Source organism: Musca domestica, unplaced genomic scaffold, assembly GCF_030504385.1.
Source record: "Musca domestica strain aabys unplaced genomic scaffold, Musca_domestica.polishedcontigs.V.1.1 8, whole genome shotgun sequence".
Taxonomy (NCBI): Eukaryota; Metazoa; Arthropoda; class Insecta; order Diptera; family Muscidae; genus Musca; species Musca domestica.
The window spans coordinates 23168136-23290362 of record NW_026712409.1 but is presented as its reverse complement, the minus strand read 5'-3'; the positions used below and the strand labels follow the sequence as shown (position 1 = coordinate 23290362).

General features: G+C 34.7%; 8 protein-coding genes and 1 long non-coding RNA gene across 24 annotated transcripts; 5 read left to right on the top strand and 4 right to left on the bottom strand.

The window, feature by feature from the left end:
• Positions 1-8215: 8215 nt before the first annotated feature.
• LOC101897849 (probable methylcrotonoyl-CoA carboxylase beta chain, mitochondrial) lies at positions 8216-10550 on the top strand (the record flags this gene model as incomplete). The annotated part of the gene is given in 5 exon segments (XM_005181451.3): positions 8216-8369; positions 8446-8551; positions 8661-8808; positions 8875-9896; positions 9964-10550. Coding segments are annotated over 5 exon segments (1743 nt in total). The 3' UTR covers positions 10305-10550.
• A 268-nt stretch (positions 10551-10818) lies between these two features.
• Positions 10819-12478, bottom strand: LOC131806603 (uncharacterized). Of its 2 annotated transcripts, XM_059130945.1 has the most exons (4): positions 12433-12478; positions 12101-12360; positions 11699-12043; positions 10819-11345 (listed from the first exon to the last, which is right to left on the bottom strand). In XM_059130945.1, coding segments are annotated over exons 1-4 (612 nt in total). In that variant the 5' UTR covers positions 12434-12478; the 3' UTR covers positions 10819-11339. The 2 variants fall into 2 exon arrangements, with proteins under 2 accessions (XP_058986928.1, XP_058986927.1); XM_059130944.1 differs by lacking the exon at positions 10819-11345 and having other exon boundaries at positions 11545-12043.
• Positions 12479-14422: 1944 nt separating this feature from the next.
• LOC101897569 (microtubule-associated protein RP/EB family member 1) lies at positions 14423-42748 on the top strand. Of its 2 annotated transcripts, none has more exons than XM_005181449.4 (8): positions 14423-14726; positions 27889-28188; positions 30314-30459; positions 30771-31035; positions 34302-34441; positions 34517-34599; positions 34673-34745; positions 41951-42748. In XM_005181449.4, the coding sequence occupies exons 2-8, from the start codon at positions 28068-28070 to the stop codon at positions 41999-42001; spliced, it is 879 nt and encodes a 292-aa protein (XP_005181506.1). In that variant the 5' UTR covers positions 14423-14726; positions 27889-28067; the 3' UTR covers positions 42002-42748. The 2 variants fall into 2 exon arrangements, with proteins under 2 accessions (XP_005181506.1, XP_005181507.1); XM_005181450.4 differs by lacking the exon at positions 30771-31035 and adding an exon at positions 33598-33856 and having other exon boundaries at positions 14425-14726.
• Positions 42749-44568: 1820 nt separating this feature from the next.
• Positions 44569-45391, bottom strand: LOC101897402 (CDGSH iron-sulfur domain-containing protein 3, mitochondrial). The gene is made up of 3 exons (XM_005181448.4): positions 45237-45391; positions 45023-45173; positions 44569-44861 (listed from the first exon to the last, which is right to left on the bottom strand). The coding sequence occupies exons 1-3, from the start codon at positions 45285-45287 to the stop codon at positions 44644-44646; spliced, it is 420 nt and encodes a 139-aa protein (XP_005181505.1). The 5' UTR covers positions 45288-45391; the 3' UTR covers positions 44569-44643.
• Positions 45392-47753: 2362 nt separating this feature from the next.
• Positions 47754-69123, top strand: LOC101896755 (glutamic acid-rich protein). Of its 10 annotated transcripts, none has more exons than XR_009344081.1 (12): positions 47755-48630; positions 53119-53181; positions 54015-54197; positions 54263-54864; positions 57386-57563; positions 59753-59830; positions 60358-60417; positions 60538-60654; positions 62994-63893; positions 67078-67187; positions 67264-67908; positions 68762-69123. XR_009344081.1 is itself a non-coding variant. In XM_059130766.1 (12 exons), exons 2-12 carry the CDS (start codon positions 48579-48581, stop codon positions 67276-67278), a joined length of 2358 nt encoding a protein of 785 aa, XP_058986749.1. In that variant the 5' UTR covers positions 47755-48055; positions 48338-48578; the 3' UTR covers positions 67279-67484. The 10 variants fall into 10 exon arrangements, 9 of the variants coding, with proteins under 9 accessions (XP_019891593.1, XP_058986749.1, XP_058986748.1 ...); XM_059130766.1 differs by lacking the exon at positions 68762-69123 and having other exon boundaries at positions 47755-48055; positions 48338-48630; positions 67264-67484; XM_059130765.1 differs by lacking the exon at positions 68762-69123 and having other exon boundaries at positions 47755-48055; positions 48278-48630; positions 67264-67484.
• Positions 69124-70868: 1745 nt separating this feature from the next.
• Positions 70869-72555, bottom strand: LOC101896636 (uncharacterized). Its single transcript, XR_891481.3, has 6 exons — positions 72403-72555; positions 72154-72218; positions 71791-71851; positions 71444-71589; positions 71196-71265; positions 70869-71007 (listed from the first exon to the last, which is right to left on the bottom strand). It is a non-coding gene; the product is annotated as an uncharacterized LOC101896636 (long non-coding RNA).
• A 1084-nt stretch (positions 72556-73639) lies between these two features.
• Positions 73640-76155, top strand: LOC101896455 (uncharacterized). The gene is made up of 5 exons (XM_005181442.4): positions 73640-73917; positions 73987-74311; positions 74409-74570; positions 75487-75615; positions 75676-76155. The coding sequence occupies exons 1-5, from the start codon at positions 73785-73787 to the stop codon at positions 75851-75853; spliced, it is 927 nt and encodes a 308-aa protein (XP_005181499.1). The 5' UTR covers positions 73640-73784; the 3' UTR covers positions 75854-76155.
• A 9759-nt stretch (positions 76156-85914) lies between these two features.
• On the top strand, positions 85915-116948 carry LOC101898361 (juvenile hormone esterase). 5 transcript variants are annotated; one of them, XM_020036039.2, is made up of 6 exons: positions 85915-86017; positions 109288-109574; positions 111727-111870; positions 111942-112835; positions 116249-116547; positions 116614-116948. In XM_020036039.2, the coding sequence occupies exons 1-6, from the start codon at positions 85930-85932 to the stop codon at positions 116792-116794; spliced, it is 1893 nt and encodes a 630-aa protein (XP_019891598.1). In that variant the 5' UTR covers positions 85915-85929; the 3' UTR covers positions 116795-116948. The 5 variants fall into 5 exon arrangements, with proteins under 5 accessions (XP_019891598.1, XP_011291660.1, XP_058986934.1 ...); XM_011293358.3 differs by lacking the exon at positions 85915-86017 and adding an exon at positions 99755-99868; XM_059130951.1 differs by lacking the exon at positions 85915-86017 and adding an exon at positions 99787-100070.
• A 73-nt stretch (positions 116949-117021) lies between these two features.
• Positions 117022-120916, bottom strand: LOC101898187 (uncharacterized). The gene is made up of 3 exons (XM_005181453.4): positions 120664-120916; positions 120427-120594; positions 117022-117483 (listed from the first exon to the last, which is right to left on the bottom strand). Exons 1-3 carry the CDS (start codon positions 120914-120916, stop codon positions 117233-117235), a joined length of 672 nt encoding a protein of 223 aa, XP_005181510.1. The 3' UTR covers positions 117022-117232.
• Between the last annotated feature and the right edge of the window lie 1311 nt (positions 120917-122227).

Sequence of the window (122227 nt, the reverse complement as noted above, 5' to 3'; positions counted from 1 at the left end):
CTCTTTAAAATCGTCAATCGAAACGATGCTAAAAACCCCGAAATGCTCAATATTTAAAGATTTATGAGCGTTTTAAAATAGGCTATTTTTCCTCTTAAAAAATCGTCATCAAAACGATGCTAAAAACCCCGAAATGTCAATATGTAAGGAGTTATGAGCGTTTTAAAATAGGCTATTTTTCCTCTTTAAAATCGTCAATCAAAACGATGCTAAAACCCCGAAATGTCAATATTTAAGGAGTTATGAGCGTTTTAAAATAGGTATTTTTCCTCTTTAAAAATCGTCAATCCCCCCCCCCCCCCCCCCCCCAAAACGATGCTAAAAACCCCGAAATGTCAAATTAAGGAGTTATGAGCGTTTTTAAAATAGGCTATTTTTCCTTTAAAATCGTCAATCAAAACGATGCTAAAAACCCCGAAATGTCAATATTTAAGGAGTATGAGCGTTTTAAAAAATAGGCTATTTTCATCTTTAAAATCGTCAATCAAAACGATGCTAAAAAACCCCGAAATGTCAATATTTAAGGAGTTATGAGCGTTTTAAATAGGCTATTTTTCCTCTTTAAGTAACTGCAATCAAAACGATGCTAAAAACCCCGAAATGTCATATTTAGGAGTTATGAGCGTTTTAAAATAGGCTACTTTTCCTCTTTAAGAAACTGCAATCAAAACGATGCTAAAAACCCGAAATGTCAATATTTAAGGAGTTATGAGCGTCTTAAAATAGGCTATTTTCCTCTTTAAAAATCGTCAATCAAACGATGCTAAAAACCCCGAAATGTCAATATTTAAGGAGTTATGAGCGTTTTAAACTAGGCTATTTTTCCTCTTTAAAAATCGTCAATCAAAATGATGCTAAAAACCCCGAAATGTCAATATTTAAGGAGTATGAGCGTTTTAAAATAGACTATTTTTCCTCTTTAAAAATCGTCAATCAAAACGATGCTAAAAACCCGAAATGTCAATATTTAAGGAGTTATGAGCGTTTTAAATAGGCTATTTTTCCTCTTTAAGAAACTGCAATCAAAACGATGCTAAAAACCCCGAAATGTCAATATTTAAGGAGTTATGAGCGTTTTAAAATAGGCTATTTTTCCTCTTTAAAAATCGTCAATCAAAACGATGCTAAAAACCCCGAAATGTCAATATTTAAGGAGTTATGAGCGTTTTAAAATAGACTATTTTTCCTCTTTAAAAATCGTCAATCAAAACGATGCTAAAAACCCCGAAATGTCAATATTTAAGGAGTTATGAGCGTTTTAAAATAGGCTTTTTTTCCTCTTTAAGAAACTGCAATCAAAACGATGCTAAATACCCCGAAATGTCAATATTTAAGGAGTTATGAGCGTTTTAAAATGGGCTATTTTCCTCTTTAAGAAACTGCAATCAAAACGATGCTAAAAACCCCGAAATGTCAATATTAAGGAGTTATGAGCGTTTTAAATTAGGCTATTTTTCCTCTTTAAGAAACTGCAATCAAAACGATGCTAAATACCCCGAAATGTCAATATTTAAGGAGTTATGAGCGTTTTAAAATAGGCTATTTTCCTCTTTAAAAATCGTCAATCAAAACGATGCTAAAAACCCCGAAATGTCAATATTTAAGGAGTTATGAGCGTTTTAAAATAGACTATTTTTCCTCTTTAAGGAACTGCAATCAAAACGATGCTAAATACCCCGAAATGTCAATATTTAAGGAGTTATGAGCGTTTTAAAATGGGCTATTTTTCCTCTTTAAGAAACTGCAATCAAAACGATGCTAAAAACCCCGAAATGTCAATATTTAAGGAGTTATGAGCGTTTTAAATTAGGCTATTTTTCCTCTTTAAGAAACTGCAATCAAAACGATGCTAAATACCCCCGAAATGTCAATATTTAAGGAGTATGAGCGTTTTAAAATAGGCTATTTTCCTCTTTAAAAATCGTCAATCAAAACGATGCTAGAAACCCCGAAATGTCAATATTTAAGGAGTTATGAGCGTTTTAAAATAGGCTATTTTTCCTCTTTAAAAATCGTCAATCAAAACGATGCTAAAAACCCCGAAATGTCAATATTTAAGGAGTTATGAGCGTTTTAAAATAGACTATTTTTCCTCTTTAAAAATCGTCAATCAAAACGATGCTAAAAACCCCGAAATGTCAATATTTAGGAGTTATGAGCGTTTTAAAATAGGCTATTTTCCTCTTTAAAAATCGTCAATCAAAACGATGCTAGAAACCCCGAAATGTCAATATTTAAGGAGTTATGAGCGTTTTAAAATAGGCTATTTTTCCTCTTTAAAAATCGTCAATCAAAACGATGCTAAAAACCCCGAAATGTCAATATTTAAGGAGTTATGAGCGTTTTAAAATAGGCTATTTTTCCTCTTTAAAAATCGTCAATCAAAACGATGCTAAAAACCCCGAAATGTCAATATTTAAGGAGTTATGAGCGTTTTAAAATAGGCTATTTTTCCTCTTTAAGAAACTGCAATCAAAACGATGCTAAAAACCCCGAATGTCAATATTTAAGGAGTTATGAGCGTTTTAAAATAGGCTATTTTCCTCTTTAAAAATCGTCAATCAAAACGATGCTAGAAACCCCGAAATGTCAATATTTAAGGAGTTATGAGCGTTTTAAAATAGGCTATTTTTCCTCTTTAAAAATCGTCAATCAAAACGATGCTAAAAACCCCGAAATGTCAATATTTAAGGAGTTATGAGCGTTTTAAAATAGGCTATTTTTCCTCTTTAAAAATCGTCAATCAAAACGATGCTAAAAACCCCGAAATGTCAATATTTAAGGAGTTATGAGCGTTTTAAAATAGGCTATTTTTCCTCTTTAAGAAACTGCAATCAAAACGATGCTAAAAACCCCGAAATGTCAATATTTAAGGAGTTATGAGCGTTTTAAAATAGGCTATTTTTCCTCTTTAAAAATCGTCAATCAAAACGATGCTAAAAACCCCGAAATGTCAATATTTAAGGAGTTATGAGCGTTTTAAAATAGACTATTTTTCCTCTTTAAGGAACTGCAATCAAAACGATGCTAAATACCCCGAAATGTCAATATTTAAGGAGTTATGAGCGTTTTAAAATGGGCTATTTTTCCTCTTTAAGAAACTGCAATCAAAACGATGCTAAAAACCCCGAAATGTCAATATTTAAGGAGTTATGAGCGTTTTAAATTAGGCTATTTTCCTCTTTAAGAAACTGCAATCAAAACGATGCTAAATACCCCGAAATGTCAATATTTAAGGAGTTAGAAACTGCAATCAAAACGATGCTAAAAACCCCGAAATGTCAATATTTAAGGAGTTATGAGCGTTTTAAAATAGGCTATTTTTCCTCTTTAAAAATCGTCAATCAAAACGATGCTAAAAACCCCGAAATGTCAATATTTAAGGAGTTATGAGCGTTTTAAAATAGGCTATTTTTCCTCTTTAAAAATCGTCAATCAAAACGATGCCAAAAACCCCGAAATGTCAATATTTAAGGAGTTATGAGCGTTTTAAAATAGGCTATTTTTCCTCTTTAAAAATCGTCAATCAAAACGATGCTAAAAACCCCGAAATGTCAATATTTAAGGAGTTATGAGCGTTTTAAAATAGGCTATTTTTCCTCTTTAAAAATCGTCAATCAAAACGATGCTAAAAACCCCGAAATGTCAATATTTAAGTTTTAAATAGGCTATTTTTCCTCCTTAAAAATCGTCAATCAAAACGATGCTAAAAACCCCGAAATGTCAATATTTAAGGAGTTATGAGCGTTTTAAAATAGGCTATTTTTCCTCTTTAAAAATCGTCAATCAAAACGATGCTAAAAACCCCGAAATGTCAATATTTAAGTTTTAAATAGGCTATTTTTCCTCCTTAAAAATCGTCAATCAAAACGATGCTAAAAACCCCGAAATGTCAATATTTAAGGAGTTATGAGCGTTTTAAAATAGACTATTTTTCCTCTTTAAGAAACTGCAATCAAAACGATGCTAAAACCCCGAAATGTCAATATTTAAGGAGTTATGAGCGTTTTAAAATAGGCTATTTTTCCTCTTTAAAAATCGTCAATCAAAACGATGCTAAAAACCCCGAAATGTCAATATTTAAGGAGTTATGAGCGTTTTAAAATAGGCTATTTTTCCTCTTTGAGAAACTGTTATCAAAAGGATGCTAAAATCCTCGAAATGTCAATATTAAAGGAGTTATGCAATTTTCTGCTATGACATTAAGGTCAATTTTGACTGAAAATTCGGGATGACAATCTTCTCGTTATTGTCGATCATTACACAAGTCCTAGCAAAATGATACTTTGAAGCCAAATTCAATCATTCCATAATAAAGGTGCGAGTACATAAAAAGCTTGAAGTGATGGCTAGGCACATTAATGTCAAATCATAATGAAAATCATACACGCTATGATTATAACTATTATTTAAAGTTCAAAGGACTAAATATGCCGAAGCATTTGTATCTTTTAAATTCGGACTTTTATTGCCCATTTGATGCACAATTAATTTGAAATCGGATAAAGATATATATGGGAGCTATATCCAAATTGGAACCGATCTCGATAAAATTTGGCAAAGGTATTTCTGAGTATATATGGGAGCTATAGCTATATCTGAACCGATCTTCACCAAATTTGACACACTAGCTTCTAGACTCAATTCGGTCGTAAGTGCCAAAATTTAGACAAATATTAGACATTTGGTGCACAATAAAAGGTAAATCGGGCGAAGTTATATATGGGAGTTATATCCAAATCTGAACCGATCTCGATAAAATAAAGCAAATGTATTTTTGAGCTCTATTTGATATATTTCCCCAAATATTGTTGTTTAAGAGTGCATATTACAGCTGCGGAGGACAAAAATAACAAATCGGATGAACAATATGTATGGGAGCTATAGCTATATCTGAACCGATTTCGTTCAAATTTGGCATATTTATTTTCAGGCCTCAATAGGGTTCGTCCTTGGGCCAAACAAATGATTTGTGCAAAATTTCATCTGGATAGGGCAATAAATGCGGACTGTACTTTGTTTACAAAAATACATCGACAGACGGACAGACAGACAGACAGACCGACAGACGGACGGACGGACATGCATATATCGACTCAGAATGTGATTCTATGCAGATCATCAAAAGGAACTATGGGTCTATCTCGTTTCCTTTTGCCTGTTACAAACAAATGCACAAAGACAATACCCTGACCACCTTGTTGTGTAGGGTATAAAGACGGCAGGATTTTAGTGCGGTTCTCTAATCCCTTTATGAAATGTCACAAAATATGCCTAGCCATGACACCAACCTTCTTTTGTACTTACACCTTAAGCCTTACGTGACTTATGAGGTTAATATTTTAGGTATTTTCTTCTGCCATGACTTTTTTTATACCCTCTAACAAAATTGACAAAATATTTGGTCGGAAATAAATTTAAATTTCTAACCAACTGTACGCTGACACTTAATTAATTAACTAGTTAATTTTAAAATACACATTTTTCTACTTTTAACATCAAAAAGGTACGTTGACACAACATCTATATATATAAATGTAAGTTGTGTTAGTTACTACGCTTATAACTTAAGAACCGCTGGATTAATTTTAACGATTCACACAAATTCGGAGTTGTCTACTCTCCGAAAAGGATAATATCCAAAAAAATCGCGTAAAAATGTGATATATTAACATTTTCATTTTGACTTTTCAAATGTACAATAGTAATGTTTTATTTTGCATGATTTTTTTCCATTTTGACTTACTTTTTTCTAATGTACATTTGTAGTGTTTTTTATATTTTATTTTTGAATTCGAATATTTATACCAATTTATTTAATTGACTTGATTTCTTGAGAACTGAAATTGATGGCGGGTTACATGGAAGTGTAGTAGCGAATTATGTGGTGGCGAAACGGAATAGATGATATCGAAATAATTTAACGCGGTCACACCAAAGTTAAAAGGTAAATACCTTTTTTAAATCGCTGAAAAATCATGAAAAAGAGATCTCATTGCAAAAATCAAAAAAACATTTTCAATGGAATCGAATTTTAAAGTAATAGTACATTCTATTGACAAACTTTGTAAGGAAGGATCTTAAAACATTTGCTGTAAAAAATCAGCGAAAAAGTTGAAGACTTTTTCAATTTGTTATTCTTTTTTTGTCAATTTTTTTTTCAATTTGTATTATCATATTGAATTCAGTGGATTTTTTGTGAACAAAATAAAGAATAATTTTTCACTAAAAAAATTAAATAAGTGCGAAATAGGATGTTAACTGACATCTACCTTTCAACTCCAGGGCCTACATCGTGGGTTAGCTGGAAGATGCGAACACATTTAAACAAACAAAAATGACCGAAAAAGCTTAATGGGGCTCATTTCAAAGCGTGACAATGATCCGTCCAATGAGAGCTCAAAATGCAAAATTCTTTGGGAGAATAATAAGTAATATACCAATATTGAAATAAAAGGTGCAAAATAGTAGAGCGAATGGGACTTTTAGTAAGAAAAGGTTTTATATCCTTCCAGAAATTCTTCCCAAACATTCAAAATACCTAAAATCACTTTTGCAGGTCTTTATATCGATCATAACTCATGGATAAGGGAACAACCCGATTTCATATTTATATAACCATCTATGATTTAAGTTATTTTTGGGGTCTTGGCCGGCCACTTTTTTCATTTTTTGGCCCTTATTTGACATTTTGTTTCTAAGGGGGTAGATAACCTCTTCGCATAAAATTTGAAATTTTCAGAGTAGGGCCCATATTGGTATTGACCAAATTCATCAATTGATTTGGCTAAAAAATTTTATTTATGCCACCCTGGGGTAGGGAACCATCATACAGATAATTGCCACATAGGAATTTATTTAAGTAAAGTCCCCACATTGGAGTATCCCCAAGTCCACTTTCACATCTAATGTGTGGTCAGAAAAGAAAATTTTGTATTCTATTGAATTTTTAACCCCCAAGAGAATATTGGTTGGGAACGTAGATTTGGGATGTGCATCCATATGAAATAAATTGTGGAAACATGAAGAAATTACAAATATAAGAAAGTAGCACGGGACCGAAAATTTGTTTAATCATCATTGAATTATCCTATGATGAAAATATGGACTTTAAGGGGTCTCCAACTTACAATTTAAATGGCAAATAAAATTAATTCCCATCTTATCATTCTGCCCTCAATTATGAGGTGGATAAAACTATTTTTACTTATTTAAATCACGCGAAATGCTATGACATGCTATATTGTTCTGCTATATTTTGATTTGGCCTCTATTTGTCATCTTGGATTATAAGGGGTAGAAGAAAGTTTTCAATGTAGGTCGATGTTTCGGAGTAGTGCCCATATAAAGAAGGTACCTCCTAATTTAACCACATTTCAAAGAATTTGGCTAATAATGCGTATTAGGGGGGTGAAAATCTTACACTAAAATTTCAACATATCTACAAATTTTAGAATTTTTATCCATGTTATAATACCCTCTCAAGACCACCTTTTGGCGGACAAACAGACTGACATGGTTAGGGGGACTTATGAGGACTCTAATGCACAATCTAAGTTGCTAATGGGTTTAAAAAAGTAATTAACTTTGGCTATTCTTAAATCATTCAGCCCTCAATTATGTAGTATACAAAATACAGCAAATTCCAAATTACTGCTCATTTGACTGGAAGATTTTGCTACGATTTTTACCATATTAAAAATTAATTTGATCCCTTAGCGATAAGATTGATATATACTTTTTAATAGATTTGTATAGCACATCCACACAGTTGAAGCCCACAGTTTAAATATTGAAGCCCACTGGTTAAAAATGGGTACAGGTATTTTAAAACACTTTAAATCGACCTTACGTGAACACTTATATCAGTCATATCTGTGAATAATTATGCTTGGGAATATATGCATAATAGACAAAAACTACGGGCCGGCAACGCGGACCGGGCCAGCTAGTATATAATAAATAACATATTTTATTATACATTTTCATTCGGACATTTAATTCCTTTACAAAGACCCAATATTACTCACAGAATACAATAGTTTTGCTCGACGGCTGTGTTGATCAATTGCCGCCGTTAATTATGGGCTCGACTTGGATCTCTGCTTAAACTGTTTCGTAATTGTCGTACGTTCCGATCGTCAACGTTCATTTCGGGGTATTCGTTATCTTTTTGCACCTTGAGGGGGTGTGTTTTTATTTATTTTTCCATTGGCATTTATCCTAATCGATCGAAAGAAATCATGTTAAAATTAAGATGTGTTCTAAACACACAACTATGGCGTACAGCAGGATCCGTTCGCCTGTTGCATGTTGGAGAGGCAAATGTGTTGCCGACTGCTGTTGATAAGAACTCATCTGAATTCAAGGTGAGTTTTGTTTTGACGTGTAATTGCATAATTCGTGAATATTGACATTCGTTCACATTTCGCAAAAAAAAAATAGGAAAATGAAAAAGATATGTCAAAATTGGTCAATGAATTGCGTACAATTACCAGTGAAGTGTTGACAGGTGGTGGTGCAAAGGCTATTGAACGTCATACCTCACGAGGTAAGTTGGTTGCGGTGTTTGTTGTGGATAAGATAAGAATGCTGGCAAAATCAGGATCAATGTGCCTGTTGCGGATCTTATTTTTTAATTTCCTTTTGTATTCTTCCAGGCAAACTGCTGGCCCGCGAGCGCATTAACAAGTTGTTGGACAAAGGTTCCCCCTTCTTGGAGCTAGGTACCTTGGCTGGTTACCAGCTATACGGCTCGGAAGTGGTTAACTCGGGTGGTATTGTTACTGGCATTGGTCGTGTTTGTGGGTAAGTGGTTGGATTGCAATAAAAAATAAATTTGTTTTTAAATAATTCATCTTCTATAAATTCCAGCACGGAATGTGTAGTTGTTGCCAATGATGCCACAGTCAAGGGTGGCTCCTATTATCCCATCACCGTGAAAAAGCATTTACGTGCCCAAGAAATTGCACAGGAAAATCGTTTGCCATGCATCTATTTGGTAGATTCTGGCGGTGCTAATTTGCCACGTCAAGATGAAGTCTTTCCCGATAAGTTGCACTTTGGTCGTATTTTCTATAATCAGGCAAATATGTCCGCTATGGGCATACCCCAGATTGCTGTTGTCATGGGTAGTTGTACTGCTGGTGGTGCCTATGTTCCAGCCATGGCCGATGAAAGTATAATCGTCAAGAAGCAAGGTACAATATTTTTGGCTGGTCCACCTCTAGTTAAAGCAGCAACGGGTGAAGAGGTATCTGCCGAAGATTTGGGTGGTGCCGATTTGCACTGTAAGACATCCGGAGTAACAGATCATTATGCTGTTGACGATGAACATGCTCTGTATTTGGCACGCCAAGTGGTTAGCAATTTGAATTTGCCCGCCACAAATAACTATGACGAGCAATTGCTTTACTCCAGCAAGAAAGCCATAAAAGCCTCAAATAATTCCATTGAAACTGAAGTCGAGGAACCCAAATATGATCCCCGCGAGCTGTACGGCATTGTTGGACCAAATCTAACCAAGAGCTTTGATGTGCGTGAAGTTATTGCACGTATTGTTGATGGCAGTCGTTTTACCGAATTTAAAAAACTTTATGGCGAAACTTTGGTTTGTGGTTTTGCCAAACTCTATGGTCATACTGTGGGCATTGTTGGAAATAACGGTGTCTTGTTTTCGGAGAGTGCCTTAAAGGGTTCCCACTTCATCCAGTTGTGTGCCCAACGTAACATTCCTTTGGTGTTCCTACAAAATATCACAGGTTTTATGGTTGGTCGTGATGCCGAGGCAAATGGCATTGCCAAGAATGGTGCCAAAATGGTTACAGCCGTGGCATGTGCAAATGTACCAAAATTCACCGTCATCATTGGTGGTTCATATGGTGCTGGCAATTATGGTATGTCTTCTAAAAATATTAATTGAATTTCAAAGATTAAAATATTTCCAACATTTTTTGCCTTCAGGTATGTGTGGTCGTGCCTATTCTCCACGATTCCTCTACATGTGGCCCAATTCCCGTATCTCCGTCATGGGTGGTACTCAGGCTGCAAATGTAATGGCCCAAATTACTGCTGACCAAAGAAAACGTGAAGGAAAAGACTTTAGCGAGGACGAAGCCAATAAACTGAAAGCTCCCATAATGGAAAAATTCGAAAAGGAAGGTTCTCCCTATTACAGCACTGCCCGTTTGTGGGATGATGGTATTATTGACCCAGCAAACACACGTCAAGTTTTAGGCTTGAGCTTGAAAGCTGCCCTTAACAATCCTGGCAATGGCACTAAGTTCGGTGTATTCCGCATGTAGAGAAAAAGTAGCAGCATACAAACAAAATGGGGAAACAATGTGCATTTATTTTACGAGCAAAGCTAACAGATAGTATGATTTTACAAAAAAAAATTTTAGGTGATTATGATGAAACTGTTGCATTTATTAGAGTATAAGTAAAACGTGTAAAATTTTGATACATATACTGTTCCAATGTTGTATAGCAAATTTATAAAGATTTTTTTTTTTAAATACAATTTTTAAAGAAACTTATACAGTACGAAACCTACATTTTTCCATTTTTTATAGTAGATTCTAGTGAAAAGTGTAGCTAAAATCTTCAAAATATCGAATATCTGGAGGTACATTTATGTATACGCAACAGTGGACCTCTGAAACCAATTATCGGCAAAAGAAGGTGGTGCCTATTACGAACTCCAAATACCAAGTTTGAGGCAACTCTGTTGAAAAATTTAGGTAAAATAATCAAAATACAGAATATTGGGGGTCACCGTTATATGGATGCTATACGAAGGCGTCGTACTATGTCGCGAGTTCATACAAACGGCGGCCAAAAATAGAAAGAGTTGTCGTAGGTGGATGAAATTTTGTACAGATGCTTATTATTGGGCTAAAAAGCAAATTACAAAAATTTGGATAGATTGGACCAAAATTCGGTATACCTCCCATATATAGGGTCTTCCAAATTTCACTCTTTTAGCCTATAAAATCGTTAATATTCAACCAAATTTGATGAAAATTGGCATGTAACTTCTAATTGGGCCTATAAAACAGTTGACAAAAAATTGGATTGATCGGACCATGATTTGGTATACCTCCCATACAATGGGTCTTGAAAAATTCTCTCTTTTGGGATATAAAAACGAATGTATTAACCCAAATTCGACGAAAATCTGCAGTTTACTTCTAATTTGGGCTATAAAACAAGTGACAAAAAATTGAATTGATCGGACCATGATTTGGTATACCTCCCATACAATGGGGCTTGAAAATTTCGATTTGTTGGCCTATGAAATCGTATGTATTCAACCATATTAAATGAATATTTGCAGTTTACTTCTTATTTAGTGAAATATTAAAATTGTCTGTAGGTTTACGTTTCAGAGTATTTTATATTACAAAACCCTCTTTTCAATAAAACACGTTTTATTCGTATTTAATTTTTATTAATAACATAAGCTTTGAAATACACTATTCACTACATACCTCACTGCAATCATCAGATTCATCTTCTGAACATATTTCCGGAATATTTAAGTTATTTTCTTCACAAATATATGATTTAATGTCTTCCATGTTATAATTTCGGGCCAATATATTATGACTGTTCAAGGATATTACAGGGTCCGATTGTAGTATCAAATACTGAATTAAATCCCTATTTGACTCGACTCTACCACATTTTCGGGTACATTCATTGATGTTTCCGTCACTTCTATATTTTCTGGAATCAATTTTTTCTTAGCTTCTGCTATAGCATAATACGATGGGAAACAATTTTTATGTATAGCATTTACAGCATTTCTCATCATGTTATACTGTCTAACTGATAAATCCATATCCACGTAGAGCGCCAATGCTTTTTCCACTGAAATAATGTCCGTTTCCTTTACATTCGAAAATCTTTTTGCAGCTGTTGTTATGATGTCCGCCGAAGTAGATGCAACAAGTTCACCTACACGTCGCCTTTTTGTTCTACATGAACTTTCCTCAAAGTTAATGCGTGGTCGACCTCTTGATGTAGACTTATCAGGTTCCTAAATATTTAAAAGTTTTTAAATAATTGGTTTAATAAAAATAATCTTCAAATGTACCGAATCAAATTTAAACGTATCCATAAGAAACCAATCTTTTAAGACCATTTCTACTTTATCCCTCTTTCGATAGTATTTTTTCCACGTAGAAGACAATTTGTAGCAAATATTTTTAACCTTTATGTGTTCTTCGCCCGTCATTTTCCTTCCAATTCGATCCTCAATAAATTCTTTAAGTTTTGCCAGAACATATGACATACTTTGATCCTTTACTTCTAACCATTCCAAAAATATGTCACAGTTTTTTAAAGAGGTGGTCACTAAAAAAAGCAAATAACTCTTAGGACCGCAGGTTTCCGCAGCTAATTTTTTTATAGGTTAAAAATACATACTTTTCACAACTAAAATCAACAAAAATGTAGACTAAACTTTTTAACCTTTTTTTTTCTACTCCACTAATTTCAAGATTTGCTTTACAAAATAGATGAACTAAGTACAACAGGTGTTTGTAACTGTAAACACCATATGATCACTATTTACACCCAAACAAAGGTGAAGCCAAGTTTTTGACATCCCAAGTAACTAAAATAAACACTTTTTTTATAACCGTTACTTTTAATATTCAAATTTTTGAACATATGAAAAAAGTGTCAATTTTCCGAAAAAAATAGAAAAATGCCGATTGCCAAAAACTATCAGATTTGAACCCTCGTACAGGCAAAACTACTTGACGTATCACTACCAAAATTCATATTATTCCTAACTGGAATGTTTTCTATCAATTCTCATCAATAAATTTGTGCTCTTATGTACTTGGTTTTTACCATTTTTGGCCGCGGTCGTGACACTGTGCGTCGCTTTGTACAGCAGGTAGTACCCATCAGGAACTACCAATACCAAATTTTAAACAATTTTCGTCAGAAACTATGATACAAATCATCGAAATTCCGAATATCTGGTGGTACAATTATATGGAGTCTACAGCAAAATTTGGACCTATATGTACAGTTCTCTGCGAGAAAGTTTGCTACATACTATATATGGTAATTAAAACAACAAAAAACCTTAAATCTGTCGGTACAGTTATATGGGTCTTTACCTAAGCATGGACCTATATAGTCAGTTTTCAATATTTATTTCGCTGGGATGCTAGAGTGATTTCCACAGACAGACATGCTAAATCTACATAGAATTTTATGCTGAACAAGAATATATAGACTTTGTGGGGTCTAAAATGTACATTTCTGGATGTTACGAACGGAATGACAAATTTAACATACCCTCCAAAAAAGTTTTTTCTTTATATCGATTATGCGATGTCCCTCCTTGTATAAAATTTAGGGTGTGGGTACATAAGCAGCTTGAAGTCTTGGCATGGTATATTTTGTGAGATATCACAAAGGAATGTCAGAGCCGCACTCGAATCCTGCCGTCGTTTCCCCTTTTAATTTGAAATTAATATGCCTAGCCATGATGCCAGGCTGCTTATGTACCTTTATGCATGTCAAACTATCGGCGAATTCATGATAAAATTATACAGGTAGCCGCATGACAACAGCTGCTGGTACAATGAGCTGTCAAAACATATTTGGAATTCTAAATTTTGAATGAAAAATTGTTTAAATTAGTGAAATTTGTTGCAGATCACATATCATACCAACCTCTGAAGGGTATCGTATAAAAAATCTCTTAAAATGGATTTATTTTTGGAAATATGTTTAAATATTTTTGACATATCAATGTTTGCCAGGTTTGATACATATAACTGTATTCTTCTACCATGGGTGAATTTAAAAGCAAACGTATGCTCCGTTCTAGTATCTGCAAGAATCTCTTAGTATTGCAAATTTTTTCAATATCATGAAGGCAAAATCGGTTATTTTAGTAAAAACTTTTACATTCTTTTAGTTCTGTAACAGAAAAGTACATGATCTAAGAACAAAGAATATTGTAAAAGCTGATTATGCGCCGCACTCCGTCTTTATTTCCTGGTATTATATAATTAAAAGGAGCTATTGCTTAATATGTTAGTACTTTTCTTACAATTATAGTACGCACTTCCAAAATCACCTTTACATTTTTAACCACAGAGTGGGTTGCTAGTGTGTACCATACTTAAGAAAACAAATCGATTAGCATAATCGTCTTCTTCTTAATGTATGTTCATATTCGTGGATTTTATTAAAGTAAACTACATATTAAGCGTATTTAAGATATTATTACAAAACAAAATAACTTAAAAAACTGTCAAATTTATGTCTGGATAAAAATTTAAACTAAAATATTAGCCGGTATGGCAGCTGTCGATCAAAGGAACTACGACAGCAACACATCGATTGTTCGATTGATTTTCTAGCAACTTCGATTAGTCTTAATTCGACGTAGATATCCCTTTTCGGAAGCGAACACCGAACACGAACACAGAACGACAACGGCAACAGAAAAGACTACTATAAAAGAATAAAGCGATTAATCAAAATCTTTGAAAAGAAAACTTGAATTATATTGATGAAATTGTGCAAATATTGTGTTTTATAAAGAGCAAACAAAACGAGAACCATACAAAAAGATCGGCAAACGCGCTATATAGTGAGCCGCTGTACAGAAAAAAAAAAGAATTCAAACGATTTGATTTTTTGTACAGGGCAGCCCAGTCGATTGATTTAAAAGATTGTGGTGTGAAAAGGTGAGTGAGAGTTGAACTCCCTGGTTCTTGACTTGAGTGTGAAAGAGAACGAAGAAATTTGAAGTGTAACTTATATGGTGAAAAAGGAGAAATGAAAAAAGATAAAATTGGCAAAAAGCAAAGATGATGATTAATTATTGGAAAATGTTGAGGTTGCTTACAACCAGTAAAATAATACTTAACACTTCAAAGAATGCGTTGATGTGGTAAAATGTTGTTTTATAAAATTAAACGGAAAAATGCCGGTATTTGAAAATGTAGTTGCAAAAATTCCTCAACTATTGTGCATGGATGGCTTTGCATATGGTTTCATATTTTTTTTATTCTAATTCCTGTACTTGTGTGTGCAGTAAAATCGGTGCGAGTGTGTTGGTTTTACTTGTGAGAGAGTGAGAAAGAGGTGGATGTTTTTTTATATTATTCACATTATTTTCCTCTTTATAAAACTCTGACGCATACAATTTTACATTATCGAGGGGATGTTTGCAGCCGTTGCATATGTATTTGATAAAGAAGTAGATAATCCTCCCAAAATGTCTTGAGCAAAACGACGACGCTAGCTGTGTGCCACAGACCAGGCTAAGTATTTCCAATCCATTTGGTTTTAATATTTTTTTTGCTACTGTTGGAATAATGGGCAGAGAAGATAATCGTCATCATCATTATAATATTTTTTGTTCATTCTTTTGGATTTAGACCACCATTCTCTAGTGGCCAGGCAGAGAAAATAGCTTTCGAATGTGTGTAATGAATGGGATGGTCTTGGAGAGTTTTATGTTTATTGGTTTTATTTGTGTCTTTTGTTTTTATGCCGAAGTTCTCTTAGGGGGGTTTATTTTATCCATTTAGCTTTCTAAGATGACCTGCTTTTCTATTCAGCAGAGAATGATACAACTATTTAAAAGTCGAAAAGATGTGTCATCTTTTTGTAAATTGTGACTAAACCTACCACCATTCTATTTTGTTTGTTCTGTTCAACTGAGCGGCTATGTCCCACATTCCTTTCCCCTCGTTGGTCATTTTTAAGTTCACGTTAATACGAGGTATATGCCCGACCCCCCACACATACATATACTTGTAAATGTCCTTTTTCTGACATTTGTCGTCTTCGAAAGAAAACCCAAAGAATATTTGGTTATCTAGGAAATGTGTACGTGTCTGTTTTTTTTTTCTTCTCTTCTTTTACAGTAACTGGATATAATATCGCCCAAGTATCAACAAGAAGAGTGTGTACGCGTTTACGTCATCCATTTGTACTCGATATATAATAATTTTGCTTGTTTAAAACTATTTCAATACTCGCCACATATAAATATGACAAAAACAAGCAAGACCTCGTTGGCGACCACCACCTCCGCTTTATTCGATATTATGCGATACAATTATATGCGGTTTTTTCCTCTGCTGTGCTGTGCTGCCGCTGCTGGTGTTATTGTTATCGTTGTATGTGAGTGTTTCTTTTAACCCACCTTGTTTGATTGGGTTTCAAGTTGTTTTCGTTGTGGCGATTCTCATAACTGGCATATGCCGGTTTTTTTTGGGCAAGTTCACAAAATAAACCGCAAACATAACTATTTTGTTGTTGTTGTTCTTGTTGTCTATCTTTACCTTTACCATCAGTGTTTTCCGATTTATACTATTTGTATAACTTCATCTTCATTTGACTACTTTTTACCTATTGTAGGTGTCTATGTAGTCAACATTATGTTGTACTTGCCTATTAGCAGTTTTGAAGAGATCTGTGAGGGTCAGTTGACGAAACAACATACACCAGTAAATGAAACCTTAGGCACTGCCTGTGGGCTAGCGTAGCTATCTTTTGATTTAAAGAAAATAGCCAACTCTCTGAACCGATTATCTAGTGTTGGTCATACAAGCGAGGAGAAACACTCGAGTCCCAACTGAAGGCTGTCCGTAGGCCGACAAAAACTAATTCAACTTATTTGAAGCCGCAATATGTGACGAAAGGTGCAGCAGTAGAGATTGCCGTTCAGGAGACATCAGTGCAGTTCCATACTTCGACAAAGATACGGACACGCTGTGGACTACGACAGGGTTAATCCGAAATAATTCTTAATATGTACCGCACCGAGACAGATCTATGGTGAATGATGTTTTGATAAATTGTGCAGAACCATGGTCCAGTATTTTCTTCAATACCGGCACAGACTAAAAGAATCTGTAGCAGAAAAATAAACCAATCCGTAGAACCCAAACTTTGGTAGAGCCCTTTATGCATGCATGAAGCCTTAAGCATGCCCAAGGGGTCCTCAACGCTTACCACATCGAAAATTATTGCCCCTAAATAGAGCTTTGAAATTTGGCACAATATTTTGCATTATCTTATTATGACAGAATTTCTCCCCTTAGGCTGGGATAGTTTGTTGGGGTCCAGCGTTAAATTTGTAGGATTTGTGTGAGATAAGAAGACCAGTCTGATTCGTTATTCAATTAATCGGGGTTTTTCAATGACTAAGGGATTGTATATGTTCAAAGTTCTCCTATTTATTATGCCTCCATGAAAAATAAATTGATCCACTGAGTCTAGGGTTCCGTTGTACACAGGTTTTTGATGGGCTCACTGGGATTCGTCTAGATACGATACTTGCATAAGTACTAGCGGCCTCATACCCTTGCTTCCTTATTGTTGGAGAATAACGGGGTATACCCATTTTTCGCCCTAACTCTCTGGGATAGTATCTCAATCCACAGAACGAACCTCAGTTACCTGAACGGCAATCTACACATTAGGGTAAATTTTATTCTATTGTTCTGTTTCATTTTTATCCTTGAAGTACCTGTAGCATATTTTCACTGTATAGACGTCATGGCTCTTATGTTGCAGTGACCTTTATTTATGCCCAGGTTTAGGTTTGATTTCGTAAGGGCGAGCACGCAACTTAAAAGTTGGTGGCTTCAAAACCGTCAGTTGCAGCAAACCTTACTCTAGTAATGAACTTGAATCAGCCGAACGAAATGACTTATAGACAGAAAATGGCTCCAATCGACATACAACGAAGTTATGATGGGAACCTATGGATGGGGTTTGAGTGCTTAAAAAATGCAACTTAATTGATGTAAGTACAGTATGGTGTACCCTAAAGCTTGTGACTTCATAGAATCGCCCAAGTGTGAAGACAAGCAGTGACCCTTGAACGAATAACTTGCTGTAGCATTTTTTCCACACCCATCCGAGTTGTTCAACGAAAATAACACCAATAGAGACTCCGCTTTGACTGCAAAAAATGAGGTGGTCTGTATTTTTGTGTGAAAAAGGTTAGCTCTGGTTTGGAGTGGGTTACAACATGGACAATCGTAGTGAGTCCACCTTTATAGTCGAACAAGGCTTTTGGCATCAATTCCGAATATGTTTCTGCGGATTTTCCAGTCATCATGAACAGATCCACGTCATCAGCCATATTACGGTTAGTTTCCATGAAAAATTGATCTTTGCTCCGGAATGGCGCATGTTACATTCGGCTAGAAATTGTCAATTTGGTGAAAAAGACAAAGTAATAATGACAACATTCTCCACCCTGTGGCAAGCACCCGGTGTGTTACCTCCGAATCGATCGCTACTCGATACGAGAGGTGATGATCCTAATGCTAAGAATTATTTTTAAGTCACTCTATTACCACGCCAGGGGGAATCAAGCTTTACGTTTTTTGGACAACTCTATACTAAGAAAGCTTTGAAGTTGAATTTGGTTGACTTTGGTTTAGGAAGTGAAAATCCCGATAGACGGGAATGTTGTTGTTGTTAGAGAAGCTCATACTACTGTGCTCGTTGTGATTCTTCTCTAACCTGGCTCTGCTTCTGAATCCAAATTCAAAAAAGGAAGCGATCTGTATGTTTCTTTCCATTGTGGCGCAGGAGTTAGGTAAGGAGATTTGGTTGGACAGCGTGTAGCGTGTCATGTGGACCTGTACCATATCGTCGGCACTTCTCACAACTCGAGCCCAATCTGCATTTAGGTGGCTGCACCATATGGATCTCTCGTTCTTCAGCTCGGATTGCGCTATTCACTCTGTACTCGGAGCTCATCCCCCTCTTGGAAATGTTGACTATTTTGGTAAAGGAAACGAGTAAAAAAGCTGAAAATTCGTGAATACCCTCCACCATTTGGAACGAATTTGCAAATTTTCAAAAAATAAAATAAATAAAATAAAATCCGTTAAAAATTCTGCTAAAATCTTAAAAATACCGAATATAGCCGTTATATTAGGGTCTATACGACGACGTGGACCTGCATCATCAAAATACAGAATATAGGGAGGTACTATACCAAAACGTGGAGCTGCACAGATAATTTTCTGTCATTGGCGACATTATCCATAACGAACTTCAAATACCAAACTTGAAGCAATTCCGGTGAATAAAGTCGCTAAAATCATCAAAATACCAAATATCGGGAGGTACCGTTTTATGGGGGCTATACGATGACGTGTCTGTCCGTCATATGCTGTAGTGTCCATTACGAACATCAAATACCAAATTTGAAACAATTCCGGTAAATAATGTCGCTAAAATCATCAAAATACCGAATATCGGGAGGTATCGTTAAATGGGCGCTATACGAAGACGTGAACCTGCACAGACAATTTTCCGTCTTAGGTTGTAGTATCCATTACCAACTTCAAACACCAAGTTGAAACAATTCCGGATGTCGCTAAAATCATTAAAATGTCGAATATGGTACCGTTATATGGGGGCTATAAGAAGACATGGACCTGCACATACAATATTCTGTCATAAGCTGTAGTATCTATTACGAACATCAAATACCAAATTTGAAACAATTCCGGTGAATAATGTGGCTAAAATCATCAAAATACCGAATATCGGAAGGTACCGTTATATGGGGGCTATACCAAAACGTTGACCTACATGGCCCCTAAGTCCTGCAGACATTATATACATTTGAGTAAAATGTTATCAGCCTACTTCATTTCGTTCGGAAGATAGAGTGATTTCCACAGACGGACGAACATCGCTAAATCGACATAGAATTATATGCCGATCAAGAATATATATACTTTGTGGGGTCTAAAATGTATATTTCGCGGTGTTACAAACGGTGTTACAAATCCACCATACTATGGTGGAGGGTATAAAAATTGAATATCCGACTTTTGCTCTCGACAACGCATATCTGGCTTGGTTTAGAATATTGTATTTTGTGGTTTATTTTTTATGTCCCAATTTCAAACCATGGGAACAGTGATAGTCGTATATCCCACTGCTAGGAAATCTAAAAAACCTACACCGATGATTTGTGAATTTAGGGATGCCGTAATGTTTACTAATTACCTATATGCTATATTTCTATATTTCTACTAAATTTTGTCTCATATAATACCACTAAATACCAAAAGATATATCTAATCAGTGAATCACTTTCCCATCTCAGAAGTTAACTTGTAGTAGGAATGCATTTAGTTTGTTGAGGTTTCTACAAATATATTGATGACATTTCATTGTAAAACAACAATAGCAGCAGCCGATGACGATGTGTAATTATTATTATTACAAACAGGAAAAAAGAAAACAACGAAACATTCTTGATCTATTTTTATTCCATAATTTCTTATCAATAAACCTCTTTATTTTACCCACAATGTTGCCATGTAACTCTTATTAATTGCTTCATGTTGTCGTTGTTGATCTGCAGAAGGAATCATTTTTTTTTTTGTATTTTTTACTTCTTCCGCCTTTTGTTCAAAATGCATTTTTACTTTTTTGTGTCACACATATAATCCCCTATTTCTTTAAAGTTCATTGTTCTGGTGCGTTGGTTTGCGCCTTGCTGCTTGCCTGCCTGTAAGTGGTGTGTGCTGTGCGGCTGCAGATCATGAAAACCAATGACTCTGATGTTCGCCACGTACTCCATAAGGAGAAACATTTTTTTTTTTCATAAAAATCTAGAAATTTTGTTTGTAAGATGGCTGGTGATTTTGTTGCACACACACACACAACCATATACACACCCAAATGGAGCTCTTCAAGTCCATGCTTTTGGATCGTCAAGTGAATGTAATTTCTATTTTTTATTAACATTTCTATTTTAGCATTTCTAAAATAACTTTGTAGTGGTCCCTGTTGTTGTTAGGCCAGCAGCTTACCACGGATGATATTATATTTGTTACTGTTGTTGTTTATTTTTATTAAATGTCAGCAGATATATTTTTTTTTTATTTTTCTCCTGTCTTTTTGTAAAATCTTTCTGGTTTCTTGTTCGATGCTGCTGCTGTTATCAAAACCAGAAAATGAGCCTGGATATTGAGATGAACATTATTTGTTGCCACCACGGGCAACATACTGCTTGACACAATTTAGCGCAGTTTTTGTTTCCTGTTGTTCGGCAACTGGATTTGCATGTTTAAAAATCATAATTCTTTTTGTGCAACATTCAAATACCATTGGGATGGGATAAGGCGGTGGTTATTTGTGGCATGCCAAATTTGATAAGGATCTCTTACAAAACCAGTATTTGTCGTGGCATATAAGCCACGCAACTTTTGGCCTATTTTTCTTAAAGGCTATAGAACTGAGTAGCACATGCACATGTAGATGCAGTGTGACAACATAAAGTGTTTTTTTTTTTTTGGTAAATCAGCCATTGAAACTTTCCTTGACAACACCACCACAAATCCCATTCTAACAGATGTTCAAACAGCAAAACCTTTTTTAACCCTTCCGCAATGTGTGCAACATCTTCATTTTTTTAAGTGAAGCCATCATAAACTCAATAAGCACCCAAATTACGGCACGAATTTAAGGAAAACGGAAATAAAGGCAAAGTAGAAGAAAATTGTAAATGTAGTCAAGTCAAGGTTCAGTGACCTTTTTAATACTTTCTCCTCAATTATGACTTTCAGCAAGTCAGAGTTTTTCACTCTTGTTTATGTTTAAAAATAGACAATAAAAAAAATGATTTTGGGCAAACCAAATGGCTCAAGGTTTCAAAATTTAACAGTTCAAAGAAAAGAATTTGCTCGCATAGCTGACTTTACACCTGTCCAGGGAAGAATGTATTTTTTTATTTTTATACGCCGTTTCACTCCGTTTGTAACACCTCGAAATATACATTTCGATCCGCATAAAATTCTATGTCGATTTAGCGATGTCCGCCCGTCTGTGGAAATTACTCTGGCTTCCGAACGAAATGAAGTAGGTTGATAAAATTTTACGCAAATGTATATTATGTCTGCAGGACTTTTGGTATTGAAAATGGACCATGTAGGTCCACGTTTTGGTATAGCTCCCATATAATGGAATCTCGCTATTTTCGATATTTTGGCGATTTGAGCGACATTATTCACCGGAATTGTTTCAAATTTGGTTTTTGAAGTTCGTAATGGATACTACTGCCTATGACAGAAAATTGTCTTTGCAGGTCCACGTTTTGTCGTAGCCCCCATATAATGGTACTTCCCGATATTCGATATTTGGATGATTTTAGCGACATTTTTAACCGGAAACGTTTCAAATTTGGTATTTGAAGTTCGTAATGGATACTTCAACCTAAGACAGAAAATTGTCTGTATAGGTCCACGTCTTCGTATAGCCCCCATATAACGGTACCTCCTGATATTCGGTATTTTGATGATTTAAGCGACATTATTCATCGGAATTGTTTCAAATTTGGTATTTGTAGTTCGTAATGGATACTACAGCCTAAGACAGAAAATTGTCTGTGCAGGTCCACGTCTTCATATAGCCCCCACCTAACAGTACCTCCCTATATTCCGTATTTTGATGATTTTAGCTACATTATTCGCCGAATCCATGTCGTCGTACAGACCCTAATATAACGGCTATATTCGGTATTTTTAAGATCTTAACAGTATTTTCAACGGAATAAAAGGTGGAAGGTATTCAAAGTTCGGCTCGGTCGAACTTACAACTTTTTTACTCGTTTTCACATTATTAGTTACCTAGCTCATAGGGCCATGGACGGTTCTAAAAACATGTATATATTGACTACTCTAAGCGATTAAAAAAGCAAATATAATTTTGCAGTGGTAGCCGGTATTGCCTTGACTTCAAACAGGCATAAGATCCCCAAATACATTTGACCAATATGTCAACATTCTGATTGATAATAAAAAGCACTACATATTCTCTAAGCTAACGTTAACATTCTCGTTGAGTAGTTAAATTTCTCATAAGGAATATTCAATGTTGGTCCAACATAAATTTATCTCAGATTTTTTGGATATTTAGAAGTTTTGACCAATTTAATTTGATATTTTGTTTTTTTTTTTTGCGGAAAAATAAATTCTCGGTGCCTCTTTTCTTTTGGAATTTTAAAGATTTTGACCCAAATTTCCAATTAGAAAAATATTGGTTCCGGTCTATATTCTATATGCTTACTATGAAATTCGGTTCGATTTATTCCCCACTACAAAAAGCTTAGCATTTTTCGCTCATGAAATCCAATCTGAGGATGTTGCTAATTAAGACCCATTTATGTATTTTTTGAACAAAACCCATCTGTGCTTTTATGAGCTTAACAATTAGCTTTTTGTAGGAGTTCCACAAATACTTTATTTGCGACGGACAATGGCTTGTAACTTCAATATTTGACATCGTATGTACTTCCATTTGTCGTGGAAGTGCAACAGCCATACAGAGTGCTGCGTGTGGTAATAGTTGTTGCATTTCAAACAAACTATTACTTCACAAGTCCTACATTTATAATGATGATCCTCCCCTATTTTCATTGCATTACATTTGCTCCCTATGTCAGCAGGCCGGTTTGTTGGTATGTGGTGTTTTGATTTTAAACATTTGAAGTCAACGCACTCTAAGTATATGTCATTTGTGTTTCTTTCTTCTTGATTGTTGTTGTTTTTTTTCGTTGCGGCCACCATTAACGTGCCACTCAACAGAAACTCTTTGACGCTTGACGGCATAGTGAAATTTTGCTTTTTTTGTTTTGGTTTTTTGTTCACTTTGTTGGGGAAGAAAAGCCATAAAAATAAATCTCTGTAAAGTTCAATGTTTAAAATAACATATTCTTTTTTCTAGAAACACCCAGCTGTGTGGTGTGGTTGGCCGGCCAACAGACACTCGCTGCACTAGCTCCTCCCTGGCAAACATGGCATGCAATGTTAAGTTTCACTTCCCTGATTGATTTTGAACTTTAAAAATGTCATTCTAAATATTTGGATGGCAGTCTAACGAATTCTTTTTCGGTTGTAGGAAATGGCAAGAGATTTTCAGTTCTTCGTTTTCACATTGAAGAAAATCATTTAGGGTGTGGACGACACAAATGTCCTAATAAATTAATTGATTTTCTTTCTAGATGTGTTGTAGATAATTAGTCGTAGTAGAATAGTTTTTCCAATATTTGTCATTGGTATTTTATGGTAGTTCTCTATATTTGTAAAAAAATGTCGAAGATGTCTGACACCATGGCGTTACCATTTTTGGAAAAATTACTAAATGAAGCGTGGCGATAAATTGAATTATATTGATCTTTTGTTTTTGATTAACGGTTAATTTAATTACTTATCATTTATTTCCGTCACTAAACATACTGATATGGAACTGTTTCAGGGACGAGAGTTAATTGGGGAAAGGTTAAAAGAAAATTGTGAGCGGTAATGATGTTATAATCGTATTAACGAGGGAGAAGCATAGCCGCAAGGTTTGGTAATTTTCTTTGAAGAACCGGCAAAACAGAGGAAGAAGTTCAAGTAGTTAGAAGAAAACAATTTTTCAAGAATTTAAGAAAACGAAGTCAATCTTTAACTACTAGATTCGATTTATAGCGATTGTACAGAATCGTGGTTACTTTATCTAAACAGTGGCATATGTAGAAAAAAAAATCCAAGAAAAGGTTTACGCTCCATCAAGGAAGGGTCTATCGAGGGTCTATTAAAATTGACATTCCGTTTGTAACATCTCGAAATGTTTTCCTTGACCAGTGTAAATTTATGTGTCCGATTGTGTACGATTAGCCCTGTCACTTGTTGAAATCATGATGGATGTTAGAGTATTGAAATTCTACACAGACATAGATATTTTTTCTAAGATGTTTGGTGTTAAAATTGGAATATCTTATCTTGTTCCACTTGATATTGTTTTTTAGAGTGTTTAGGTTAGGTTAGGTTAGGTTAAAGGACGCGCAGTTACCATATGGCAACCGCACCACTCGGAGACCTATAGGTCCATTGTGTTTACCCTAGAAGAATAGTAAGAAAAAGGAAGGAGTGGTTGATAGAAGAGGGTGAAGATAGAAGATAGAGTTAAAGAGTGTGATTTACGGCTAAGGAATTTGCCGTGTCGTCTTTAGCCACTTGGATCTTCTGGCTAATTGAAGAATTACTATAGGGTCAGTGTTAGAAAAAGAAGACAGATCATGTGACACTAGTTCACCCACCAGCCTGTGTCTCACATTAATAAGTGCTGGGCAGTGACAGAGCAAGTGTTTGACTGTCTCAATTTCTTCTTCATCTTGATAGATCCTACAGTAGTCAATGTCGTCGTTATCCCATTTCGAGGTCATTGCCCTCACCTTACAGTGACCTGTGATGATACCCACCACAAGCTTTAGATCAGGTTTCGACAATGACAGTAGCGATTTTGTTCTCTTCTTTGAGAGTGTGGGCCAGATTCTTGTTGAGATAGTGCAACCCATTTCATCCAGCCATTTTTGTTTGATTTTCTCAGAGTAATGTCTGTGAATAACCTGTAGGAAGTGGCACAGTGGTGGTTTAACTGAGTTATTTACTTCAATTGTAGTTGATTCGGATCCTAGCCTGGCCAATTCGTCTGCAGTCTCGTTACCTGGGATGTTATAGTGACCAGGAACCCAACAGAGCTTTATGGACAACCCTGTATTTTCCAAGACTTTCCTGCAGTTCAAAACAGCCGTAGACTTAATGGTAAAGGAATTTAAGGCCTTTAGTGCCGCCTGACTATCGACATATATAGACACCGGACCGCTGACCTCAGTATTCCTCGTGAACAGCAGATGTGTGGTCTTTTCGACCGCAAAGATTTCCGCCTGATATACGGTACGGAATACAGTTGTTTCCAAGCTAGTAGGATTCATTTTAGAGTGTTTGCCACAAAGATGTTCAGATAGCAGAAAGAATTTTCGAAATGAGTCAAACATTTCTAGAAAAGGAATCGCAGATCAGCTTGGGCGGTCCAGGATGCTGATTCTCCAGTATCAGGGGTTTTTGTACCCTCCACCATAGTTTGGAGGCTATATTAAGTTCGTCATTCCGTTCGAAATATACTTTTTAGACCCCACAAAAAGTATACATTCTTGATCAGCATAAAATTTTATGTCGATTTGGCGATGTCATTCCTCCTTTTGTTTATTCGGAAATCACTCCTACTTCCGAACGAAATGAAGAAGGATCGTACAATTTTACTCAAATGTATATTATGTCTGCAGAACTTTTGGTATTGAAAATGGGCCACGTAGGATCAAGTTTTGGTATAGCCCCCATATAATGGTACCTCCCTATTTTCCGTATTTTGGTGATTTACGCGAAATTATTCACCGAAATTGTTTCAAATTTGGTATTTGAAGTTCGTAATGAATATTACAGCCTATGATAGAAAATTGTCTGCGCAGATCCGCGTCTTCGTATAGCCCCCATATAACGGTACCACCCGATATTCGTATATTGTTAATTTTAGCGACGTTATTCACTGGAAATGTTTCAAGTTTGGTATTTGAAGTTCGTAATGGATACCAGCCTATGACAGAAAATTTTCTGTGCTTGTCCAGGCCTTCGTATACCCCCATATAACGATACTTCCCGATATTCAGTATTTTGGTGATTTTAGCGACATTATTCACCGGAACTGTTTCAAATTTCATCTGGATTAGTCTGGTGCGTCTATCTCCCTTTTGTGTTGTTTAACCACTGACGTTGTCGATTCTCAATTGCTTCTAATTTCACTACAGATTCTAGCTCCGTTTGGGTTGAACTCTGCAGTTTCGCCTCGAAAATCTTGTTTTGGGTATGAGACACTATAATCTGAGGAAAATAGATTGAAAACACTCCTGTTGGGTACAACTGGGTCTTGAAGTGTAAATATCATCGAAGTAGACCTCATGTTCTACATGAATATTTCAAGGTGTTGAAGAAGGAAATGGCAAACGCGATATACTGGCTGACCCCACCAGCTATAATCCCGTTTGGTCAGCGGTTGTTATGAAACAGGTGTTACTCCTCCTTGACGGATGGTTTTCGCTATTTAGGAAATAACAAACGCATTTCATAATAGGCTCTCCATGTAGGTGGTAGAAATAGACGATAATTGTGATAAAAATTATACTTTATCTATATAATTAAACGCTATTTAAAGAACATTTAAACAATGGAAGCTTGTGCGCTGTGCTGTCTGTCGTCGGCACACTCATAAACATTTTGCAGTTTTCAGCGGCGAACAAAACATGTTTGTTGTCGGTTGCTAGACAACAATTTGTTATATTGACGTTAATACGTCAGAATATGACCGAAAGACCAAACAAACGAACGGCGACCATCTGTTGCTACTATTTGTTTCTTTAGGCTTTCTTAGTTCCATAGATTTCCACAAGGTAGGTGGTGGGTACGCGGTGATGGCGGCGGTAGCATGAGCAACACGATCATTGCCAGTCGCTGGTGCGGAGCAACAATATTAACAAAATACCAGGCATAATAAACAATAATCCGTTACGTTTATAACGACACGATAATGATGAACTTGTATGGTGGAAAAAAAGAGATTTGAATCACGCACATGGCGAGGGATAGATGGCGTTATGCTTCAATTCACTTTCAAAACATTCAAACATATAATTATTATATGTTGTTCGACAGTGTAATATAACTACATACCTACATTTAGACACACCATGGTCTGTGGCAGATGATGACGATGGTTTGATAATGCCATTGCGGCCGGCGGGGCATATTCAGGCCAAATGTTTTCAGTGAAAAAGTAAACGAAAAACAATTTCAAATATTTTAAGACGAGAGAGTAGTAACCGTCAGTCAGTCAGTCAGGTTATGATCATAAGTGAATGTGTCTCATTGACATTTATCTACTTTATTATCATTGAGCGTCACTTTTTGTACATTAAAAAGAGAAACAATTGTAAAATTCAAACTAATTTCCTTTTTTTTTCATTTCTTTTCTTTTCAGAGAATTGCATAGCGCAATACAACAGAAGTCAGTTAGTCAGCCAGCCAACTCCCATTTTCCTGCTGCTGTGCACCATCGTAACTACTAAAAACAAAGACAACAAAACTACCATCATATTCTTCATCATCAACTCTGTGAATAGTGGCAAGCCCGCAAGCTTATAAAAAAATTATAGAAAAATGGCAGTGAATGTATATTCAACAAATGTTACAACCGAGAATTTATCCAGACATGATATGCTGTCTTGGGTAAATGATTGTCTGCAAGCACAGTTTTCGAAAATTGAAGAACTCTGCACCGGTAAATAAACCAACGATACGAGACACTTTACACTTAAGACAGTGGCGTAGTAAAAATGAACAGATGAGTATTAATTGTGAACATTATATGGATTTGTATATATCATGCAAAAGGAAGGTTAGGTTACGGAATGCGCAGCTACATCATTGGTCCATTGGTCCTACTGATAATAGGATAGATATAGATTGAGAAAAAGGAAGGAGTAGAAAGATCTAGTTATATTAAGACATGATATTCTTTTAGTAAATCTGTTGGTGATAATTAGATCTACGTGTGAGCAGAACGTTAAGGTTTCTTTTTCCCATATACGGACTTCCTATTTCTCTGAGGCTAATCCGTTATTGAACTCGGCTCAGATCAGCTCCCAATATTTGTCTCCATAAAAAGACAACACAAATTCTTAAACCCTGAACAGAGTGATTGGTCAGATTTCAGTGTGTTTTTAGAAGAAATGTTATTTGGTCTAAACAGAAGTTTGATACAATTTTCTATATTGATAACATCAGCCACCACCGCCCAGGCATGTATGGTATAACCTTCATGATCTAGAAAGAGAGGTACAGAGGTATAAGAAAGAGCCAACAGGCCTAACAAGCGGGACTGAATAGTATTCACGCAGATGCGGTCACAGGAGTTATAGGAGAATAGAGTGATTACCATACTCCGAGATCATCCGCTTCCCATCGCAGCTGAATAACAAGAGCTGCCTCGACGAACCAGAGTCGTTTTGCCACAACCGCTTCAATTCGTATTGGGCTCGAATTGACAGCATTACGCAGCGTGTGGCACAGGCCCGCATGACACACTGCTCATCTTTAACTTCCCAGCCAAACCTAGCTCTCGTATCGCCATGAACCCAATCCAGACAGATAAGAGAAGAGCCAATCAGAACGAACAACAAATATTTACGATGGCAATATTTAAACAACTGTTGAGGCACGAGAAGTCGATTAGAGAACAACTATCCTCAACATGCTGGTAGTAGCCCTCACTTCATTATCGAGGACTATCACATGCGTCGCGTCGTTAGCAACCAAATCTCTTGGGGTGCACAACTTTTTCCATGGAAGCGAACCAGTAACAGAGTTTCCCATCATCAGAAAAAATACCATAAAATACATAGGACCATTCCTGTACTATACTCACATTTTTACACATAATATTCCAGGATTAAATCAGGATTTATCTAGGACTGCGGTCAGCCATGCGATTTAGCAAGTTGTTTGAGCAATAGAAGCCTTTCACTAATGTCGTAGCCTTATGAACGAGATTATTGCTACCAGGAGAGATTTTTATGATGAAGAGATAGATTTTCATTGATACACGCATGGGCTTCTAGTTGGATCAGGATCAGGCCTATTAAGCAGTAGTTGAGTAATATTCACACTGTTACATTCAGATATGTACTTGGAGACCACCCATCTATTGATTACTGAATGGAGCAGGCACCCCAATTCATAACAAATCGAAGACCGACGAAACTTGGAATTTTTAAACAGAACAATTTTTCGGTTAATTATTTAGAGTCCAAAAAGATGCATATTTTTTGTTCAGTGTAAAATTAGACTTGTTCTGATTGTTATAGTCTCGGCATCTTTCGAGGGAGATGTTTGAACTAAGATCAATTTTGGAAGTCGACGGGGTGTTAAAGAGCGTAGGTGTTTTAAATGTTCTATTCGCATTTCCCAACGAAAGTATTTTTCCCAACGTCATGCAACATACACGCTCTTTAATTCTTATATAGCTCAAATAGGATGGCATATCGGTCGGTCTGCCCTAGTATTTTTGTAATCAAAGTATACTATTGCCCGTTTTAGGCAAACATTTGCACAGCTGATCTGGTTGAATTGGTGGTAATCGAGTCAGATTTAAATGAAATATAGCTAAAGCTCCCATATTCCGATTCATCCTTGTTGATATCTCAGGAATTTTTATTTATTTAGTGCGGAAGCCTTGTCTCCGTATTTTTTACTCTTTAAGTATATCTGTTTTTACTCCTCATCATACTACCCAACATCAACTCCCATTTGTTTCAACTACGCCACTGTCTCTCAGAATTCATTCACCCAAAAAACGACAATGAAAGCTCTTTAACACACAATGTATTTACCTCATTTCTTTTTAGGTGCTGCTTACTGTCAATTTATGGATATGCTATTTCCTGGTAGTGTGCCTATGAAACGTGTCAAGTTCCGTACAAATTTGGAACATGAATACATTCAGAATTTTAAGATATTACAAGCCTCCTTCAAGAAAATGACCGTGGATAAGGTAAGTTGAAATCTGCACTCTATGTGTGTAATAACAGTATATACATATTTATAATAATAATAAATAAATAAAAAAGTAAGTGATCGTTTTGTTTTGGCCCACGTACTACATATGAAATGATTTAAACGGCAGACCTTTGTCTTTTTCTCTCTCTCTATATATGTGTTTTTTTTTTTTCTTGTCCATGTTCTGCTTGGTGTTGTTGATTAACCGAACAATAAAAATGGCCCAATACACCGAACCGGACATCAAAACCAAACTCTGGTGGTCTCCCTTTGTGTGTGCGCGTGAATTTTGTGTCTTGTTTCTAGATAATACCGGTTGACAAATTGATTAAGGGTCGTTTTCAAGACAATTTCGAATTTCTGCAATGGTTTAAGAAATTCTTTGATGCTAATTATGATGGACGTGAATATGAACCATTGATTGCACGCGGTGGCATACGTTTGGGCAATGGTGTTGGTGGAGGCGGTAGTGGTGTTGGCAGCAGTAATGATTTACTAGACAGACGTCACATACAAATGCCTTCGGGACGAACACATCATGCTGCTGCACCAACACACACACGAACAACCGGTAAAGACCAAAAAAAGGAAAAAAAAATATTCGTATAAAAGTTATTTATCGAGTGTGAAGCACGTTTCTCTTCTGTACCTAATTATTTATTTATATTTTCTTCTCTTCATTTGCGCACTTACTCGGATGGGATTCATAATTTCATTTAATTTTATTATCTTTTTTCTTGTTTGTTGTGATTGTCTTGGTTTGTTGCGCTACTGGGGATACCTTATAATTTTTACACGGATTAAAATGGACCGCCGCACCCTACATACTACTCTACTACCACTACTAAGACACTTTTTTACATCACTTACATTTTGTGCACAATTATTATAATTATTTAGTTGTTTTCACTCATTTGCAACAGTTCTTGTTTTTTGTTCATCCTCTTTATAATGAGGAGGACTATTTTTATTTTGTTCTGTGCTGGGATTTCATTATCGATTATTATATTTTAGCGGAAGGAAAGGTATGTGCCATACTAATTGCTCTTAATTGTCAATTGTTTAAGTTAATGCGTTGCGATTGTAAAAGGGATTTAATTATGGCAGCTATTTGTTTAGGTCACAAAGGCATCTAAGGCATAGTAATTATTATTTGTGCAAGTTCGAACGATTTTTATACTGTCTACCTAACTGGGGATTTATAATTCCGTATGCAACTTCTCGAAAGAATCATTCTAGACTATCAGCGTAATTACAATAACAAATGAATAGGAAGCAAGCCTTTTTTCATACACGCAACTCAAGCTTGAAGATAGGCTACATCGGTTCACGATAGCGTACAGGTCCCATGCAACGGAACCCCCAACTACCCAGTATATTGATGATTTGAGACACTTTTCTCAACGGAATTTTTTGAAATTAGGTATTGGACGTTAGCAATTATTAGTTAACCTTCTGGCAGAAAACTGTACAGGATGAGATAAAAAGAAACTGCAACAAAGTCAAACTCCATATTTTTTCTTTTTTTTTTAACTTTATTGAATGAAAGCAAAAAATGTCGGAAATTGCATAAAAATTTAGAATAAGTTTAGATTTGTTCGAATTGGTCACCTTTGGCACAAATTATGGTCTTCAAACGGCCAATGAAACCGTCACACGCTACCCGAATGTTGCTCTGCGGTATTTTGTTATTATTATTTGTTACTAGTCCAACGGATTGGTATCCGAAGATTTTGGTGGCCATTGTGCGCTGGAAATAAAGTGAGGAACCTCATTTTGTAACCATTCTTGGGTGGCACGTGCTTTGTGCAATGGTCCTGAGTCCTGTTGGAATGTCCAAGGTCTGCGGTCAAAATGTTTGGGTGCCCAAGGCTTTAATACTCCCTCCAGAATATTTTCGCGATAATATTCGGCATTTATTCTGATGTCACGGCCGATTAATACGAGCGGAGAGCGACCATCGGCTGTTGTGGCGGCCCACACCATCACCTTAGCCGGCCCTTGAGTTCTGGTGGCCAACCGAAAGTGCAGATTTTCAGCTGACCTCTTTGGCAATATTTTGTTTGTTTACAAACTGCTGGACAACGAATGTTTTCTCATCGGAGAAAACCAAATTCGGAGGTTCACCACTTTCGGCCATGCGAAGCGCAACTCTTCAGTTCTTGCACTATTGTAATTTCAAAGGCTTTACCCCGAGCTCATTTTTCAATATTAGCCGAATGGAATGTTGTGATATGTTCAGCTTACGACCCATTTTTCGCCCACTGCAAAGCGGGTTTCCTTTACTTTTTGAACCATTTCTTCTGATGTTGCTGTTTTCTTCCGCCCACATCCTTGAAGTCGAGCTACGCTATCAGTATCACTGCAACGAGCGATGGTACGAGACATAAAATATTTATCCACATTTAAATGCTGGAGTGCTCCAACGATAGCCCCTTTTGGTTTTTCAGCCAAATATAAAGAAATCACACTATCACACTTGAGTTCCGTCACAAATAACTGTTTTTCTGGAAAATCCTTACTAAAATGCTTTTGTGTGCTTGTAAACAATATAATAGGCTATCACTGGGATAATTTTAACAGCTGTCGAACGAGTGGCTCTGAAGTTGGTTGCAGTTTTTTCATCTCACCCTGTAGTTGCACATAATTTTAAATTTTGAATGAGTAGGAAATCTTACAAAAATATGTGATTTTCTATAGGCCGTTGTTAGTGGGAGGAATACTTTTCTGCTGGGTTTTTAATTCACTTTGCAAAAATGGATAATTTATCATATCAAGCCCCGTCCCCCGCCCCCTCTACATTCTAAAATACCATTATTGTTGTTGTCCCCCTCGCAAAAATCCCATTCTCTTAAGCAGATATCATAAAACATCACTTACTTTGAACACTTTTTTAATTGTAAAACAAATCAATAACTATAATAATTAAATTGACTTAACCAAAATATTTGTTTCACATTTTCATCTATCATTTATTTGTTTCTTCTTCTTTTTTCTTTCGTTTTATACCAACACCCGTTTTGATTTCATTTAAATTCTACAATTGGATGTTCGTCCAATCAAATGGTTCTACGCTTTATTTTTATGTTTGGTTTTTTTCTTTTGGGAACACCATCTAACTTATATTTTATAGATTATACCCATTGACAAATTGATAAAAGGCCGCTTTCAAGATAATTTTGAATTTTTGCAATGGTTTAAAAAATTCTTCGATGCTAATTACGATGGCCATGATTATGATGCCAGTGCGGCCAGAGAGGGTGCACAAATGGGTTTTGGAGCGGGTAATGTTAAGTCTTTGCCAGGCACTGGTGGCGGCAACACATCATACAGGAAACCGGCTGTGGCAGTGGCCACACAACGATCGACAGTGTCATCAACAGTGAGGCCCAGTATGTGATTTGTCCTTTATTTGTAGATGTTTTGTTGTTACATTTTTTGTTTTGTTATATATTTTTATTGTATATTTTTAAATGGTTTTAATTTATGGTCTATTTTTGGTATATTATTTTAATTTAATTTCTTTGGCATTTAACAAATTTTGAAGAGCACCTAAAAACATTTTCACCCAAAATTCTTCAATAATTTATTAACTATTCTTAATTCATTGTCTTGGCTTCTATTGTAAACAAAATCTTTATTTTTTCATTTTTCAAATTATTTTTTTTTTCGGTTTGACGTGCTTCGCGTTTGTTAAATTAAACAAGAAAGAAAGAAATACAACTTTTTCGCCTAGTGAAATTTACTCAATTTGTAATCGTAAACAATTTGACTATTTTTCACTTGCTATGACCTACAACTTGCATTAATAACCATCCATTCCATACCTATAAACAGCTACAAAAGTACCACCCAGAGCAGCACCTGCAGCAAATTCAAGAACCAATGCCATTTCAAACAGCGGTGGCGCTGTTAAGAAGGCAAATGACAATTCAAATGCTGTAACAAATCAACAAATTGAGGAATTATCAAGTCAGGTAGATATAAATGTTTTTAGTAATTACCTTTATACAACCTCAAGATCAAATATTATGTTCTGTTTTCTATTTAAGGTTATGGATATGCGCCTAAATTTGGAGGGTTTGGAAAAAGAACGAGATTTCTACTTTTCTAAATTGCGTGACATAGAAATTCTGTAAGTTATCTTATTTTTAAAAACAACTTTTGGTGTATAAATCTAATGGTTACCTATAAATGTTTTCTTTCAGCTGCCAAGAAGCCGATGAAGGAGATTCGCATCCTCTTATACAGAAAATTTTGGAAATTTTGTATGCAACGGAGGTATGTAATAAAAAATGAAATACTATCTATAGTAGGAATTGGAACTAGAATAACATGTAGGACTAGTTTAGGGGCAAAAAGAATTATTAGTTTCCCAAAGTCGTAATATTAATTCATAACAATGGCATTCGGTAAAAAAATTCGAATCGAATTGCCTCATTCTATCGACATCGGCTAAAATGTTGATATAGCTGTCATTGTACACATGGCACGTTTATGTAAAGGGTGATTTTCAGAACTATACGAAAAAAATATTCATAAAGTTAAGAAAAAAACTATTAAGTTAGTTACGCAGTAATGGACTAGGCGTAAGCCCATCAGAAGTAGATATCGGTACTGTTCTCTCATTTCAACTAAAAGAAAAATAATGAGGGACGCGCAAAGAGAGGTTCATTCGCACTCTACTCTAAGAACTCTATAGGTAAAAGTTGGGGTTTTAAACCACATATAATCAAGTGGATGTATGAGACAATTGTTCGCCCGATCCTAGCATATGGAGATCAAGTCAGGTGGCAAGTTGAAACGCCGCATCGCTACTGATCACTGTATCCAGTAGTTTGCTTACGTCCAATAAGACTTCACGTAGAGGAACCAGGCAATCACGTGTGTGCCCTTCGACTTAGAGAACTGAAACAGTGGCTCAGTCAACTCTTCAGTCTCTCTGGGTACGTCGTATAGAATGTATAAAAGAAGCAAATACTAGTTGTATTACCACGGTTGAACTTCGAAACACACCGGAAATCAGGTGTGCCCTTCGACTTGGAGAACTCAAACAAAAGCTCAGTCAATTCTCACTCTGCGATCTTGTGTCGTATGGAAAGAATAAGAGAAGTTAATACTAGTTGCATTACCACGGTTGAACTTCGAACCACTTAACATCCACAAATATTTCAGTGACGTCTGGAACCATTAAGTTTATCCCAGGCGGAAAATTTTGCGATCAAAAAAGCCATAGGCAAACAAAAACCGTTGACAAACAGGAACAGTGAGTTAAAGGGGTCCGGTGATTATATATAGGGTGAGTTTAAAGATCTGCAACAAAGTCAAACGCCATAATTTTAACATTGTTGGCCCATTCCCGGCGAAGCGCTAGCTTGAGGTGATCGACACTTTGGTATTTTTTAGTACCAACCTTGCTTTCCACAATACTCCATACACAAAAGTCCAACGAATTGGTATCCGGAGATTCTGGTGGACATTGTGCGCTGAGAATGAAGCGAGGAACCTCATTTTGTTACCATTCTTGGATGGCGCATGCTGAGTGCAATGGTGCTGAGTCCTGTTTGAATGTCCAAGGTCTTTGCATTCCCAAGGCTTTAATACACCCTCCAGAATATTTTCGCTATAATATTCGATATTTATTCTGATGCCACGGTCGATTAATACGAGCGGAGAGCGACCATCGGCTTTTATGGCAGCCCACACCATCGGCATGGCCGGCGCTTGAGTTCTGGTGCACATTTTCAACTGACCTCTTTGGCAAGTAAAGCTGGACAACGAATGATTTCTCATCGGAGAAAACCAAATTCGGCGGTTCATCACTTTCGGCCAAGCGAAGCAACTCTTAAGCTCTTTTGCGACTATTTTCTTTCTGTTGCGGTGTAAGTTCTTGCACTTTTTGGAATTTCCATGTCTTTACCCCGAGCTTATTTTTTTCTCGAAAATTCTTACCAAAATACTTTTGTATGCTTGTAAATAATGTAATGAGTTGTCACTGGAATAATTTTAACAGCTGTCGGACGAGTGGCTTAGAAATGACAGCAGTCTAAAGTTTGTTGCAGTTTTTATACCCTCCACCTTGGAAAGGAGGGTATATTAACTTTGTCATTCCGTTTGTAACATCTTTAAATATTCGTCGTAGACCCCGATGTCCGTCTGTCTGTCTGTTGAAATCACGATATTTGACGTAACGCGTCAAAATTCAGCAGAACAATTTGTATTGTGTCTAGGATGGTTGGTATTGAAAATGAAATATATCGGTCCACGTTCTGGTATAGTCCCCATATAACGGTACCTCCCAAAATTCGGTATTTTGATGATTTTTGACACATTTTTTCAAGAATTTTTCTGAAAATTGGTAGTTGTAGATTATAATCTGAATCTGGCAACGCTATGCCTGAGTAGTCGTGTTTATTTCACTGCAGCTGATCAATCGCTAAATTTTTTGGATTCTATTTATAATTGCCGCCATACCTTACTGTTTGCAGCTCAATTTTAAAATTTACTTCGAGGTTGTGAAGAATTGCAAGGAACTCAGTTGGATTTCCCGATAATTCGAGCTAAACATTGTCCTATCAAGGTGGATTATTGCTGAATCATCACTGTTTGCTTTTTATTGGTTTTATAACTGTTGTCGCTGTTTTTTATTCTGCTTTGCGTGCTGTTCCTTTGCTGTGGTTGTTGTTGTTTGGATTGTCTGATTATTTCAAAGATGTCGAAGTCAGAAAAGTGTGGTATTTGTTGCGATTCTATTACCAAGACTCAAGGAAGCATTATGTGTCGCCTGTGCTCCAACTGGCTACATTCTCATTGTGCCAACGTTGGTACTAAGGAATTGGCTGCATTGCGAGCAATAAAATTCAACAATTATATTTGTTCCAAATGTGACGCAAATCTTCAATCCAACAGCAGTAGCGGAATAGCTGACGAGATCCGCAGTCTTAATACCAAGTTTGATGGCTTCATTTCGAACAATCAAGCAGAACAAAACTCAATTAAATCAGCATTGAACGATATAAAGACGGAAATGTGTTCGTGCTTTTCAGAACTTAAAACTGAAATTAGTAACTGCAACGAGAAAATCAAAACTGTGGAAGCTACTACTTCTTCAAAAATGTCTGAGATGGAGGCTGAGCTTAATAAACTGCACTGCAGGCTAAATCGGGCGGACATTCTAGTTGGTGGACTGCCATCTGGCTTACCAGATTTGATGGCACCAATTCTGGCGCTGGGCAAGTTTTTTAATTTGTCTCTATCTAGTGCAGATATTAATCAAGTTTCATACATAAGGAAGAAGACGCAAATATTGATTAAATTTAATAACGTGTCTCTTCGTGACTCTATAATGAGGGAGTATTTCAAAACAAGAAACATTAAAGTCAGTGACCTATTGGTTGGAGCCGGTAATGACTTGTCAAACCGAGTATACTTGAATGAGCATTTCTCGCCAGGCGCTGCGCATCTGAATTCTTTATGTAGAAAACTGCGAAGGCTCAATATTATTGTCAAGTATAGAATTCTTAACTCGAATACACTAATGGCTAAATTAAATTTTTCAAATGGAACTGATATTGTTGCTGACCTCGAAAAATGCAACATGCTATTGAAGGACGCTGAGTTGTCACCATCTTAAATCTACAAATTTCCTTTTTTTGGTATTGTAATTATAAAATTTAAATTTATATTAGGATCAGCTGTTTGAAGTTATAAAATAGAGATATAGAGTATGTTTTTATATTTTAAATTTATTTTATCATACATTTTTTCTTGGTTCCCCTCCTCTAATTATTTGCCAGTTTATGATGTCTCTTAACGACAACCTTGGTCCGGTGGTTAACAATAACTCTTATATTAAATCTGCCCTCTGCTCTAGTAACCAACATTTTAAACTTGCTCATTTAAATTGCCGTAGTATAAAGGCCCAGCTGAAGATTGAGGAGTTAAGGCATATAATTGTAGATAGCGCATTGCACTTATTTGCTGTATCAGAGACTTGGCTTACTCCTGAAGTTTGTAATAATGCAATTTCCATCCCTGGATATAGAATATGTCGTAATGATCGGCAATTCTCTGGCAGAGGAGGAGGTGTTGCGATATTTGTGCAAAATGGACTACAATTTAAAACTGTTTTTCAAATCTCATTGGCTGGATGTGAATCATTATTTATTGAATTGGTGTTTGGGCATGTTAAAGTCTTGTTTGGTGTTGTTTACTTGTCTACGGGTTGTTTACACAATTTTGAAGTCAATCATAGAGAAATATTTTCCAAATATTCAAATATAGTCGTTTTAGGTGATTTCAACATTAACTTATTTGATGTTTCCAAAGCAAACATTTGTCGCTCGTTTTGTGCCAGATACAATATGTCGATAATTCATAACTCAAAGCCATCTCATTTTGATTTAGGCAGAAGGTCGACATCGCTTATAGATTTTATGTTAGTAAGTGATGCTTCTTTCAAACATTTTTCTGGTCAAGTTCAATGTCCGTCTGTTTCTGATCATGCCCTCATCTTTGCATGCCTTATTTTCAATGTTTATTATCCGTCCAAATTCATAGTTTTTCGAAATTATAATATAATCGATTGGGATCATTTGTTTACTCTCTTGAGTGAGTTTGATAGCTATGCTTTTTATAGTTCAGTACATGTAAACATGAAATGTGAATTTCTAACAAATCTGCTTGCAGATCTTTTTTCTTGTGTTCCGGTTGTGCGAAAGGAAATTAATGCTAATTCAGATCGCTGGCTTGAAGCAATGGATGTAGATTTTGCTAGATCGGCTAGGGACTTAGCTTTTTCTGCCTTCCAACATAACAGATGTCAAGAAAATTGGTCCACTTACCGCAGATATCGGAATAGGGCTAGGACCGTAATGCGCAGGGCCAAAAGGAAATTTTTCTCTAAACTCTTAGGTAATGCGAATTCTGCTGGAATATGGAAAATATTGAAAAACTATGGATGTGTAGAATCCGATAATACTGCAATTGACATTAATGTCAATGACATTAATAATTTTTTTGCTCTAAATAATTCTGTGCAGGATAATGAAGTTGACTTCTCTCAGTTTACTGACACAGATTCGTCCTTTTCCTTTCGCTGTGTTTCGGAAATTGAGGTCCATGAAGTCTTGAGCAAGATCAAATGCAAGTCGGTTGGTGTAGATGAAATTCCAATATACTTTCTTAAATTGGTTTTTCCATATATTTCTGACTTTGTTCTACATTTAGTGAACTACATTTTAATTAGTTCTTCATTTCCACAAGATTGGAAAACTGCGCGTGTTGTGCCCATTCCAAAATCTAAAAATGTTCAGGGTCCGGAAGACCTCCGCCCAATTTCAATACTTCCAGCCATTTCGAAAATAGTAGAAGTTATTTTAAAGAACCAAATATTAGAACATACAAGCAGTTTAATTTGTGATACACAATATGCCTTCAGACGGGGTCACAGTACTACACATTTACTATTGAGAGCCACAGATTTAATCCGTTTGAATCTTAACGAAGGCAAAGTTAATGTTTTGATATCTCTTGATATTTCAAAAGCTTTCAATTCAATAAATTTTTCACTCTTGATTAACAAGTTAAGACACACTTTTAATTTTTCATTGACTGCATGTAAGCTGATACTCTCATACCTTAAGGATAGGACTCAGTTTGTTTCTGTAAATAACTTTAAATCAAATTTGCTTTCCCTTTACAGTGGTGTACCGCAGGGTTCCGTATTGGGCCCGCTATTATTTATCCTTTACGTAAATGACTTACGTGCTTGCATTGACGTGGAATGTTGCACAACATTTCAGTTTGCCGATGATATATTCTTATTATTTACTGGTCGAGGAGATAATTTATCTTTGTTAGAAAATACTATCAACATGTGCCTAAATCAATTTTCAAGTTGGGCATCAGCGAATCATCTAACAGTTAACTCATCTAAGTCCAAAGCACTGTTGTTTGGCATGTCCAAAAATGCATCATCGAACTTAAACATTGTTTTAGGCAATAATATTATTGGTTTTGTTGAACACCATAAAGTTCTGGGTGTTACTATTGATAATGAACTATCGTTTAGTAATCACATTGATATTTTATCTGGCAAAATTTGTTTTTTATTAAGAAGAATATACGCATCAAATTTGTATATGCCTCTTCATGTTAAGAAACAGGTAGCTCATGCATTGCTTATGTCTACCTTTTTATATGGTATTGAGATTGTGTCAGGTTGCATTGGTGGACATCTCTCTCGGTTGCGGAAAATTGTAAATGCAATTGTACGTTTTGTCTATAAGATTCCTTTAAGAAGTCATATTTCTGATTACGTTAAGTGTTTTCTGGGTTGTTCCTTTAACAATTTCATATCTTATCGTATCCTGGTAGGATTTTATAATGTAGTTAAAAATGGTGAGCCTGCATCATTAGCAAGACTTTTTTCCTTTTCACATTCAACCAGAAACCCTCAATTGATTATACCTAGGATATGTAGGAATATTTATGCGCGATCCTTTGTAGTTCGGATTGCACGCGTTTGGAATGTGCTTCCACATGAACTTAGAATATTCTCGCATGCTAATAATGTATTTAAAAGGAAATTGCGAATTCATTTGGCAATGAATTAAAATGATGGACTAATCTAGAGTTGTTGTTGTCTAGGACATTTATATATTTTTCTTTTCTTAATAATATATGGCTGGGGAGCCAAGTAAAAATTATGTATTTTAGTGAAATGAAAGAGTTGTATTATTACTATAAGCTCAGGTTTAATTTTGTAACTAGTAATACTTGTATATGGTCTTATAGGCTTTGTATTACAGAAATGGATGAAATAAAATAAAAAAATAAAAAATAAAATAATGAGTCCCAGTTCGTGTGGCGAGTCATTGTAATTATAGGTCCACGTTTTGGTATAGCCCCCATATAACGATACCTCCCGATATTCGGTAATTTGATGATTTTTGCCAAAATTTTTTCACGGATTTGTCTGAAAATTCGTATTTGTAGGTCATAATGAGTTCAAGCTCCTTTGGCGAAACATTGCATGTGTAGGTTCACGATTTGGTATAGCCCCCATATAACGGTACCTCCCGATATTCGGCATTTTAATGGTTTTTGCCACATTTCTTATAATGTTTTCTTTTCCCTAAGGTGGAGGGTATTAAAAGTTTGGCCCGGCCGAACTTAATGTTTTTTTACTTGTTTCATCTCACCCTGTCTAAAAGCTAAAATATCATCAGTGGAATTTTGTTACGCATGGAACAAAGTCTGCCATATATGTATGTTTCATCCGATTTTACCTTAAAACCTTCTCATTGACATAATAGGATCTCTATAGCAATAATATTTGGCATGGTAGGTTTTCTCCATACAGCATAAAATTCCTTGGAATCCTTGATTATTTTACCAGTAGTCTATGGTTTAACTAATGTGTACTTAATTATCATGTATTAGTATCTCTTACTAATGACCGTATTTTTTCTTTATTCTTCCAGGATGGTTTTGCGCCTCCAGATGAGATTCCACCCGAAGATGAGGAATATTAAACAGTTAAATGAGCCAAGCATGTGTGTTGCGGTGTGTTCTCTTTATGATTTCTTTTCGTTTAGTCTATCAGAAAAAAACTTTACCTCTTGTTTGTTTTCTTTTTGTTTCGTACACCGAAAAAGCCCCATAATAAAATGATTGTAGTTTCTTAATATTCTCAATACACAAAAAATAAGAAACAAACAATTGCAAAAGAGCTACAACAACAAAGATGTTGAACATAAGTTGAACTTTTTTTTGCTAAACTTTGAGAGCTGAAAAGAAAGAAAGAAAGAAAAGAAGAAGGAGAGATACGCAATAAAACGAACAAAACAACTTTACCCTTTCATTTAGCTTATACACATCAGAACAAAAACAAACAAAAAAGAGAGTAACAATTTTTATTATAACAAAAAATAAACGTAAAAAATATGCAACAAAACTATAAAAATGGACACATATGGCGATTAAGATAAAACCAACACCTTATATATCTGTCATTCTTTCTTTGATGCACACACATCGTCAAATATTGCAAAAAATAACATTTCTTTTACAAATGCTCAAACCCCCCTTTAAACACTTTTTTGTCGTCTATAATTCTTTTCTCTTACTATTATTATTACTTTTTTGTAATATTTTCCCAAAATGAAATGCAAACAAACAAAGCGAAAAAGAAAACACCTTAAACAACAATGTATTTTAATTATTTTATTTTAAGTATGACTCATTTCTATATTTAAAATTATAAACAAAAAGAAACAAGACCTTATTACTCGAATCTTTAGACACTATCGCCAGTCAGTCATTATTTTAATTTTTAAATTATAAGTTTAAAAATTATAAAATAATCCACAACACTAGCCTAACAACTATGAAGGATTTTATTTAATTTAATTTCTTTTTTTGATTTGGCCTTTACAAATATTTTTTAAAAATTAGTAGTTGAAAAGAATAATAAAAATAATAAATAATTTTTTAATATATTTACACTGAAAATCAACAACAAAAACATTGAGATATGTTTGACAATTTTATTGAGCCATTTTGAGTTGAAACAATTTATGTGTTTATTTTTTTAAAGATGCATTTAATAAAGAAGCCTCCAATAGTTTTATGTTTTTCTCCACAGTAACTTGTTAACAATGCCTTTGGGTCGTGTTAATTATATTTTGATAAGAAACAAACATCATCCCTTCTGTTTATCCTAACCTAAATTTATATTTTATAGTTTGTCTTTTTCAAGACAAATTGTTTGATCAATAAAACGAAATGATATTTAAAAAAAAGAAAGAAAAACGATTTCCCTTATTAACTGAGTTGCAAGAAAATGCAAGCACATCCCGTTTGTTTTCAATTTATAGTTGATTTGAAACATTCTTGTGTAGCAATTGAAGGTAGATTATTCGGACACCTGCTTGCCCTTTTTGGAATCAATCCAGGCGCATAATCGACATTTAGCTGTCGCACGAAAGTTGAAAATTATCTCAAGTTGTTTAGAATCGAATATATATATAAAACAATATTTACATTATCTGCTAAGAATTGAGTTAATAATGAATTGATATTTTGCTATATAAGCAAATATGTGCATGTATATATAAATTTGGATATTGTTTTTTCCCACAAAACAAAAACGAACATAACAAATATCATATAAAATAAAAGTGATGAAGAGTTAAATCATAATTTTGGATGTTCTTTTACTGTCATAGTTTTTAAAAACATGGCGGGGACAAAGACATGTGGTGGAATGGTTTTAATAGATTAATGTTATATTTGCATGTGTTTAAGAGGAGATTCCAAAGAAAAACTTGCGATTTCAAGGAACGTTTCTTTCAGAATTCTTTAAAAGGCAAGATAAACCTTTTTAATTCACGATTTGTTTTTACTAAGTTGCTACAGTACCGGTGCAAATTTTCAGCTGACCTCTTTGGGAAGTAAACACGACCATTTTGTTTGTTTACAAACTGCTTTACAACGAATGTTTTCTCATCGGAGAAAACCAAATTTGGGAGTTCACCACTTTCTGCCAAGCTAAGCAACTCTTTAGCACTTTTGCGACTATTTTCTTTCTGCTGCGGTGTAAATTCTTGCACTTTTTGGAATTTCAAAGGCTTTATCCCGAGCTCATTTTTCAATATTTGCCGAATGGAATATTGCGATATGTTCAGCCATGTCACGAGCCATTTTTCGGCCACTGCGACGTGGGTTTCGAAAAAGTCGCTTCTTTACTTTTCGAACCATTTCTGCTGATGTTGCTGGTTTCTTCCGTCCAATTCCTTGAAACCGGGCTACGCTACCAGTATCAGTGTCACGGTAACGAGCATTTAAATGCTGGAGTGCTCTAACGATAGCCACTTGCGTTTTTCCAGCCAAATATAAACAAATCACGCTTGGATTCCATCACGAATAATTTCAATCAGTGCATTCATTCTACGCTATGCGGAGCATCCATGAAACTTTTAGGGCCTTTAAAGACCTCTTAAATAGATCAGATTCTACTCTATCTACAACTGTATATTCTAAAAATAGCAAATCGAACCACTGGAATTGTCTAAATTATAGAGATATTTTACGACATTAATAAATTCTCAAAATATTCAACTTTATTTAACAATAACTAATTGTACATACAGCTTGACTACAAATATGTAAATGCTTATTTAACAGCTTCCTGAATGTGCTTTTGTTTGTGGGTACCATCACAGAAAGGACGATGTTTGGTTTGTTTGCAATTGCACAGCCAATAGTCTCCGGTCTTCTCCACCTTGAAACGTATGGGTCTCAGTTTAATTTTCAAAAATTCATCTTTATGCATTCCATCGCAAATGGGTTGTCGTTTCGATTTGCCGCATAGACACCAACTGTATACTTTATCTAAAAAATACGAAACATTAATTGAAAAAGTTAATTATTAATTTCTCTATATTCAATACTTAGGCACAATCACTTTTTGAAGGTTATGTAAAACATTTTACTATTTCTTATGTGGTTGAGCAAGTATCACAAAGCAATTCCTTTCACTTTTTTTCAATTACCTTTGTCCAAATGAATCTTGAATGGTTTTTTGTCAAATATGGCACCGTTTTCAGCTTGTAAATGAGCTGTTTGATTTCCTTCTAAGACATTTTTTGGTATAGTTTTAGTTTCTCCAGTTTCCTTTTTGCCGGCAGCACAATAAAAACGTTGCTGTAACAGAATTTATATAAAATTAATAGTGCCACATACGTTGTACTTAAGAGGATATATTACCACAAGTCCTATTGTGGGACGAATATCTCTTTTTAGCGCTATAGAAAACATCCTTTCTGTTGGAAATTTTATTCTCACAAACCCAGTTTCTTCTTCTTATTAGAAAAGACAATGTTGGCTAGTTAATTATCATCAGCTGTTTAAAAATAAGGGATATCTATTCACTTGGCATAGCATTTGGTAATAGTAAAGTAAGAAGAAGAATGTAATTTTAATCTTCTTCGTTTCCACCTTTTTCAACATTTTAAAGCAAGAGTTTTTGAACATTTTATTGAAATAATGCTTTTGCATTTGTGCTTATTAAATTTTTTGAAGTATTCAATATTATTTTGCGAATTTTTGGAATAAATTCGTTGGGCCGTTTTTACAAATGGCCGTTATTTCACAATTTAATAGAGTGCTTACACACAAAGTACATGGTACAATTAAAAAGGTAAAGTCATGCAATCATATGTTTGTCAAAATTTATATTAATAAATCCATTGCATACACAAAAATCAGAGATGGGAACCTCTTTTTTGTTCGGTAAAATTTGACAGGGTAAATTACAGAAAATGCAGAGCTTGATATGCTTATTTTAAATGACTAACCTTCTTGATTTCACCATGACACAAATAATTCCGGATTAAATCCTTACTTACCAGATATCATATTTTGATTAAATGCATTTATATTGTAGTTTAGGCGTCGGTATAAAGCAGACGTTAAGGGTATAAATGTAAACCGGAACAAAGTTATAAGAACTTTTTTTAGTTATTAGAAAATCGCGAAAAATGAATGCAACGTCGAGAATTATTCATAGTATCGAAATACATTAACAATTCTTTTTCATTTCATATTTTATTTTCTCGAAGAAAAAATTGTTGTAATTATGGCGTTCATGTGTCACACCATGGTAGAAGAATACAGGTAGTCGCATCGACACAGCTGCTGGGACAATGAACTGTCAAACCGATTTTGGAATTGAAAATTTTGAATGAAAAATTATTATAATTTGTAAAAGTTGTTGAAAAATTCATATTATAACAACCTCTGATTTGCGTCGTATAAAAATAAATTAAAAAATACACTCATTTTTCATAAAACATTTTAGAAATTTTGACATATCAATGTTTCCAAGCGTTGATGCATCTACCTATATTCTTCTACCATGTGTCACACGATATATGTTACATTCGCAGTACACCTTTTCCATATTCTTTCTCTTAAAAACAGGTTTGTCTAGTTACTCTTCCTCATGGTAGAAGAATATAGGTAGATCCAACAACGCTTGAGAATATTAATATGTCAACATTTTTAAAGTGTTTTGTCAAAAAATGAGTATATAAGTATATTATAAGTTTTCCTATACGACGCAAATCGGAGGTTGTAATGATATGTATTTTTCAACACTCTTTACAATTTTCAATAATTTTTCATTCAAGATTTTCAATTCCAAAATCGGTTTGACAGTTCATTGTGCCAGCTATGTCGACGCGACTACCTGTATTCTTCTGTGTTCCTGTAAGAAAACCCTAAGAAATTAAACGGAAATCCTTGTAAAAAGCTTTTCAATTTCCAAAATAAAGATGTTTATTGCCTCATAGTTCCAAGTGATTGCAAGAAGAAAATTTATCCAGCATGCATTTGCAAACTCACAGTAAAAGAACTGTCTCTCGATCCACTCTCCTTTAAAGAACTATTGTGTTAACAGGCGACTTCCAGTCACGATTTGCAGTAATTTTAGAAAATATGATAACCATTTCAAATTTACAAATTTGATGGTAACCAGAAACATATGTTCTTTACCTCAAACGTAGTACAATAAGAAGGTAGAACAGCTTCGTAGAACTACAGAAATACAGCCCGCTTCCTCATTTTTAAATGAGTTAAATAGCGCGAAAAAATCAATGAAATGACTGGATCTTCTTTAAAAAATAAGATCTAAGCTGTTCAATATTTAATTCAATGGTATAACTGGTTAGTAGCTTTAACGCACGCCCTGCAACGTATGTTTTTTCCATGGTAGAAAAAAGAAAAATATAAACCAATTTTGAAATTTAAAATGTTGAATGAAAAATTATTTAAATTTGTAACAATTGTTGAAAAGCGCGAATTATAATAACCTCCAAATGACGTCATATAAGAAATCATATAAAAATTTACTTATATTTGAAAAAAAAAAAACATTAAACAATTTTTTGACATATCAATGTTTCTAAGCGTTGATGCATCTACCTGTATTCTTCTACTATGTTTTTTGTTTTGTTTTTTTTTTTTTCAAAACCATAAAAACATACACGAAATTGGTAGAAGTCAGGCACACTTAGAAAAAAAAATTGTAATCAACTGGTAGCTCTACCTCATCTTTTCATTGCACCATGACCTCAAAAACATTGTACAATATATCGATATGGCAACATTGCTTTCTATTTCCGTTAAACGTCTTTGTAAATTCAAATGAAATTTCATTTTAAATAAATTTAAAAATTGTATCTTTTTTTATAAATTTGTTTGCTTATATTGCGCTGTATAAACTTCGAACACAATTCCAATAATATTTATTTTGAGAGTGGGAGAAAAAAACGAAAAATATGCGAGTCCTGGACGTTTCTCGTGTCTGTAATTCATAACAATAACAAGAACAACATGCCATCATAAGAGAATTGAGCAAAAACAAATCAAACAAATGCTCGCAAGAAGACACAAGAAAACTTATTTTTAATTTAAGAAGAACATTTTCACATAATTCGCCCGCAACAAAATCAGACGTTTACCGACAACGAACGCGAGCGGAACAAGAAGATCGTGACCAAGAAGAATTACAGAAACAGTATAGCGTACGGAACAAATCCGATAGTGTGTGTGCGTGCGGGTGAAAGTGTGTGCGTTTGCATCGGTGTTACCACAAAGTAGACAACAGGGAGCTACTAGATCGATCACACACTCACACACACATACCATATATTCAACGTCGGTTGTGTCCCATACATATATTTCTATATTTATTATTAACGACGGCGAATACATTAATTCATTTTCCCCAAATTCTATTCGAATAGTGGAAAAGACAATTAATTGTTTCACAAAAAAATTAATCGATATTCCGCCCTCTTTCGAAGTAACAAACCCTCAAGAGATAAAACGAATTTTTGAATAATTACTATGTAATTTAAGTGAAAAAGAACAGGAAAGAAAAGGAAAACAACAAGAAAAAAAACAAGCACAAAAAGTTTGTGAGAAACAATTTAAAAATAGATCTACTCTAAACCTCAGGTCATTATCATTTGCTACCCAGAAACCAACAGCAGGAAGTTCAAGTTTTCAATTTACCTCAAAGCATCCCAATAAAGTTCAACGAAAATGTCTGGAGATGTGCAACCACGTAAACGCAAGGACAAGAAGAAGAAACGTGGTAAGTTAGTTAATATCCCTTTCTTCCCCTTAGATCTATTTCAGTATCCGATAAACTTTCGAAACATATGGATGTAGAATTTAAGTCTAATATTTCGAATTTAAAAAAAAATGTATAGTTTCTTTATTTTTTCTTCTCAAATGACTGATTTTACTTTCCGTATGCGCCCTATTATATAAAAAATATTTTTGGTACTTTTTTAAGTTTTTATGAAAATTATATTTTTAATTTTCATCACACACATTCTATATTTTCTGATGGCTGATATTGATGTTGTTGTTGACATTGCGTTGTGTGTTTTTCTTTTCGTCCACTTTTCATTTAAATCGAGAAAGTGTGAGAGAAACTAGAGAGAGAAAGGCATGTTGAGAACGTTGTTTTCGTAGAGTGTTGCCAAAAGAGAAACCAACGAAAGAAAATGATTTATTTTTTACCGTTGTTTTTCCCGCCAACTTGTGGTCAAAGTAACGATTAACGGTAACGTTTATTGTGTAAATGGTATATCGTTTCCCGTCAGAGTTGCCGTAGTAAAGATAAGTACTTGAAAAGTTGGTATAAAATTCCCTAAAGGAGTTCATGTGTAATTTTGTTCCAAAACGTGGGAATGCATTTAATAATCAAAAGGACTGACTGGTTATACCTTGTAATACTTTTTTAACGTTGTCAAAAATTTCCTGGTCAATAATCCCTTCAAAATGTCTTTTTACACCAAAATAAAAGTGAATCTAAATTAAAGCTATTGACTTTATAAACGTCAATTTTTGTCATAACTCATATTTGTGTGTCCACGATAAAGACGACTATATAGTTCTCCTTATACTTTTGGCAAATTTCCATTTGCAAATGATTTGCAACATTCTCCTCAATGTAAGAAGACAATGTTTATATTTTCCCTTTCTTTGTTTTGTGCGGCTTTTTTTGTTTTTCTATATTATCATTATTGTACACAAAGGAATTAAGAATGTATATACATACATACGCATATACAACGGCAGCATAATCTCACAGAGGTTTAATGTTTTTGAATGCCTATCAATGCGTATTCTGAAATAAAAGAATATTTACGTTTTTGATTTGAAATGTAAAGTAAATTTTCATTTGCCAGGTTTTAAAATGCGACGTACTCAGTTGGTGTTTTTCCGCACACAATCTAAACACAAACACAAAATATAAACGAATAATAAAAGATGTGCATATTTGTAATTGAAAAATAATAACGACTTTATTATTTGATAGATTTGTAGATTTATTATTTGGTAGATACCATGGTAGAATAATATAGGTAAATGCATCAACGCTTGGGAACGTTAATGTGTCAAACAATTTAAAATGCTTTTTTTTTCAAATATAAGTAGATTTTTATATGTTTTCTTATATGACGTTAATCGGAAATTATAATAATATACGTTTTTCAACAATTTTTACAAATTTGAATAATTTTCCATTCATAATTTTCAATTCCAAAATTGGTCTAACAGTTCATTGTCCCATCAACTGTGACGATGCGTCTATTCTTTTACCATGGCAGATACCATGGTACAAGCTTCGTAAAACTACAGAAATACAGCCCTGAGGCTATGCCCTCTTCCTGTCAGACTCATCCCAAATTATATGCAACAAGTTGTTTTCATGTTTTCCCTCATTTTTTAAATAGCGCGAAAAATAAATGAAATGTCTGGATTTTCGCTCAAAAATATAATGCAAACTGTTCAATCTTTCAACGTCACAGCTAAACTGGTAAATAGCTTTAATGCGCGAGCCGCAATCTAGATTATCTTGGCAAATTTTGCCAATTTAAATTCGGATTTTAGGATTTCTTTCGTCTTTTGCCTCTATCGGTTTAAGAACTTAAGAAAACCATAGTCTTAATACATAAAACGCTTTTTTTAACTGGCTTAAGTCCTCGGCTGGCTTCTTCGGGAAAGAACGAAAGAGCGTAGGCCCAAAATCGAACTAAGTCAATCTAAAACTTCTTTTGTTCCTCTACGAAAAAGCCAGCCGCTGACTTAAGCCAGTCAAAACAGCCTTTTATGTATTATCGCTTTTCCAATGAAAAGATTACAATTGAGACGATGCGTTTCTTATATCACGTTTACATACAAATTGATAAATCTCAAAAAATTTAACGCATTTTTAGGGTTGATCCTGGTTATGTTAGCTTACTTTTAGCCACTTCTTTATTTTTGTGGCTAACTAATCGACAATTCAAGACTACAATAGGTATGTCGGGTTACTTTTCCTGCAGGAATTGTCCAGTATTTTCTTTCTGAGAGTAAAACTGTTTTGTTTTCTTTTGCATGAAAACTGTAAAAGTAAACAGACGCATTAACTGCAAAAACGTCATGGTAGAAGAATACAGATAGTCGCATTGCCACAGCTGCTGCGGCAATGAACTGTTAAATCAATTCTGAAACTGAAAATTTGGAATGAAAAAAATATTCAAATGCGTTAAAATTGTTGAAAACTACTACTACTTATTTTTGAAAAAAAAAAAAAAAATTTTAAATTTTTGACGCATCAATGTTCCCATGGTAGATAGTCCCATCGACGCAGCTGCTGGGACAATGAACTGTCAAACCAATTTTTGAAGAAAAATTTTTAAATGAAAAATTATTAAAATTTGTAAAAATTGTTATAAAACGCATTTTATAAGAAAATCAGATTGACGTCCTATAGGAAAACACATACAAATTTACTTATTTTTGAAAAACATTTTTAAAAATTTGACACATCAATTTGACCAAGCGTTGATGCATCTTCCTTTATTTTTCTACCATGAAAAACGTGCAAGTGATCAGCTGGTTTATCTAAACAAAACAATTTGCCCGCCGATAAAAGCAGATAAAAATAAAAAAGCCGAAAAACAAAAGAATTAGGATTGCTATTTTATTAAGGTGAGAGTAAATAAGCAGCTTCATGTTTTCGCATGGCAAAATTTGTGTCTTATCATAAAGGGATTCCAGAGCCGCACTCGAACCCTGCCGTCGTTTTTCTTTATAATTTGACATTAATATGCCTAGCCATGATGTCAACCTGCTTATATACTCACACCTTTATGTTATGATCATGGCAAAATTATACAAGGTTACCTCATGATAACATGTAATATACATATTTGTCATAATATTTTATTGACAACATCCATTTTTAAACTAAAATGAAAATGCCATTGTGAAAAAATGCAGTGACTACCAGTTACTTTTACAAAAAGCTTGGCATATCTCTGGCTTATTTAATAATGAAAACCCGAAAATGTGAACTTTATCCTTTAGTAGGGGATAACAAAACTGCACTATAAAGAAAAGATAGAAGAACGGGCCTATATCTTTGATTATAATTAAGACAAATCATGTTTATAATTAAGACAAATCATGTTTAAAATTTAAAGTACGTTGAAACCATGGCACTTGCACCATGGTTTACAAATGGTACAATAAATAGGTAAGGCAATGGCTACCAGCTGATTACAATTTGTTTTCAATGGTGAGAGCTTCAGTTCTTCGCATGGCATATTTTGTGACATATCATAAAGGAATGCCAGAGACGCACTCGAATCTTGTTGTCGTTTTTTTTCTTATAATTTGATTTTAATATGCCTAGCCATGATGCCAAGCTGCTTATGTAACTTAGTGTGCCCGACTTCTGCTAATTTTGTGTAATGTTTTAAAAAACAAAATATGTTCAAAATCAATAATTGGAAGAAACTTACATTGCATTTAGATATAAACCAATTTTGCCATGAAGATTGAAGTGTTTGGATCATATTTTTTAAAGAAGTTCCAGGAATTTCAATCATCTTTCGTCTTTTTAAAATATTTTAAAAATGGAGAAAAATACAACGTTAATCAAAACAATTTGTTGCATATAACATTGAATATTACTGACAAAAAAGTGGGCATAGCCTCATGGCTGTATTTCTATAATTTTACAAAGCTGTTCTACCTCCATATTGTATCATGCGTTTACACTTACTTAATTCAGTGGATTTCAACTCTAAATTCCATTGCGTAGACGTGAAATGAAATTGACTCTCACATCCAACGAATTTCATGTGACGTAAACGCAATATAATTGACAATTTGAATTCACTGGATTTGTTATGTGTTTTAATTCCAAAACGTATATAAAACATATTAGAGTTAACAGTAAAAACACACTGGATTTCGTGTATGTAAACATGCGTTTGTAGACAACGTTTACAATGAAAGGCTGGATTGTGTAATTTTACCGCAATAAAAGACTAATGTAAACGTAGTCTAAGGGAATAAAAACATGTTCACATAAAGGCGATTCAGTGGATTTTAAATGTCAATTTCATCTGAAAGACACTCGTTTTTGTGTCAAACTAATATAAGGTTATAGTTCATTAAATAATTTTCCATCCGTTCGTAATACATGAATCTATATAATATCCATAAATCGAAGAGCATTATTTTTGTACTTTAATATTAACATAATATTTCTTATTTCTCTGCTACTGACAAATAGAATCTCTTGACTATCGCAAATCAGAGGGTGAATTGATTTTTTCACGAAAATCGAGTTTGCAAGGTAGTTCATTCATTAAAATAAATTAATATTATATTTACCCTTTGCCAGTTAAACAATATTGAAATCCCAGCACCATATTTTTATTTTGGTTTAATTTGTTGTATTTTGAATAAGCTGCGAAGCATATAAGTGAACGGAATCAGCTGGATTTGATGCGACCTTCAGGGCGAGAGTGCATAAATGGCTTTTTTGACTGGCTTCTTTGTAGAAGAACAAAGGAGTTTTAGGTTGACTTAGTCCCATTTAGGCCCTACGCTCCTTTGTTCTTTTTTCAAATAAGCCATCCGATGACTTAACCCATTCAGAAAAGTGTTTTATGTGCTCTCACCTTTAAGGTCAAAACAGACCAATGTTTGAATCGTAACTTTGACGCGAAACGTAAAATTACAACACTGTTATCAGCCACAAATTACAACAGTGTTGCCATTTGGCACGATTTAAGATTTGATCGGTATTGATCTGGGGCTGGATTCTTGTTCTATGAAAATATGAAATGAAAAATATTTCCTTTATAAAATTTTTCTTTTGACATTTCTTTCCTTCATAAAAGTTTTCATTTTACATTTTCATAAAACAAGAATGGAGGCCCTAGACGCATTTTTTCCTAAAATGCAAAGGATGAAAGATTTAGTCCAAAGCTTACTGCACTTTATTATATTCTTCCTAGCACGGAAACGGAGCATTCCCTTGCTTTCTTTTTATATAAGTCCTTGTTTCTTGCATTCCTTCTGATCCTATGAATTTTTCATATTTCCTATCCACTGCTTTTTTCAGATTCTATAATGCTTTTTTCAATTCAAATAAATAATATGCTCCCAATTTTTATCAAACAGATGATGAATCCTCTCACGGAGTACACATTACAAAAATGTCATCGGATGATGTACACTTACATGTACATCATGAACATGGCACTGGTGGACATTGGTGTGCCAAGATAATCTTCTTTTCATTGATGACCGTACTTTTGGGTCTGGTATGTTTGATTATAATGGAAAATCGTGGCATATCAGATGGTAAGTTTTTCGATCTCAGGCCAATTTTCTGAGGGCAATAAATAATTTTGAATTTTATTTTTTAGTTGATACACCATTATCGGAATCAAGATTTTCAAATTATTTTGATGGCTGGGTTGATGAACATCGTCCCGACGATGATCACCATGATGATGCCCATGGCTCGTTAGAAGATCACGACGATGATCACGATGATGAACATGATGATGAACCGTTTGAAGAAGAACCTGATGTCTCAGAGGGCGAAGAAGCCGATGAGATAGCCGAAGATGAAAATGTAACTCAGGAAGAAGCCGAAGAGGCTGATGAAGATGATGATGAAAATGTAACAGCCGAAGATGAAAATGTAACTGGTGAAGATGTGGATGCTGATGAAGAGGAGGGGGAAGAGGAAGATGATAATGAAAATGTTACAGCCGAAGAAGACAATGTCACAGCTGAGGAAGATGAAAATGTCACAGCTGAAGAGGAAAATGTTACAGTTGAAGAAGAAAACGTAACAGCTGAAGAAGAGGAAGAAGCAAATGTCACCGCTGAGGACGAGTATGAAGCTGACGATGAAGATAATGCTACAAATGAAGATAACATCGATGAAAATGTTACTCGCGAATCATCAAAACCTGTTTCCAAGGGAAGGGCTGACGATGACGAAGACACATTTGAAGATGTAAGTTTTAAATCTTGATATATTCTAACTATTTCCAAACATATTCTCGAAGATCAAAAAAGATGAAACGCAAAAATTGGAATAAATCTCAATTGAATCTTTGAGCAATTTGATTTAGAACTTCGTTTATGACGATACTATTTTTCGTGATATATCTAATATGGCTATCCTATGTTCAAGTCCAAATCATTTCTAAGGTGAGAACATATAGAGCATGTTGTTTTACTGGCTAGCATCTACCTAAGTCAACCTAATGGTGAGAATACATAAAAAGCTTTTTTGACTGGCTTAAGTCATCGCCTGGATTCTTCGTAAAGAAACAAAGAAGTTTTAGGTTGTCTTAATTCGATTTTGAACCTAAGCTCCTTTGATATTTTCCGAAGAAACCATCCCATGACTTTAGCCAGTCAAAAAAGCTTTCTATGTATTCTCACCTATAAATTTCTTTGCTCTTTTACGGAGAAGCCAGCCGATGACTTAACTTTTAGGTTAACATAGTTCGATTTCGACTCATAATTAAACTTGTTCACCTCTTGATTATATGTTCTCCTACAAAGAAACCAGTCGATGACTAAGCCAGTCAAAACATCTTTTTATGTATTCTCACCCTTAAACTTCTTTGTTTTTTACCAAAAAGCCAGCCGATGACATGAGTTTTAGGTTTCCAACCATAATTAAACTTGTTCACCTTTTGAGCATTTCGATGACATGAGTTTTAGGTTTCCAACCATAATTAAAGTTGTTCACCTTTTGAGCATTTGTTCTCTTACGAAGAAGCCAGTCGTTGACTTAAAGTGAGACTACATAAAACGCTTCTTTGACTGTCTTAAGTCATAGGTTGGCTACTTCGTAGAGGAATAACGGAGTTTTAGGTTGACTAAGTTCCATTTTGTCCCGCCGCTCCTTTAATATTTTCTGAAGAAAAAAGCCAGCCAATGACTTAAGCCAGTCAAAAAATCCATTTATGTACTCTCACCTTTAAGCCAGTAAAGAAAGCTCTTTACGTAACTGCAACCTAATAAAAGATTAAAGACCCACCGAATCTATATTTCAATTCGACTCCAAATATTTTATCTGAAATAACTTATGCGCGTTTAGACTACAAAATCCGTTCGATTTTAAATATCAATTCGATAGCGTATGCGTCACGTAAATCGTCATTAATCCAGTGGACATTACTTGACGTATCGCAATTGAATTGACATTTGAAATCCAGTGGATTTACACGATAACCCCTCCATAACGACCAATTTAAAAAGCATGCATGTAAATACTACTTAACCCAATTCTATTGTGATTGAATTGTCATCAAGTTGTCAAAAGCTGTCAAAACCTGAGATTTTAAAAGGTAAAGTGTCAAATTCAACGGATATAATATTTGACGTATTCGCAATGGAATTGACAGCTGAAATTCAATTAAATCCACAATTAAAGCTAGAGCCGTGTTTACACTTTACTGTATCTGCAACATTTAACTCATAAAAAAGAAAGGGAACGAAGTAATAGATCAAATAAATTGTTACTTTGTTTCTTTTCTTTTAATACTGATGAAAGTTGCAAATGTAGTATGGTGAAAATACGGATAAGATTCTGCAATGTAAACGTAGTCTAAATAGTCTGACAGAAACCGGACATAGCCTCAGGACTGTATTTCAGTAGTTTTACGATGATGTTTTACCTCCATACTTTACCATGTATTTACCTAAATACCATGGTAGAATTAAGAAGGTAATGCCATGTAATCACATATTTATTTGACATCTTATTGTCAACATTTATATTTATCAAACCATTGTAAATTGAACATTTAGACAAACATTTCTAGACAGTGAAATTTGACAAGTTAAATAATAGAAATGCAGAGATGGATATGCTTATTTCAAATGACTTTACCTTCTGAATTCTACCAAATATATTAAACATTTGAAAATCACCAATCGGATTGGAGTTTTTTTCCTTTCCATTATTTAGCCATCGCGTCATTAGTGTACGACTAGGTTTTTTATACAATTTTTGGTTTATTAACAACTAATACATTAACTGAATAGTCTTGTCATTTGTAAACACAACATAAATTCATTATAACGTTGGAAACATGGTAGAAGAATACAGATAGTCGCATTAACACAGCTGATGGGACAATGAACTGTCAAACCAATTTTGGAATTGAAAATTTTGAATGAAAAAATATTTAAGTTTGTAAAAATTGTTGAAAAACGCGAATTATAATAACCTCCGAATGACGTCGTATAAGAAAATATCTCAAATCTATTTATATTTAAAAGAACATTAACATTGACATATCAATGTTCCCAGACGTTGATGCATCTACCTGTATTCTTCTACGAAAACTCTCCCATCGCCACGATTTCGATTATGTTTACATTGGAGACTTTTAACGTGATAATTAAGCTCAATGTAAGCATGACATTCTGCAACAGATTTTGATCCGCTTTGCAACGCTAAAAGTTTTTTTAAACAAACAAAAGTATATTAAACAAATCTATTTACATCTATTTAGGATGAAGAAGACACAAATATGGATTCTATTGAGAATATTGTCGATAATGATGCTGCCGAATTGGAGCTATTAAAAGAGAAAGCTCGCCAACAGGCTGAAGCTGAGGCTAAAAATAATCCAGCCTCAATTGAAAATGACGAAAATGAAGAAGAATTGGCAACTTCATGGGCATCGTCACGTAAGTTTGACACTGTAGTTGTAGATGGTTATGTTGGGCAGGCAATAAAAATGACAAATGGGCATGGGTATAAACAAGCAATGGGGGAATGAGAGAGTTAAGGGGAAGGCACATAAGCGATGTGGTATTTCGTGGCAGCCAGTTCGTTTACTTTAAATTTATTACGGTGTGAGATAAAAAAACTGCAACAAAGTCAAACGACATAATTTTTTGTTTTTTAAATTTTATTGAATGAAAGCAAAAAACGTCGGAAATAGCATCAAATTTTAGAATAAGTTTAGATTTGTTCAAAGAGTTCACCTTTGGTACGAAATATGGCCTTCAAACGGCCAATTAAACCGTCACATGCTGCCCGAATGTTACTCTGCGGTATTTTGGCCCATTCCCGGCGAAGCTCTTGCTTTAGGTGATCGACACTTTGGTATTTTTTAGTGCCAACCTTGTTTTCCAATATACTCCAGACACAATAGTCAAACGGATTGGTATCAGGAAATGAAGCGAGGAACCTCATTTTATCAACATTCTTGGGTGGTGCATGCTGAGTGCGATGGTGTTGAGTTCTGTTGGAATGTCCAAGGTCTGCAGCCTTTAATACACCCTCCAGAATATTTTCGCGATAATATTCGGCATTTATTCTGATGTCACGGCCGATTAATATGAGCGGAGAGCGACCATCGGCTGTTATGGTGGCCACATCATCACCATGACCGGCGCTTGAGTTCTGGTGGCCAGCCGAAGGTGCACATTTTCAGCCGACCTCTTAGGCAAGTAAACACGATCATTTTTGTTTGTTTACAAACTGCTGGACAACGAAGGTTTTCTCATCGGAGAAAACCAAATTCGGCAGTTCACCTCGAAAGCGAAGCAACTCTTTAGCTCTTTCGAGTCTATTTTCTTTCTGTTGCGGTGTAAGTTGTTGCACTTTTTTGAATTTCAATAGCTTTACCCCGAGATCATTTTTCAATATTTGCCGAATGGAATATTGCGATATGTTCAGCTCACGAGCCATTTTTCGGCCACTGCGACGCGTGTTTTGATTAAGGCGCTTCTTTACTTCTCGAACCATTTCCGCTGGTGTTGCTGTTTTCTTCCACTTCACGGTAACTAGCGATGGTATGAGATTTATTCACATTTAAATGCGGGAGTGCTCAAGTTGGTTGCAGTTTTTTCATCTCACCCTGTATTTTACCTTGAACTTATTACACAAAGAAAGGAGTTGCTTATTTGTCTCTCCTTTTATGCCGCTATCATTTTTAAATTGATAATTGGTCTATCAGGATACATTTGAAGTGTACTTCCTAAGCTTAAGATGCCGGTGTAGCGATCGTTGTGGAAAACGTTTACCGAAAAACATTTTATAATGATAATTACTTAGTAATTTATTTTTTAGCGTAGTCGCCCGTACAATGTGCATCCAAAAATGGAGGTTATCAATTATATCGTCACAATAAATTGTTGTTATGTCCGACATGGTAGAAGAATACAGGTAGATGCATCAACGCTATTGATATGTCAGAAAAATTAAAATGTATTTTCAAATATAAGTAGATTTTTATATGTTTTCTTATACGACATCAATCGGATATTATCATACTACGCGTTTTTCAACAATTTTAACGACTTTGAATAATTTTTCATTCAACATTTTCAATTCCAAAATTGGTTTGACAGTAGTTATCCTAGCAGCTGTGTCGATGCGTCTACCTATATTCTTATACCATGTATGTCCGATATGCGCACTTTGTTATAACAAAGTGTTCCGTCACGATTTATTTGATATAAACCTTACATTAAATTACCATTATAAACTACTTTTGTGTAAACGTATTCTAAAACGATCGCTACACCGGCATCTTAAGTTGGCTACACACTATCAGTTTTGGATGGTTGAATTTTTTTTCTTTGGTTAGTGAGTCAAGCGAACTGTGTGCATCAAACGCCTTTTTTAGTAACGTGTGAACTTAGTATAAAATGATGACTTTTAACGCACATATCATAATAGACGCCGTAGAAGTAAATATATAAATGTCAAATTTGTTTTTAAATTAAGATTACCATTAGTTTACATTTTAAGAGTTTTGTACAAGCCTAGATTAGACAAGAAAGTGCAAATATTAGCAATAGAAGAAAACAAATAGAAATAGTTATGAACTCCACTCACATTTGTATTTAAAACACTATTTTTGCAGTGACATTAAAAATTGGCATTGGCCTGGCCCTAGCGTTAGTTGCGCGTCTAGTCTTGCTTAAGAAAACACCAGTTACAAGTGAGTTTTTGAAGTTCATTTCAAATGTTCGTTTTTTTATCAATGTTCGTTTAATCTTTGCCATAATAATACAGTCAGTCATAAAACAGTGGAGACTATGCGCTTGAAAATTACAAGCTTAAAGCTTCTTGTCTAAATTTCTATTTAACCTAAATTAGAAAAACAAAACAAACCACACTGACTCGATTAGAATGGGGCCGTTGGGCATTGCCTTAAGCCTGGTGTTAGGAAAAGCTCAGGCGTCAATGCAACGCTCAACAGACCTATTCTTCTCGGGCGGTGTAATAAACTATTCTCATTGCATTCTTTATGTCCGCATGTAAATGTTGTGGATTAGTATAAATATCAATGGAAAAAAACTTATCAGGACTAATACAAAGTGAAAATATATAACTAATTTGCTGTTGTATAAAATCTAGTCTTTCTTCTATTTCAAAATTTTGCACTTTCTTACACCACTAATACCACTTTAGTTATTGTTTTACAAATTGTAAAAAAATATAAAATTGATTTTTTATTTTTTATAGTTTTTGAATTATTTAATATTTTATGCTCGCACCATTATACCGCTAAAAGCCATTGTGTATGTATGTATGCTGCCATTGTGTAATTATAAATGTTAACATTTTTGTTATTGTTGACATTGAAGCGTAAATTTAATTAAAATTTATTATTTAAACATTTTTAAAATCTAAACACTTTTAAAGACGATGAGGATCCAGCCGCTACCGAAATCCTTATGAAACGTCGTCTTACCATTGCTTCACCCGAAGAAGAAATACCGGAGGATGCCAACGATATGGATGAATATTTACCTGAAAATGGTTAATTATAATCGAGAAAAAGTTTTGCAAAGAGAAAATGGCATGGACCTGAATATGTGTTTTATAATAATCAGTAAAATTAATGTTTGACGAAGGCTAGTATCATAAGGCCACACAGGAGCTGAATTCAGGCTTTGACCTTATAGTGATATCAACTGTTTTTTTGTAAAAACAGAATCAAAGGTTAAAGGTGAGAGTACACAAAGCGCTTTTTTGACTGGCTCAAGTCATTGCCTGGCTTCTTAACAAAAAAAACAAAGGAGCGTAGGGTTAACAAGCATAAATTATGGGCCGAAATTGAACTAAGGCAACCTAAAGTTCCTTTGTTTTTTTACTAAGAAGCCAGCCGATGACTTAAGCCAGTCAGAAAATCGTTTTATGTATTCTCACCTCAATTTTTGTTTGTATACGTGTTCGGGAAAAAAGCAATAACAATGCATCAGGGCCTGTCAGATTTTACATATGCTCATTAAAAATTTACATTTAACACAGGAACATTTACTCTTACTTATATTGCAAAAAGTAAACGAGCAGCATTTGGCAAAACAACTATGGCGCAAATCTCAAAAGCAGAAATAGGACTTACCGACTATTTTATATGGCCGCTAAATTGTCGAAAATTCTCGCTAATTAACGAAAGTTTAATCATATTTTTATACCCTCAGTCATATGGCTAGAAAGGGGATTATATCATTTGATAACAAAACGTGCCTCATCGCAATAACGATTGTAGACTCTAGGTTACTTTGGACCAAATCCGTTTCAGGACATTTGGAGTTGATGTAGCGGTGCTCACGATAACTCTCATAGGGAGTACCCGATTTGATCCAAATTTGGTACATCATAATATTATTGTCAAACTTAGACCGAGTTCGGAGATGGGTAATATCGGTCTACTCCTCCTGGTACCACCCACACAAAATGTCAACATTTTCAAGGAAAATAATCTACTGCACAACAAGAGAAATGATAATCCTACTTTGGTCCAACTTTGCAAATTCTTATATTTTCATCAGTGCTAGATCAGGTAGGAAAATTGACAGTATCGGTCGACCCCATTCAGTACCTCGCCCACAAAGGGTCAAAATTTTAAATAACTATACCTCTTATAAAATGTGTCTTCATTGTACATCTTCAAAGTACACACACATCACAATATTTTTATTAACCCAAGGTCTGGTGTGAAGATGGAATTCATCGGTCCACTCCTTCTGGTACCTACCCCCACAAAGGGTCAACATTTTGAGTATCCATGAAACTCATAAAACACAAAATTAACATCCGATTTCATTCAGACTTGATACATTCCAATATTTCCATCAGATCTGTTATAAAGATGGTAGAGATCGGACCATTCCTTCTGGTGCCTCCCCACATACAGTTCAAGATTTTGAAATAGAAAACGTTCAAAGAAAGCGAAATAATCATCCATCTCCTCAAATGTCCCACATACAAACATTTTTGCTAACACGAGATCTGTTGTGAAGATGATATACATCTGTCAACCCCTTCTGGTACCTCACCCACAAAGGCTTGAAGAAACATTTAACATTTTTTGACATATCAATGATGCGTGGATGCATCTACCTTTATTCTTTTACCATAGTGGCGTTACTACACTACAAGCAACGTCTGTAATGGCATTACTCTTTATGTTGGGTTCCTACGACGCATAACAGTAGTTAATTAGTCAAGGGACATGGCGACAGGCCATTTATAAAATATTTTATTTTGGTCGGCAACATACTCAATTTACACTGGGTTTACTTGCTTACCATGGATTTAAAATAGCCAATTGACCTAATATATAGTTGCGATTATGATATCAAAAACTAATTAATTTACTGTCATTGAATAATGATAGACATTGACTACAACTATGGGACCAAAGAGCATGTGGCAGTGAAATACAACCCTGATTTGGAACAATTGGGCAAACGCTGGGGAAAATCGGTTATATTAGGTAAATAATTACACTTTTAATTTAGATTTACTTAGCATGCTCTTAAGGGAGAATAGGAGCAATTTTTTTTATTTCATGATCAATTCGGAGACTTGCCAAAAATCCGTTGAGTTAAATATGTAGTGAAGGGTACTGTGTATAGTACAGCAATCATGTTTTAAACTTATTCATTTGACAATTATTCTGTGAATGAGAACAAAAATATGATTGCTTAAAAAATGTAAACTTTTTCCTGTCCTTTCTTCCATTGTACTGCCGTCGAAACAAGTTTTCAGGTTCATGCATTTCTCTTTGCAAAACAATACATGAAAATCGAAAAATTAAGAAGAAAATTAAACATTTTCCGTAACTTCTCCCTCCACAAATATGCTTTAAGAATTCTCCGAAGAAGAAATTGAAATCGAAGAAGAGATAGAATACATTGATGACATCGAAGAAGAACAGCCTGGCGAAGAGGATGAAGTGGATTCTGGTGAGAATGTTTACAAACCGGAAACTTTTGAAGAGCTCAATGCCATGTATAGGCCAAAAGATTATCAACAGGATGAAGAGGATGAACCACAACAGCAACAAAAACACAACAATATGACACAACCAACAACAGAACCTGAAACATATTCGTATCGATCACCATACCAGACACCATTTAACACGACAACATCTAATAATTCTGCTACCACACCTACTTCTACTAATAACACAAAACCCCAGACAGATTGGGTGCAAACGTCAAGCATGGGATTGGCTTCCATGCCAAAATATCAACAAGAAAAAGCTGTAACTTTTGTGCCCGAAGCATCATCGTTGTCATCTAAACCTGTGATGGATAAATATTCACCGCCTACAGTTGAGGTGACAAATTATTCCCCACCCAAAGTTCAAGAGAGCAAATATTCCCCACCTAAAATTGAGGAAAAGAAGTTTTCACCACCCAAAACTGATTTCCAATCTCATGACATGGTGGAAGACATAAAACAAACCGGCAAAACCAAAGAGGTTACCCATGACATGGATTATCGACCGGAAGATGAAGATATCGAATATGACGAAGATGATATTTACGATGACGAAGAAGGCCAGGATGAAGACTCCGAAGAATTGGACGATGATGATCTATTAGATGATGATGTTGATGACGAAGAATTAGACGATGAAGAACAAGAAATATCCGATATTGATGATACCGAACTAATGAATCGTTTAGAGGCGAAATATGGCAAATTGCCAGCTAAAGAATACGAAAGTGATGAAGATCCCGACGATCCTACATGGACACGTAATTACTAATAATCTATGTCTATATATATTTCTATGTAATATACATGCACTTTAACCATCAACAAACCACATGAAGAAACTCTCTTAAAAAGTTACTCATTTCTTAACTGTACAACCCCTTGAATTGGCGTCCAATCCGGAAAACAAAACAAATAATCACACCAATATCGTGGCATACTCACTGTCATTCACACATATTAGGATTAATTGTTTTATAAGTTGTTTGTGTAAGTTTGATTTTTAAGTAAGAGCAATATGATTTTTTTTAAGATCGGACAATGTAGCCGGTTTGACTAGAGACGTTTTATTTGACACTTATGGAAAAAACTAATTACAATCTATGAAAATGTAAAGAACGGGGTTTACCATGTAAACAACATCGAAAATTATTTATGTTTTCTAAAGAAACGCATGTATTTTCGATCAGTCTCTCTTAAGGCTCTATCAGATGTGATGTTTTTTAAATAGGTAATATTAAATTTTCTATGTGTAGAAGTTAGAAGAAGAGGAAGTTAGAAGAAGCACATATCGTGTGATACATGGACGACATTTCAGTTATGAAATACACAATTGAAGTACATGCGTACTTTTTTGATCACAGCGAACCCTATTTTCATGGAAAAATATAATTTAATCAAAAGTGTTGTTTGTTTGTTGTGTAAACATTTACAACATTTGGTAAAAATATATACATAAAGTTTATATATTTTTTTAAAAAATACAATCTCAATGTAACCAAATAAATAAAGAAAAACATACGCGAGTGTGTGATAATTTCCTCGGAAGTAGTCCTTCCATCAAATGCTAGCACTCATCGAGTGTTCATCAAAAATGTTTGATAGTGTGTACACGACTTGAAAATACTTCAAAGACCTAAAATGGTAAAGACTAGACAAAATGCATTCTGAGCAAATGGTTTGTGTCTTTTCTATCTATATAACAGTTCATGACAGGAATATTTTAATATAAAAAAAACACATTTATAGAAATAAATGACAAACAAAAGTTTAAAAAATCCAAAAATTAGGTTTCAAAATTCTATTCTATAGACATTCCAAATTAATTGCATATTGCCTTAGCGGTTTAAATCGCATAACATTGCTAACTATGTTGTTACGATATCATAACAACAGAGGTATTTTCACAGGGTTGCCATATTTTGACTCTGTCTTGTCCTATCTTTACACTTCTATGTCTTTGAATACTTTTACCTTCAAATCTTTATTCGGGTTATCCGTCATAATTGACCAATCATAAAACATTTTACTTGGTAGAATAATAAAGGCTGCTGGGAAAATGAACTGTCAACCCAATTTTGAAATTGAAAATCTTGAATGAAAAATTATAAAAATTTTTTATCAATATTAAACCGGGTAAAGATTTTTAAAGGTTTTTACTTAACGCGCTATTATTTTGATAAGAAAATTTATGGTCTGCTCCAGAACTGCAAGAATGTAAAAGTTTTTACTACGAAACCCAATTTTTCCTTTATGATATCGGAAAAAATTGCAAAATTAGTAAGATCTTGCAGGTTCTGTAACAGAGCACTAGTAAAAGTTATAGCGTGTTTACATTCATTTTTTGTTAATTAACCATATTGATTGAGCTATTACAGTAAATCGAATAATAATATCCATTGGATTTATAAATACAATTTACGTGACGTATACGCTATGGAATAGACTTTTTAAATCGAGTGAATTGAGTAGTCTAAACATACTCTTAAGGGCTAAGTACATAAGAAGCTTGAAGTCGTGGCTAGGCATATTAATGTCAAATTATAATGGAAAACGACGGCTGGATTTTAGTGCGGCTCTGTAATCCCTTTGTGAAATGTCACAAAATAGCCATGACTTCAAGCTTCTTATGTACTTAGCCCTTTACGATAAATTAAATGTGTGTTTTATATAGACAAATTACATGGTAGAAGAATACAGGTAGTTGCATCGACACAGCTGATGGGGCAATGAACTGTCAAACCAATTTTAAAATTGAAAATTTTAAATGAAAAATTGATGGTAGAATTAAGAAGGTAAAGTCGTGTAATCATATGTTTACAATTTTTTCAAAATTTTCCATTTGGCAACATCTCATTGTCAAAATTTATATTTATAAATCCAGTGTATATTAAAAAATCAGAGATGGGAGCCTTTTTTCTATGCCGTGAAATTTGACAAGGTAAATTACTGAAAATACAAAGATGGGAATGCTTATTTGAAATGACTTTACATTCTTAATTTTACCATGGAAAATCTATTCAAATCAATCAAAAATGTTTGAAAATGCATATTATAACAATCTCTGATAGGTATCGTATAAGAGAACTTATAAAATCCTACTTATTTAAAAAAAAAAAAACTTTTTACATATTTTGACATATATATTTGACATACCTTTATTCTTCTACCATGGTCAAATTAATTATATTCCAGAACTAAAAAGTTTCTACTACCTTTGCCACTTTTGCTCAAAAATCCGTTCCCTTACTCCAAATAGCTGGAAAGTGTTAAAGGTGCAAGTACATAAAAAGCTTGAAGTCATGACTAGGCACATTTCATAAAGGGATTACAGAACCGCACTAAAATCCTACCATCGTCTTTCATTATAATTCTACCTTTATATGCCTAGCCATGACTTCAAGCTTTTTATGAACTTACACCTTAACTTCCATTGATAATGTCTCTCTCTTCCACTATTTGTATGTTCTCTTTAGAAATATTTTTTTCAACTCGATTTTGGGCGAGCAAATGAGGGCAACTGACAAACATCGAATTTGACATGTTAATGACAGCAAAAAATGTAAATAAATGTAATCAAAATGTATGTTGCAAATAATCATAAAATCTGCAAACATAAGAACTTTCAACGTTTGTTATTATTTTTTTATCAAATGTTTGGTAAAGTAATTGTCAATATGAGGACATTTTTGACACTTTTTGCTGAGTGTTGCAGTTTTTTTAATAGGCATAAAATTTTGACAACTGAACTAGAATTCAATTGCAATGGATTTTAGGTCACGTTTACATTGATGCTCTTTATCGCGATGACTTATGTAATAGTTAATTGGGCCTTGATTTTATGCAAATCAGGCAATTAATTAAAAAATTAACATAATCACTATATTTAATATATTAAAAAATGAGACTAATAGTTTACATAAATTATTATTTCCTTTCAACCAGAAATAAAACCCAAGTCTGGCGGCGGTGGTGGTCCACAATCATTTGAAGCTGATGATGATGAGTTTTTTGAGCAAGAATTGCGAAGAGCCAACAGAGAAATGATGCGAGAGGTATGACATCTATAGCCCATTGAATTTGATTTGAATAATAGTTTTATATTTTCTCATCTTTTTTTCTATTTGACAGTTTAATTACCATTAGAAATATACCCAGCCATAATGCCTACCATTTGTTTAATTTTTGTTATTTTTTTTCATGAAAAATATTTATTTTTTGTGTAGTTTATAAGAAGAAAACAATGCGCAAAGCCCTAAAAATTAAATCAAATATTTTTGTATTTTAAATGAACTAATTAGATAGACGCATAATACACATAAATGAAAAAAAAAGAAAACGAAGAAACATAACCACAATCTTTGGTCTTAGTGTTGCATTTTGTTTTTTGTTTGCCACAATAAAAATTAACTTGATATTTGTTTTTACATTTTGATTTTTTTCGAAATAAATTCCATGTAAACACACCCACTTTTATATGTGGAATTTTTTTAAAATGAATATCGATTTAATTTTGTAGTTTTTTGTTTCTTAATATGATTAAAAACTCAAAATATGTATAAAACCCTGCTGAATTTCCGCTTTAATACTACACACTTAAATATCCCATGACAATCACTGTGCAATTTATTTACTAACATTAAAAATAAAAATATCCAAATTCAATGTACCAGTACACACACAGAAGTATTAGAAGTTGGATTTCACCCCCAAAAAGAGCACTACAAAAAATAGAGGAGCACCTTTCAGACGCCATTATATATGCCTTGTTTTTGGGTAAGTTTGTCAGAGTTAACCCGAATATAGGTTTGTATGTAAACGTGCTTTTACAAACCCATATTTTTCATGGTAGAAGAATACAGGTAGTTGTATCGACACAGGGGCTGGGACAGTGAACTATCAAACCGATTTTGGAATTGAAAATGTTCAATGAAAAATTTTTTAAGTTTATAAAAATTGTTGAAAAATGCGAATTATAATAGCCTCCGAATGACGTAGTATAAGAAAACATATAAAAATCTACTTATATTAAAAAAACGTTTAAATTTTTTTTGACATATCAATGGTCCCAAGCGTTGATGCATTTACCTGTATTCTTCTGCCATGCATATTTTTCATGGTAGAAGAATATAGGTAGTTGCATCGACACAGCTGCTGGGACAATGAACTGTCAAACAGATTTTGGAATTGAAAATGTTGAATGAAAAATTATTAAAATTTGTAAAAATTATTGAAAAATTCATATTATAACAACCTCCGATTTGCTTCGTATAAAAAACATTTAAAAATCCACTTATTTTTCATAAAACATTTTAAAAATTTTGACATATCAATGTTCCCAAGCGTTGATACGTCAAAAATTCTAAAATGTTTTTCTTTTTCAAAAATTAGTAACTTGTTATAAGTTTTCTTATACGACACCAATCGGAGGTTGTTGTGGCATTCAATTTTTTACTATTTTAATAACTTTTCATTAACTTTTCATTTAAAATATTTAATTTCAAAATTGGTTTGACAGTTCATTGTCCCGGCAGCTGCGACGATGCGACTACCTGTATTCTTCTGCCATACACGTTTTTGGATTAAAAATGTTAACGATTTTTATTTTTTCATTATCTCTCACTTTCAGATCCTAGTTTTAAATAGGCGCCGACTGTGTGTATTAGACAAGTAAAAGACAATGTCATTACAAATTGATTCTTTTCAAAAGACGGAAAAAAGTTACTACTTTGGTCATGGCAGAATTTGAGGAAATCGGCATATATTGAATTATTTCCTTATTTTTTATATTTTTTATTTTATTTTATTCTCAACAAAAAAAAATGTATCTCAAAAGGTATTTGTAAAATATGTTAAGAAAATGATGAAGAAGAAAATCTAGATTCATGGTCAATTAATTTAAGAAAATACCGACGACTTTTGTACAAGTGTAAACATCTGATTATATGTTCACTTTTTTAAATGAATAAATCAAGAAAGACATTTCATTAACTAATGCGTTTTTTTTTTCTTTTGCAGAATATATGCATGAATATATGCGATATGGTCAAAATCGATCCACTCCTTCTCATACCTACCCCACAAAATGTCGACATTTTCAAATAAAGTTGGGACCTTCACAAAGGGTCAAAGTTTTTAATAACCAAAACGATCACAAAATCCGAAGTAAGCAAAAATGACAATATTTTTATTCACCCAAAGTCTGGTGTGAATATGGTATATATCAGTCCACTCCGTATGGAACCTCTCCCACGAAATTAACGTCCGATTCCATTTAGACTTGGCAAATTTCAATGTTTCTATCAGCACAAGATCTGTTAGAATGATGATAAAGTTGGGACCATTCCTTCTGGTGGCTCCCTCACAAAGGGTCAAACTCTTCAATAACAAAAATGAATGTGAAGATGGGATATATCGGTCCACTACTTCTGATACCTCCCTCACAAAAGGCCAGAAATTTGAATATCAATGAAGCTCATAAAACGCGAAATTAACATCCGATCCCATTCAGACTTGGTACATCTCAATATTTCCATCAACACAAGATCTGTTCAAGATTTTGTTATAACTTGCGAAACAAGTCGGCGATTTATTACAAACTTTCTATATCTAAATATTTATCTTAACACGAAATCTGATATGAATATATTGTTTATCGAAATTTATGATTTCGCATAAAATTGGATATAAATGTTCGATTTCCTTAATGCATATTTCCACATTTTCCAGAAATATCTCATATAAAGTATTGGAAGTATTCGATATAGTCAAAATCTGGCACGTTGTAAAATTTATATCCGTCTTAGGTCAGATACGAATTGGTCAATATTGGCAAACTGTTTCGGAACCGCCCCTATAAAGGGTCAACAGCTTGAATAATCGTAGGCTGGGAGTATACATCTGTCGGCAAAAACCGACTGATATTGTTATTGTAAACATTATGGAGAGCGCCTAAAAGAATGCTATAAAATACTAAAAGTAAATGTGAAAATCCCTTTAACTGCACGTTGCTCTTCTACTGAAATCTCGGGAATAAATGGACTTCTAAATGGCATTGCATCGTTCAATTAGCAATCAGGAGGTCCATACATCTTTTCGGAGATATAAACAGCAAGAAAATACTCCAACCCAATTTAAAGACCCATTTTCGTGTGTGGTTGAGTTATGTACCCAAGGATCCACTGTAATAGACAATTCATAGTTATACGCGACTCCGGCTTTCCCTTTATTTTAATTAAGAGCAATATTGAAAAGTTTAAAGAATAGGCTAATAACAACTGTTAGATGAAAATGGTACGACGGGAAGCGGGAAATTCCTTCAAGTCTAACAACGACTGCAAGCAGAAGTGGCTAGACGCCTGTCGGGGTTAAGTATTACTCGACGCCAGTTTTGCCAACAAACAAGATTGTACTCAAAATAATGAAGCTGACTTTACAACGTATGTAACTGCAATTAATCTTCAAGTAGTAAGAGGGATCGGCTTAAGAGGTGGATTACGAAAAGATACCAAAGAAAATTAATGCAGATATTTCTAAGGTTCTATACTACAGTTTCACATCTCTTAATCTTTAATTCCTTCTTCTTGGAAGAACACAAAGACCCATAATGTCTCCGAATAAAGTAACCTAAACATACCGCCATTCTAGTCCCATAGTATGATGTTGCTCCCAAAAATTATTATTGCTCACTTCTATACATTCCCATATCTATTTAAAAAATATAAAAACTATGTATATTAATTTTTTATATTATCTTTATATAATTAACCATTTTTTAGTTAGACATATGCAAGTAGTTGTAAAATATTCTGTATTTCTTTAAATTTGCCATCAATACCCAGCAGTAGCGAGATGATCCCGACATCAACTACAGATCTGAAAATATAAAATAAATGTTTATGAGTACATAATAGAAAAGCTTGCAAAATTATTTTGTTAAATTCGTTATCAGACATCTAAGGAAGGAGATATAGTCGACATAATTTATTTGGTGACAAAAAAAGTCGTCATCATTAAAGCTCTACAAAAGGTAATGCCGTTTTTTACTTAGGAAAATACCTTACCTTGAACATTTCTATGCATCCTTTGCTTTTTAGGAGATTCAAAAATGTGACGTCAATTTGTATTTGAAGTCTGAAATTAAAAGTATATACATTAATTAATATGGGTATAAATAAAAATTTGTAATAATCGTTTATTAATTTGTCAGACATCTAAGGAAGGAGATATAGTCGACACCATATGTTCGGTAACACAAAAAAGTTAGCATCATTAAAAAACATCGACTTATTGGCATTGATAGTCAACCTACCTAAAACAATCCATGTAGGGGTAGTTGCAACATTTGTTTATCATTTGCTGGAGCAGAATATAAGTAAAGTTGATCCATCCATAGCCGAATGGAAGTTGGTTACTTCACATCGAGGGCTCTAGGAGATCATTTTTGATTTCATTTTTCTGTAAATAAAGAAAAAAATGAATATGGATTCGTTTTATGTATGCTTTGTATGTATTGTCTATATGTCTAGAGTTGTAGGTGTCAGGAATAGCTTTATCAACAAAAAGTATTGCTTTGGTGAAGCTTCAGAATGGTGCAAGGCCAATTGAATATCATCAGTTACAACTATATAACAGTATAGAAAGATAAAATGTGCTTACCTATGCCATCGCTGATGTCTAACATTAAGCATATTTTCCCGATTTTCAACAGAGAATTGTTCTGCAAAATAAAAAAGAAACGAGATTAGTATGTGTGGCATAAAATGTAATTTTATATGACAGTATATAAATTTGTCAGGATTAGCAAATATCAACATTAGATACTTTGGTGAAGCTTCTGAGTGGTGCAAAGCCAATGGATAACTCATCATTTGTGGGTTTTTGAACAATGTGTTCAGTGGAATTTTAAAATACTTCAAATTACTTGGGAGCCATTCAAAGATTTGAAATAGTTTGTAGACTCCAGCCCATTTTGATAAAATATTCTAAATATCTACGCATTTAGTAAAGTATTTTACTTACCACGTGGTACTAACCATTTTCTGGTTTTTAACGCGGATCAAAGTGACGCCATCTTTGTTTTATATCTAAAATGGAAATAAGAAAGTCTTATTAAAAACTACCATAGACTTACAAATAGTCAAAAATATATTTTTATTTTAATATCAGATTAAATGAACCAATCAGCACTGTTTACTCAGACTGGGGCGGTATAACTAAACATCATGTTAATATAATTTATGTTTTAGAATTTATTTTATATAAACTTACATTGCACGTGTCATTATGCAGCGAATGTTTTATTACAATTTGTAATTATTGCAACTTGATTCAATTAAAGAGAAGAGCAACCTCCCGACTCGAGTTTCACACGTTCAAGAAAGTCTGGGAGGCGGAAATAGTCACCAGCTGACTTCTCTTAAAATTTCATCCCACTGAACAGTAACTATGGAAATGCAACTCAGTCATTTAATACAGAAATACATGTGTTAGTCGTAAACGTATCGTAACTTAGATATGGTTACACGGACTATTTGCTTTATTTTAGGGGATTATGTTTCAACGTTTCATAAGTTTACATAAGATTTGTTGACGTGAGTATTGGAAAGGTATGGGTAATAGAATTTTGAAAACACATTTTTGCATTTTTCAAGCTTTTATTTGCCATTCGTCATGAGCTGTTACTTTATGTATTGTAGACACAAACCGTTTTCTCGAAAAAATTGTTGAAAAACACATATCATTACAACCTCCGATTTGTGTCGTATAAGAAAACATATAAAAAAAATTAATTTTGATGAAACACTTTAAAAATTTTGATATATTAATGTTCGGAAGCGTTGATGCATCTCCCCATGGATCAATAAGAAAGGTGGCTCAACTTCAAGAAAACTAGGAAAATGCAACTCCATGCTGGAGTCTAATATATCAAATATACTTTTTTAACATGCAACAATTGGTTTTGTTAATTAACCATATTTTTCATAAAAATATTATATTGCAGAAAACCACAAATGGAATAATGGAATATTGGGATTTCTCAACTAAATTGAATCCAAGATAGCAGATAAAGATTGTTTTATCCCAAAATTATACATTTTGATACCCGTTAACGTGGAAAACATGCATTTCCGTTGTCTCTAAATTTGAAATAATTTCAAATTATTTCCCTTTTTATTTAAAACAATACACACACATATTCAAACTGTGTATATGTTTTGACAGTATAGGAGCACCAATAGAAAAAAAATGTATTTAGGGGGTAGCTTTGTTCTACCTTCCGTAATTATGCCATGCATCTACCTATATTCTTCTATATTCCATTGATTGTACAATGGATAAAATAATTCACAGAGCCCTACAACCAAAAAAGGAATTGTCGATCTATAGAAGCCTGGCATATATATTGATATGTTTGTTTTCATTTTCATTTTTATTGCGCATTCTGCTTTGTTATTTGTTTCTTATTTGAACGGCGCCTTTTTAAAAAAGGGACTTTGCATTCTGAGTCATTTCATTTTTTGTTTGTTAGTGTGTGCATTAGTTGGGGATTTATAGACTATTAGTGTTAGAGTTATATTATTTTCCGCCACTTCTTTCTTGCTTACGTCTTGATTTTTAGTTCATCCATCCGTCCATTGACATTTAGAAAAATGTCTGCCCTACTTGGCACATTATTGACCCTGTTCATTTTGGCCATTGCCAGTGGAGCCGTTATTGAACAGGTGGATGATACCGATTTGATTCATATGCTTACCGGCGAAGATAACGTCATCGTTTTGTTTTGTAAGTACACAACGTTATTTGACCTTTTCGAGATTTGTTAATATTTATGTTTGTTGTATGTGTGTATAGCCAAGAACAACTGTCCCAAATGTGATGAACTGGAATTGACATTGGAGAATGTTGAAAAAGACTTGAAAGAAAACGTTGGAGCTATTGTGGTCAAGGCTGTCAATAGCCACATGGTCAATTTATATGATCCAACTAAAGAGCCAGCCTTGATCTACTTCAGACGTGGCGTACCTCTGCTCTATTATGGCGAAAATAATGCCGAAGATATTGTTCGAATGTTTAGTGAGAATCCTGAACCGGCCGTCAAGGAATTGGCTGATGATAATTTCGAACATCTAACCCAGGCATCAACAGGTGCCACAACCGGCGATTGGCTTGTCTTTTTGTAAGTTAGCCATATAAGCATATACATACCTGAATACATAATATGCATGAGTGATCATTAATTATATTTTATAATTGCTTGTTCTTTCTTGCCTTAGCTATTCTGCCGATTGTGTATTTTGCTTACGTCTACATGCTACATGGGAAGCTGTGGGGGCCCATCTGAAACATCGCCTTAATGTGGCTCGTATTAATCGTTTGGAAGCTGGCATTTCAACGGCCAAACGTTTTGGCATTGTCGAGTCGCCTGAATTTATATTGTAAGTAGATTGATCTAGAATAGAAGTATTGGATGAGGGTTTCTGCGACAGAATACAAAATACTTGGAGGGTTCTTTTATAGTATAATTTACTTTTCTATGTCTTCTATCCTTAAGAGAGGAGCATTTTAAAAAAATGTTTAAGAGATCTTTTCAGAGTATAATAAACAGAAAGAAGAATCTTCTGTAGAGAGAGGGAACTAAGTCTAGGACTATAAAAATGTATTCGAAAATAGAGGATCTACAAAACGTCGCTTAGGTAAAAGTAGTTTATTTTTATGTATTTCTTCTGAAGATAGAATACCTACTAACGATTTCTATCTTCTCAAATGCTTGTATTAATTAAAGACATTCTAAGATCTTGAAACTTTTTCTATAGACCCATCTAAAGTTCTTCAATAAATATCATACCCTATAAAAAAAGATATGAAGATATTTTAAGGTTTTATACAAAAAATTGAAGAATTTATATAAATAGTTAAAGACCGTTAAATGACATTTACAGGAGGAAAAATTTTACATTCCTTCTCTAGATGAAGAACCCTTTGGATGTGCGAAAACTTCAAGGCGTATTCAAAGTTGGAAGATCTTGAAATAACTAATGTCGAGAGAAAGTATTGAAATGGCTTTCCATATATGGAATACTTTCAATAGAATAGGTATAATAAGAAGATCTTTAACAGAAGCTCCTAAGTAAATAGGTATTCTGAAGGCTGTCTATGAAATGATAACATACAGTTCTCCTATGGAAAGAAGGCCTTCACATAAGATCTGTTTAGAAGAAAGGGTAGAATTCCATTATAGATCTTATATCCTAACGTACAAAAAAGAAAATTAATTACATAAATTATAATACTATTGAATTAATTGCATTGAATAACTAACATAAGCTGTAATTTTCTCTGTTAATGTTTCAGGTTACGCCAAGGCAAAGTATATCGTTACAAATCGAAACTCTATACTGCCCAACAGTTCATTGATTTTGCCACCAAGGACTTTGCCAAACAAACAAATCCTGAAGCCGTGCCTCCAGAAGTAAATAATATGTAAGCATTATCCAATTAGAAATATCAGAAAAGTAATAACCAAATACTCTTTTCTTCCAGGAATAATTTCATCACCGACCAATTAAAGACAATGGGCGATAATCAACAGATCATCTTTATTGTTTGCGGTGTTGTCATTCTGGTGATCTTGGCTGCCTTGGTTGTCAAACGTAAGGTGTCAAAAAACGAAGCACCAGCAACAGTTAAAAAATCCAACAAAGCCAAAAAGGCGAAATAAAACTGTTGCTGCAAATACGTACTAGCGATGTGAGTGGGTGAACATGTACTTCCAAAAAAGATGTTGAATGTGTGTCAATACCAAGAAATCATTCCATTTATAGACAATAGCTTTTTAGACAAACCATCCCATGACTTTTTTTTACATATGCCTCTTTATTATGTATTGTAAGATATTTTGTGAAATATGTATAATGTTCTCATCTACAAACAACAAATAATTTGTTAAAAAAAAACTTTGTATTTTTGTAAAACCAATTTTGTTTGTAAAATAAATAATACAATAGTTTTTGTAATTTTTTTTAGTAAATTTTAAGATTCCTATTACTAAATTTAATTAACAATATGGAATATTTTCCGGTTATGTACTGTAGGATATTGGTAAAGATACCATGCTCCGATTACGCAATGATGATATTCTAATAAGAACCTTAAAAAAGTTGGATGGGGCCTTAATAATTTAAAATGTTAAATACTGAACAAAGATTTTGGAATCGCTTATAATTCGGCGTACCCTTATGAAGTATGGACTAGAGGCAAGACCCTCCATTACACTCGATAAACCTTTACATTACACTCGATAAACCCCTATTTATATGAGGTTAAACAATTAAAACCTTAAATTCTAATATGCAAGCAATAAGTTCCATATGGAATATTGTTAGCAGATGCCATCCAAAACTATTAGTGAGTATTTTAAGGAGTATATTAGAGCAAACAATATAACTTTTTGATATATCGTTCCATTAAGGAGTCGCTTTCCCCAAATTTGTTTATTTTAAAATGTGAAAGAATGTTTCCGATATAATCGAGTGGACGTTAGGGCTGATGAAAAACTGCGGCAAAGTCAAAAGCCATAATTTTTACTTTTTTTAAATTTTATTGAATGAAAGCAAAAAATTTTGGAAATAGTATCAAATTTAAGAATAAGTTTAGATTTGTTCGAATTGGTCATCGTTGACACGAATTATGGCCTTCAAACGGCCAATGAAACCGTCACACGCTGCCCGAATGCTGCTCTGCGGTATTTTTGCCCATTCCCGGCGAAGCGTTTGCTTGAGTTGATCGACACTTTGGTATTTTTTAGTGCCAACCTTGCTTTCCAAAATACTCCAGACACAATAGTTCAACGGATTGGTATCCGGAGATTTTGGTGGCTATTGTGCGGTGGAAATGAAGCGAGGAACCTTATTTTGTAACCATTCATTGGTGGCGCGTGCTGAGTGCGATGATGCTGAGTCCTTTTGGAATGTCCAAGGTCTGCGGACAAAATGTTTGCGTGTCCAAGGCTTTAATACACCCTTCATAATATTTTCGCGATAATATTCGGCATTTATTCTGAAGTCACGGTCGATTTATACAAGCGGAGAGCAACCATCGGCTGTTATGGCGGCCCACAGCATCACCATGGCCGGCGCTTGAGTTCTGTTCTGGTGGCCAACCGAAGGTGCACATTTTTATCTGACCTCTTTAAAAAGTAAGCACGATCAGTTTGTTTGTTTACAAACTGCTGGACAACTTATGTTTTCTCAATGGAAAAAAACCAAATTCGGCAGTTCAACACTTTCGGCCAAGCGAAGCAACTCTTTAGCTCTTTTGAGTCTATTTTCATTCTGCTGCGGCATAAGTTCTTGCGCTTTTTGGAATTTCAATGGCTTTACCCCGAGCTCATTTTTCAGAATTTGTCGAATGGAATATTGCGATATGTTCAGCTCACGAGCCATTTTTCGGCCACTGCGACGCGGGGTTTCGATCAAGTCGCTTCTTTACTTTTTGAACCATTTCTTCTGATGTTGCTGTTTTCTTCCTTTTACTTCCTTGACGTCGGGCTGCGATGGAGACAAAAAAGTTTTATTCGCACTTAAATGCTGGAGTGCTCTACCGGTAGCCACTTGTGATTTTCCAGCCAAATATAGAGAAATCCCACATAATCTGTCACTGGAATAATTTTAACAGCTGTCGAACGAGTGGCTTAGAAATGACAGCAGTCTGAATTTGGTTGCAGTTTTTTCATCTCACACTGTATTCGGTATTTTGATGATTTTAGCCACATTTTTCGCCGAAATTGTTTCAAATTTCGTATTTAAAGATCTTAATGGGTACTCCAACAGCGTATGCCAAAAAATTATTTATGCAGGTCCAACGTCTTTGTATAGCCCCCGTATAAAGCTCCTCAGTTAAATGATATTCTTCGAAATTTGTTGAAATTTTTCAATTTTTCAAATTCGGCCCAACCGAACATAGCTGCTTTTTACTTGTTTATATAGATATTTGATGTGTTCTAGGTTCATTTTTTCCAACTTGATCAAAGATAGGGCAAATGGAATGCAAAACTTTGCGTTGCGATTATGAAGTAGTTACGAAACGCGCGCGTGCCTGTGGAATTTTTTTGATAATTTTTGATTAGGACTATGCCACCATGAAGTGATGATAAATCACAAGTGCGTTATCGAAGTAGAGGCACAATAATTAGGCCAAATTCTAAAACGTGTTCCCCAATTTGATAATATCAGGAACAGTATCGCAAGCCATAGTAGAGAAGACGTTTTTTTGCGCATTTTATATTGGTATCAGAAATGAATGGCAATAGCTCAGATAATTGTTGAAAAAATATTTAAAATATTCAGTTTTCTGCAAAAAAAAAAATAGTCCTTCAAAAATATAATTTAAAAATCTATGTCTATAATTCGAAAAGTCCTAGAAAATTTTGAAAACAAGTTAAAAATTATCAGTCGGTTTTGCCGACAGATGTATTCCCTCAGCCAATGTTCGCTCATTTAAATATATTTTGACTTCTGTTATGATAATTGAAATGCTCTATGAAATAGGTTCCGAAGGAATGGGTCAATATTGTGCATTTCGTATCGGACCTAAATATATATGATATAAATATTGCGGCGAGCCAGTATAGACTATATCGACTACTTTCTTCAATTTATATGTTTTTCGTAATCTTGAACCCTATGTGGGAGAGGTACCAGAAGAAATGGTCCGATCTCTAACATCTTTATAAACTATCTTGTGTTGGTGGAAATATTGAGATGTACCAAGTCTGAATGGACTCGGATGTTTATTTCGCGTTTTATGAGCTTCATGAATATTCAAAATGTTGATCCTTTGCGGTGGAGGTACCCGAAGGAGGGGACCGATATATCCCATCTTCACAGCAGATCTTGTGTTAATTGAATTAATGAGATGTGTGAAATATGAAGAGAACCCGATGCTTATTTCGGATTTTATGATAGTTTTGGATATTCAAAACTTTGACCCTTTATGTGGGAGGTACCAGAAGAAATGGTCCGATCTCTACCATCTTTATATCAGATCTTGTGTAGATGGAAATATTGAAACGTGTCAAGTCTGAATGGAATCGGTTTGTTAATTTCGCGTTTTATGAGCTCCATGAATATTCAAAATTTTGACCCTTTGTGGCGAACGGACCGATATATTCCATCTTCATACCAAACCTTGGGTTTATAAAAATATTGTGATGTATGTAATTTGAAGACAATTGGACACTTACATCACATTTTAGAAGAATTATAATTATTCGAAATTTTGACCCTTTGTGGGGGAGGTACTTGATAGAGCGGAACGATGTTGTCCATTTTCGCACCTGAACTAGCACTAATGCAAATATTAGGATTTGCAAAGTTGGAGCCAAATCAAATTATCCTTTTGAAAATATTGACATTTTGTATGAGAGGTACCAGAAGGAGTGTACCGTTATTGTCCATCTCCGGATTCGATCTAAGATTGACAATAATATTACGATGTACCAAGTTTGGATCAAATCGGATACTTCCTTCGAGAGCTATGGTGCGCACCAGCCAGGCAGACGGACGGACATTGCTAGATCGACTCCAAATGTCCTGAAACGGATTTGGTCCAAAGAGACCTAGGGTCTAAAACCGTCATTTCGATGAGACACGTTTTGGCCGTTTCAAATGATATATACCCTCTCTAGCCATATGGCTGAGGGTAACAAAAATACATGTTAAAATTTCTTTAAAGAATACATTTAAAAAAACCCACGATTATAGCTCAGATCATCCTTAACAAAAACATTAAGAATACTCGTTTATGGCTCTAAAAGTGTCCAATATTCTTTGAAATAAATCTTAATTCCATTATCTTCAACAGCGTTATCTCCCTCCTCTTCTATCATACCCCCATTGCGTTGTTCTGATTTCCGTTTGTAACAAATCAAAAATCTACATATGTAAATGCAATGCAATTGCAGCTGAGAATTGCCGATAATCGCCGTCGGTGGTGCTGGTTGATTTCAAAACTTTCTAGGTCAATTGTTAATTGTGATGAGATTTTTTGCACAGTCCTCATTTTTTTTTTGGGTGTTGAAATATTCGGTTGAAGCGTTGAAAAAGAAAACAATTCTTTTTGTATTCTACTTTCGATTTCGTTCGTCCATTTATTGAGTTCAAAGCCAATTAATGCCAACAGTGGTCGTTTAGCCAAGGGTCTCGTGAATTGTCCAAGAAACTGCTGCCGACAGATATTTTCAGAGATGCGCGTGTGACCTATTTTTGGAAATTGCAGTTCAGATGATATGTTGAAATAAATTGCAGATGGGACAATATTTGGATGTCTTCAGTGGGACGGACTAATGATAATATTTTCTCATAATAGCGGTGGGAATTGGGTTGGGGGGAAAATAGGAATGTATATTATCATTATTGATAAGTGATGTCCCTATTTTTATAGACGAAAATATGCAGCCTGCATAGGAATGTTGATACAAAAAGTTGGGAATCTTTTCTTAAATATATCTTCAAGGGCGCAATTTTTAAATGCTTTACAAACTTATAATCAGATTATTCATAGCTTTTTGTAATTAAAAACCAAACGAAGGTTGAACCTCACAATATGTCCAACACATTTGCAGATTGGCGCCCAATAGATTTTGAGTTAGTTCAATTGAACTTTTAACTATTTGCCAAAATATCTAATTTTTTTAATACCGTATACTACATCAGAACATATGCAGGGTGGAGACCCTGGGCCCGGACCTCTTCCAAGGTTGCTTGTTTTCTGCATTTTTATACCCTCCACCATACTATGGAGGGTATATTAACTTTGTCATTCCGTTTGTAACTTCTCGAAATACTCATGTCAGACCCAACAAAGTATATATATTCTTGATCAGCGTAAAATTCTAAGTCGATTTAGCGATGTCCGTCTGTCTGTCCGTCTGTCTGTTGTAATCCCGCTATCTTTCGAATGAATTGAGATAGATGGCTAAAATGTTGCACACATGTTTATTTTTCCAGTAGGCAGATTAAGTTCGTAAATGGGCCATGTAGGTCCATGTTTTCATATAGCCCCCATATAACGGTACCTCCCTATATTCGTTATTTTGATGATTTTAACGATATTATTCACGGGAATTGTTTCAAATTTGGTATTTAAAGTTCATTATAGGAACTACAGTCTGTGACAGAAAATTTTCTGTGTGGGTCCAGGTCTTCGTATAGGCCCCATATATCAGTACCTCCCTATATTCGGTATTTTCATGACATTATTCACCGGAATTGTTTGAAAATTGGTATTTGAAGTTCGTAATGAATACTACAGTCTAAGATAGAAAATTGTCTGTGCAAGTCCATTTCTTCGTATAGCCCCCATATAACGGTACCTCCTGATATTCGGTATTTTGGTGATTTTAACGACATTATTCACGGGAATTGTTTCAAATTTGGTACTTGAAGCTCAAAATGGATACTACACCCTAAGACAGAAAATTGTCTGTGCAGGTCTACGTCTTCGTATAGCCCCCCTATAACGGTACCTCCCTATATTCGGTATTTTGATGATTTTAGCGACATTATTCACCGGAATTGTTTGAAAATTGGTATTTGAAGTTCGTAATGAATACTACAGTCTGTGACAGAAAATTGTCTGTGCGGGTCCAGGTCTTCGTATAGGCCTCATATATCAGTACCTCCCCATATTCGGTATTTTGACGATTTTAGGTACAATACCCACCGAAATTGTTTGAAATGTGGTATTTGAAGTTCGTAATGGATGCTACAGCCTGTGACAGAAAACTGTCTATGCTGGTCCAGGTCTTCGCACAGCTCCAATTTAACGGCACCTCCTTATATACGATATTTTGATGATTTTAGCTACATTATTTACCGTTTATTTCAAGTTTCCAATTTGAATATGGTAATGGCTTATGACAAACAATGCCTATGTATGTCCACGTCGTATAGACCCCAATATGACGGCTATATTCGGTATTTTTAAAATTTTAACAGAATTTTTTAAGGATTTTATTTTTTAAAAATTTCCAAATTCGTTGCAAATGGTGGAGGGTATTAAAAGTTCGGCCCGGCCGAACTTTGTGCTTTTTAACTTGTTTTTTTTACACGGTAAAGTTTAAAGTATTCAAAATATATTGCTCTGCTCTGTTCCAGTACTCCAGCCACATATTACTTGATCGTGGCGCCCAATTAGCCCTGACGGACTTGTTGCTTTGTCGAAGTTAGAAGCTTTGGCTCGTCCGATAGCTTATGATCGACTGACAATTGACAATTCTATTACATTTCTACTGGCGCTCAATTGCCATTTCTACTTCAAGAGAGTCTGAGGCATTCCATCAAGGACTGCTGGTTTGAATTGATTCAAATTACATTCCTGCTGCTACCTGGCTCATTAGCTGATCTATGATAATAAAATCCGTAGATTTGGCAATGTGTCTATGATTGATTCTTAGGAAAATAAGGTGATATATACAGGGTGAGATGAAAAAACTGCAACCAACTTTAGACTGCTGTCATATGTAAGCCACTCGTCCGACAATTGTTAAAATTATTCCAGTGACAGTTTATTATATTGTTTACAAGCATACAAAAGCATTTTGGCGAGAATTTTCCAGAAAAAAAAACTTATTCGTGATGGAATTCTTTGTATTTGGCTGGAATATTACAAGTGGCTATAGTTAGAGCTCTCCTGCATTTAAATGTGAATAAATCTCTTGGTGTCTCGTACCATCATTCGTTACCGTGATACTGCTAGCATAGCCCGACGTCAAGGAAGTGGACGGAAGAAAACAGCAACATCAGCAGAAATGGTTCGAAAAGTAAAGAAGCGACTTGATCAAAACCTGCGTCGCAGTCGCAAAAATGGCTCGTGAGCTGAAAATATCGCAATGTTCCATTCGGCAAATATTGAAAAATGAGCTCGGGGTAAAGCCATTGAAGTTTCAAAATGTGGAAGAACTTACACCGCAACAGAAAGAAAATAGACTCAAAAGAGCTAAAGAGTTGCTTCGCTTGGCCAAAAGTGTTGAACTGCCGAATTTGGCTTTCACCGATGAGAAAACATTCGTTGTCCAGCAGCTTGTAAACAAACAAAATGATGGCATCAGAATAAATGCCGAATATTATAGCGAAAATATTCTGGAGGGTGTATTAAAGCTTTGGGCACGTAAACAATTTTGGCCGCAGACCTTGGACATTCCAACAGGACTCAGCATCATCGCACTCAGCACGCGCCACCAATGAATGGTTACAAATGAGGTTCCTCGCTTCATCTCCAGCCCACCATGGCCACCAAAATCTCCGAATACCAATCCGTTGGACTATTGTGTCTGGAGTATTTTGGAAAGAAAGGTTGGCATTCAAAAAATACCAAGCAAGCGCTTCGCTGGGAATGGGCCAAAATATCGCAGAGCAACATTCGGGGCAGCGTCTGACGGTTTCGTTGGCCGTTTGAAGGCCATAATTCGTGCCAAAGGTGACCAATTCGAACAAATCTAAACTTATTCTAAAATTTGATGCTATTTCCGATATTTTTTGCTTTCATTTAATAAAATTGAAGAAAATTGTAAAAATTATGGCGTTTGACTTTGTTGCATCTTTTTAATCTCACCCTGTAATATAGTCGATTAGGAATCGATGATGGGCTCCCTGGCCCGTCAGTGATAGACTACTACTCCCTCCTGATGTACTACACTGGCGCCTAAATGACATTTCTACTACAAGACATTTTGTTGCTGTTCCTCGAGGATGGACTCCCTGGCCCGTCCTGATGTACTACTTGTTTTGTCTATGATAGAATCCCCGGCTCTGCAGCTCGCTTAATGATCGGCGCCCAATTAACATTTCTACTGGCGCCTAAATGACATTTATACTACCAGATATTTTGTCGCTATTTGTCAGAGGATCCATTGTTTCACTAATTTCATCCAGTGCTGCCGGATTGACTTGATTGAAGTTATATTTCCCACTGCCAGATGGCTCGCAAGCGGATTTATGTTAATCGTATCCGCAGATCGGCAGCTTGATTAAGATAAATTCCATGGAAAGTCAGCCAGGACACCCTTGCCATTGATAGACTACCTGGCTCGCCCCTGATGGAGAAGCCCTGGCTCGTCAACTTGCTTAAGGTCGCTTAACAACTGACATTTCTACTACGAGAGATTTGTTAGCTACTTCTTAGAAAATATGTTATTGTTGTTTCCATCCAAGATTGAATTGGTTGAAATAACGTTCCCTCTGCTAACTGGGAGATCTATAATAGATTACCTGGAACGCCATATGGTCTATAATATACTTCCTGTACCCCTAGTCCGTCTATAATAGGAGTCGATGTTAGACTCCCTGCCCCGCTGCTGGTAGACAACCTGGTTTACCCTGATGCCTTACTTGGCTTGTTTATGATAGAAGCCCTGGCTGGTCAGCTCGTTTATGATGGACTCCTAATTGACATTTCCACATACATTTCTAATGGCGCCCAATTGGGATTTCTACTACATGAGATGTGATAGACTTCCTAGGTAAGGCTCTTTCTAATCCGAAGAGGCCATATAAAAGTCGACCAAGGCGATCGGCCGAGAATATCGCTGCAGTACGAGCCAGTGTTGAGAGGTCCCCAAGAACATATCAAAAACGCCGTTCTCAGCAATTGGGCATGGCTCGGTCCAATTTACAACGGATTATTCGCATTGATTTGCATTTGTTCCCGTACAAAATTCAATTGACGCGGACAAGCCTCGTCGATTGGAATGGGCCCAAAGAGTCATGGGTCCGTCGAATATGGGCAACTGCTAGACTTAATTGTTACCCAAATCAATCGAATAATGAGCCAAGTCCAAATGATATGACAAAAAAAAAAAGGAATGGTCCGATCTGTGTCATCTTTACAGATTATTTTGTATTGATGGAAATGTGCCAAATCTGAATGGAATTGGATGTTAATTTCGCCTTTTGGAGGAGGTATCAGAAGCAGTGGGCCAATATATCCCGTATTCACGGCAGATCTAGTGTTAGTAGAAATAATGGGACGTGTGAAATATGAAGATTGCCTGGTTCCTAAGCTCATCTTAAGCTCCTGGTTCCTAAGCTCTTCCTCGTCTATAACGATTGTCCTACCATTCCCGCCAAGCTATAATAACTAAAGGGCTCGTACTCAAAATAAGGACTGCTAGACTTAATTGTTACCCAAATCAATCGAATAATGAGCCAAGTCCAACTGATATGACAAAAAATATCCATTTTTTCCAATGGCGCCCAATAAAAACAAATAATTTATCAAATAGCATTGCTTTCATTACTAAACAGATTTGCACGGCGACTGCCTGTGACATGATTAAATCCATTGTTGGTATTTGACTTCTCTGACACACATCCATCCACAGACGAAGACACACGATCTCTTAGTTGTTTTCACACACACCAGAGATTCATCCTTGTCGAAAAATGTACTTTGCCGCAACAATCATCATCAACACCACTACAACCATCAACATTTCTCTAGACTTCGTCTGCAGCGAGTGGTGAGTGCTGAATATTATCTTTCCTGCCTCGTGGCACCGATCGTTTGCTGGTGGTTATCTGCGATGTTCGTTGGATAAAAATTGTTATAAAAATCACAGCTTCTTTAAAGGAAAATTCAGTTATTTTGTAACTTTTGTTGTTGCTAGAAGTGATTGGTTTTCTTTTAAATCGGAAAAAAGTAAAGTGAATATTTTCAATTAAATCGCAGACACGTTTTATCGACCACATTTCTTGTTGTTTGTTAATCGTTCATTGATCATTAATTTCTTTATTGAAAATGTTTTTGTTGTATTGTTGTGTGTTTGTTGTACTCACCGTTACATTGAACATCATTGTGAATTATTTGAAAAAGGCATTTGAATCAGGTTATTTAACAATGCATTTAAAATAAGATAATATTATATCGAAATTATCATACTAATATTTAAGATTTATTGTAAATACCTTAATTTGAATATTTTTTAAAAAACCACATTAAAAAAAAAAAACACTGGACCACAGCAGAAATGTTGTCCATAATTTATGTATTAAATACATACACAGTAAAACTGAAATTTAAAAAAATTTCATTTCATATTTCCATAGAAAAACGTTGGGCGCCAACAGAATTGATTTGGTCAATAACCATTACATTACTGTTGGCGCTTTATGGGAGAGGTTCCGAAGCAGTTGGCCAATATTGACCAATTTGGATCTGACATAAGACTGATATAAATATTACAACGTGAAAGATTTGGACTATACCGACTACTTCCTACACTTTATATTAGATATGTGAAAATTTTTGGAAATATGCATGAGATACCGGATATAGCGGACCGAAGTATTCTATTTTCATACCTCATTTAGCACAGACAAAAATATTGGCATGTGCAAAATTTGAAGGAAATCGAACATTTATATAAAATTTTGTGCGAAATCATAAATTCCGATAAATTACATATTCATTAAGAAATAGTTTTATACCCTCCACCATAATATGGAGGGTATATTAAGTTTGTCCTTCCGTTTGTAAAACATCAAAATATACATTTTAGACCCCACAACGTATATACATATTCTTGATCAGCGTACAATTCTATGTGGATTTTGCGATGACCGTCCATTTGTGGAAATCACCCTAGCTTCCGAAAGAAATGAAGTAGGATGATAAAGATTTACTCAAATGTATATTATGTCCGCAGGACTTTTGGTATTGAAAATGGGTCATGTAGGCCCACGTTTTGGTATAGCCCCCTTATAATTGTACCTACGTATTTTCGGTACTTAGATGATTTTAGCGACATTTGTCATCGGAATTGTTTCAAATTTGGTATTTGACAGATAATTCCTATGACAGAAAATTCTCTTTGCAGGTCCACTTCTTCGTACAGTCCGCATATAGCGGTACCTCCCCATAATCGGTATTTTGGTGATTTTACCGACATTTTTTACCGGAATTGTTTCAAATTTGGTATTTGAAGTTCGTAATAAATAGACCCTAATATAACGGCTACATTCGGTATTTTTAAGATTTTAACAGGATTTTTTGGATTTTTTGAAAATTGCCAAATTCGTTCAAAATTTTGGAGGACATTCAAAGTTCGACTCGGCCGAACTTACAACTTTTTGTTTATGGAAATGTGCCAAATCTGAATGAAATCGGATGTTAATTTCGCCTTTTGTTGGAGGTATCACAAGCAGTGGGCCAATTTATCCCATATTCACAGCAGATCTAGTGTTAGTAGAAATAATGGGACGTGTGAGATATGAAGAGAACCGGATGCTTATTTCTGACCGTTTCGGTTATTCAGAACTTTAACCCTTTCTGGGGGAGGTACCAGAAGGAATGGTCCGATATATTGGATCTTCGCACCAGACCTTGCGTAAACAAAAATATTGTGATGTGTGTACTTTGAAGAGAACCGGATGCTTATTTCGCATATTATGATCGTTTTGGTTATTCAAAACATTAACACTTTGTGGGGGAGGTACTAGAAGTATTGATCCGATCTCTACCATCTTTATAAATGATATTGTACTCATGGACATATTGAGATGGACCAAGTCTGAATGAAATCGGATGAATTTCGCGTTTTATGAGATTCTTGAATATTAAAATTTTGGCCCTTTGTGCGGGAGATACCAGAAGGTGTGGATCGATATTGCCCAATATTACGATGTACCAAGTTTGGATCAAATCGGATACTCCCTTCGAGAGTTATTGTGTGCACCACCCAGCCCGACAGACAGACTCCAAATGTGGGAAGAGACCTAGGGTCTAAAACCGATATGACAATGAGGCACGTTTTGGCCGTATCAAATGATATATACCCTCTATAGCCATATTGCTGAGGGTATAACAATGAAATATAAACAAATAAAAAAGCAGAAAGAACACCTTGTGTGGACTTTCGGACAATTGCATTGAAAACTGTGACTAAAATCATGAAAATACCGAATTTCGGGAGGTACCGTTATAGGGGGATATACGATATCGTGGACCTATATAGACAATTGTTTTACAGGAAGTAAAGTATTCAGAAGGAACTCTTTGGGCCACATGATATCGTGGACCGATATAGCCCATCGTCGGAAGAGACCTGCCTGCACTCAAAAGACTGATATGTGAAAAATTGTAGCCTGCTATCTTAATTCGTTTTGACTGTAGCTTGATTACAACAGACGGGCAGCGCTAAATCGTCCTAGATTTTTACGCCGATCAAGAATATATGTACTTTGTTAGGTCTAAATTATTATTTAGATGAGTTACAAACGGAATGATGAACTTAATATTCGCTCCATACTATGTATGGTGGAGGGTATAAAAAATAATGTTTTAGTAAAAAAAAGTGCTGACCATACAAAATAATCACCACAATATCACGCAGATATAACATTCCATTAAAAACCAGACGGAATCGGGTCAACTACCTATTAACGTTGTATGTGAAATACATGGTATTTACACTAAGTGCAATCGATTAAAGTTTAATTTAGTAATAGTTTTCCAATAGAACAGTGTTGGCTTGTTTGTTCGGGATACCATAGTATTTTGTTGTTGCAAAATGGTCAGGCTTGATTCCTTTATTGTTGTTTTTATAAATCATCGTTCTCCACTAATAAACAAACGTTGTTTTTAGAAAAAACAACAATGAAGGGATAAAGCCTGACCGTTTTGCAACAACAAATTTATTTTCCAATTTTAAAATTAAAATTAACGTGCAATATGAAATTAAAAAACGAACAATTATCCTTTCATTCACAATCGGTCATTATTGAAGTCAAATTGTTCGCGTTGTTTTCTCATTGCGGTTAACGAACATTGTATGCAATATAATTTTGTTGTTGATATCGAATTGTTGCAACAAATTAATGTGGTATTCAATATCTTGTCAGGAATTAAAAAAAAAAAAAAAAACAAAAACAAAACGGAATGGAACGTTGACAGTTAGACTCGTGCAAAACAGCCACAAGGTAAACAAATAAATAATTAAACTTGAGGGAAATGAGTGATCGACTACTGTGTGATGGCATATATGTGTTATTTGAAAAACAAAAACAAAAAACAAGATTAAATCTGTCATTCAATTGACATAGAAATGACTTTTTTATACCCTCAGCCATATGGCTACAGAGGGTATATATCATTTGATACGGCCAAAACGTGCCTAGTCGAAATAACGGTTTTAGACCCTAGGTCTCTTTGGACCAAATCCGTTTCAGAACATTTCGAGTCGATCTAGCGATGTCCGTCCGTCCGTCCGTCCGTCTGTCTGTCTGTCTGTCTGTCTGGCTGGTGCGCACGATAACTCTCGAAGGGAGTATCCAATTTGGTCCAAACTTGGTACATCGTAATATTTTTGTCAAACTTAGATCGAGTTCGGAGATGGACAATATCGGTCCACTCCTTCTGGTACCTCCCCCACAAAAGTTCGAAATTTTCAAAAAATTTAATTTTTGCACAGAAAGAGAAATTATAGTCCGATTTTGCTCCAACTTTGCAAATCTTAATATTTGCGTCAGTGTGAGGTCGGGTGTGAAAATGGAAAATATCGGCCCACTCCATCAAGTACCTCCCCCACAAATGGTAAAAATTTTGAATAATTACAACTCTCATAAAATGTGATGTAAGTGTCCGATTGTCTTAAAATTTTACACATCCCAATATTTATATTAACCCAAGGTCTGGTGTTAAGATGGAATATATCGGTCCACTCCTTCTGGTACCTCCCCCACAAAAGGTCGAAATTTTCAAAAAAAAAAAAAAAATATTTTTTTTTGCACAGAAAGAGAAAGAATAATTCGATTATTCTGCTACTTTGTAAATCCTAATATTTGCATCATTGCTAGGTCTGGTGCGAAAATGGAGAATATCGGTCCACTCCTTCTGGTACCTCCCCCACAAAGGGTCAAAACTTTAAATAATCACAACTCTCATAAAATGTGATGTAAGAGTCTGATTATCTTGAAATTTCACACATCCCAATATTTATATTAACCCAAGATCTGATGTTAAGATGGAATATATCGGTCCACTCCTTCTGGTACCTCCCCCACAAAAGGTAGAAATTTGCAAAAAATATATTTTTTGCACAAAAAGAGAAAGGATACTCCGATTTTGCTCTCACTTTGCAAATCCTAATATTTGCATCAGTTCTACGTTAGGTGTAAAAATGGACAATATCGGTTCACTCCTTCAAGTACCTCGCCCACAAATGGTCAAAATTTTGAATAATTACAACTCTCATAAAATGTGATGTATGAGTCCGATTGTCTTCGAATGGCGCACATCCCAATATTTATATTAACCCAAGCTCTGGTGTTAAGATGAAGTATATCGGTCCACATCTTATGGTACCTCCCCCACAAATGGTCGAAAACTTGAGATATATATTTTCTGCACAGAAAGCAATAATCTAATTCTGAAAAACATAACGCTCAAAGAAAGCGAAATAAGGATTCAACTCTTTTCAAATTTCACACATACAAATTATTTTTGCTAACACCAGATCTGTTTTGAAGATGATCCTATATATCTGCGAACACCTTCTTGTACCTCACCCACAAAGAGACACATTTTTCAATATTTTTATCTGTCATAAATTGCGAAACAACTCAGTGATTCTTTACAATTGCTATATCCATCTGCTATAATAATATTTATATCATATTTATGTAGGTCCGATACGAAATTGACAATATTGACCCATTCTTTAAAAACCCACTCCATAGAGGGTGAAGAGGCCTGAGGGTATACATCTGTCGGCAAAGCCGACCGATACTTTTTTACTTGTTATTTACGGGATTAGGATATATTTACAACCAATAAATTTTTGTAAACCATTTTATTATAATTGACGTCAAATAATTCACGGATTTTCGTAATATGGGTAACTTAGCCGTTCGTGTATAGGTAGATTTGGAGTTGGGCTAAATAGTTCACTGAACAGTTCGATATTATTAATTTCTTTCCACATAAGGAACAGGGTCGTTTATCTAGTTCCTTAGTTCACTTGGTGAATAACAACAAGTAAAAAAGCAGTAAGTTCGGCCGGGCCGAACTTTCAATACCCTCAACCATTTAGAACGAATTTGAAAATTTTCGAAAAAGGTAACATTTGCCAAAAATTCTGTTAACATTTTAAAAATACCGAATATAGCCGTTATATTAGGGCCTGTACGGCATGCACCTACATAGGCATTGTTTGTCACAAGCCACTACCATATTCAAATGCGAAACTTGAAATAAACGGTGAATAATGTGGCCAAAATCATCAAAATACCGTACATAGGGAGGTACCGTTATATAGGAGCTGTACGAAGACCTGGACCTGTATAGACAATTTTTTGTACAGGCTGTAGCTTTCATTACGAACTTCAATTACGACATCTCAAACAATTTCGGTGAGTATTGTACTTAAAATCGTTAAAATACCGAATATAAGGAGGATCTGATATATGATGCCTATACGAAGACCTGGACCTGCACAGGCAATTTTCTGTCACAGACTGTAGTTCCCATTACGAACTCTAAATACGTAATTTGAAACTACTACGGTGAATAATGACGCTAAAATCTTTAAAATACCGAATATTGAGAGGTACCGTTATATGGAGGCTATAGGAAGAAGTGGACTTGCACAGACAATTTTCTGTCTCAGACTGTAGTATCCATTTCGAACTTCAAATGCCAAATGTCAAACAATTCCGGTGAATAATGTCGCTAAAATCAACAAAATACCGAATATCGGGAGGTACCGTTATATGGGGGCTATATGAAAACGTGGACCTACATGGCCCATTTACAAACTTAACCTGCCTACTGGCAAAATAAACACGTGTTCAAAATTTTAGCCTTCTATCTCAATTCGTTCGAAAGATAGCGTGATTACAACAGACAGACGGACATGGCTAAATCGTCTTAGAATTTTACGCTGATCAAGAATATATATACTTTATTGGGTCTAAGATCATTATTTCGATGTGTTATAAACGGAATGACAAAATGAATATACCCTCCATAGTATGGTGGAGGGTATAAAAAAAAATAAAGTTCCGGGGCCGGGCCGAAATTTTAATACCCTACACTATTGGGTAAAGAAAACAATTTTTCATAAAAGTATCTGAATTTTAAACGTGTTCCACTTTAAACTATAAACCAAGAAAAAAAACCATAAAGTGGGTTAGGCCGTTGTATGGGTGTCATACCAAAAAGGGAACCTCCATGGACAATTTTATACTTCTAGGATTGTCACCTACCAAATCTTCTAAAATACCTAATTTGAATCAATTTCGTCGGTTAATGTGACTAGGATTATCAAAATACCGAATATAGGTGGGTATCGTTATATGTGCGTTATAGGAAAACGTGGACCTAAATATTCAATGTTGACACCTGAGCTAGAACCCATTATGAACTACAAATGCCAATTTTTAGACAAATCCGTGGAAAAATGTGCCAAAAATCATAAAAGTCCTGAATATCTTTCGCCACCGGAGCTACGAACTACAAACACCAACTTTTAGACAAATCTATGGAAAAATGTGGCGAAAATCATAAAAATATCGTATATCGGGAAGTTCCGTTATATGGGGGCCATACAAAAAGTTAGACCTATACATACAATGTTCCGCCACCGGAGCTAGAATCATTTATGACTTAAAAATTCCAATTTTTTGACAAATCCGTAAAAAAAAGTGGCAAATATCATCAAAATACCGAGGAATCGGGAGGTACTGTTATATAGCGGCCATAAACAAATGTGGACTGATATATCTCATTTTCAATACAATCCGAGGAACCTCATTTTTTAACTATTCTTGGGTGACGCGTGCTGAGTGCGATGATCTTGAGTCCTGTTGAAGTGTCCAAGGTCTGCGGCCAAAACCCTCCAGAATATTTTTGCAATGATATTCGTCATTAATTCTGATGCCGCGGTCGATATATACGAGCGGAGAGCGACCATCGGCTGTTATGGCGGCCCATACCATCACCATGGCCGGCGCTTGAGTTCTGGTGGCCAACCGAAGGTGCACATTTTTAGCTGACCTCTTTGGCAAGTAAACACGATCATTCGGAGAAAACCAAATTCGGCAGTTCACCACTTTCGGCCAAGCGAAGCAAGTCTTTAGCTCTTTTGCGTCTATTTTCTTTCTGTTGCGGTGTAAATTCTTTCACTTTTTGGAATTTCAATGGCTTTATCAAGAGCTCATTTTTCAACATTTGTCGAATGGAATATTGCGAATATTCACGAGCCATTTTCTGCCACTACGACGCGGGTTTCGATCCAGACGCTTCATTACTTTTCGAACCATTTCTGCTGATGTTGTAATTTTCTTCCGTCCACTTCCTTGACGTCGGACTGCACTACCAGTATTGCGGTAACGAGCGATGGTACGAGACACAAAAGATTTAATCACATTTAAATGCTGAAGTGCTCTAACGATAGTCACTTTTGGTTTTCCAGCCAAATATTGGGAAATCGCACTTGAATTTCATATGGAATAACACTTTTTCTGGAAAATTCTCACCAAGATGCTTTTGTACGCTTGTAAACAATATAATGAGTTGTCACTGGAACATTTTTAACAGTTGTCGGACGTGTGGCTTAGAAATGACAGCAGTCTGAAGTTGGTTGCAGTTTTTTCATCTCACCCTGTATACAATTTGGTAATGAGATATCGACAATAGAAACATGTTAAACTTTTAATTGCACAAGATTACTTTTATTATTCAACAGTTAAACTTATATCTCGTTTGGATACAAGATTTTATCCGAATTAAAACAGATTATCAAGAAACATATTCAACTAGTTTTACAACATAAAAATAGATCTTAACCACCCGATCTATTTTAAAACTGGTGTGGAATCTACATTTTTTGAGTTATCGACAAAAAACGGTAAAATTAAGATGTTTATAATTTCGGTAATTAACGAACATTTTCGGCAAATTAGCAAAATAAAGTTGTCGCAGAGTTCTACCCATGGTAGGAAAATACAGGTAGATGCATCAACGCTTGGGAACATTGATGTGTCAAAAATTTTTAAATGTCTTTTCAAATATAAGTAGATTTTTATTTGTTTTCTTATACGACATCATTCGGAGGTTATTGTAATATGCGATTTTCAACAATTTTTACAAATTTAAATAATTTTTCATTCAACATTTTCAATCCCATAATTGGTTTGACAGCTCATTGTCCCAGCAGCTGTGTCGATGAGTCTACCTATATTCTTCTACCATGTTTCTACCGATAGCAACAGAGTTGCCAACTTAAATTAAATATTTTCATTCATTCAATTTTGCGTTTTAAGATGATTTTACAACTTATCGTAGGCAAAAATCTTTGCATAGAATACATAGCAACTGCAATCCAGTTTCTAATGTCTCCCAGGGAATGGGAATCCCGTTATGGTTCGTGCTTTCAAAAATATAACGATCGTATGAACATGACAAAAGTGATGCCAATCATTTTAACTCATGCATGGTAGAAGAATACAGATAGTCGCTTCGACACAGCTGCTGAGACAGTGAACTGTCAAACCAATTTTGGAATCTTATGCAAACATACTTTATACCCTAACATCCTTGATAAGTTGTCTAAATGTTATTAGCTCTTCACCTCCCTAGAGGGTATACACAATTCGAATCGATTGAATTTAATGCATTTCTATTTATTCGTTTTAATTAAATTGTTATGTTCTCATGCATTTAGCGCCACCAATTTGTATTGTAAATTACATTTAACTATTATTACTAGCTTTCAGTCATTTAACCGTTTCAAGTGGCCAGATAAGATTTCAAACTCTCTTCGGTTAGAATTAACTAATTCGGATTGATGGCTGATAACGACGACAACGATACGAGTTGAAAAAATAAAATAAAAAAAAACAAAACAAAACTGAATATCCCCATTCACAGTGGAGGGAAAAACTGGCGGGAACGCAAGCTATTTAATGCACGTGCGAAATTTATTACAGCAACAACAATAGCATCAAAGCAAGCGTATAACCACAAAACAAATAAATAAAAACAAAAAAAAAAAAAAACCTCACAAGCCCACGAGCCGCATTAAGCCGGGCGCAAATAAAAAACGACAGCAGAGCGATAATGCAAAAACAACAACAAGATAAATTATAACACCAACAACAATATACTACTAATAATAATAATATAAACTATTAAAAGTGCCATTTATTGGTGCATAAATTTAAACTATTAGTTAATAATCATTAGTTATCGGTTGTGTTATTTACGATTATTTAATTTGTTTATTAGTCTCTTAATCGAAAATTGTCGTAAAGCGTGCAGGCGATTATAAGAAAAGCGGCAGAATGGCAACATGTTTATTTTTTTTTTTTTTGATTCGGAAAAGTATTTTCGAAATCTGGAGGACCACAATTTTATAGAGACAAACTGATTGGGAAAGGGAGACTATACGTAGACAAGCCGACGAGCCACAAACAGGCGAGCTGAAGGACCAGTGGCAGGTTTCTACAAGGCCTTCACAGCACGTTTACATCCAAAATCTTAACCCGCTTTATCCCTGATAATTAAACATTCACAAAAATGTGACCATGGAGAACATACCATGGTAGAAGCATACAGGTAGTCGCATGGACACAGCTGCTGGGAGAATGAACAGTCAAAATAATTTTGGAATTGAAAATTTTAAATGAAAAATTATTGAAGTTTGTAAAATTTGTTCAAAAATACATATAATAACAACCTCCTAGTGTCGTCGGATAAGAAAACATATGAAAATATACTTAATTTTGACAAAATATTAAAAAAATTTTGACGTATCAATGTTACCAAGCATTGATCCATCTGCCTGTATTCTTCTACCATGAGAATGTACACTAAATTTATTGTGATTGATCAATTATCAAGGTTAAGCCGGTTAAAGGTGTTGTATCTAAACTCGCTATTAAACGGATTTTCTTTCAATAGAGATCCCTAGAGAAATATTTATCTATCATTAATTTATCTATAATTAAGAAGGTAAAGTCATTTCAAATAAGACTATCCATCTCTGCATTCTTTGCAATTTACCTTGACAAATTTCAATACCTAAAAAACAAGTTCCCATCTCTGATTTCTGAATATACAGGGTGAGATAAAAAAAAAAAATCTGTAACCAACTTCAGACTGCTGGCATTTCTAAGCCACCCGTCGGACAATTGTTAAAATTATTCCAATGACAGCTCATTATATTGTTTACAAGCGTACAAAAGCATTTTGTATACAGCAGAGTTTTCCAGAAAAAAAGTTATTCGTGATTGAATTCAAGCGGGATAGTGTGATTTTTTTATATTTGGCTGGAAAACCACAAGCGGCAATCGTTAGAGCACTCCAGCATTTAAATGCGAATAAATCTTTTGTGTCTTCTACCAACGCTACTGCTACTGGAAGCGTAGACCGACATCAAAGAAGTGGACGGAAGAAAACAGCAACATCAGCAGAAATGGTTCGAAAGGTAAAGAAGCGACTTCATCGAAACCCACGTCGCAGTGGCTCGTGTGCTGAACATATCGCATTCGGCAATGTTTCATTCGGCAAATATTGAAAAATGAGCTCGGTGTAAAGCCATTGAAATTCCAAAAAGTGCAAAAACTTGCACCGCAACAGAAGGAAAATATACTCAAAAGAGGTAAAGAGTTGCTTCGTTCGGCCAAAAGTGGTGAACTGCCGAATTTGGTTTTCTCCGATGAGAAAACATTCGTTGCCCAGCAGTTTGCAAAGAAACAAAATGATCGCGTTTACTTACCAAAGAGGTCAGCTGAAAATGTGCTCCCTCGGTTGGCCACCAGAACAGAACTCAAGCGCCGGCCATGGTGATGGTGTGGGCCGCCATAACAGCCGACGATCACTCTCCGCTGGTATTAATCGAATATTATAGCGAAATGCCGAATATTATAGCGAAAATATTCTGGAGGGTGTATTAAAGCCTTGGGCACGCAAACATTTTGGCCGCAGACCTTAGATATTCCAACAGGACTCAGCACCATCGTACTCAGACACCCAAGAATGGTTACAAAATGAGGTTCTTCGCTTTATTTCCAGCACACAATGGCCACCAAAATCTCCGGATACCAATCCGTTGGACTATTGTGTCTGGAGTATTTTGAAAGGCAAGGTTGGCACTAAAAAATACCAAGAGCAACATTCAGGCATAGAGTGACGGTTTTATTGGCCGTTTAAAGGCCATAATTCGTGCCAAAGGTGACCAATTCAAACAAATCTAAACTTATTCCAAAATTTGGTGCTATTTCCGACATTTTTTGCTTTAATTCAATAAAATTACGAAAAAAAAGAAAAAATTATGTATGGCGTTTGACTTTGTTGCAGTTTATTTTTTTATCTCGCCCTGTATACATACAATGTTCCGCCGCCGGAGCTACAACCCATTTTGACCTACAAATGCCAATTTTTAGACAAATTCGTGGAAAAGTGTGGCAAAATTCATGGAAATACCGTTACATGGGGCTATACAAAAATGTGGATCAATACATACAATTTTCCGCTACCAAAGCTAGAATCCATTACGACCTACAAATACTAACTTTTTTGACAAATGTGACACAAATCATCAAAATACCGAACATCGGGAGGTACTGTTATATGGGGGCTATACAAAAACGTTGACCCATACCGGAGTTAGGACCCAATTATAAATTGCAATTTTTAGACAAATCCGTGGAATAATATGCCAAAAATCATCAAAATACCGAATAAGACCTATACATACCAGTTCTTAGATAAAATGTGGTGAAAATCATCAATGTGCCGAATATCGGGGAATACCATTATATGGCGACTGTACCAAAACGAGGACTGATGTATCTCATTTTCAATACCAACCCTCCTAGATACAATACAAGTTGTTGTGCCAAATTTTGAAACTCTACATCAAACAATGTAGGCTGTATCGTGATTTCAACAGACAGATAGACGGACAGACAGACAGACGGACATCGTTAAATCGACTTAGAATTTTATGCTGATCCTGAATATATACATATACTTTATTAGCTCTGCAATGAATATTTAGAGACGTTACAAAAGTTAATATACCCTCCTTGCCAAGGTGGAGGAAATAATTGTTTATAACTATTTTTTTTTCTTTTTATATCCTCCACTATAGTATGGTCAGTCATTCCGTTTGTAACACCTCGAAAGTTTGTCATTCCGTTTGTAACACCACGAAATACACATTTTAGACCCCAAAAAGTATATATATTCTTGATCAGCATAAAATTCTATGTCGATTTAGCGATGTCCGACCGACTGTCCATCTATCCGTCTGTGGAAATCACTCTAGTTTCCGAACGAATTGAAGTAGATTGATACAATTTTGCTCAAATGTATGTTATGTCTGCAGGACTTTTGGCATTGAAAATGGGCCATTTATGTCGACGTTTTGGTATAGCGCCCATATAACTGTACCTCCCGATATTCGGTATTTTTATGATTTTAGCGACATTTTTCACCGGAATAGTTTCAAATTTTACATTTGAAGTTTGTAATGGATACTCCAGCCTAAGACTGAAAATTGTCTGTGCGGTTCCATGTCTTCGTATAGCATATAGTTCATATACCGGTACCTCCCGATATTCGGTATTTTGATGATTTTAGCGAATTTATTCACCGAATTTATTCCCAAATTAGGTATTTAAAGTTTGCAATGGATACTTTAGCCTAAAACAGAAAATTGTCTGTGCAGATCCACCTCTTCGTAAAGCCCTTATATAACGGTACCTCCCGATATTCGGTATTTTAATGATTTTACGGACATTTTTCACTAGAATTGTTTGAAATTTGGTATTTGAAGATCGAAATGGGGTCCATGTCTTCGTAGAGCCCCCATATAACGGTACTTGCCGATATTCGGTATTTTGATTTTATCGACATTATAATCGATTTTTTTAAGTTTCTCATTTGAATATTGTAATGGCTTATGACAAATGTTACCTACGCAGGTTCATGTCGTCGTATAGACCCTAATATAATAGCTACATTCGGTATTTTTAAGATTTTAACAGAAGTTTTAAAGGATTTTATTATTTTTGAGAATTGCCAAATTCGTTCCAAATGGTGGAGGGTATTCAAAGTTCGTCCCGGCCGAACTTACTTCTTTTTTACTTGTAAAATTTCAAAATCTTCATAGAACAAGAATCGAGCCCCCAGCTACGGGTTTCTTATCCATGGAAGGGTTTTTGAATGTCATCTATCTATAAAAGATCTATTGATAGTCTAGGGTGCACATGTGTACGGTGCAATGACCGTTATTATTTACGAGATTTCATACATATCGTATTTTAGTTTTGATCTTTTCCCAACATTTTTCCTTGGCTGTAAAACGTAAATGAATTGCAAAAAAATTGTTGCTATTATTTATTTATTTTTTTTTTATAAACAAAAAAATTGAAAATATGTACAGTAAGCTTGTTACCTTGTGTCGTTGACAGATATTTATTTAACAGTTCAAAATTTCCTCTCTAGCTGAATTTCAAAACAAAACAATACACAACGCACTCAAACACACACTCACACTCACACCCAAAGAGAATAACCTTTTTTCCACTTGTTGGGGGGATCGTCGGTCATTTGACAATTTGGTTTAACAAAAAAACATTTTGTTGATCACTCTTTGACTGAAACTCGGCCGATATACTCGTGCTTATAGATCGGTCGTCGTTTGTCAGTTGTCGTGAACGGTGGTCAACAGGTACGGCGTTTTGCTTAGCAAAAGTTTGTACCGTGCCGTTGAAATTTTGAAAAAAAAAAAAAAAATATTCTCATATAGCAATGAACGTTATTTGCACCAAGTCAGACGTGCGATGTTAAGCGGAGTTAAAAGCTGTGTTAACACAAAATAATAAATACAAAAAAAAAAAAAAAATCAAGCCGTCGGCAATTAAAATAAAAACGTAAAAATTGAAACAATTTGTTATTAATTAAAGCAAATAATACGTGTGCCATGTTATTACGAAAAAAAAAACAAATAAATAATAATAAAGGCTTATAGTACGTTTACAGGTTTCCGGCTGTAGTAAACCTAGTGGATTTAAATTGTCAATTCTAATGAATATATGTCAAATAAATCCTTCTTAAGAAGGTTAAACCGACAAAAAAAAAACCCTAATATAAATATGTCATTATTCCATATGTACAATAAATAATAATAAAGATTGTGAACAAATAAAATCTATGGACTTAAAACAATCATAGAAATAAAAGAAAAAAATATAGAAAAAAAATATCGTCAAATAAATAACGAAAAATCCAATCACAAGGTATCTAAGACAGTACAATGCATTGAATTTAAGTGTAGTATAATAAAACATATGCAGGGTGAGATAAAAAAACTGCAACAATGTCAAACGTCATAATTTTTACATTTGTTTTTAAATTTTATTGAATGAAAGCAAAAATGTCGGAAATAGGATCAAATTTTAGAATAAGTTTAGATTTTTTCGAATTGGTCACCCTTGGCACGAATTACGGCCTTTAAACGTCCAATAAAACCGCCACACGCTGCCCGAATATTGCTCTGCGTTGTTTCGTTCCATTCCCGGCAAAGCGCTTGCTTTAGGTGATCGACTCTTTGGAATGTTTTAGTGCCAACCTTGCTTTCCAAAATACTCAAGACACAATAGTCCAACGGATTGGTATACGGAGATTTTGGTGACCATTGTGCGCTGGAAATGAAGTGAGGATTCTCATTTTGTAACCATTCTTCTGTGGCGCGTGTTGAGTTCTGTTGGAATGTCCAAAATGTTTGCGTGCCCAAGACTTCGGCATTTATTCTGATGCCACGGTCGATCAATACGAGCGGAGAGCGACTATAGGCTGTTATGGTGGCCCACACCATCACCATGGCCGGCGCTTGAGTTCTGGAGGTCAACCGAAGATGCACATTTGGCATTTTGTTTGTTTACAAACTGCTGAACAACAAATGTTTTCTCAGCGGAGAAAACCAAATTCGGCAGTTTTTAGTGTCAACCTTGCTTTTCAAAATACTCCAGACACAATAGTCCAATGGATTGGTATCCGTGGATTTTGGTGGCAATTGTACGCTGAAAATGAAGCGAGGAACCTCATTTTGTAACCATTCTTGGCTGGTGCATGCTGAGTCCTGTTGGAATGTCCAAGGTCTGCGAATGTTTTCTCATCGGAGAAAACCAAATTCGGCAGTTCACCACTTTGGGCCAAGCGAAGCAACTCCTTAGCTCTTTTGAGTCTATTTTCTTTGTGTGGTGGTGTAAGTTTTTTTTTGCAATTTCGATGGTTCTACCCCGAGGTCATTTTTCAATATTTGACGAATGCTATATGTTCAGCTCACGAGCTATTTTTCGGCCACTGCGACGCGGGTTTCGATCAGGTCGTTTTTTTACTTTTCGAACCATTTCTGCTGATGTTGTTGTTTTTTTTTTCGTCCACTTCTTTGACATCGAGCTACGCTACCAGTATCACGGTAACGAGCGATGGTACAAGACACAATAGATTTATTCACATTTAAATGCCGGAGTGCTCTAACGATAGCCACTTGTGGTTTGCCAGCCAAATATAAAAAAAATCACACTATCCCGCTTGAATTCCATCAGGAATATTTTCTTGTGGAAAATTCTCACCAAAATGCTTTTGTACGCTTGTAAACAATATAATGAGCTGTCACTGGAATAATTTTAACAGCTGTCGGACAGCATTCTGAAGTTGGTTGCACTTTTTTCATCTCACCCTGTATATATTCATGATCGGCATAAAATTCTAAGTCGATTTAACGATGCCTGTCTGTCGGTCTGTCTGTTTAAATCACGATACATGACGTAGAGCTTTCAAAATTTTGGCAGAACAATTTGTATTGCGTCTAGGATGCTTCGTATTGAAAATGAGATATATCGACCCACGATGTATCGATAGCGATACTTCCCAATATTCTACACATTTTTCTCCACGGATTGATCTAAAAATTAGTATTTGGGAGTGGTAAATGGTTCTAGCTCAGGTGGCGTATATAACATTGTATGTAAAGGTCCATGCTTTTGTATAGCCCCCATATAACGGTACGCCCCAATATTCGCTATTTTGATGATTTTAGGCACACTAAAATTCTTCACCAGAACTTCTTTGTGAGTACTTTACCCTGCAAGAGAATTGTCTATAAAGGTCCACGATATCGTATATTCCCCATATAATGGTACATCCCGATAATTTGTACTTTAATGATTTTGGCCACATTTTCAATGGAATTTTCTAAAAAACCGCACAAAGAGTTCCTTCTGAGTACTTTACCCACTGGAAAAGAATTGTCTATATAGGTACACGATATCATATAGCTCCCATATAACGGTATCTCCCGATATTCGGTATTTATACCCTACACCACAAGGTGGTCAGGGTACAATGTCTTTGTGCATTTGTTTGTAACAGGTAAAAGGAAACGAGATAGACCCATAGTTCCTTTTGATGATCTGCATAGAATCACAATCTGAGTCGATTTATGCATGTCCGTCCGTCCGTCCGTTTGTCCGTCCAGTACACTTTGCATTTATTACGCGATCCAGATGAAATTTTGCACAAATCATTTGTTTGGCCCAAGGACGAACCCTATTAAAATTGGAGATAATAGGTAAGAATTAAGATATAGCTCCCATATATATCTTCGTCCGATTTGCCTTTTATTGTGCACCAAACGTGTAATATCAGCCCGAATAGTATGGAATTTTGCACATACAACCTAATTAGGCCTGAAAATAAGTATGCCAAATTTGATCGAAATCGGTTCAGATATAGCTATAGCTCCCATATACAGGGTTGCCCATATTCGACGGACCCATCTGGCAACGCCATAACTTTTGACAGAGATGTCACATCCCTTAATGACATACCGCGTTTGAAGCGTCAGTCCAAGTAGATTTTTACCATGAACCAATACACGCCACGCGAGCGTTCTGAAATATTTGAAATTTACATTCAACGGAAGAAGTCAATTGTGAAAACTCAACGTGCTTTTTAAGCCAGATAAGCGCTTTATGTATTCCCACCTTTAAGCGTTTATACGAAAAATTTTCGACTGGTAAGGCTCTTTCTAATCCGCAGAGATCATATTAAAGTCGACCAAGGCGGTCGGCCGAGAATATCGCTGCCGTACGAACCAGTGTTGAGAGGTCCTCAAGAACATCCCAAAGACGCCGTTCTCAGCAGTTGGGCATGGCTCGGTCCACTTTACAACGGATTATTCGCATTGATTTGCATTTGTTCCCTGCGGACAAGCCTCGTCGATTGGAATGGGCCCAAAGAGTCATCGAAATAGCCGAAAAAAACATGGGTCCGTAGACTATGGGCAATCCTGTATATTGTTAAAACGATTTGTTAATTTTGTCCTCCGCAGCCGTAAGATGTACTCTGTAACAACAATACTTGGGAAAATATACCAAATGCAGCTCAGAAATACCTTCGCTAAATTGTATAGAGATCGGTTCGGATTTGGATATATCTCCCATATATAACTTCGTCCGATTTACCTTTTCTTGTGCGCCAAACGTCTAATATTTGTCCAAATGGGATGAAATTTGGCACTTACGACCGAATTGAGTCTAGAAGCTAGTATGTCAAATTTGGTGAAGATTGGTTCAGATAAAGCTATAGCTCCCATATATATTGTTCATCCGATTTGTTATATTTGTTACCCACAGCCGTAATATGCACTCCGTAACAACGATATTCAGGGAAATATATGAAATACAGATCAGAAATATCTTTGCCAAATTTTATCAAGATCGGTTCAGATTTGGATATAGCTCCCATATATATATATATCAAATGGGCAATAAAAGTCCGAATTTAAAAGATACAAATGCTTCGGCGTATTTAGTCTTTTGAACTTTAAATTATAATTATAATCATAGCGTGTACGATTTAATGCTCCCATAAAAACTTTTAATTGATATGTGGAGCTCTACTAAATTGATAGGGTATCATAAAGTCGGCCCCGCCCGTTTTTAAGACTTTCTTTACTTGTTTTAAGATTGTAGCCAAACTGTTCAATATAACTATATGAAAATCCATACCAGAAGTACTTCACCCCCTGAAAGAAAATTTACTTTATGGGTCCATGGTATTGTATAACGGTAACGGCATACAACGGTTCGAACGGATATTCAGTATTTTGATGATTTTAGCAACATTATTCACCGGAATCGATTTAAATTTTGTATTTGAAGTTCGGAACGGTACTACATCCTATGCCTAAAAATTTCGTGGGCAGGTCCCCATATAACGGTGTTTCCCTTCATTCAGCATTTTGATATTTTTAGCTACTTATTTTGCCGGAATTATGAAAAAAAAAATTAAAATACTTATGCAGTTCCACGTCTTCGTATAGGCTCCATATCGTATTTTTTGAAATTTTTCAATTTCCTACCTAATGGTGGAGAATATTAAAAGTTCGTCGTGACCGAACTTATCTGCTTTCCTATTTTATTTAGCACGTATTCGAATATCTTATCAATGACATTTTTGAAAAGAGAAAAATCACCAAAAATAATCTTGATTTTTTTTTTTATCATTTTTGATTGACCCCCAGCTAAGTTATTGCGCATTGATTAAAATACAATTATAAAGAAATATATCAATTATAAGTGATTAAAATTATCCATGGGCGAGTTTAGATAAGTCTGCCTGGACAATGGCGAATACAGGGTTCGCCATTGACATTGCATTGAATTGAATGAATCGAAGAAAATCCACTCTCTCTCTCTCTAATCTCGCCCGCTCTAAGGCTATTTAATTCTGGTTTATAAAAAAAGCAAATAAAATTAAAATCTAATGGAGAATATTTAGAAATAAATTTCCCATAAATGTTGAAAAATATATAAATTTGAAGTAGGGGAATTTTTATTTTTGACGTATTTTATTGACGTCAATAATTGAATATTCATCCAGTGAAGTGTTTGTTTTCAACATTCATAACAGCGTTCCAGATACGAGCCCCTTTAGTAGCACGTGTACCCAAATTATGATTGCTATGCTCTCTCGAACGGACAAAGAGGGTGGTATTTTTTGAAAAAATATTAAAGAGTGAAGTTTTTAACAATATTTTTTTAAAAAAACATCTCTATAGTGTTTTTTTATGAAGGGTATCTTAATTTTGCATTCCATTTGTAACTCCTCGAAATACTTCTGTTAGAACCAATAAAGTATATACGTTACCTATGGAACAAATTGGAAATGAAGGTTAATTGTGCATTTTGTAAGTAGATATTTTGAGTTTGTAAATAGACCATGTAGGTCCACGTTTTCTTATAACCCCCTCACGATAATCGATATGTTGACGATTTATATCACATTTTACAACAGAATTGTCCTAGCCCCAGTGACGAGGTTTTGTCTATATAGGTCCACGTTTTTAATAGACCCCATATAACTGTACCTCCCAATATTCGGTATTTTGAAGATTTAGATGACATTTTCTAACCAAATTGTTAACAATTCTGGTTCTACCTCCTGTGGTGGAACAAATTCTATTTAGGTTCACGTTTTCTTATAGCCCCATCTAACTGTACCTACTGATAGTATTTCGATGATTTAAGTCATATTTTCAAGCGGAATTGTTTAATATTTGGTTCATAGAGTTTGCAACGGGTTCCACCGTTCACACATTTCCGAAAAGTACTAAAAGGTACTAAAAATTGAGTATTTTGTATTGGGCAAATGGAATGAGCTAGAATTTGAAATGAGAGTCACTGATGGTGTGTAGGAAAGATGTACCAAAGGATTTTTGGCAATTCGAACCTTAAGTTTACGAAAAGTTCCAAAATGGTACTAAAAATTCCAAATTGGTACTTCAAAAATGGTACCATTTGGTATTATGTGAACGGATTGTGGTAAAATCTTGAAATTTTGGTGTAATGGTAATCAATTCTTGGAAATGGGATTGATCTAAGGTGGTGGTTTTGGAAATGTCTACTATGTGTATGAACTGTACTAAATGGTACTAAATTTGGTACAATTTCTATTTGGGTGAACGAAAGAAGCTGGTAATTTGAAAAAAAAAATGGCATTGGGCCCTGTTAGTGATAGGTCTGTGATAAAGAGATGATTTTGGAAATATGTACTATGATTGTACAAAATGAACTAAAAAGTACTAAGTTTGGTACAATTTGGAATTGGGTGAACAGATAGTGATTGATCTTAAATTTACCATTAGGGTCGCTATTTATGTGTATCCTGGACATATGGAGGTGGTTTCGGAAATGTGTACTATAATTGTACGCAAAGTACCATACGGTTCTCTATTTGGTATTGGTTGAAGTGCTAGAGAAAAAATTCTGAAATTTAATATTTAATTTTTTGATGTTGAGATTTACTGTGTTTGAGATTTGGCGGTGGCATGGAAAGGCGTCCTATATTTGTATGGAAAGATACTAAATGGTACTAAATTTGGTATTGGATGAATTAATTGAGCTGAAATCATGAAATAAGGTGTCTGTTAGGTGGTACTGGAAATGTGTACTATAATTGTCCGAAAAGTTCTAAATGGTTCTAAATTTAGTATTGGGTGAAGGGGTAGATATGGAATCTTTAAATTTAATATTGATGTCTCTGTTGGTATCTGGAATTGTTGGTATTTGGAAAAGTACTAAATAGTACTAAATTTGGCACTGGATAAAATAATATAATTGAAATTCTGAAATTTTATATGGATGTCACTGTTGGTGTAGTCAAGGTATGGAGGAGATTTTGGAAATGTGTATGATAAATGTTCGAAATGTGTTAAGTGGTACTAAATTTGGTATTGGGTGAGGGGATCGAGCTGGAATCTTCAAATTTGATATTGAGGTCTCTGTGGGCCAACTGAAATTGAGATATGGAGGCGGTTTTGGAAATGTGCACTATAATTGTACGAAAAGTACTACACTGGTATTGGGTGAAAGGATAGAGCTAAAATAAATATGTTCTATAGTTGTTTTGAAAAGTACTACATTTGTTATTGGATGAGGGGGTCGAGCTGGAATCCTCAAATTTGATATTGAGGTCTCTCTTGGTGTTTGAGATTGAGATGTGGAAGGTGTTCTGGAAATGGGTACTATATTTGTTCGAAATGGTACTAAATGGTACTAAATTTGTTATTGGGTGAAGGGATAAAGCTGAAATTCCAAAATTTGATATTGAGGTCGCGGTTGGTTTCTAAAGTTTTCCCTATGGAGACATTAAAGTAGTTTTGGACAGAAAAACTGGATATAGGTCCATTGTGCTATGGTTTTATGGTTTTACTAATATCCTCCCCGCTAAACTTCAAAATGAAAAAAAAAAAAAACTTGAAGACTTTTTTGGTGTAAAAGGTAAACATTTTTCTATTTTCCTTTCTGAAAAAAGAAAATTTGAAAAATATAAAAAAGTTGTCAAACTGAGCACAGGGGCGTTTGGAATGAATCTAAAATTTTAAGGTGGTCTTTTCGTTGATGAAGTAATGGGCACTTGTTAGTAACCCATGTGGCGGTACCTCCGAATATTTAGTGATTTGGTGATCTTAGTCGCATTTTTTAAGCTCTTCATCATTCTATGGAGGGTATATTCACTTTGTCATTCCGTTTGTAACCCCTCGAAATGTTTATAATAGACTCTACAAAGTATATATATTCTGGATCAGCGTAAAATTCTTGCGATGTCCGCTTGTCTGTCTGTCTGTTGTAATCACGCTATCTTTCGAACGAATTGAGGCTAAAATTTTGCATACATGCATAGTTTACCAGTAGGCAGTTCAAGTTCGACAGTATTTACCGGAATTATTTCAAATTTCATATTTAATACATCTTTTGACAAATATTTTTGTATGCAGGTTCACGTCTTCGTATAGCCTCCCGATATTCGGTATTTTCATGATTTTAGCGACATTATTCACCGGAATTGTATCAAATTTGGTATTTGAAGTTTGCTACGTCTTCCAGTTTTTTTTTTTTTAAATTTTCTAGTTCCTTCCAAATGGTGGAGGGTATTAAAAGTTCGGCCCGTTCGAACTTAGCTGCTTTTTTATTTGTTTAATTTGGCATTTGAAAGGCATCATGAACTTTAGGGCATTTTGAAGAATTATTACCAACCGATTTCACTGGTTAAAAATGGAAGTGGATCTAATATTTAATTTCGATTTTTTTTATTTTTACAGGCTTTTTTACCTCATATTGGAGGGTTTCAAAAGTTCGGCCCGGCCGAACTTAACACTTTTTTGTTTTTTTTTTCTATTTAATATATAGGGGACTTTTTAAAAATACTTTTTTTTTAAGAATCAATATTTGTAATTTTTTTAAAATCTATTTTTTTTCTAAATACTGAATATCCCATATGCCTCCCTCAAAATTCTCTTATGTCTTCTCATGACTTAAAGAGAATTAAAAAAGAGTTAAGCGTAACTAGAAAACTGACCTACCACACAACAAATTGAGATCTTTGTTATTGGCTATTGAATTTGCGCACCGGTATTAGCAAAAAATCTACAACAACAATTATAAATTAGTTAAACACGCATTCGCCTAACAAAACTAAATTTAGATCTACTGTCGCAATAGCCAAAATGTGTGACTAGCACCACACTATTTAGCGTCATTCCAAAAATAGATATGATCTGAAATGTGCGGACCCAGAAACCGGATCTCTTTTTTTCCATTGAAACGAAATGAAACTCCATACAGCGATGGAACGTGATTGTCGTTTTAATAGATGTTGACATCATGCCAAACGTAATGGCGTTTAGAGTGATATATAGAAAAACATAACAAAAACAAAAACAAACAACCAATGACCGATCGAATAATCCGACCTTTAATCGCAACAATGTTTTCGGCCACAACCATCTTCCACTTCGGGAGGAGATAGATGGCGCTTAGTCGCTAACGCTAATCTGTTTATCGCATATAAATTAGGCTAACATTTAATTATGTTAATTAGATGAATTGTTAATTGCTGTTATGTTCTGTTTCGTTTTGTTTTTGTTTTTAACGGGCAATTAATTAAATGTGTTAAAATTTCCATGGCATGGCAAATATAAATCATTTCACAGCATGTTGGCATATTTGTTGTTTTTAATAACCCATAAATGATTGTTGTTATTGTTTTTTGTTTAAATATTTTGTTTTCTTCTTTTTGCAGGTTTTCAACTTTCCCCTTGGAGGACAATGATGCATTTATTTTTCAAATGTCTACTGGTTGCCCTAATACCCTTGGTTTTTACCGTTACTCAGGTTATAACATCTGCCCCAGCCTATCATCGCCATGTTGATGAAGGTTACAAGAACAGATTACCCCAGCCCAAGGTCTGTGCACCGTCTGCCGGCTGTATGATAGGCAAAATAATGCCCGGATATCGGATAGACAGTTTTGAGGCATTCATGGGAATTCCCTATGCCCTGCCGCCGGTTGGTGATTTGAGATTTAGTGTGAGTATCATTGTGAATTTATGCAAACCTATGGAAATAATTTTTCGATGATAAACAGGACTTTAGTCATGGAAGTTCAAGGACATTCAGTTTAAAAACCGTGACTTTTTAAATAAATATTTTTTAAAGACCATCAGAAAACGGGAATTTTTATAAATTTTATGTTTCAAAGACAATTAATCATACTGTGTCTAAAAATTGTTATTTCTTGGTCATAATGGGTTCTAGTTCCGGCGGGGAAACATTGTATGTATAGGTCCACATTGTATGTAACTGTACCTACCGATATTTGGTATTTTGATGATTCTTGCCACATTTTCCCACGAATATGTCTAAAAATTGGTATTTGTGGGTCATAATGGGTTGTAATGTTTCCTTTACCCTAAGGTGGAAGTTATTAAAAGTTCGGCCCGGCCAAACTTAATGTTTTTTTACTTGTTATAAACGTTTGTTACTTCGTCAGCGAAAACTCTGCCCTAAAATTTTAGATTCGTTCTCATAAAAAGAACTTCAATAAAACTTCCTAACTTTGAACTTCATAAAAAGTAATAAATTTTCAGATTTTCAAATTTTTTAAAATTCTTAAAAATCATTCACCATGGAGGATATTAGCAAAACCATTGCACAATTGACCAGCTTCCAAATTTCCTGTCCAAAACTATTTCCACGTCTCTATATGTGAGCCCTAGAGACCAACATTGACCTCAATATCAAATTTAAGCTCTATCCCTAAACCCAATACCAAATTTAATAACATTTAGTACGCATATCCAAAACAATATACACCTCCTCATTCCAGACACCAACACCAAAATTAGTACTACTTTGTGTATTTCGTACAAATGTAGTACACACAAAAAACCCCTCCAAATCTCAATTCCAGATACAAACATAGACCTTAATATTAAATTTGAAAATTCCAGTCCTATCCCTTCACCAAATACTAAATTTAGTACGTTTCGTACACATTTCCAACGCCATATTTCAAACACAATCATTAATCTATCTTAATATCAAATTTCTGAATTTTTTCTCTCAATACCAAATTTAGTACCATTTAGTACTTTTCGTATAATTATAGTACACATATCCAAAAACACCTCCATATCTCAATTCCAGATACTAACAGAGACCTCAACATCAAATTTGAGGATTCCAGTCCACACAATACCATATAAAGTGCATTTTAGTACTTTTCGTACAATTATAGAACATATTTCAAAAACCACCTCCATATCTCAATTCCAGATAGCAACAGCGATCTCAATATCAAATTTCGGGATTCCAGCCCTATTCCTTCACCACATACCAAATCTAGTACCATTTAGTACTGTTCGTAGAAATATAGTACGCATTTCCATACGACCGCCAACATTTCAAAGACAATCAGAAATCTCAATATATTTTTTCTCCATCTCTTCGCCCAATATTAAATTTAGTACCATTTAACATTTATCGTACAAATACGGTACACATTCCCAAAATAACCTCCATATATCCAAACAACACATGGACAGCGACCCTAATACAAAATTTCAGAATTCCAGCACTATCTCTTCACCCAATACCAAATTGTAATAAAAATAGTACTATATAGAACTTTGCGTGCACTTGAAGTACACATTTCCAAAACCACCTCTTTATCACAAACCTACCACCAACAGGGACCTCAATACAAAATTTCAAAATTCCAGCTTCATTGATTTAGCCTAACCCAAACTATTTTACTACAACTATTTGGTACCATTTCGTACAGTTTGCACATTTAGTGCACATTTTGATTTTGGAAATCACCTTCTTTTATAAACTTTCCAACCTTGATTCTCATACCAAATTCCATGTTCTTAGCTCTCCTAATACCAAATGGTATCATTTTAGTGGTTTAATACCATTTTAGAACTTTTCGTAACCTTGAAGTTCAAATTATTAAAAACCCTTTGAACTTCTTAAATATATTTTAAAAATGAATCTTCTTGATATTCTCTCACAGTATTTCAATTTTGTTTTCAAATACGGAACGTTTTAATTTTTTTTACTATTAACTTGTTTAATATAGGATAGTCTCAATAGGTCTCCAGGCCTTCTATAGATGCGTCTTTCTTAAATGAATCCGTACCCTTATTCGACGTTTTATTTTCTTTCCTTATTTCAGCATCCAAAGGCCTATCCTCCAACACGGGATTTGATTAATGCCACTGAGCCCAAATCCGATTGCATACAGAAGAATGATTTAATACCAAATCCACAATCGAGTGGTTCAGAGGACTGCCTCTATCTGAATGTCTACAGGCCAATTGTGAGTTATTTTCACTTGTCATCCAAAAAAGATGACCATTCTTAATACAAATTTTCCCCCCATTCCCGCAGAAAAGCAACGAAAATCACACCAAGCTACCCGTCATGGTGTACATCCATCAGGGCGGTTGGTTTGCCGGTTCGGTGCATCCAGCAATTGTGGGTCCCGAATACTTCATGGATACGGAAGATGTTATTTTGGTAACATTTAATTATCGCCTGGGTGTATTTGGTTTTCTGTCCACCGAGGATGCAATTGTGCCGGGTAATTTCGGTCTCAAAGATCAGACACTGGCTCTGAAGTGGGTGCAAAAGAACATAGCGGCCTTTGGTGGTAACCCCCAAAAGGTAACCCTGTTTGGACAAAGTGCTGGTGGGGTATCGGCCCATATGCATATGTTGAGTAAACATTCAGAAGGACTATTTCAGGCGGTAATTGCCTTGAGTGGCACCGCCAATGTTCCCTTTGCGCTGCAGCCAAATGCTTTGGAACTGGCCCGCCTAACAGCACGGCATTGTAATGTGACAAATGCCCACGAATTGAGTACAGCAAAACTGTTGAAAGCTCTGAGAGCTGTAGATGCTGAAACGCTGTTGCGTGCCGCTGATGCCATTAAATATTGGGATGTGGATCCATTGACTTTGTATCGACCAGTTGTGGAGAATTTCGATTCTCCAGATGCTTTCTTTACTGAGAATCCGGTTGATATATTCGAGAGAGGTGATTATAAGGCTGTGCCATTTATGACGGGTGTGGTGCCAGGGGAAGGTGCCGTACGTGCTGTTGCCATACTCGAATCGGAGGAGCTGAGAAAAACATTCAATGACAATTTTGATTACCTTTTGGAGGAATTTTTAGAATTACCACCGGAGTTTGACGATGAACGTGTGAAATTTTCAATGGAGAGCATCATCAGGGAGTATTTCGATGGGCAGCATGAATTGACACCTCAGGGATTTGTTGATGTAAGTATTGAATTGTTTTTTTTTTCGAAAGTAAACAAATAATGAATGGCTACGGATAGAGTTGTGCCAATCAAGTTCGATTGAACGCATAAGTTCCACTTCCAGTTCCGTTTGTTTGAAAACTCTGCGTATGAGTAATATAAAATTTATGAAATCACTCATACGTCTGGTAACTGGTGTACTGAACTATGAACAACATTGACACAACTCTAGATGCGGGATATAATTCGTTGAAATAAAGGTTTATCATGGCGTATAAGTAATGTATCGAATTTGGCGATGCGTAAAGTATACGTCACAAAAGACCCAAATTCACAGTCTAAAATCAATACGTTATTGTCTGGTTATTTTAAGGTGGGCACGTATACGCCAGATATTTCATATTGTCTGAACCATTAAGAGAAGCAGAGCGGAGGAGGATTTTTTTTTGAAATCTTCGAGTTCTCTTTGGTTTGTAGACGATTTAGCGATATCTCATAAAAAACATATGGAATACACCCAGACGTTATTTAAAGGCATAAAGCCTTCAAGACGAAGACATATCTGAGATTTTTAAATATAACTTTTTATGGAAATTAGGAACTATATTTAAATATTATTTTTCATGACCGGTCAGAGTTTTGAACGTGGATTTTTTAAATATTCATTTTAAGGACTCTTAGAGCCAAAGCATAGATTCTTAAATATTATTGTTCAAAGATTATCAGAGAGTTTTGCAAGTGTTATTAGAGCCAAAAACGAGAACTTTTTGAATATAATTTTTTTCAAGGACTTTTAGGGTTTTATTATTTTTTTTCGAACTTTTAGAGCACAAGACGTGGATTTTCAAATATTATTGTACAAAGACATTGCAGGCCCTCCCGACAACGTCGGTGGTATATAGACTAAATTTGTATGTATGTACTCATCGTCACTATAAAAATGAATGAAAAAATTCAAATTAAGGTATAGTTTTTTCTTTAATATTTTTATAAAAATTAAAAAAATGCAGTATTTTTATAATATTTTTTCCAAAGTTTTTCTTTTTTAATTCCTGAAATTGATTAAAAAAATTCACGATTTTAAAGACCATCTTTTAAAAGTTTTCTTTTTTTATTAGAAAAATTATTAGAAGACTTATAAAAAGTATATTTGTGTATATTTAATAACTAATTTCAGAGACATACTCGTGGACTTTTATGATTTAGTTTTGTTTAATTTCGAAATTTTGAGCAAATCTCCTGTTAGAGATAGAGAAAATATTTCTCGTATTTTTTTCTGCAATATTGCCTAAGACACTGTAGACCGGGCGGTACGAACTTTAAATAAAATACTGTTAAAAATCAATCATCAAATGCCGAATATAGAGCGTTACCGTTATATACGGGTTTATGCGAAGACCTGGGTCTGCATAGGCATTTCTCTGTCATAGACTGTAGTACCCATTAGAAACTTCAAATACGAAATTTGAAACAATTCCGATAAATAATATCACTAAGATATTCCAAATACCGAATATACAGGGTGAGTAAAAAAACTGCAACAAAGTCAAAAGCCATAATTTTTACATTTTTTTTTAAATTTTATTGAATGAAAGCAAAAAATATCGGAAATATCATCAAATTATAGAATAAATTTAGATTTATTCGAATTGGTCACCTTTGGCACGAATTATGGCCTTCCAACGAATGAAACCAATGAAACCGTCACACGCTGCCCGAATGTTGCTCTGCGGTATTTGGAACCATTCCCGGTGAAGCGCTTGCTTAAGGTGATCGACACTTTGGTATTTTTTAGTGGCAGCCTTGCTTTTCAAAATACTCCAGACACAATAGTCTAACGGATTGGTATCCGGAGATTTTGGTGGTCATTGTGCGCTGGAAATGAAGCGAGGAACCTCATTTTGTAACCATTCTCTATTGGAATGTCCAAAGTCTGCGGCCAAAATGTTCGCCGCACCCTTCAGAAAATTTTCGCGATAATATTTGGAATTTATTCTGATGCCACGGTCGATTAATACGAGTGGAGAGCGACTATCGGCTGTTATGGTGGCCAACCGAACGTGCACATTTAAAGCTGACCTCTTTGGCAAGTAAACACGATCATTTTGTTTGTTTACAAACTGCTGGACAACGAATGTTTTCTCATCGGAGAAAACCAAATTCGGCAGTTCTCAACTTTCGGTCAAGCGAAGCAACTCTTTAGCTATTTTGAGTTTATTTTCTTGCACTTTTTGGAATTTTATTGGCTTTATCTCGAGCTCATTTTTCAACATTTGCCGAATGCAATATTTTTCGGCCACTGGAACGTGGTTTTCGATCAAGTCGCTTCTTTACTTTTCGAATAATTTCTGCTGATGTTGCTGCTTTCTTCCGTCCACTTCCTTGACGTCGGTCTACGTCGGTCACGGTAACGAGCGATGGTACGAGACACAAAAGATTTATTCACATTTGGAGTGCTCACACTATCACGCTTGAATTCCGTCAAGAATAATCTTTTGCCTGGAAATTCTCACCAAAATGCTTTTGTATGATTGTAAAGAATATAATGAGCTGTCACTGTAATAATTTTAACATATGTCGGATGAGTGGCATAGAAATGACAGCAGTCTGAAGTTGGTTGCAGTTTTTTCAACTACCGTTAGCCGCCCATACGAAGACATGGACAAGCATACTCAGTTTTCTGTCGCAGACTGTAGTACCTGTTACGAACTTCACATACGAAATTTTAAACAATTCCGTGAATAATGTCGCTAAATCATCAAAATACCGAAAAAAGGGAGGTACTGTTTATGGTGGCTATACCAAAACGTGGACTTATATAGCCCATATTCAATACCAAAATTCTTCCAGAACAAACACACATCTGATTAAAATTTTATCAACCTACTTCAATTCGTTAGGAAGCTAGAGTGACTAAATAGAATTTTATGCTTTAAAAGAATTTTATGCCGATCAAGAATATATATACTTTGTGGGGTCGAAAATGTATATTTCGTGGTGTTACAAACGGAATGACAAACTTAATATACCCTCCATACTATGGTGGAAGGTAAAAAACACACATTATTTTTAAATTAACCCCATTTTCATTTAAAACATTTTCTCGTCACGTGCGCTGAGTCTTAATGAATTATTAGCCTAAAAGTATGCAATACTTTTTGCAATAGTAAAAGCAGTTTTCATTGATATTAAAATATATTCGATTATCTTGGAGAATATTACAATATTAACAATTTAAAGACAATTACTAGTATTTTTTATAGAGTTTAAGACAAAATGAAGTCTGGGAGGTATTTTCTATAACGTATAAAATTATATTTAATTAAAAATGTCCATATTTTATGCAAAAACATTCAAGGATATTACTCATTTATTGTATATTGTATTAATGAAAAAAATGTAAATAATAAAAATTTGTATTAATTGTTACAGGTTGTTACTGATCGTGGTTTCCATCATCCGTTCTATACTACCATTGAGACCTATATTCGTACTGTCAACACTGCCAAGGCCCCGCTGTTTCTCTACTACTTCAATTATAAAGGACCCCATTCGTTTAGTACCATCTATTCGGGCGGTGTGACCACCTACGATTATGGCGTTGTCCATTGCGATGATTTGATATATTTATTTCGGTCGCCCCTGCTCTTTCCCGATTTCGAGAAGAATTCCACACATGCCCAAGTCAGCAAGGATTTTGTAAGACATTTCGTGGAATTCGCCAAAAATCTGTAGGTTTTGCTAAAAATAAATAAATAAGAATTTAATTTTTTATGAATTATTTTTTGCATTTCCAGTAAACCTTACCCCTCCATGGGATGCAGTGCAAAGACATATCCTTACGATTCGAATGATTCCATTTGTGATTATGTTTTATTTGAAAATGCTGGAAATGATTCCTATCGCGTTAGCTTGGAGCAAAAATTCAATATACCTCGAATGCAGTTTTGGGATGACATAATAAGGGATAAATGTTGAAGTGATGGAGGAGGACGAAGTCAAGCAGGTGTTCAATAGCTAAGGCACCAAAATGGAAACTCCTATGGAAACAAATCTCTTTCCTTTCAACTTATGGTCTTGGATCAATACGACACAATAGATATTGAAACCAAAAAAAAAAAAAGTATGCCAAAATTTGGTAGTTTGTTGTTAACTTCTTTTTGTTTTTTTTTTTTTTTTTGTAATTTTAGTAGAAATATATAATATTTTTATATATTTATTTAGAAGATTTTTTATACTTAATTTAACTAAAATAGTTAATCTTATGAATAATTACGAATGTATGTATTAGTTTTTAAACGCGCACACACACACAAACATAGACATCTTCTCACACACAAAATATTTGCTAAGTTTTATAAGTCCATTAATAAAATTGCATGGAATGGTTTTTTTGAGGCATTTTCCCAAAATGCTTCATTCAATATCCATTTCATCCAAACGTGATCGAACACGATTCTTTCTCTTATTCTTCTTGGTGGGTGGTGGCAAGAAATTCTCCAAGAATTCAATGGTGTTACGTATAGTCTCGGCACTGATATTGCCTATGTGGTCGCGATCGAAATAGACAACGGGCACCGGAGCTTCAGTGGACACGAGATTGGCACACTGGCAGCGTTGCGGTGAAACGGTAATCACTTCCAAGTTGACCGGGGTGGTGGTGGGTGCTGAAATTGAAAATAAAAATGCATTAACATTTTTAAATAATTTTTGTAATTTTTTTTTTAATATTTTTCAAATAATTTATTTAATTCGCAGTGAATTAATATTACTTTGCAGGGCCAATTAAGCCTTAACAATTAATTGTTGGGTTTTAATATATTTTTTAAACACTATTAGAAATACAACTTCGGACTTTTAACAATATTCTGACAGACTTTTAAGCTTATAGTTTTTTGAATAACTTTCAGAATTGTAATCATGGATTTTTTAATAACATCTCTTTGAAAATTAAAAAGGCAACAATCTAAATAAAAAACAAGTAAAAAAGCAGTAAGTTCGGCCGGGCCGAACTTTGAATACCCTCCACCATTTGGAACGAATTAGAAAATTTTCAAAAAAATAAAATCCAATAAAAATTCTTTTAAAATCTTTAAAATATCTAATATAGGAAGGTGCCGAAATATGGGGGATATACGATATTGTGGACCTATAAAGACAAATCTATGTCTGCGTGTAAAGTACCACACACGGAGGATTTTCAGACAATACGATTGGAAAATGTGGCTAAAATCATCAAAATACCGAATATCGCGGGGTACCGTTATATGGGAGCTATACGTTATCGTTAACCTATATAGAGAATTCCCTGTCGGTGGGTAAAGTGCTCACAAAGGACCCCTTGTGTACAAAGGACCCCTTGTGACCATTCCGTTGAAAAATATGGCTAAAAACATCAAAATACCGAATATCGGGGGTACCGTTATATGAGGGCTATACAATATCGTGGATCTATATCGATAATTCTCTGCCGAGGTATAAAGTACCCACAAGGAACTCCTTGTGTGAATTTTCAGACAATTCCGATGAAAAATGTGGGTTAAATCATAAAATACCGAATATCGGGAGGTACCGTTATATGGGGGATATACGATACCGTGGACCTGTATAGACAATTCTCTCTCAGGGGTGAAGTACTCACAAGGAACTACTTGTGTTGATTTTAAGACAATTCCAATGAAAAACGTGGCTAACATCATCAAAATACCGAATATCGGAGGTTACAGTTATATGGGGGATATACGATATCGTGGACCTATATAGACACTTCATTTTGAGGAGGTAAAATGCACACAAGGGACTCCTTTTGTGGATTTTCACACAATTCCGTTGAAAAATGTGGGTAAAATCATCAAAATACCAAATATCGGGGGGGGGGGGGGTACCGTTATATGGGGGCTATACGATATTGTTGACCTATATAGATAATTCTCTGCCGAGGTATAAAGTACGCACAAGGAACTCATTGTGTGGATTTTCAGACAATTCCGTTGAAAAATGTGGGTAAAATCATCGATATACCGAATATCGGGGGGTACCGTTATATGGGGGCTATACGATATTGTGGACCTACAAGGAACTCCTTGTGTGGATTTTCAGACAATTCCGATCAAAAATGAGGGTAAAATCTTCAAAATACCGAATATCGGGGGGTACCGTTATATGGGGGCTATACGATATCGTGGACGTATATGGACAATTCTCTGCCGAGGTATAAAGTACCCACAAGGAACTCCTTGTGTGGACTTTGCCCTTCTGAGCCCAACCTTATATAATATCCCCAACCTGTGTTGTAAGGTGAAAAAATATTACAGAACATTATAAGTCAAATTGAAAAAATCGCATGCGATAAAAGATATGAAAAAATACAAAATGTCACAAAATACTACAAAATCTATATTAACATCATTATTGGCATATTTTTCTGCGATTTTTTTAGATTTTATACTTTTATGCCAAAAGGGCATTCTGAATTGACCAAATTTGTCAAAATCGGCCATTCTTTAAGTAGAAGCATTCTAACTAATATCCCTTTCATTTGTATATTCACATAGTATATATTTCGCTATATATAACCGATATATTTACTATCGGCATCTACGTAACGATCAGAATTTTCCTGTTCGTCTATTTGTAATTTCGCCGGGATTAAAAATATTCGCGGTTTAATGGAAAATTTGACTTTTATTTAACACAAATGTTGTGGCCTATTTCACCCAATAAATATTACCCGATGACCATCAAAATTGGAAGGCTTTTGCCCAGCCCTAAGCTCTAGTCCCATGCTAACTTTCGCTTTGATTGGTCTATAATTGCGACCTGTAGAGCAACTGCAAAATCAGGATTTTTTTCAGTTTTGCGATCATCTCCAAAATAAATAGGGTTCTATTTTGACCCTAGCAACACCTCCATTTTAAATTTCGTGAAGTTCGGGCCATAATTGCGACCTGTAGAGGGATTACAAATTAACATGGACAGACGGACGGACGGAAATACATAGCTAGATCGACTCAGCTCCGCGAGATAGTAAGATCCATATATACTTTCCTATGTGTGGAAACGAATATTTCGTGGTGTTACATAATTTTTGGCCCAATCAAACTTACAATACCCCCAACACATAGTGTTGTAGGGTATAAAAATTGTTTTCTAAGGGGCTAACTGTTTGGAAAATGGGGATTTTTTAAATGAATATTAAAAGGTTTTTATGTCCTGTAAATTGGAAATTTCACTAATAATTATTATAGGACTTTCAGATCATTTGAAAAATTTGTAAAGATTTTTAAAGAATTTGTAGATCAATAATCGCAAATATTTGAAAATTATCAAGAATGAAAATTGTGGTGATTCATGATTTTTTAAGGATTTTTTAAAAGCTAAAATTTTTAAGATTTTTTTTAATGGCTTTCAGAGCTTTTATTATAGATTCTAAGTTCTTTGGTGGGCGTTCGTTTTGTAGATGTGTCTTCTTGTTTATTTAAGAATCTCTCTTCTTTAAATGTGGACTTTTTAAATGACTCTGAAGCACTTTAAGTATTCTAACTTATACTATAACACAACACCGATTGTAACACACACACATACACACATAAATGTTCTTTTCTACTTACAAAATATTGGACGAAAACACTCTTTAATTTGTATCCATTTCTGACAGAACTGTTTAATCGAACTATCATTCTGATTGAAAAATGTCCTGGCAGCGGCATTAACCTGCGTTTGCATAAATGGCGGTATAAACGGCCACTTGCCTTTGGCAGCAAAAAAGCAAATTATATCTATATACGAGTATACGAAGATAATTGAAAAGATGGAAATCCAAATGCTTTGCTTCCACATCCACTTACAGGGAATATTGAAAATCTTCAAAAAACCTTTGTGCTGGTCGACACGTTTGAGGGCATAGATGTTACGACTCTCCTCCGACGGTCTGCGGAGGGCGCTCTGACTTCGGTTGCGGCTGTGATGCATGGTCAGGGCAAAGGGTATCTCTTCGATGCGTACACTGTTCATATAGGCCTCCGTGTAGAGCAGTTCATCCACGACGGCCAGTACATAGAATGGGACTATAAGCCATAGGAGTTTTGTTTTTAAAAACATTTTGGTATGAGAAGGAATTTCAGCAATCCGATGCAAAATTTTAAAAATTCTTCTAAACAGGTTAAGGACTTCGAATGAACTAAACGTTGAATTTTTCATTTCGTTTTCATCAGCCATGTTTCCTGTGGGTTAGCGAATATTCCACGGGATTCCATGTCAGGGAGTTTATGTGCAAGTGCACGCAAGCATACCTGTATGTTATCGGGAATATATGTAATACACATTTGACATTACAACATATTAGGGAGAATGCATAGGCAGGAACGTAGAGTAAGAATGTTTTTGAAAAACATTATTTGGAAATTTACATTCAAATAAAAAATTCAATTGAGAAAGTTTGAATTCAAATCAAAATAGTAATTGTAGTAATAGTAATAATAATAATAATAATATAATAATAATAATAATAATAATAATAATAATAATAATAATAATAATAATAATAATAATAATAATAATAATAATAATAATAATAATAATAATAATAATAATAATAATAATAATAATAATAATAATAATAATAATAATACTAATAATAATAATAATAATAATAATAATAATAATAATAATAATAATAATAATAATAATAATAATAATAATAATAATAATAATAATAATAATAATCATAATAATAATAATAATAATAATAATAATAATAATAATAATATAATAATAATAATAATAATAATAATAATAATAATAATAATAATAATAATAATAATAATAATAATAATAATAATAATAATATAATAATAATAATAATAATAATAATAATAATAATAATAATAATAATAATAATAATAATAAAATAATAATAATAATAATAATAATAATAATAATAATAATAATAATAATAATAATAATATAATAATAATAATAATAATATAATAATAATAATAATAATAATAATAATAATAATAATAATAATAATAATAATAATATAATAATAATAATAATAATAATAATAATAATAATAATAATAATAATAATAATAATAATAATAATAATAATAATAATAATAACAATAATAATAATAATAATAATAATAATAATAATAATAATAATAATAATAATAATAATAATAATAATATAATAATAATAATATAATAATAATAATAATAATAATAATAATAATAATAATAATACATAATAATAATAATAATAATAATAATAATAATAATAATAATAATAATAATAATAATAATAATAACAATAATTATAATAATAATAATAATAATAATAATAATAATAATAATAATAATAATAATAATAATAATAATACTAATAATAATAATAATAATAATAATAATA

Coding starts and splice junctions, on each gene's coding strand:
- LOC131806603 (XM_059130944.1), bottom strand. Junction 12,044..12,100: donor ATACGTTTAAATTTGATTCG/GTACATTTGAAG, acceptor TTAAATATTTAG/GAACCTGATAAGTCTACATC.
- LOC101897569 (XM_005181449.4), top strand. CDS start 28,068: ATGGCAGTGAATGTATATTCAACAAATGTTACAACCGAGAATTTATCC. Junction 31,036..34,301: donor AACACACACACGAACAACCG/GTAAAGACCAAA, acceptor ACCTATAAACAG/CTACAAAAGTACCACCCAGA. Junction 34,746..41,950: donor AAATTTTGTATGCAACGGAG/GTATGTAATAAA, acceptor TTATTCTTCCAG/GATGGTTTTGCGCCTCCAGA.
- LOC101897402 (XM_005181448.4), bottom strand. CDS start 45,287: ATGTTTTCTATAGCGCTAAAAAGAGATATTCGTCCCACAATAGGACTT. Junction 45,174..45,236: donor GTCCCACAATAGGACTTGTG/GTAATATATCCT, acceptor ATTCTGTTACAG/CAACGTTTTTATTGTGCTGC. Junction 44,862..45,022: donor CAAGATTCATTTGGACAAAG/GTAATTGAAAAA, acceptor CGTATTTTTTAG/ATAAAGTATACAGTTGGTGT.
- LOC101896755 (XM_059130766.1), top strand. CDS start 48,579: ATGTCTGGAGATGTGCAACCACGTAAACGCAAGGACAAGAAGAAGAAA. Junction 57,564..59,752: donor AACTTCATGGGCATCGTCAC/GTAAGTTTGACA, acceptor CTATTTTTGCAG/TGACATTAAAAATTGGCATT. Junction 59,831..60,357: donor TAAGAAAACACCAGTTACAA/GTGAGTTTTTGA, acceptor TATTTTTTATAG/TTTTTGAATTATTTAATATT.
- LOC101896455 (XM_005181442.4), top strand. CDS start 73,785: ATGTCTGCCCTACTTGGCACATTATTGACCCTGTTCATTTTGGCCATT. Junction 74,312..74,408: donor GGCGATTGGCTTGTCTTTTT/GTAAGTTAGCCA, acceptor TTCTTGCCTTAG/CTATTCTGCCGATTGTGTAT. Junction 74,571..75,486: donor GAGTCGCCTGAATTTATATT/GTAAGTAGATTG, acceptor TTAATGTTTCAG/GTTACGCCAAGGCAAAGTAT.
- LOC101898361 (XM_020036039.2), top strand. CDS start 85,930: ATGTTTTTGTTGTATTGTTGTGTGTTTGTTGTACTCACCGTTACATTG. Junction 111,871..111,941: donor TGAATGTCTACAGGCCAATT/GTGAGTTATTTT, acceptor CCATTCCCGCAG/AAAAGCAACGAAAATCACAC. Junction 116,548..116,613: donor GTGGAATTCGCCAAAAATCT/GTAGGTTTTGCT, acceptor TTGCATTTCCAG/TAAACCTTACCCCTCCATGG.
- LOC101898187 (XM_005181453.4), bottom strand. CDS start 120,916: ATGTTTTTAAAAACAAAACTCCTATGGCTTATAGTCCCATTCTATGTA. Junction 120,595..120,663: donor GAAGATTTTCAATATTCCCT/GTAAGTGGATGT, acceptor ACTCGTATATAG/ATATAATTTGCTTTTTTGCT. Junction 117,484..120,426: donor GTGTTTTCGTCCAATATTTT/GTAAGTAGAAAA, acceptor TTTCAATTTCAG/CACCCACCACCACCCCGGTC.